At 37.6% G+C, this 144,179-nt stretch overlaps 1 protein-coding gene across 1 annotated transcript; it reads right to left on the bottom strand.

The window, feature by feature from the left end:
• Positions 1-67,654: 67,654 nt before the first annotated feature.
• On the bottom strand, positions 67,655-141,024 carry FAP (fibroblast activation protein alpha). The gene is made up of 27 exons (XM_080798992.1): positions 140,686-141,024; positions 139,246-139,425; positions 138,832-138,916; positions 122,370-122,468; positions 121,332-121,426; positions 120,310-120,384; positions 118,761-118,813; positions 115,330-115,402; positions 114,532-114,652; positions 113,495-113,649; positions 111,379-111,482; positions 109,080-109,215; positions 105,521-105,565; positions 99,263-99,367; positions 99,094-99,164; positions 97,260-97,313; positions 95,193-95,317; positions 91,047-91,094; positions 85,630-85,728; positions 85,093-85,162; positions 84,155-84,349; positions 79,262-79,316; positions 71,537-71,636; positions 70,410-70,474; positions 69,836-69,908; positions 69,500-69,573; positions 67,655-68,052 (listed from the first exon to the last, which is right to left on the bottom strand). The coding sequence occupies exons 2-27, from the start codon at positions 139,249-139,251 to the stop codon at positions 67,951-67,953; spliced, it is 2,283 nt and encodes a 760-aa protein (XP_080655118.1). The 5' UTR covers positions 139,252-139,425; positions 140,686-141,024; the 3' UTR covers positions 67,655-67,950.
• Positions 141,025-144,179: the final 3,155 nt, after the last annotated feature.

Below are 144,179 nucleotides of genomic sequence, written 5' to 3'. Positions count from 1 at the left end.
TGGTTTTGAAATGGTACATGCATTCATCTATGACTGAAAGGAAGAGTCAGGGAAAAAAAAGCATCTTTGCTTAGGAACAGCTAAATTTGGGAACTAACAAGAGTAGAGCAGATAGATAATTTAGTAAGTTGTTGCATGGAATAAATTTACTATAGTAAAAACCCCATTTACTTTGAGAACATTCCTATATTTTTCAAAATAACTCATAACATCATTTTGTATAATGGATGAGTTTCTTTCAGTGGTCATGGTTTCATAATTTGTAAAACCTAAAAAACGTCTAACCTTCTAGTTAGAGTTTTTGTTTTTGTATTTCTTTTCTAGAATGCTGTGGCATATTAAATTACTTTGAGTTTAGTGCTTTAAATTCCAAGAGCTATGGCTCCCAAAGACACTCAAATCAGTGGGCGGAAAGACAGAACCCTTGGCCCCTCGTCGCTATTTTAGTCACATGGATGATACGTGATTACAGACTCGATTGTGGTTCCTAACTAATGAAAAGAATGGGTTTCAAAACGTTGAGGTTTGGGTTTCAGACCCTCATTTTCTTAGAAATCCTGATGTAAACGGTGCAGAAGTTCTGAAGCCACTCCATCAGAAAAACCTAATGTACAAAGTTGCTGGATGAGCAACCCTAAATCTGAACTCTGTGGGTGGGCGGGGGGAAGGGCCTGTCTCATTGGTGAGTGTCCTGAGAGGGTTGCCCACGGTATCAGAGCTGAATAGTCTCAAAGGTTCTGAGGCTGAAGCCCAGGAGGGAGCTGTAGAACCTTTTGTGGAGGATGGTTGAGGTTTGACGCTGGCCAGGGTGCCAAAGGCAGGGGCTGCATCAGGCAACACTAGAGTCTGGGGGGGAGGAGGTTGGATTTCAGTCACTATGGTGCTATATTGTTGTAGCCCAGAATGTTGGAACTTTTTCAGCAACACTGGAGAGGACTCTGGTGTCTGAGGGTCCAGTGGTGGGCAGTATGACTATACCTTTTACAAGTTGTGTCTGTAACCCATACTATTGTACTTAAGATGTCGGTGTCACAACTCCAAAACATAATGGCATAAAGGGACATTTTATTATGGACATGGATTGTTTGAACAGGGCACAATGATAGCGGCCTCATCCAGAAGACTGGAAAGCTGAATGTTGGAATGATCTGAATGCTTGCTTAGTCTCATGTCTGCTGGTTGAGTTGGCTGTTGGCTGGGGTCTTCCTAGGGCTGTCAGCTGGAAGAGTTACATGAGGCTCCCCAGGGTAGCCTGGGCTTCCTCTCAGTATGATGGCTGGCATTCAAGGGTAAGCATCTTCGGCAGGGCTGGCCTCTTGGGCTTGTGATCTCTGCCGTCACACTAAGCCCCCCAACACTCAAAAGGACCCTGTGCTTGGTTTATTGCTCTTTCACTATTGTCTTGAAATTTTAAATTTTAGAATAAGAGACTGCTCATTTTCATTTTGCACTGGGTCCCACAAATTATGTAACTTGTCCTGCTTGAGAGAGAGAACAGAGCAGTGAGAGGTGGGGAGAAGGAAAGAGAAAACCAGCTATAAGCTATAAGACCCTTTTGGATCTAATCTAGGAAGTCAGACTCTTACTACATTGTATTTGTTAGAAGCAAGTCCCTGGAGTGTCCCATATTGGACAGGAAAGAATAGGTTCCACTGCTTGATGGAAGGATCTCAAGGTTCTGGGAAAGTATGTGGGAAGATAAACATTGCTATGGCAATTTTTGGAAAATACAATCTGCTACAAATGCTCTGTATGTATTTCTGCAGGTCCACCAGCCGGGTAGAGGTGGTTTGTGTGTGTATGTGTGTGTGTGTTTATAGTCTCATGCAAAAAATGGTTAAAATCAAACTTAGAGATTGAGACACCAAGATAGATTTGATCTGATATTCCACAGCCACTTCGCAATATGCAACATTCACACTCCATGACGCGAATCCCCTCAACCACTTTCAAATTCCAAGAGCTGGGATGGAGAATTTTGTAGAGATATCTTTGGAAAAAGACATTGCTGCATCCTGAGGAATGGTGTGGGTCTTCCCTCTTTTGCTCCAACTTTAGTAAGAGGAGATCTCCATGGGTTCATTTGGAGTGTTTTGAACTATGTTTCTTACAAATGGGATTTTCAGAGGATTCGTGTCCAACTTACACCTTAGAAAGTCAAATAGGGAAACGGGTTGCCAGTTATGAAGTGAACAAGCCTTAGGAATAAAAGGCACAGCCCATTGGTATTGTAGTAGTGTTATGTGATGACAGATGGGAACTATACTTGCAGTGAATGCAGCCTAACGTACAGACTTGTGGAATCACTATGTTGTACACCTGTAACTTATGTAACGCTGTGTGTCAACTATGCTCCACCAAAAAAGAAACAAAGAAAGCTTAAGTTAATGGCAACATAAGTGCTATCTTTATTTTTTAATCTAATTTTATTAAAATTTATTACTTGTTACTGTTCTTTAATTTCAAAAAAGCTTATTGTATTTATTATTTTATTTAAATTATTCTGTCTTTTAAAAGGTGACTTAATTAATCATGTCTTTTTTATCGCACCTCATACAGTAGCTCAGGGAGGTGGCCCCAGGTTGGGGTTACTTATGGGCTCACCATTCACATCATAGGGTTTACAGACAGACTTGATCATTCCCATAAGAAACATGTTATTTTTCCAAATAGAAGCCCAACCTGGACATCCCTTGAGGCCTGTTGGATGTCACCAAATCGTCTCAGAGGTGATGGAAAGGAATTTATTCTAATGGGACCAGGGTACACGTGATTTTCTCCATGGAAGGGGAAGAGAGATGTAGGGAGTTTCTTCCCCTGTGCTTTGGAGATGATTGCTGCAAACACCTGGATTCAGTCAGGATGTAGGGTTTATAGCTCCAGATTCCAAAGGAGCAAAGGAATATTCTCTATGGACTAGGCCTGAGGGTCACTTGGGTGAGTCACTGGCTTTGTCTAATAGGGTCCTAGAGGGATGAAGGACCAGAAGCCAGATGTAGTTGATAACAGATTAAATAAGGATGATAGAAGCATGATTAGGGCACTGGTTTACCCAGGACAGAGGGGTTTCCCAGGACATGGGGCTTTCAGTGCTAAAGCAGGGATATACCCTGACAAACTGGGATGGTTGGTCACCCTTCCCTCGCAATCCATAATGGGATGTATCTGTCCAGGACAAGGGAACCATAGGGAGGGTTTGAGGAGAGACCCTACAGGATACTTAAAACAATGGTCATAAAAGAAAGACTCATTTGTGAGCATTTAAAACATTTAATCAAAGCCAGTTCAGGAAGGACTTTGCCTATCCCTGTACCATTTCTCTTTCTTGACTGGGCTTTAGCTCCAACCTAGAAATTGGCTACTAAGCTGTAGAAAGAACATCAGGAAGGAATAGGAAAAGCACAAAGTGAAGAAATCATGAATAACCATCCACAGAGGAACAGCCCAAGCAAGGGGACAAGAGGTTTAGTGTTAAATCAGATCCCGTTTCGGATTTTGCAAGATATTCTAATTAGTGAATTTAAGTCTATTTGTTACTAAAGTGACTGTGGGATAGACTGTAGGATACCCTTGTCCTGATGTAGATATCTGAAAGTGTCTACAAAAGTCATAGGATATGCTTGAGTATTTATCCAAGGGCAAGGGAAGGTTAATTCCCCCGAACTCATGTGTGTTGTGGATCTTAAAAACAGGTGCTGTGATTTCATCATGGGTCATACTTGTTCAATGTACTGTTGAACTTGAAATTTCAAAACTCCCACTCTAAGAAGAAGTAACAAATTACATGCCAGAAAAATTATTTGTCAATTCTCTTATTCCACTTTTTAAGGATTATGCATTTTCCATTTCCAAAATCTTTTGGATGGTGATCTAGTTAAACATAGGGACAAATTCCACCCTTTCCACCCCTCGCTCAGCCCTTTGTAGCTCCCAATGGCTATCCCACTAGATGCCAACTATTTGCTTCTCCTTAGGCCAGATGCCAAAGGATTCCAGGAAGTAAACATGAGCTCTTCCTCAGAGAACTGGTTTTATTTATTCTCTAGAATTATTGTCAAATGACTCAGCTTCACCTTTAGTCAGGCAAACACACCTGCCCCTTTTACCTGTGCCCAGCTCAGTTTGTCCGCTCATACTTGAGTTCTGGCACACAGGAAGTACCCCTTCCTGCTGTCTTGTCAGTATTGCTACTTATTCCCACCCCATCCCTACACCCACCCGTATCTGGCCCCCAGTCTCCAATATCTGATGTTGATTCCCTCATCTCTCTGGACCACACCATCGGAAGCTTCTGACTCTCTTGACCAGAATTTCTGGGTTTAGGAATTGGTTGCTGGTGCCTTGGCACTATTTCTTGGTTTTCTCGGATCTGAGTTCTGGTCTCAACTCTGTTAATAACTCTCTGTATAGTTTTACAAAATTGTTTTGACCTGTATGAAATCTATTTCACTTCGGTTTCTTCATCCAAACAATTGGGATTAAAAAAAAAATAGCTGCATTGCTCAGAAATGACAATAGCCATGAAAGAAACAGTGTGCAGAAACAGTAGCCATGAGGCACTTGTATGAGTTAGGTAGTAAAGATATGAATGGTACTATTATCAGTACGATCTGGTTACCAGGCTGGAGTTGGGGTTTCCAATATTATTACCTTATCTTTACCCTTACCTGTCATTACTGCATCTCTTGGCTGTTTGCCTAGATCTCTGATGACCAGATGTCCTAAATGTCAATATCTACCTGCCCACCTGGACCATCCTTCTAGGGTCAGTGTCCTCCTATTGCATCGTGCAAGGGTCAGTTACTCTTCCTCCTTCAAAGCCAGGTGAGGCTCCTGAGATTTCTCTATTTGACTCTTCTCTCTAACCCAATCTCTTAATGACTTCAGAGGCTCATACAATTCAGTTCAAACAACACTGCCTTCTGCCCTCATAGCAGTCCTATGGAGGAAAACCAGGTGAGCAAAGTGTTCTGGAAGCCAGGTGAAAGTGTTATAAAAAGAAAGGATTGTACAAGTCTGTCAAATGCTGATAATCAAGGAAGATGAAGCCCAAGAATTGATCATTGGATTTAGCCATGTGTAAGTTACCAATGAGCTCGACAGGCAAATTTGGAGAAGTAATGGTAATAAGGGTTCAACTAGCATAGGTTCAACAGAGAATAGAAGGAGCTAAATTGAAACAGAAAGTATAGACAGCTCTTCCAAGGAATTCGTTGTTGTTAAGGAAGGAGAAGAATGGGAAATGGCTGAAGAGAGTTATTGGATGAAGAGTTTTAATCAATGAATACAGAAATGAAATCATGTTGGTAGGCTGATGGGCTAGACTCAGCAGAGAGGTATAAATTGGATGAGAGAGAGGGAAAATTTCTGGAGCAATGGCTTGAGTAGGTTCAAGACGATGAGATCTAGTGCGCCATTGGAGCAGTTGGTCTTTAGGAAGATGGATGACTCAACCTTAGTGCAAGAAGGGAAGCAGAGCATGAGGACACGTGCAGGTGGGTGGGTAGATGTGGCGGGGCCCTTCTGATCGCATTCGTTTTCTTAGTTGCATAGGAGTCAGAGTTATCATCTGAGAATGAGGATGGAGGAGGCGTTGGAGTTTGAAGAGAAAGAAAGTAAGACAGTCACTTAGAAGAGTAAATGATCTAGGGAAATACAATGTAATTGCTGGACAGGGTTAATCACCCACATAATGTTGGCGATCATGAATCTACATTGATGTCATCAGTGGATTTTTCTCTAGATATGTTCATCTGTGTGGGTGTAGGCACAGAGTAGGCAGAATGTTGAATTTAACCAGCATTGGGTTTTATCCAAGGGAGTTTGATGAAGCAAGAGCAAAGCAAAGAAGTTGGGGACAAATTTAAGGGAATGATTATAATAAGTGACCATGGAATTTAAGCTGGATAATGGGGGATGTGTGTGAGGATATAAGGAGAACCAGTGAAAATGTAAGATCAGTGGATTGGAGGTGTTGGTGGGATTGGGGGTTGTTAGGAATTGGGGTTTAGGACGTGAGCTGGGAAGAAAGTAGACTGTATAACAAGTAAACAAGTGGAGGGGCAGTGATGAGGTGAGGGTGTTAGATGACTTTAACAAACCCAGTAACCTCTAGAATGGCATACCAGTGTGGCTTACGGTGTTCCCTGGGTGTTCCATGGAGGCAAGCGGATAACGAGGGACCATTGTTTTACGCTAGTGTTCTTGTTCTCATTATCATTATTTTTCAGTTTCAGTTGAGTACATGAGTATTAAAATAGAAAGAGTGAGGAAAGAGTGTGGAGTAATGATAGTTTATGATAATTAGTTAGTTATGATAATAGTTTAAGCTAGATATGTAGTTAATATCAAAGTGCAGCTTGGGGGCCCCTGGAGAGCCCCAAGGCCTTTTTCAGGTCACAACTATTTGCATAATAAAAAGGAGATATCATTTTCCCATTTTTGATTTTTGTCTTGTGAATGTGCAGTGGCTTTTTCCAGAGGCTACGTGACATATGATAGCACAACAGACTGAGTGCAGAAGCAGGCATGAAAATCCAGCTGTCTTCTATTAAGCTAGAAATTAAGGATATTTCAAAAAGATGTAAGACAATGACAAGTTCTTGCAGTTTCTTTTTTTCTGTTTTGGAAACTATCATTTTTTCCCATAAAAATTGTTATTTATGTTGACTTGTAATAAGTTTGTTTGTTTTTAAATCCACCCGTTTATTAAATTTACTGAGTGTCTACCATGTAAGAGATGTTGGAGATTCTGAGATCATTTATATAGTTCACTGGATGGTGGTGAAAACAGACACAGAAATAAATAAGACACAAGTTACAATGCTATGATAATATTTTCTGTATGGGGGTAGAGCTACATTTCCCACTTTCTGTTCCTTCTTCCCAGAATGCCCCTCACCTCCATTCCCCATCTTCTCACAGCTGGTTCCTTCTCATTTGAGGTCTTAGCTGTAATACTTCCTCCTAGGGAAGGCTCTTTCTCACTGTATCAGACAAATTACCTGAAGTTTTCTGTAGCCAGCCTCTTCCATATACACATCTGAAGACACTGACCGATAGAATATGGCAAATGTAATGGGATATACGTGATTAGTAATTCTCTTACAAAAGAATGTAGTGCTCAATTTGCTGGAGTTGCTTGCTGTCTCCTTTCCTGGCTCTGAGGAGGTAAGTAGCCATGTTGTGGAACCCTATGTGACAAGGAACTCCAGGCAGCCGCAAAGTACTGAGGGTGACTTTCAACTCACAGCCAGCAAGAAACCAAATCCTTCAGTCCTACCATGGCAAGAAACTGAGCTCTGCCAACAGCCCGAGTGAGATGGGAAGCATGTCCTTCCCCAGAAGCATCTCAAATAAGGCTGAAGTCTCAGACAAAATCTTTCTTTTTCAGCTTTATTGAGGCATAATTGACAAAATGGTAAGTCTACAACATGATGATTTGATATCTGTATCCATTGTGAAAGGACTCCCTCACGAAGTTAACTAACAGGACTTGTGTGTGTGTGTGAGAATATTTAAGTTCTCTTCCCCTAGCAAATTTCAATTACACAATCCAGTGTTATCATCTACAGTCACCATATTATAGATACATCAGATCCTCAGACCTTATTCGTCTTGTAACTCAAACTCTGTTTACCAATCTCGCCTTATTTTGCCCACTCCCCAGCCCTGGCAACCACTTCTCTACTCCATTTCTAAGAATTTGACCTTCTTTTTTCTTTTTCAATTCCACATTAAAGTGTTAGTATGCAATATTTGTCTTTCTGGGTCTGGCTTATTTCCCTTAACATGATATCCTCCAGGTTCATCCACATCACAAATGACGGAAATTCCTTTTTTAAAACGCTGAATAATTTTAAAAGGCCGTATTTTCTTGATCCATTCATCCCTTGATGAACACTTAGATTGAGTCCATAACTTGGCTATTGTGGCCAAAGCTTGAATGAGCATGGGACTACAGATAACTCTTTGAGTTATGGTTTTGTTTACTTTAGATATAGAACCACAAGTGGAATTTGTGGATCACATGGAAATTCCACTTATAATTTTTAGGGGAACCTCCATTGTGTTTTCCATGGCAGTTTACATTCCCACGAACAGTGTAAAGGGGTTCCTTTTCCTCCACATCCTTGCCAAAATTTGTGATTACTTGTCTATTCAATAATAGCCATCCTAACAGGTGTGAGGTGATATGTCATTGGGATTTTGATTTGCATTTCCCTGATGACAAATGGTATTAACATCTCTTCATGTATCTCTTGGCCATTTGTATGTCTTGTTTGGAAAAATTTTTATTCAGTTTCCTTGCCCAGTTTTTAACTGGGTTATTTGGGTGTTGTGTTTTTTTTTTGTTTGTTTGTTTGTTTTTTTTTTTTTGCTACAGTTTGCATGAGTTAATATATTTCAGATATTAACCCTTACTGGATATGTGACTTGCCAATATTTTTTCCCATTCCATAGACTGTTCTTTTTTCATTTTGTTGATGTTTTCTCCTACTGAGCAGAAGCCTTTTAGTTCGATGTAGCCCCACTTTATTTTTGTTTAAGTTACCTTTGCTTGTGGTATTTAACCTAAAAAATCATTGCCAAGACCAATGTCAAGGAGCATTTTGAGTTTTCTTCTAGGAGTTTAACTGTTTCATGTCCTACAGTCAAGTTTTTAATCCATTTTGAGTTGATTTTGGCATAAAGTGCAAGACAAGGGTCCAACTTCACTCTTGGCATACACAGTTCTCCCATCACCATTTATTGAAGAGATTTTTCTTTCTCCATTTTATATTCTTGACTCCTTTTTCAAAAATTAATTGGCCATATATGCATGGGTTTATTTTGGACTCTCTATTCTGTTCCATTGGTCTATGTATCTATTGTTATGTCATTATCATACTGTTTTGATTACAACCTTGTAATACACTTTGAGGTCAGGAAGTATGATGCCTCCAGCTTTGTTCTTTCTCAAGATCACTTTAGCTATTCAAGGTCTTTTGTGGTTTTACATGAATTGTAGGATTGCTTGTTTAAAAAAATATCTGTGAAAAAAGCCATTGTCATTTTACAGGTGTTGCCTTAAGTCTGTAGATTGCTTTGGATAGTATAGACATTTTAACAATATCAATTTTTCCAACCCACAAGCACAAAATATCTTTCCATTTGTTTGCATTCTTTTCAATTTCTTTCATGAGTATCTTATAGCTTCAGTGTATAAATCTTTTACCTCCTTGGTTAGATTTATTCCTAAGCATCCTGTTCCTTTTGATGCTATCATAAATGAGATTGTTATCTTAATTTCTCTTTCTGATAGTTTGCTGTTAGTGTATAGAAATGTGACCAATTTTCATATATTGATTTTTGTATCTTGCAATTTTACTGAATTTCTTTACTAGTTCTAACAGGTTTTTTTTTTTTTTTTTTGGTGGAGTCTTTAGGATTTTCTATATATAATATCATGTCATCTGCAAATAGAGACAATTTTACTTCTTCCTATCCAATTTGGATGACTTTTATTTCTTTTTCTTGCATAATTGCTCTGGCTAGGACTTCCAGTACTATGTTGAATAAAAGTGGTGAGAGTGGGCATCCTCTGGAGAAGAACATAGTCAGCCTTTAGATGTATGTTAAATTAGAAGACTGATCCACAGCTTTCAACGTTTACAGATGGACCCATTTAGGGAAAGACTGGGAGATGGGCAGTTTTCCTTGCTTCCTCTGTGCTGAGCCCTATGGAGATAGCTGCATGAATGCTTTCGTTCCTCTTAAGAACTGTTACTTTGCTGTGGTCTTGAGAGTCTCATGGATGCAATCCTCATTGGCTTTCAGAGCTGGGAGATTAGAGGCCCATCTCTTAAGAGGGAGTCTTAAAAGTTGGAGCACTCAATGTGGGGTCCAAACCCTTCACTCCCCAGGGAGAAGCTAAGAGTTGGGCATCCCTCCTGATTGTAGGCACTGTACCAAGGGTGAGCTAACAGCAACGGTGTATCTCAGATATTTCTATCCATTCAGTATAGGGCTTTTCTTGTTCATTTGATGTGTAAGAGCTACTTAGCTACTTCCTGGATTTCCTTTGGGGATAATTTCTCTGTAGGTAACTGTACATTCTCTGTGTTTGTGGGAGGAAGTGGGGTCAGAAATCCATTTTAGTTAGCCCCCCTTTATGCTTTTATTTTAGATGAATTAAAGAGATATTTAGAAATGTCTCTTTTAATTTTAAATATTAATACAGCTATTTCAAATATAATTAAATATTAATGTGTATTAATAAATATTCACAAGTAATATTGCTAAATATTAATAAGCATAACCTAAATTAACAAAGGTCTTTGGGGTAGTCAATAATTTTAAAGAGGATAAAAGGTCATTGAGACCAAGAAGTTTGAGGCCCACTGATTTTTATTACCTACTGGAAGATGAAGGCTTGGTCTCTGGAAAAATTTGAGAGGTTAGACATGTACAAAAGAAGTCAAGATGGTGAATCTTAACACAGTAAGGTTTCTGGTGACTGTGACTTACAACTTGGGATAGGTCACTGCATCTTTCTGAGGGAATAGTATATATGTAGAAAAAGTATCAGAAAGGTACTTTTTAGCTATGGGAAAATTTTTGATTTTGAATATTATGAAAGTATTTATATAATAAGTAATTTTTCTAAAAAATTGAGGAATAACTATATGCACGTATATATATGTGGATATGGATATATATATATATATACATGGTTTACCTTTGCAATCTCCATGAAGCTTATTTGTTTCAAAGGTTTAGAGGTGTGTTTCGCTTTTCTGATTATGAAAGCAATACATGTTCACTGTAGAAAATATAAAAAATTCTAAAAATTGTTAGGAAAATATGAATTAGCTGTAATACTGCTCCCAGGGAGAGTGGGTTAGCATATTACCTATTTCCTTCTGTCTCTATTTTTAAACAAAACTGTTTTCATATTCTATATATACTTAATCATACTGTATCTACTTGGCCTTTTATTATGAGCACTTTATCATTTGACAATCATTTGAAAGCAATATTATATGTTTTATTTAGCCAGTTGGCTACAGTTGGACATGAGAAGTTCTCCCAATTTTTCCTCTTTTGTAAGGATTATTTGACGGTCCCTTTCTATATGCTTGTTTATTCTGCACATGGGCACACACACACGTTCATGCACATGCCAAGAATTCGGCATATGTTCTCGTCCACATCACTGGTTCAAATGCATTCATCTTACTGAAGGAAATGAATATTGCAAAGATGTAACTCCCCCCCAAATTAACCGGTGAATTTATTCTTTAATTTATTGACAATTTCAATAAAAGTGCCAGTAGATATTTTTAAGATGATAAAATGATCCTAGATTTCATATGGATAAATTAAGGGGTAGGAAAGATTTTGCCATTGAAGACACAACTGAGGAGAAATGATGGTGATAGAAGATAGGAGAGTGTATTGTAAAACTAAAATAATTAAAACAGCATGGTTTTGTCTTAAAGATTGACAGATAAAATGATAAAATTGGAAACACAGTGTGGCATATATAGAAATTTAGTATATGATTAAAGGTAGTACCATAAATAAGTAGTGACACTGATGACTATTCAATAAATGGTGCAAATATACCATTAACTCTTTGGAAAACAATAAAAATAAAAAGCAAATCCCATTTCTGAAAAAGCTAGTGTGAGATAAAATTAGAAGGAAAGATGTATGGTGCCATCTAGTGGCTAAACAGGTAACTGCATATATATCGCTTAATGTGTTATCTGCTGGCCAGAATTTAAAACGGTTGGAGACTTGAGGGAGGTAAATGATTCATTAATAAAAAGGTGTATACGTCACACTTCACAAATTTAAGTAAGATTTTATTAATACTGATAATATGATTTTATTGTTTCATAGACTATTATAAATGGTAACCTATATAATGATCCCAAATTAACATGTGAGAAATTACGGTTGCAGACATTCACATAAACAAGCATGCCAACCTGTCATACTTTTTTTAGTAACACGATGAAACAAAAGAACACTCTGAGTAAAAGCATGCTGATTGGAAATTCATATATGAGAGTAGAACTTGCCAGTAGTTATAGTTTTGAATAAGAACACATTCCCAGAAACCTGTTCTCTGGATTGTGGAGTCTAATGAAGGTCCAGAGCTTGCCCTGGGCGTGCGGCTTGTGTGCCTGCGTCGATCTTAGGCTTAACAGAGGCTTCAACTCTCCTCCTTGAGCCCAGATCTAAGCTCCACACATACAACCATCTCCACAGTGGCTCGGCCTCCAGGCTTTCCACTAGTTCAAGTCACAGAAAGGACACACAGACAAATCGGCAAAGCAGCCCTTTCGTTTCTGGGAAGGAGCCCTCCTTCCCCATCCAAGTTGCTGCAGCTGGGCTGCCTTGTGGTCATGTTCCTCCGCTCCCTGGCCCAGCTCTTTGTTCAACATGAGCTCCTGAACTAAAGCAGGACCTGGACGTCCCTTCTACTGACATTTTGGATTTAGGAATGAGAGAACTGGACCAAATCTGTTTCTGAGTTGTCAGGACTGAGAGCTTAAAATGCGGAAGCTTTTGGTGACCCTGAGTGTAACTGGGGAAACAGAAAGAGCGAGGAAGGGGTGAAGCACGAAGGAGCAGCAATGGAAGATGCACGAGGCCTCGCGATGCTCCTGGGCCTGGCTTGGTAGCTTCCGACACATACGGCCGCCCTTCCATCCGCTTGCGTGTTCAGGTCTTACTCTGATTCCTTCTGTTTTTAACATCCTCCTGATAAACTCCTCCTCTTGCAGAAACAAATGCAAATGTTTTTCTTTCCCTTGAATTCAACATCGTACTACTGCATTTTTTTGAAAGGACAGACCTGACCTCTATCTTTTCTTTCAGTGGCTGCTCATTATCCTCACACCAAGTCCAAATTCTTTAGCAAGCCTAGGAGGCCTCTGGTGATCTCTCAGTCCTCATTGCTAACTGTCCCATGGCCTCTTCCCCCTCCCACCCACCTTTCACCCTTCTCTGCCTGCCACGCATGCTCCCTCCATACTCACAGGTGGTCACTTCCACACCATGCATTCCACCAGCCTCTCAACCAGGCTGTTGTCTCTCCATGAAATGGTCCTTCCACCACCCTCCTGTCCCTGCAGTGTCCATTCATCCTTGAGACCCGAGCTTAGGCATCACTTCCTCCAGAACTCCTCCCGGGTCCCCTATCGCTGGGCTGGTTGCCCCTAGAAGTCAGCACCCTGTCCCTCACTTTGCTGTAGCTTCTACTGCTCGGCACCAAAATGTCCTGTTTATTTGTTTGTCTCTCCCAGTTGACTCTAAGCTCCATGAGAGAAGGGCAGAGTCTGACTCACGGTTGCATCCCAATGCTTTGTACATAATTTCGAATGCAGTCAGCACTCAAATATTTGTTCAGTGAACAAATGAATGTACACGGAGAACCGTATCTGTCATCTAAGCGAGAAGCTCAAAGGCCCAAGTGAGCTGTGAATCTTCTCAAAGCAAAATGCCCAATTGGCCTCATTTCTGCTTAGACTAGGGTCTGGAAATTTCTAATAACATTTCTGAGAGGTACTGCCTGGGATTTCAAAACCAGACAAGTATTTCTAACGCGTGCAACTTTCTCCTGTGCAAAAATCAAAGCTAAATGCACATGAATCAGGGTAAGGATTATCTGTATTTTGTGGACATGGGTGGTCCAGACACCCATGAGGAGATAAATAAATGTTTGAGGTGGGTCCTTCAATGATTTTTACAACCAATGCCAATTTGGCAAGCTTGACCGGGCCCTACCAGTGTGAGGAACCATGATTTTGGTATGATGTTGGGGAATTTGTGGCTTCCATCTGCTGGTTATCTCACAAAATGTGGAGCTGAGAAAAATCACATACTGATTAAATCATAGAATCCCACACTTGGAAGGGACTTCATGAGATGATCTGGGCCCGCCTCCTGAAGGTCAATGCATAAATCATCTTGTGCAGATGGCTGTTTATACTATTTTTAAAGCTCTTTAAGGATGGAGATTACACAGCTTTCCTTGGTAGTCTGATCTTCATGGTCAAGAACTTCCTTTTTTAAAAACCCAGCTTCTCACTGCAGTTTGGCTCATTTACTCTTTTTCCAGCTCTCTGTGACTATGGGAGGGACAAGATCAACCTCTCCCGCTAATTATCTCTGGCCCATACTCCACACTCTTGCAATTAATTATTAAGACTTATGCTATTCCCCTCCCCCACCCCACGGTACACAGTCACTATTCCTTCATTTTTCAGAATACCTTCCCCCCCCCCACAATATTTTTTGTAATTTAAAATGTTCCTCTTTGGAGTCAATTCTACAGCTCACTATATAACACTGATAGCATTTCTGCTCAAGTCCTAATAAGCCGTCAGTAAACAGCAACATTTTCTTGTTCTCTTACCCAGGTAGTGTATTTATGGTTTAAATTACAGCATTTCATGTTTGTTTCTGGCATAGATAATGTCCCACAATAAGTCTCAAGACTTTTACTGTAAAAGTGATATTTTCTGCCTATCATATCTGTGTGACATGTTCTGGGTTTTGTGTCAGGTAATAGATACAGCACCTTGGAAATGTCCACATCCGGATCCCTGGATGAACGTGTGAGATGTTATTGTATGTGGAAAAGGGGGCTTTGTAGATGTTAAGTTAAGGACTTTGAGATGGGGAGATTCCCCTGGGCTAGCCGCGGGTACCCAATGTTATCGCCAATGTCCCTGGAGGAATGTGGGAGTATTAGGGGGAGAGAGAAGAGGGATTTGAGGCTGGAGTTGAGACTGGAGAGTCCCATTGGGAAGATAGGGGAAGAGACCACAAGCCAATGAATGCAGGCAGCCTCTAAGAAGTTTAGAAAATGCAAGAGGACAAATTCTTTCCTAGCGCCCTGGAGAAAGGATGGCCCTGCCAACACATTTCATTTCAGCCCGGGTTTCTGACTAGCAGAACAGCAAGATAACACATTTGTGTTGTTTTAAGCAGCTAAGATTGTGGTGAACTACTAGAGCCCTATTCATGGAAATATCTGTGCTCGTCTTGAACTTCATGGCTTTATTTAACAGCCCATTTTTGGATTTGTGACAATTATCGAGTATTATGTTCCCATCATCAAAGCCACAACAACACTAGTGTGTACTTACTAGACTATTGGTAACATTAATTCCTCATCATTGGTTTTAAAATAATTTATGTAATAGAGGATCCCACTTATCAAAGGGGCTCTGTGTGCTGTACTGTTCCATGAGTCTGGAAAGTGCTCTCTCACTTAGAGACCACAACAAAACCATGATGTAGGGATCATTATTCTTATCTTACTGGGGTTTGGAGAGGCAAAATAGTATGGCTAGTCTCTGATAGAGCTGATGTGTCAGCCCCACTCTGCCTTATCTCAAAGCCCATCTTCTTTCTGGTCTACCACCTTGACCTGCTGCTGCTAACGCTCTTGTTCTCCAGCTGGGGTATTTGGTTGTTAAGAATTTGAAGCACTATGAACTTTCAAGGAAGAGGTGTTACTATAAATGTAAGTTTCTTGGGGGAAAAAAAAGAAGCTAGTTTCCTAGAAATGCCATGTATTTGTTCCAGATGTCAGATGGAAATGATTTCAAACATCAAAAATGAAATTATAATTGTTGGAACAGTGAGAGGGATCATGCAAAAACACGGGGGGAAAGCAAGAGCTCTCTCTGTCTTGGCAGGACCCTGTAATTCCCCCCGGGGAACATATCATTTCTAAAGAACCAAACTTCAGAGTTACTTTCTAGCAAGGTTCTGGTTTAAGCTCATATTCTGCCTTCTGATGTTTCTGAAACCACGTTGTTCCTCAGCAGGTTTCTTTTACCTGGGTAACTTGACCTGCCTCGTAAGGACTGCGGCCGTCCATCTCTTGGCCTCTTCTTCCTCTGGTCCCCTCTAGGGAAGGCAAGATAGTGCAAGCCCATCTCTGCGACAGCCTTTCTCCATTCAGCTTTGCACCTGGTCTGCCACAGCTGGGACGAGATACCAATGTGTTCTCAAGTCATCTTGTCTTAACAAAGCGACCAAGAAATATTCCATCAACTGACAACCACCTCTTGCTCCTACGAACCAGCTCTCTCCCTCCCCCTTTCTTGAGGAACGAGTAAATCTTCTCAATTTTATCTAAAACATTACGCAAATCTAGCATCACTCCCATTCCTCTTCCAATCACCCAGCTCCCATGTCCCTTTTATGCATAAACCTTAGAGCCGCTCCTACTCCTTTTCTTTCCGGCAGAACTTGAGAGATCACGGTGGTCTAGCTGGTTATCTGGATCCCTCATTTTCTTGTCTCTTCTTAATGCATTCTCACTTGATCTACTCCATCCTTCCTTTGTGGGACAACTTTTAGTGGGTTCTTCTGGAGTAGGGGTGGGCGCAGAATCCAACTGGACATCTTTCCTATGTCCTAAACCAAATACTGTTTTCCCTTTAGTCGTTCAAACCTGCTCCCCATCCAGTATTTACCCTTCAGTGAATGCTACCGTGGAGGTGCCAAACCGGAACTCTAGGAAGCAAGCTCCGTAGCCACCAGCCAGCCATGCTCCTTCCGGCATGTGCGGCCCACCTCCTCCTTTCTGTTCACTCTCGGGTTTTAAATGCAAATCTTTAGCATTTTTCAACCAAAATGTTCTTCCAAACTGCGACTTCCCTCCAATCTTTAAAGTTGTTTTATGAGATTAACAGTTCATTCGAGGTAAAAGGAGAAAAGAGAGGAGAATTCTCAGGTGAAGGAGACATAGGTACCTGTGTCCAAAGCAGAAGGCATCCAGAGCAATAAGATGGCTAAAGGGAGTATTAAAGAGAGTGGTAAGAGGAACTGGAACTAAAAAGAAGAAAGGGGCTAAAATTCGAGGGTCACAGTGACTACTCTAAAACACACATGGGCTAGCATTCTCTTAAACACCTTTTATCTCTCAGAACATTCTGGTGCAACTGAGCAGGAGTAGATGAACCCAGTGAGAGTTGCTGAGGTGACAAAAGGAGCTGTTGGTAGAAATGTAACCAGAATCACCAGCCATGGCTACAAAATAATAATAATAATAATAATAATTATTATTATTATTCATTGCTATCACCACTTTGTCTCCTTATGTATTTTATTGGGAATTTGGAACACACCAGCTTTTCCTGCTCATTCTCTTTTCTTATCTTCATTTCACTTATAATTTATTATGAATAAATTCAAGACATTTAAGAAATTCAAAAAGATAAAGATACAAAGAACAATTAAGCGAACACCCATTAACTCACCACCCATCTTAAAACATAAAATTCCAAACACCATAGAAATTGAAGCACTCATCCTGTCCCCCCTTCTCCTCTTGACTCCCGGATAGATGTAACCCACTATTCGGAAGTCGGGGTTCTTTCATTCTCATGTGTATTTAATTTTAATGACAAAATTACAACACCTCTCACTCACCTAACACTGTGTCCCAGCTGCACTGACCAATTGCTGAAGACAGAAACTTAGCAGTAATGCTCCATTCATCACGCTCCCTTATCCTATGGGATGATGGTGTGTTGTGCGTTCGCGTACCAGGGAGAGGCTATGGTGCACATTTCTTCCCAAAATCGTGTTCAGTGTGAGATTAGTATGGGGGGAATAGTCACACCATGAACACTGGCAATCATTACAAATTGAGGGTCTTCTTCCACCCCCCAACTCAGTCCCTTAGAGAATGGGTCCTCAAAGCTTTACTGAGATGCTCCTGCTCATCTACCACATTTAATTACTTCTATTAGTTCTCCCTCCGGGCTACATTTCAGATTTCCCAGAGGATCTCAAATCCATTGGCACCTCCCTAGCCAAATTTCTTTTATATTTCCTCTTCTTTTTATTACGAAAATTTTCAAACACAAGAAAGTAGAAAGAATAGCATAAGAAACTCCTATACCCCTGTCACACAACCTCAAGAATTATCAATATTTTGCCAGTAGTGTCATATTTAACCCCCTCCCCATCTTCGGTCATTTGTTTGCTTTCAGTGAAGAAAGGCTAGAGTAATTTGAGAAAATCCTATATCATTCACTCATAAATTCTCAATATACATATCAAAATTATATATATATACACATTTATATATATTAAATTATATATACACATTTATGTATATATATACACATATATAAACAAAATTATATGTTTACATTATATATATATACACACACACATATGGCCATTATCACTCTCCCATATTAACAACTATTCCTTAGTATTATTTAACACCCAAATTATTTTCAAATTTTTCCTGTTTTATCAAAATGTATTTTTATCATTTGAATCAAGATCCAAATGAGGACCACAGCTGCATTTGATTGTTATGTCTTGGGGGACACATGACATGCCTTTATTAGGTAGGTCTTTTTTAAATTCTGTAACAGATCGCTTCCTTTTTTTTTTAAACACTTATGTGATAGAGACACCGAATAATTTGTCCTATAGAAAGTTTCACATTTTGCACTTACTGTACAGTTTCCCCCATATTTCTTAGTAACTGGTATTTAGATTAATATGAGATTTCATAGATTCAGGCTCAGTTTTTAGTTAAGACTAATTCAGGGTGATTCTTTCTATTACAGCAGGCCAGGATTAGTGGGCTCAAATGCTGCCAGCCTGACCCATGGGTTACACAGTTCTTCATCTTATTTTCAGTTAGTGGTTATAGTATTTTTTTTAAAAAAAATCTTACTTATTTATTTGATAGAGAGGACACAGCAAGAGAGGGAACACATGCAGGGGAAGTGGGAGAGGGAAAAGCAGGCTTCACGCTGATCAGAGAACCCGATGCAGGGCTCGATCTCAGGACCTTGGGATCAGTACCTGAGCCGAAGGCAGATGCTTAACAACTGAGCCACCCAGGTGCCCCGGTTTTGGTATCTTTTGATGATGGTTGTTGTCTGGATCTGTTATTTTATTAAAGACTACAAAATGGCGATTTTTCTAATTCTTTAATTTCTTTATTTTTTAATGAGAATTCTATAAAAAAACTTTCACCAACTATTTAGACTCAGAAGAATGACCTGTACAGCAAAAGTATAACAAAGACTTGCTTCTTTCCTTATAGTTATCATTTTTTTGAGTAATGGTGATATCCTAGCAATCTTCACTGATAACAAATATTTTAAAAATCTTTTACATAGGTAAAAGCCTGGGTGGCTCAGCGGGTTAAGCCTCTGGCTCGGGTCATGATCTCAGGGTCCTGGGACCTGTGTCGGGCTCCTGCGTCGGGCTCTCTGCTCAGCGGGGAGCCTGCTTCTCCCTCTCCCTCTGCCTGCCTCTCTGCCTACTTGTGATCTCTCTCTGTCAAATAAATAATAAAATCTTAAAAAAAAATCTTTTACATAGAAAAAACATTAAACCTATAAAAAGTTGAAACAATAGTGCAATGAACACTCATACACTCTTTCCTTTCTAGGGACACCAACTGATAACATTTTGTCACATTCATACTCCTTTCCATCAGCCTTTGAGCATTTCCTTATTTTCAGGCACAAGCTTGCCTTGCACTTTACATCCCTCAGGGGAACCAAACATTTCTCTGAGGAACTCTTGATTTTTTGGTGGGAAATGGTATTTGAAATTCTGTGTGTGTGTGTGTGTGTGTGTGTGTGTGTGTGTGTGTGTCTGTGTGTCTGTGTGTCTGTTGTGGCTTGTTAAATTAACATTTGTTAAGTAAAACCTTGGGGTGTGGAATGGGGACCCAAGTTTCAAGAAAAGACCAAAGACTGCAAGAGAAAGTGAAATAGGGAAGTTTGTTACTCATATGTCCTGGAGGAGGGGGACACAACATGTTTTGGGGGACCACTCGGGAGCTCAAGGCAGCTGCAGGCAGACAGACAGCATGACAACCTGGAACACAAGCCTTTGTTAGGGTTTAAGGGAGGAGTGCTTCGGGGTTGCTGTATGATCAATTCAAACCAAAGAGCAGCGTTTCGCTAAGCACCGTGGGGCCTCATTTTGGTGGGGCACAGAGGGAAGGGCTCGGGCAGTGGGGAGAATGTTTTTTTATCAAGAGAACTGTTGGAGTACACATAGCAGGGATTTACATTTACTTGTTAATTCTGCAACTGCTATCTGGGCATGCACTTGGGTTGGGGGGGGTCTTGTATATTACGCAGTTTAGGCAAACACTCAGCAAATACGTACATACATGTTCACGTCTATGTAATTCTTGTATGTGTATATGCACAAACACGCATGTACTCATGCACACATACACATACTAATACCTTCAAGTCTACCTTGTAATTCTTCACCTTTCCGAGGCCATATTTGTTTCTCCTTTCTCATGCATGGACAACCCGATTCCTAACAGTTTTAGAATTATTACGCTAATAATACTCCTAAAAACAAGCCTATCTTAATGAACCAAAACTCTTCCTTTTGTAAAATGGCTATATATTTCCCTACTTCGTGTCTGTTCATTCTTCCAGTACCAGTAGATGGATATTCAGATTGTTTCTGGTTTTTTACAATGAACAAACAATATCCACAAGGAATAACCTATTCATATGTAGTTTTAAAATTTTTGAGTGTATCTTTAGGGTAAATTTCTAGAACCAGGGCTGTTTGAGTCAGAGGACAAATGTGTAAGTAGTTTTGGTTTTCCTTCATAAGGGATAATAACAGTTTGCAATCTCATCTGCAGTGTTTTGAAGACTGTACCCACATCCTTGTCAATAGAATGTACTGCCAAGCTTTTGAATTAGAAATACTATCTCAGGGGCGCCTTGGTGGCTCAGTGGGTTAAAGCCTCTGCCTTCAGCTCAGGTCATGGTCCCAGCGCCCTGGGATGGAGTCCCACATCATGGGCTCTCTGCTCAGCAGGGAGTCTGCTTCCCTCTCTCTCTCTCTCTCTCTCTCTCTCTGTCTGCCTCTCTGCCTATTTGTGATCTCTCTCTCTCTCTCTCTGTTTCAAATAAATAAATAAAATCTTGGGAAAAAAAAGAAAGAAATACTATCTCAGTACAGTTTTATTCATACACATTTTGCATATTTAAATTTATTTATTTATTTTAAAGATTTTATTTATTTATTTGACAGAGAGATCACAAATAGGCAGAGAGGCAGGCAGAGAGAAAGAGAGAGAGAGAGAGGGAAGCAGGCTCCCTGCTGATCAGAAAGCCTGATGCAGGGCTCGATCCCAGGACCCTGAGATCATGACCTGAGCCCAAGGCAGCGGCTTAACCCGCTAAGCCACCCAGATGCCCCTTAAATTTATTTATTAAGGCATTATTTATATACAGGGAAATGCATGGATCTATAAATGTATGCACCCGTGTAACCTCCATCTTGTTCAAGAAATAAGACATTTTCCTCACTCCAGAAAGCTGTTCTTGTGCCCATTTCTACTCAAATTCCACACCCTCTTCACCAGCAGCAACCCCAAAGCTAATCTACCACCACTGCTTAGTTTGTACTGTTCTTAAATGTCAATTTATAAATAGAATCATGTAGTACATCATATTTTATATTTGACTTCTTTTGTGCAATATGTTATTTGTGAGGTTTACCTGTGTTGCTGCACATATTAATAACTTGTCCTTTTTATTGCTGTGTAATATTTCATTGTAGGAGTACCCCAGTTTTTCTGTCCATTCTTCTGTTGATGAATATTTGGGTTGTTCCTAATTTTTTTATTATTATAAAAGTCACTAAGAACATTCTCATTCAAATCATATTCATTCATATACATACTTTTATTTTTTAATGGCTTTGTAGTTCTCCCTTTTGTCAGTATAACTTGATTCATTCAGGTAGGTATGGGTGTTTAGGTTGTTTATAGCAATCTGTTCCTTTTAGTTAATATATATGTAGTAGGTTCATGTTTAACTTTATAACAAATTGCTAGTTTTTCTAAGTGGTTGTTCCATGTAGTACTACTACAAGAAATATATGAGAGTTCTAGCTGAGAATTCTACACCTTTGCCACCATTTAACCTCCTGGCTTTTGTAAATTTGATATAAATGTGTAAGGCATTTGAATTGAATTTTTATTGGACTTTGAATTGAATTTTTTTGTGAGAAATGGGTGTTGATTTTTGTCCAAAGCCTATGCAGGATGTGTGGAGATATTTTTTTTCTTTTTAGATCTCTTAATATGCTGTATTATATTAGTCAATTTCCTAATATTATATTATAATATTGTAGTATATAATATATCATGATTATAATATTATATATATATATAATATAATATATGTTAGTCAATTTCCTAATACTGAACCATCATTGGCAATTTTGGGATCAATTACCTTTGGTCACAGTGTATTAATTACCTTTGGTCGCAGAGTATTAATATTTTTAATATGCCGTTCAATTCTATTTGTTGATATATTTTTAAGATTTTAAAATCAATATTCATAAGTGAAATTAGTCCATATCTTTCTTTTTCTGTCTTTGTCAAGTTTAGGAATTAATGTATAATGTATTAATCACTGTATAAATAAAACTAGGACATTTTCCTCCTTTTTCCCCCCCACATCATAATTCCCCATAATTTATGAAGTATCATGATTACTCTTTCTTTAAAAGTTTAATAGAAGTTCCATGTGAAACCATCTGGACTTGATGCCTTTTTATGAGGTAGTTCTGGGATACTTTTCTTCACTTATTTTATGGAAATTGATTTATTTCAGATTTTTAAAATCTCTATTAGTGTTGATTTTTAAAATTGTATTTTCTTCAAAATTTTATCCGTTTCTTCTAGATTTTCAAATATATTTGTTCAACATTTTTTTTTAAATTAAATTTTTTATTTATTTTCAGCGTAACAGAATTCATTGTTTTTTCACCACACCCAGTGCTCCATGCAATCTGTGCCCTCCCTAATACCCACCACCTGGTTCCCCCACCCTCCCACCCCGCCCCTTCAAAACCCTCAGGTTGTTTTTCTGAGTCCATAGTCTCTCATGGTTCACCTCCCCTTCCAATTTCCCTCAACTCCCTTCTCCTCTCCATCTACCCTTGTCCTCTATATTATTTGTTATGCTCCACCAATAAGTGAAACCATATGATACTTGACTTTCTCTGTTTGACTTATTTCACTCAGCATAATCTCTTCCAGTCCTGTCCATGTTGCTACAAAAGTTGGGTATTCGTCCTTTCTGATGGAGGCATAATACTCCATAGTGTATATGGACCACATCTTCCTTATCCATTCATCAGTTGAAGGGCATCTTGGTTCTTTCCACAGTTTGGCGACCGTGGCCATTGCTGCTATAAACATTGGGGTACAGATTTTTAATAGGATCATTTGTTTTAATTTTATCTGTCTCAATGGTTATTTTCCAATTCATTTTATTTTATATATTGTCATTTCCTTTTATTTCTTCTTCAGGGTGGCTAGTGGTTTTCTATTTTGTTATTTCTTTTCATGAAATCATAATTTTGATTTAATAATCCTGTTCTTTACTTTGTTTTCTGTATAATTTCTAACTGTTTTAAATTTTATTATTTCCTTCTGAGAGTTTATAAAATTGTTACTGTGTTTTGAATTTTATCAAATGTATTTGCTACATTTACTGAGACCAGCATGTAAATTTTTCCTATTTATTTCTGTTAATGTATTGAATTACAGTAATATTGTTTTTGCAAAAAACAAACCATCCTGGAATTCCTAGAATATACCTTGTTTCTCTGTACTGTAATATTCCTTTTATATATTGTTAGATTTTTTTTAATATTGCTAGATTTGATCACTGATGTTTTGTGTAGGATTTTTCACCTATATTCATGAATCAGACTGGTCTGTTGTTTTCCTTTACTGCAAAATCTTTGTTAGGTCTTTGTAATAAGTTGTATTTTTTTCATAAAATGAGCTGGGAAATATTACTTGTTTTTTCCTTATTTTGACGAGTTTATGTAATGTTGATGTTTTTCCTTCTTTAAATATTTAGAATTCACTTGTTAAGCCATTTGGGTCTGGACCTCTTTTCTGGAGAAGTTTTTTTGGAGGGGGTGTTTATCAATAATAGATTCAATTTCCAAAATAGGGAACTATTACAATTTTCCAATTATTTCTGCCTATTTTAGTTACATTTTTAGAAGAAATTCATCCATTTCATCTAATTGTCAAATTTATCAGGCATGTAATTTTACATAGTGTATTCTTATTACCCTTTTTTTGTCTGTAACAACCTTAGAGATGTTCCCTTTTATTATGGATAGTTTTTCCTCCTTATTTCTTTCTCAGTCTTGTTAGTGATTTATATAGTTTAATAATCTAGTTAAAGAACCAATTTTTGGCTGCATTAATTTTTATTGCTAATTTTTAAAATTTATAATTGTTTTCTCCCATCTTTTAAATTTTCCTTTATCTTACTTTTTGAGATTTGGTGTCCTTTTTGATCTAAAAACTTTGGCTATTGATTTTCAAACTTTATTCTTTCCTAACAAATCCATTTAAAGCTATATTTTAACCTTAAAAACTGCTCTAGTTATCTCTTCAGTCTTTATTGTATATTCATTACCATAGAGTTCAAAAGCCTTTTTTAACTTTCTTTATGATTACTACTTTGACCCATGTGTTATATTTCTTTATGATTACTCCTTTGACCCATGTGTTATTTAGAAGTTACTGCCTAGTTTCAAGCATTAAGAATTTCTAAGGTATCTTTTGTTTTTGATTTCTATCTTCATTCCACTGTGGTTAGAATCTTTGAAATTTATTGAAGACTTGATCAGCATAAAGATAATTTAGTAAATATTCTATGTGCAATTTGAAAGAATATTCATTCTGTTGTTACGAGGTATGATATTCTATGTGTTAAAATTATTTTGTTGATTGAGTGTATCATTTTTTATTCATTTTTCAACTATTCTGTCAACTATTGGCCAAGTTGTTTGTGTCTTTCTCTATGATTGAAATTTTCTCTACTTTTAATTTCATTTTAGACCTAATCTATTTTTGTATAGATGCTTTTTGTTGCATAAAAATTTAGAGCTGATATGTATCCCCAATGGATTGATTACTTTATCATACTTAAATGCTTCTCTTTATCTCCAATAATCCTGGTTTCTTTATAATCTACTTCCTGTTATAAAAATCCACACAAACTTTCTTGTGTAAGCATTTGCATGTTGTAAATTTTTATTAGTCTTTTTACTTTAGCTTCTTATGTCTTTATGTATAGAATAGTAATGGTTGGATTTTTTAAATCCAATTAGATAACTAAGGCTTCAATATGAATATTTAATTCATTTGCATTTAGTGTAAAACTAGTATAATTGGGATTACATCTGCCATCTTATTGTAGTTCTGTTACAGTTGACTCTCATTATTTGCTGATTCCATATTTGCAAATTTACCTACTGACTAAAATTTATTTGTAACCCCAAAATCAACATGGCAATTTCATGGTTATTCATGGACATGCACAGCATGGTGAAAAATATGAGTAGATCTATGCACACATTCCTGAGATCAAAAAAGGTGATGTTCTGGCTTCTTCTTTTAGCTCTCATACTGTAAATACATGTCTTTTTGTAATCTATTTAATGTAATCTATTTAATCTATTTAATGTCATATTTTCCACATATTTTATACTTTTGTTGGTGACTTTGCTGTTTAAAATGGTCCCCAAGTGTAGTCCCAAAGTGTTGTCTAGTGTTTCTAAGGGCAAAAAGTAGCTACATTTCTGGATTCATGAGATAATGAGTGAATTTTGGGGGGGAAAAAAAAAAAAAAGCATGGGGATAGTATTGTTGGTATTGTTGCAAGACTGAAAGCTGAAGACTGTGGTTGAGTTACCCAGGGTCAGGAAAATGTGAAACCCTTCTCAGTTGGTGCCAGCTGGCTTACATGTTTCAGAAGGTGATATGGTACGGAAAATGGTAAACTTGTAAGTAAACAAGGCAAGTTATAATCAGGGACTGTAGAAAAAGTTTTAAAATACCTGCTAAATGTTATAAGGAAAAGAATTTATGGAAGAGGAGCTTCTTAAGGCTTATGAGAATGATTTGTTTTACAAGGACATTGGCCACAAACCTATGTAAAGCAAATGGTGTTTTGTTGACAAAAATGGAGGCTTGTGGGAACTAAACTCTTAATTTCCCCTAGGAGTTCAGTGTTCATATTTTATGTAACATATCTACTATGAATTAACAAGAGCTGATGTATTTGTCTTGTTTTCTTTCTGAAATCTATTGATCTTGTATGTTTATTTTATATCTTCTAATATACTAACTTATCTTATTATTCGTAGTATTTTTTCCATTTATTATTTTGAGTTATTCAGATATACAAACATATCATCTTTAAGTAGATACTTTTATATTCTTTTTGGTCTGTACTTTCTCTTACTTAATTACCTTAATTTTAAAAATTTCTTAGTACCTCCAAGACAATGTTAAATGGTAACCAAAATAATGGGTATCTTTTTCTTGTTTCTGAATCTAATGGGAATTTCTCCAATATTTAGCACTAAGTAAATTGCAAACTTTTGGGCAAGTATATGTTTTATTGTATTTGAAAAATATCCATCAATTTCTATGTTATCATGGATGAGGATTCAGTATTGTCATGGGAATTTTTGGCATCTGGGGAGATGATATTATGGTTTTCTCATGCCTATTGATATGATGAATTATATTAAAGTGCTTTCTAATATTGAACTGCTTTACATCCAAAGAGTGATCTCCATTGGTCATTATACACACACACAAACACATACACACACACAGTTTTTGTGGGAAAATACACAAAACATTAAATTTACCATCTTAGCCATTTATAAGTGTACATAGAGTTTAGAGGCCATATATACACTCATGTTGTTTTGCAACCATCACCCTTACCCATCCCCATAACTCTTTTGAAAAACTAAAATTCTGTACTTACTAAACAACTTCCCATTCTCCCCTTCCCCAGTCCCTGGCAACCACCATTACCATTTTTGTCTTTATGATTTTAACTACTCCAAGTACATCAAGTAGAATCATATAGAATTTCTCTTTTTGTGACTGACTTATTTCAGTCATAATGTCAAGTTTCACCATGTAGTAGCATATTGCCGAATTTCCTTTATTTTTAAGGCTGAATCACTTTCTTTTCTTTTTTTTTTTTTTTTAAGGATTTATTTATTTATTTATTTATGTATTTGAGAGAGAGAGAGCACATGAGCAGAGGGGAGGAGCAGAAAAAGAGGGAGAAGCAGGCTCCTCACTGAGCAGGGAGCCTGATGCTGGGCTCCATCCCAGGAGCCTGAGATCATGACCTGAGCTGAAGGCAGACACTTAACTGACTGAACCATCCAGGTGCCCCAAGGCTGAATCACTTTCTATTATATGTATATGACACATTTTGCTTATCCATTCCTCAGTCAATAAGCACTTGGTTTGCTTCCATGTTTTACTACTGTGCATAATGCTGCTATGAATATGCATGGACAAATATCTCTTAGAGATCATGCTTTTAATGATTTAGGGTATCCAGAAGTGGAATTGCTGTGTTTTACAATAACTCTATTTTTAACTTTTTTGGGAACTACCATACTACTTTCCACAGGAGCTATAACATTTTACATTCCCAACAATAGTGCAGAAGTGTTCTGATTTCTCCATGTTATATTATTTTTAATGGAAAGTTGGATTCTTTTTTAAAGATATTTGAATCTAGGTTTATAAGGGAAATTCATCTATAGAATTTTGTGCAATTTGTTTTCATTTTTGATTTTTAAAAATTTTTAAAATTATTTACTTATTTTAGAAATAAAGTGAGGGGGAGGGGCAAAAGGAGAGAGTCTCAAGCAGACTGAATGCAGAGCCCGACACTGCACTTGATCTCACAACTCTGGGATCATGACCTGAGCCGGAATCAAGAGTCAGACACTTAACCAACTGTACCACCCAGGCCCCCCTTATTTTCATATTTTAGTACCAATGCTATACTCATTCATTTCAGGAAAAGAATTTACAAGCTTTGTATATTTTCAGTGGTCTGGAATAGCTTAAATATTATTACCTGATGCTTCAAGGTTAGGTAGAATTCATTATGAAGTCATCTGGTTTTTTGTAGGGACATCATGTTTTTTTGTAGGGACATATTTAAAACTTTTCTCTATTCTTTAGTGGAAAATGATCTCTCCTGACTGTCCAACTATATTGGTGACAATTTTGGTAAATGGTATTTTCCTATAAAGTTATTTTTTAAATGTTTTTAGATGTATAGACATAGAGTTGTGAAATTAGTCTCAAGTTTTAACTTTTTTTTTATTTTGTAATTATTTACCTTTATAATTTCTTATTACGGTATTTATATTTTCTCTTTAAAAAAGAAAAATGTGTTTTTCAGTAATTTGTTAATGTGTCAATTTTGCTGATTTTTCTTCCAAAGACCCAGTATTTTTGTTTCATCATGGGTTCTATTATTTGCTTTCTATCTCATCATTGTTTGCTTTTTTCTTTATTAATTTCTTTCCCTTACCTTTTTCCTGTTTACTTTGAGTCTTTCTTTTTGGCTTTTGGAGTTGCACGTTTAACCTATTTTCAATGGATTTTTGGTAATCAATTACAAATATTTAATAGTGAAAATTTCCCTTGCAGCTGTGCTTTGACAATATTTTTTTCGATTCTGATGTGTCACACTGTCATTGTTGTTATATTCTATAAACTCTGACAATTTTGTATTGTAAATTCTTTTTCACCCAAGAATTGCTTAACATTTTTACAGGTGTAAAAAAAGCTTTTAAAAAGAAGTTTTTTTAAAACTTGTTTCTAGTTTTGTTGCATTGTGGTCAGAGAACAATATTTGTACAAATATTTTAGTTTGCCTACTATGTGATCAATTTTTGTGAATTTTCCATTTTGTTTTGGAAAACACGTATCCTCTTTCATAGAATTCATAGTTCAGTTTATATATATAGTATTTATCTTATTGATTATATCCTAATTTTTTACTGCTGTATCTTGGGTTAAGAGAGGAGGGTTAAGATTTTCCATTATTAGTGTATTTCTGACTATTTCTCCTTTAATCTCATGTAGTTTCTGCTCCACTGGGTGCATAAATATCAGTAGCTGTTACGGATCTTCATTATGATTCCTAACACTTAAGATTTCAAAGTGTTCTTCTTTTCTTTACTTATTATTTTTTGCTTGAGATTTACCTTCTGATTGCAAGAGCACAGCTCTGCTTTCTTTCTTTCTTTTTTTTTTTTAAAGAGAGAACCCAAGCCGGGGGAGGTGCAGGCAGAGGGAGAAGCAGACTCCCGGTTGAGCAAGGAGCCCAATGTGGGACTCGAGCCCACGACCCTGGGATCATGACCCGAGCCAAAGGCAGACAGCCAACTGACTGAGCCACCCAGGCGCCCCTCTGCTTTCTTTTATATCTGCTTGGTTCATTTCAACTGGAATCCTTTACTCCTTGATTCCCATTATTTAATTTTGGTTTTATAATTAAAGATGTAGAATGCTTATAGGAGTTTTATCTGAATATTCTCCCAAAATTTCTTGGGTATTTTCCTTTTATCACATTGAATTCAGAGGGAGACCAGGGTTTTGTAAACCTGCCTGGACTTAAGTTAGGCCAACAAAACCCCAAACTACAAAGGTGACACTCACTAAAATAAGACTTGGGCAACAACCCCTGACTGTGGTAATATGCCTTTTGATTTTCATTCCCTACATACTATTCATTTTTTCCCTTTTCCTAATAAATATATTCCTGATTTTGCATGCTGCTGAAAGATAGCGTTTCCCAACCTCCCTTCTAGCGAGGATGTAGTCATGGGACACATTATCTGGCCAACAAGACATGATTGAAAAGCTGAGGATTTCTGAGAATGTTTCACTTTTTCAAAATTGTGCATTATGTTCTTGATTGTTAATTCTCGTTTTCTATATATCTTATTCTTGTTTCCTTCCTCTTTCTCCTCCTACTCTTTCTTTCTTCTTCGTTTTCATCTTCCCTAGAAAATGAACAGGAAACGGAGATGGAACAGTCATTTTTCAATCTTCAGGTGACCATGGGAAGAAAGCCATTTGTTAATGATGGCAAACCTGGAGGATAAATACCATGTGTTATTACTGACATGTTTACTTTTGGACTCCCTGCCTCTGGACTTCTTGTTTTGTAAAAAAATATAAACACCCATGTAGCTAACTCCCTGTGATTGGGTTTGTATTACATACACTTAAACATATACATAACTAATAAATTCAACTTCATTTCTACACTTAACATGGCTTCTTCCTTAGCTTTATTTCCCATTGTCATCCCTTAGTTTGCCTCTTGAACTTAAGGGAAGATTAATTTTCTCTGCTTTTGACTTTTGACATTCCTTTGGGCTTGACTCACATTCTGTCTTATCCTCCCCTTTTCCATTCAACCCAACCACATGCCAATTTTCTTAGTTGACTATTTCTCCTTTGTAGGACATACCATGGTTCTGAACGCTGCTGCTTAACTGGAACATACAAAGATGTTCTCAAGCTTTTGACTCTAATCTAATGAGAATACAGTTTCTTTTTTTCTTTTTTTTTTTTTAATTTTTTATTTATTTTCAGCGTAACAGTATTCATTGTTTTTTCACCACACCCAGTGCTCCATGCAATCTGTGCCCTCCCTAATACCCACCACCTGGTTCCCCCACCCTCCCACCCCGCCCCTTCAAAACCCTCAGGTTGTTTTTCAGAGTCCATAGTCTCTCATGGTTCACCTCCCCTTCCAATTTCCCTCAACTCCCTTCTCCTCTCCATCTACCCTTGTCCTCTATATTATTTGTCATGCTCCACCAATAAGTGAAACCATATGATACTTGACTTTCTCTGCTTGACTTATTTCACTCAACATAATCTCTTCCAGTCCTGTCCATGTTGCTACAAAAGTTGGGTATTCGTCCTTTCTGATGGAGGCATAATACTCCATAGTGTATATGGACCACATCTTCCTTATCCATTCATCAGTTGAAGGGCATCTTGGTTCTTTCCACAGTTTGGCGACCGTGGCCATTGCTGCTATAAACATTGGGGTACAGATGGCCCTTCTTTTCACTACATCTGTATCTTTGGGGTAAATACCCAGCAGTGCAATTGCAGGGTCATAGGGAAGATCTATTTTTAATTTCCTGAGGAATCTCCACACTGTTCTCCAAAGTGGCTGCACCAGTTTGCATTCCCACCAACAGTGTAAGAGGGTTCCCCTTTCTCCACATCCTCTCCAACACACGTTGTTTCCTGTCTTGCTAATTTTGGCCATTCTAACTGGTGTAAGGTGGTATCTCAATGTGGTTTTGATTTGAATCTCTCTGATGGCTAGTGATGATGAACATTTTTTCATGTGTCTGGTAGCCATTTGTATGTCTTCATTGGAGAAGTGTCTGTTCATATCTTCTGCCCATTTTTTGATATGATTATCTGTTTTGTGTGTGTTGAGTTTGAGGAGTTCTTTATAGATCCTGGATATCAACCTTTTATCTGTACTGTCATTTGCAAATATCTTCTCCCATTCCGTGGGTTGCCTCTTTGTTTTGATGACTGTTTCTTTTGCTGTGCAGAAGCTTTTTATCTTGATGAAGTCCCAGAAGTTCATCTTTGCCTTTATTTCCTTCGCCTTTGGAGACATATCTTGAAAGAAGTTGCTATGGCTGATATCAAAGAGGTTACTCCCTATGTTCTCCTCGAGGATTCTGATGGATTCCTGTCTCACGTTGAGGTCTTTTATCCATTTCGAGTTTATCTTTGTGTACGGTGTAAGAGAATGGTCAAGTTTCATTCTTCTACATATAGCTGTCCAGTTTTCCCAGCACCATTTATTGAAGAGACTGTCTTTTTTCCACTGGATATTTTTTCCTGTTTTGTCAAAGATTATTTGACCATAGAGTTGAGAGTCCATATCTGGGCTCTCTACTCTGTTCCACTGGTCCATGTGTCTGTTTTTATGCCAGTACCATGCTGTCTTGGTGATCACAGCTTTGTAGTAAAGCTTGAAATCAGGTAACGTGATGCCACCAGTTTTATTTTTGTTTTTCAACATTTCCTTAGCAATTCGGGGTCTCTTCTGATTCCATACAAATTTTAGTATTATTTGCTCCAGCTCTTTGAAAAATACTGGTGGAATTTTGATTGGAATGGCATTAAAAGTATAGATTGCTCTGGGCAGTATAGACATTTTAACGATGTTTATTCTTCCCATCCAAGAGCATGGAATGGTCTTCCATCTTTTTGTGTCTTCTTCAATTTCTTTTAGGAGTGTTCTGTAGTTCCTCGAGTACAGATCTTTAACCTCTTTGGTTAGGTTTATTCCGAGGTATCTTATGGTTTTTGGTGCTATAGTAAATGGAATCGATTCTCTAATTTGCCTTTCTGTATTTTCATTGTTAGTGTATAAGAAAGCCACTGATTTCTGGACATTGACTTTCTGAACCAAATTTCAGTTCCAAATGGAGCCTTTTAAGTCATCCATGGGTACATTGGTTCTGGAGTGGTAAAGACCACAATTTGCATACAAGAAAACATGGTAGACATCTCCGCATCAGGCCCACAGGCACTCTCAATGCCCCAAGTGTTAAATCCACACCTTGTTCAACTCTATGCCTGGTCCCTGGTATGTGTTCCCTAATGCAGTGTGTGGGAGAGCCAGCTCTGCTAAATGGAGCGCGTTCAGAAAATCAGACCAGGGTTTATGAGCAAGGGAGAAATCACAAACTTGAGCTGTAGCGCCACCTTTTGGAAAACAAAAGATAGGTTTCCGGTAGCCCGCACGGTGAATAAGAACCAAAGACAAAAGCTTAAGAATTCTTCCGTGAGAGGAAGTAAAAAGTGTGGAGTAGGTATAACTATAGAAGGTCAAAGAAACCTCTCATATAACAGGACCACGAACAATATATCCCATCTGAAGGCAACTAGTAAAAATTTGAGAGGGTCTCTACTACCACGAACGTGAAAGCAGCAATACAAAACTCTAAAAGCATGAAGCATCAAGGACACATATCATCACTGAAAGATAATCTTCCAATTGTTGAGAACTCAAAGACACAGAATTTTGCAATCTAGCTGATAAATAATTCTAAATTGCTGTTTTGAGGTAACTCAACAAGCTGCAAGAAAACATGAAAAGACGATTCAACAAAATCAGGAAAGCAATATATGAACAAATTGAGGAATTTAGCAAAGAGATCGAAATCATAAAAGGCCAAAACACAAATTCTAGAGCTGAAAAAAATCAGCGAATGAAATGAAAAAAATACAATAGAAAGTATCTACAGAAATGTAACTATTACAGTTTGCTAACAAATACAAAATATAAAGAAGGTAAATTGTGACATCAAAGATATAAAGGGGGAGGAGTGAAAGGGTAGAGCTTTGTATGCCATTGAAGTTAGGTCACTATCAAGTTAAAATGGACTGTTTTATCTATGAGATGTTTTCAGGTGAGCCTTCTGTTAACCACAAAGCAAAAACCTACAGTAGATTCACAAAAGATAAAGAAAGGGGAATCAGAACAGAAAAAGAAGCTGAGCCCTGTCTAATCCAGAATGGCTATGCTGATCTTTGTTGTTGAGGGAAATGGGGATCCAGGTACCTGTGTGGCTCCCAAGGATGGACTGGAATCTGGACTTCAGCCAGAGCCTTAGACGGGACACTAAGGTTTCAATGCCATGTGTTGGCAAAATGTTTGGTGCTCCACAAGTTTTACCTAAAGCTGCCAGAACTGTTAACATAACAGAAATGTCAGTAAAGACTAACGGGCCCCTCAAACAGACAAGACAGCCTTCTCTGTGAAACAGGATCAGGAAAAAGCAAAAAGCTCTGTTCCTGCCTTGGATGATGCTAATCCAGAAATTGAAAAATTCATTCCCTTAAATCCTCTAGATTTTGAGAGTTTTGACCTGACTGAAGAATATGAGATGGCACAGCTCCCCTTGAATAGAGTGCCTCCCATGAGCCTTGATGAGAAAAGGAAACTTGAAAAACTGTTACACCTGGCTCCTCTTCCCCTCCAAAAATGCCCTCTTCACTGTGGAAGTAGAATCTGCTGTAGCCTCCTTCAAGCATTCTGTGGGCTCCGGATGTCAAATTGGCACCCCCTTGTTATAACTTAAATATATAAGTTTCTTAGCACTTTATAGTATGTGCGTGTGTGCGTGCGCGCACGTGTGTATGTGTGTGTGTTTATACTAATAGAGCCATTCTGTGTTTAACAGAAAAAAAATGGAAAATCACCAATTAACAAAGGGAAGCAGAAACAGAGGGATAAAAAAATAATTGAACTACAAAACAGCCAAGAAACAATGAATAAGATGGCATTAATAAGTTTCTACATAGCAACAATTACTCTAAATGTAACTGGATTGAATTCACCAATCAAAAGGCATGGAGTAGTTGTAATGGATAAAAAAACCAAGACCTAACTATATGTTGCCAATGAGAGACTCATTTCAGCTTTGAGGACTCACATAGGTTCAAACTGAAGGAATGCAAAAAGATGTTCTGTTCAAGTGGTATCCAAAAGAAAGTGGGAGGGTAACTATATTTACATCAGACAAAATACACTTTAAGTCAAGAGAGAAAGAAGGCCATTAAATAATAATAAAGGGGTCAATTCATTGAAAAGATGTAATAGCCATAAATATACACACACCCGACATAGGAGCTCCTAAATATATTAAGCAAATACTGACATATCTAAAGGTAGAAATAGACAATGATGTAATCATAGCAGGGGACATAATACCCAAGTTTCAGCAATGGACAGAATATCCAGACATATAATCAACTAGGAAATGTTAAACTTGAACCATACATTAGACTAAATTGACCTAAGACATTTCTAGAACATTCCATCCAACAGAAGCAGAATACACATTCTTAAGTGCATATAGAACATTGTCCAGTACAGGTCATATAATAGGCCACAAAACAGATCTCAGCAAATTTAAGAAGGCCAAAATCATATCAACTATCAACTATCCTTTCTGGCTTGAAACTGGAAGTCAATAACAAGAGGAGAGCTGAAAAATTTACAAGTATGTGGAAACTAAACCACACATTCCTGAACAACCAATAGATCAAAGAAGAAATCAAAAAGGAAATTACAAAAAAAAAAAAACCATGAAACAAATGAAAATGGAACACAGCACACCAAAATGCATAAGAGGCTGCAAAAGCAGTTCTTAGAGGGAAGGATAAAGTGACAAATGTTTGTACTGAGGAAATCGAAAGATCTCAAGTAAATAACCCTAACTTTACATCTCAGGATCTAGAAAAACAAGAACAAAGTACGCCCAAAGTTGGCAGGAGTAAGGAAATAACAAAGATCAGAGTGGTAATAAGTGAAATAGAGACCAGAAAAACATTGGAAGGATCAACAAAACTAAGAGCTGTTTTGTTTTCTTTTTTAAGATAAACAAAAATGACTAAGAGTATGTGATTCCTTAGAAGGAGGCAGTTGGCACTTATCTTCAGAAGAGATTTGTCTTGTAGGTTTAATATTGCCTGATGATCTATTTTTTAAAAGGTAAGCCAGAAGTGGATATGTTTATATAGAAATACAATGATTTTTCAGTGTTGGCCTAAAATGGTAAAGCACCATGCAGCCATTCAAATCATCAAGCCATGTCTGGGCACTAGATTTGGCTCATGGGCTATGAGCTTAGGAAGAAGAGGTGTTTGGAGGGAGTGGGGTCACAAAGAAGAGAGAAAACAGACCATGGTGAAGAAGCTTGAAAATTTTATTTATCTACCTTTGATATAGTGAAGGCAGAGCACTTTTATGACAAATATTTCAAGAGGAATGTCTCTTCCCAGTTTTACCACTGTGACTACTAGTCCTCCCTTACCCTACCATTAAAATGCAGATATATTATGATTAAAATAATTTATATGTACAAATTATACCACAGAAAAATAATTTCATTGCTAATGTAAGCAGGTTAGGGAACTTCATCCAAAATAAGGAAATGAGAGAATTCTGCATTTTCATATTTTAAAATTGGTATTTTAGCAATATTTTGACAACGGTTATTCCATGTACAATCTTTGGCTACACAACATTAAAAGAAAATTTATTTATTGGCATGCAAAGCAATGTAGTTTCAGAATACACATCTTAAATTTACAGAACTTGAAATTTCAAATATCCCATGTGGCTGGCTGGTGATATGAAGATGATTTTGAAGAGTATTGTACTTACTTCCTAGGAATTAAAAAAAAATGGCAGTGATTTAGCACAGCTCTAATACCGAGATGATAAAGTTAATTTATCCAAAAAGTAGTTCAGTGATTTGCTTTGATAAAACTTGTTCATCAGTCTTTTCATCTTACAAAGCCCTTAGTCTTTTGAACTCTTCAAACATTTGCATTCAGAGATGACTTATTCTAAAATTCTCCTATCAAGAAATATAAAGTTTATGAATAATTATAAAAAACAATCATAACCTATCAAGATAAGTGGTTAAGTTTTGGTGTTTAGATTTTTACAACAATGTTTACTAAATTCAGTATCTAATATTGTGTGTACTGGTTTTTTACTTAGTGCTAAAGTGTCTATATATAGATAGTGATTTTTAATGTGACATTAATATGTGAATGACTAAACTCATCCGTGTTTTATTCATATCCGTGTTCCTAATGGCTTCTCCTTTGTTGGCACTCAGGAAATGTTTTTGGAATAATGGGTGAATGGAGAAGACTGTAATGGTCAAAAATGAGTATAATAATGTTTTCTTTAATGATTCCTCATTTTGATTATATACCAAGAGACAAAATAAAGACCCTCTCCCTGATATAGAGAACCACCTGTAGCCTGTATGATAATACTTATGGAAGTTTTGGTGGTTTTTCAGAATCAGCTAAAGTACAGTTACCTCTCAGTGATTTTGGTCTGAAGCAGCCAGTTTATAAAGTCCCGGGTGGCAAGATCATCAAGAACCGTGTTCATCTCATCAGAGAACGAGCCGTCGGCATGTCTGCGGCGTAATTCTTCAACAAGGGCGACTTCTTCTGGGAAACTGAAAAAAAAAAAGGTCAAATGAGGACTTGGTTAAATGTTTTAAGTAAGTCCTTACTGATTGCCTATCCCTGGTAACTCGAGTGAGGATCCCAGGGAAACAGTTTCTGTTTCCAGGGACCTATTAGGAAAAAGCCTCACAGAAACCTGCATGTGGGAAAGGGAATGATTTAGGTAGGAAAGAGTAGGGCTGGGATGGGAAACCAAACCTGTGTAACTTCATGCCCTTTTCAATATCCCAGGCTACTTGGAAGATTTTAGTGTACTGGCAGCACAGATATTACTGAGACTTAATTTGTTTGTAACTCAGAAAAACGTGTTCTGTCTCCTAAAACTAGAGATTATTTTGAACAGCCTTGCAAAGTGCAGTATGAAGGGATTAAAACTTAGTCTATGCAATGTTTTCTTTTTGAATGGTTTAGTAAAGCAGAATTTTTGGCATTACTTTAAAACACTATAAAATATCCTCAATTGTAAATGACTATTTACCATGAGTTTTATCAGTTTGATCATTCATGTTTTAAAAGTCAGCGACAATACTAGTTTCCTTTTGTCTACGATCTCTTTAAGTCTCAGTGAGCTTGTTTTAAATCTCACTAAAAAAAAAAAAAAAAAAAAAAGAGTTGAACATGAATTTCCTGCCTCTCATATTTCAAATGTCAATCAAAATGATCAGGAGAAAATGAGATGGTTCAGGAATCTGTTTGGTTGTGGTAAGTTCCAAGAAAGTCCCAAAAGGCTTTAGCTTCATTTTCAACTTTGACAATTTAGTGGTTGTCTATATGACAGCCCTATTAAAAAATGGGCATATCGTTAAATCTATGGGTGTTTCCACCTATCTGTACGTGGAGTGGTGTTTCATTACATGTCTTAAGTTTTGTTCCTTTTCATCTTCATCATGTTTTTACCTGAATCCTGACACACACGTATACGGGATCCCACCTGTAAATATTTACAGTCAGACTTTCAGGTTTCAGCACTATGTCTTCTCTTTCCTTATCTCTGGTTTTCCCGAAAGACAGTTCAAGTTTAAGCTTGTTGTCCTGGTACAGTTACCAAAAACATTATCTTTGTTATCAAGAGTGTCCTGGGTTGACCAATGAATACCCTCATTATAACTCAACTATACTAGAGGATGATTATTAATTATAAATATTATTAACACTTGCTATAAAAAAATAAAACAGAATAGGCTTTTGTAGACTGTCTCCCACCAATTCAAGTTATCTCCTCACTTTGTGAGACTATACTAATTGCTTCTGTAATCCAGATCCATATATAGATAAGTGTAGTCTAAGTTTTCAGCATCATGCAAAAAAAAAAAAAAAAGTTAAATAAGAATGTACAGACTTACTCTCGCCTTCCCCGGCCTTTCACCAGCCAAGCAATGAATTCCTTGGCAGCTTGGCCTTCCAAATAAGAACTTACATCACTGGTAAAGGTCCCTTCAGCATGTCTCTCAAATTCATCATGACGTTTGGCAATGTTATTCCTGAAAGAAATGTGAAAGTTAAGTTGAAGATCTGTCTCTTTAGCAATATGGTTCTCACCTTTAAGCAGTGCAGCATTGGGTTCAGGATCCTATGTAGAAGGGGCTTAGGAAGATTTGGGAGATGAGGGTGGCCAGGGGATCATTCTGAAGCTACATTAATTATCTGGATCCAAGGTTGATGGGAGAGGGCTAGTAACAACCAAGGCGGGCTAAAGCCCCTCCACTCTACCCAGCACACCCGTTTTCACCTCCCCTGTTTGTCTGTGCCATTGATCATTAAAGCTGTGTTTACTTCAGTCTCAATATATGTTGGGCTCTGTGCTGTGCTACTTGCAAGCAAGACAGCTGTTTGTTATTAGTCCATAAGGGGTCAGAGTTAATGAGATGGTGCAAAGGAAAGCAAAGTGTTATCTCAAAATATCGTCAAAATGACCACATGATAATGGATTAAAGGAAATGTGTGATGGGCCAGCCATGAGGAAAGTAAGAAGAGGACTCCATTTCACCCTCCAAGGGTGTGCAGAGCCCTTTGTATAAAAGGGTGACAAGCTGCCCTCAGTTTCCCCTACATATATTGTTCCAGAAGGTTGATCTTAAACACACAATAGAAATCGCCTGACAAAAAAATTGTTTTCCGTTAGTTTACCACATTGTGGCATTCCCTTCCTAGAAGTGAGGACCCTTGTTTTCATTTTCTCAAATTTGTGATTTCCCACATTTTACCAATGGCCTCATGTGTAGTCCTTGGCAGAGACTTCTCCCAGTGTCTGCTCTGGCCGTGACTGCCATCTTTCCTGCAGCTGCAACTTCCACTTTAGGACCTTTAGGTCAACCACTCTGCCACTCCTGTTTCTCCTGCTGGCTCTGTTCACTCTCTTGCTCTCACTTCCTCTCTCCCTTCTCTATTCTATCCAGACAAATCTATGCCCTTTTCCTGATTTTTAGATTCCTTCAGCTACTTTGTATGCATAACTCCCTTCCCCTCGTGGGCCACCCTCCAAAGAAATTGTGAAATTCCACCATCTCTGTGAAACCCTTGCGGATGATTTCCTCCAGTAGCCTAGATGTAGCAAAAAACCCAACACTGTCAAAGAAAATCCAACATTAAAATGTATGCCTTACGATAGGCTTGTGTTCTTATTTGCCTTCTTCTCTCTTTATGCTGTGCAGCTAGGCTGTAATTTTAAATGTGTATCTTGGATTGTATTCTATAAGAAAAAGACTGCATCTGTTTCCATTCCTTACCATGATAACTTGGCTAGAGGATACTTTTAATGTGATCATAGTCATGAGTTTGAACCCTACAAGGGAATGTTGAATCTGCTCTATCCTTTGGTCAGAAATTAGAATCCTAACCTTACAGGTCCACAAAGGTCAACTTCCGATTGTAAAGGGAAATGGGCCAAGACACAGTTGGAAATATCGTTTAAAGTCTGTGTCCCATTGGAGGGTAGGTAAGAGAATTGGAGGGGTGGGGTAGGGAGGGCATTCAGAGGAATAATACAAAGGATAGCATAACCAACCTTGAAAATCATCAAAATTGGAAGAGTTTATGGGCATGCTTTGATGAGCATGATAAAAAAAGAAGAAGAAGAAGATGAAGAAGAAGAAGAAGAAGAAGAAGACGACGACAGGAGAAATTTTAGACATATTTATGAAATACATTTGTGTGCAACTTTTGGACCAGGTTCAGACCCTTACTTGTTTCTCTTGGTGCTCATCAACCACTGCACGAAATCCTGGGCACGTCTGGAGTCCAGATACTTGCTGTAGTCACTGGTGAATGTGCCCTGGGAATGGCGCTTGTCTTCACTCATCTGATCTGGATCATTGAGCGGGTCTGTCTGAAGAGCTGGGAATGATCTGTGAAGAACAGTAATTGGTGCAAATAAATGTCTCCTCAAGAGCAGAATCCCTTGAACAGCATCTTCTTTACAAAATACTGCACTATATGAAGCTGGAAGGCAGGTGTCTTGAGAATTTCAGTGGGTAGTTCAGAGACACCTTTAGCTTGCCATGGGAATTCCACACTTTTATTGGAATTGAATACACTCTGATTCTGAATTCTAGTAGTAGATTTTTCAACTGGCTTCTCTTTTCTGAAATGGGATTAAAGAAATCTTTTTTTTTTCCACTTAATGCATCTACTCATGTTTACACTAATAATGACAAAAAAGTTCAATGGCTTCAATATTCTAAAAGAGTAAAAAATTACACCTCATTTGTTGGACAGCAGCATATTTATGTCTCTAATTGTGTTTTTGGATATATTAATATAAACAAGTAACGGTTACTTGGTTAGATGGTAGCTAATGGTGGAAGAAAGACAAACACTCAAAAAAAAAAAAAAAGACAAGAAAAGTGCACTTGGTAATTTGAAACTGTATGGTGGATAACATGCATGCCAGTAATCAACAGTTGGTTGGCATGGTAAATTTGGAGGAAAAATTCAATGTGATTAATACTCAGAAATAGAAAGGAGATACTATTTCTACCTGTCAAATTAGTAAAAATTAAATACTGGGGAGGATAGTGTGAGAGAAGTATTTCTATACTGCTGATGGGAGTGTGTATGTGTGTGACTTTTCTGGAAAGCAAGTTGGCAAGATAATATAAAAAATTTAGACTCATTCAAACCCTTTGACATAGTAATTCTGCCACTAGAAATCTATCTTCAGAAAACAGTAAGAAATGTAGGGGGAAAATGTTATTTGCGGCATTCTTTGTGGGAAAATTTGAAGAATTCTTAAGTGTTCAATAAAGGAAGAACAACTAGATAAATATTACACATTTATGAGATGAAATAGTATGCAGTCATTAAAGGGTCATACATTTAATAGATATTTTTAATGACATAAGAAAGAATTAGCAATGTAATGAAAAAGAAAAAAATAGGAAAAAAGCATAGTATCTGGGATATATTTATGTATAGTGCATAATATTTATGTGCACTGTATAGTGCACATAAAATACAGGAAAGTAATGCACCAAATTTTAGAATTATGAGTAGTTTTCTCTGAATAGTGAAGTCTGAGTACTTGAAAAAATTTTGCATGTTTTTAAAAATTCTCTATCATGAACACATACGACTTTCACAATTAGCAACCAACCGTTATTTTTTAAAAGGAGTAAAAGAGACACAAAGTTGGTATGAATAATTAAAATAATCTACTCTACAGTGTGTAATGAACAGATAGATAGGATCAGCTGAAGATGTCAAAGAGCTATAATTTCCTGTGTAACAGATTTTCAACATTGACCACCCCTTTGATTGTGAGATAGCACACACTCTGATCTATTCTGCAGAAAAGCCTTTATCACAATGATACTTCGAACATTTGGAAAACGTACAGAGTATTTTACTCAGACCTATTCACTAATCATAGCTTTTAAGGGGTCTATTCTAACCATAATGTTACGTTAGTTCAAGTCTAAGGATTTAATACCTGGATTTCTCCTCTGTGTCTTGAAGGGAACGTTGCCAGCTGCCTTGTACCAGCATTACAAACAATCCAGCCACAAAGTAAATGCTTTTCATTTTTGCAGCCTGTGGGAACACAGTCAGGGGTTTGGACTGGGGGGCAGGGAGGAGACCACAAATCATATTTAAACCCATCAGATTAAATAAATTCGACTTTGACTAAGTAAATATTACAACTAAAAAGAATAAGCTAGTCACCAATTTTACTCTGACCATGTTCCCAGCTTAATTTCAAATTGTAGATTCTATTTTCCCCCAGATTTTGTTTGGTGACAAAAAGGATACAAAAGATATGTTCCACCCAATTAAAAAAATTACCACCAACTAAGCTTTTTCATTAGTGTAGGACACTTGTGTTAATGATTAGAAGGCTCATTTCCAGACTTGAAATTAAAAATGTCCATGATAAACATTTAAAATATCTACTGTAGATGATATGCTACATATGGTTAGCCTGAATGGCACCTTATCCATAATGCCACCCCCTTCACTATCAGTCTGGCTTTCAATTAATAGTCCTCCACTTCCAAGCATTTACATTATACTGCATTTCAACCATCTTAAAGCAGCCTCAGGCTACAACTTGGCATACCAGCTGTCGGTTCAGATGTATTATTCATTTATATTTTAAATAGTGTAACTTGGTCTAGACTTTGTAATTATAAAGCGGCCAACAGATTTGAGGTATTTTAGGGTGCTTTGACCTGTTCTAAATTAAAGGGAAAAATCATTTTAAAGACAAGCAATTTGCAACAAGAACTAATGCTTCTGGCAACTTGAACAATCACAACCAAGAAACTAAGAGATCACTGTCATAAAGAAAATTAATGCTTGCTTCTGAAGCCTTGGAAGTCCCCAGGTTGTTTTATAATTGGACTTAGTCCAGGATGTGTCATTCACTGCTACTGACACCCTAGGCCTGGTTGTACGATACACCTGTTTGCTTGTCTTCATAGCTCAAGCAGATGCCCTGTGAAGCCACTGGATGCCAAGGACATGATGAGGCAGTGTGGATGGGTGGGGATCAATATGAATGCAGGGCAGTCACGGGTCCCCACAGGGCAAGCTCCTCTATTTAACTGCATGAAAACTTTGAGTCTGATGTTTGTCTTGGACTTCTCTCTGTTACTTTTGAGACGGACCGTGTCTACCTTGAGAAGTGGGGATTTCAATCCAAGTTTGGTTATGCTTACCCATAAATAATTTGAATAAGTATTTTTAGCACATGGCATTTGGTCTGAAAGAAGGATTTTACAAATATTATCATTTTAAACTATCAATCTTTTCTCGAACATTCTTGCCATATTTACTATCTGTCTTTGGTGCGAAAACATGGAGACCGTAGTACCTGCAGTGGTATATTTTTTTCTTTCTTTGAAGTATTGTCTTGGTGGATTAAGTGTTCGGTTAGACAAAGCAACAAAATAGGAATTATATATTCGCCCTTCTTCATTCATCAGTATTAAGTTACTAATTTGGCATTTTGCTCCACTTCAGCTTACCTAGTTGGCAAACTTTGGAAACTTTGTCACATATACAGGTTGTGTCTTCTGGTTATAATTCTCGACTGTAAATTCAGGCTTTGGGGAATTTTTAAAAAATTAAAGCAAGCATTTCTTTTTAGAGTTACCTTACTGTTAAAAAGTCAGTTTAGGGGGCACCTGGGTGGCTCAGTGGGTTAAAGCCTCTGCCTTCAGCTCAGGTCATGATCTCAGGGGCCTGGGATTGAGCCCTGCATAGGGCTTTCTGCTCAGCAGGGAGCCGGCTTCCCCTTCTCTCTCTGCCTACTTGAGATCTCTCTCTGTCAAATAAATGAATAAAATCTTAAAAAAAAAAAAAAAAGTCAGTTCAGTACTAAATAATTCCTTCTACACAAAGTTGCAAAAGATTTGACAATATTTTCTAATATGTTCTATGGAGGCAGATTTAGAACAGGTGGGATTCTGCCACCGTGGGAACTGACCTAAAGAGAAGCAACAGTACAGAAGTGAATATTTGAAGTCCTCTACAGACAATAAAATGAGTTCCACTGAAAAAGGAACTGCTTTTTAAAAATATCATTTCTTTTCATTTAGTGGAAGCCTATGGAATTGTGAAAATTTTAAGAATAAGATTGTTTGACTACCACTACTGAGAAAGCTAGTATTTATGTTATTTTAGGTCAAGCTCCTACTCAATAAGAGAAGAATTTTAATCACCCCCTTCCCGTAGCCTAAAGAGAGAATCTGCAGTTTTTAAGACCCACAATTTCCAATCAAATTTAGAGGGAAATAACATAACAATAGCATTCTTTGTGTAGGAAGTCTTTTAGGAAGATAAACCTTAGACCTCAACAAGGTGACATTATGTTATATCCCCAAATACATTGGTATTGTAGGCCAAACAGGTACTTTTCAAACTGGTTGGTTCATTTCAAAAACACACCACTTCATCATTTTCTCCACTGAGGATCTTTGTAAAATTGTTCTTCATCCTTAAGAACCTAAATAGGTACTTTAGAACATCTGTTTTCTTTTTCTGAAGAGATTTACTAAAATTTCATTTCAGAATGTGGACATTTTAGATATATTATTTATTATTATTGGTTTTTAATACATAGTAAGGAATTATTAATCAGTGGTTTTACTCAGCTCCATCCAAAGCCTTCCCAATAATTGACTATAATTTTTCTTTTCACCAGATATGCTCTGTCTCATTTACAAAGAGCTGATTTCATGGACTTGATTTTTTTTTGATAGACTTATCAGAAATTTGAATATTTGAAAGATGATGTTGATTCTGCTCTTTTAGAAAACCATAAGTTTTCATTGGTAAGGAGCAATTGCTGTTATAGCTTCTCTAATGGACACATTTCTGCTGAATTTAAAAGGCGCCTTCTGTTCAAAGTAGTATACACATTTATCAAACTCAAGGAAAATATTTATTTTTCAAAATGTTACCACTTATTTAAAAATGCAGTTCTCATAACAGTTAAATCTTATAACAAGGGCATTGATTCGAAATCTTCGTCTTTCTTTCTATTTTATATCTTTGCATGGAATTGTTATCCCATTCACTGTTCAGCTTCACTAGGTTGAATTAAATATACGTAAATGCATTTTATGTCACTTTTTCATCTCCATTCTGCCCCCGTGAACTAATAGCAATAAGGCTTAAGATGAAAGAACAGGACTTCATTCATAATACTTATCCCCCTTAAAAATGCCTAACAGCACCCCAAGCAGGATTTACAGTCTTGCGGTCCCCCACTAGTCATCTTACCTTCTGACACCGTGACTGGAACAGAGCAGGTGGAGAGCGAGCGAGCCCTCTTTTCGGACCTCTGGATGTGCTTTGTCCTGAGCCCTGTACTTGTGCAGCCGAACCCGCTGGGTTTATATACTCTCAGTGTTGTTCAGACTCACAGATATTACGCTGACAATATAAATTTCTCATCTGTAAATAATGAGTTTTTGTTACAAACGATTTCACTCGCCCACTCACTTTGCTCATCTGCATTCTATGCGTACGCTGGGTGGGGCCTCTGGGACCAGGAAACTTTTTATTTATTCTCCTGCTTCTTTTTGTTGTTGTTGGGAATGGAAAAGGGCAGTTTGGAAATTCACCCTTCGCTCTCAGTCAGGCATGAAAATCACTTAAGTACTCTAAAGTGAATTCTGAAGACAAAAACAAACAAACAAACAAACAAACAAAAAACATGGAAATTACATGGTTTATGGCTAATCTCACTCTGAGCAGGGCCTCATTGGAGGGTCTTACAAGTCCTTTCTTTGGCTGTCTAGTTATGAGACAGTTATCTGAATGCAATAACCAGTTCATTCTATCACCTACCCAAATAATAAATCATTCACTCAACACATACCCAATAAGAATCTTCTCATCCCCACCCAATGGAATTAATTTGTATTATTTTGGAGGGGAATTTTTAAAAATATCACTTAAGACCTAATGTGTCCTGTTGTAGCAAATTGGATTCAGGCAGAAAGGATAAAGCAAAATGAGGATTAAACATCCAAGATAGGTGATGATAATAAGACAGGAACTCGTACTTCCTTTTTCTTATGATGAATACATAAAGACTAACTGTGTTGATAAGAGACCCCGACACTAATTCATAAAAGAACAAATGTGAGGAAAACTCTTGACATGAGATGCATGCTGTCACATTTCCTGAGTTTTGTGATCTGCCACTTAGGACTCTAATGATCCAAAAGATTTAGCAGATGTGAGTTTGGCCATTTTAGAGAAAGAGAAAAACACGAAATGACCAGGACAGGCAGCATGAAAACAGTGTCAGTGTAATTTGATTTTGGTCTGCCTGCTGTCCACAAACTGTGGGACCATGGTCAAGTCACACACACTCCTTGTGCCTCAGCTTCCTTACCTGCAAAATGAGAGGATTGGTCACAAGAGTCTTGTAAGATAAAACTGTGATTCCATATGACAAAATCATTGCAATATCTCCTAGCTAGATTCCAGTAATTGGATATCATCAACTGCATGACAAAGCGGATGACTTGTACGGAAGTAAATCGTGGAAGCAACTGGGGAAACATCTCATTTTTCACCTGTGGATTGGACCCACTGTTGGATGTGGAGCCAGTTAAAGGCCATAGAGATCAGTTCTATGTGTAATTGCGAGACCTCAGGAAGAGAAGAAGAGAGTTTGTGCTGGTGGTTACCGATGGTGATTCAAAGTGTGGTCCCAAAACCCGCATCACCTGGCAGCTTGCTAGGAATGCAGACACTCAGGCCCAAACCCAGACTTACCCAATAAGAATCTGCATTTTGCCAAGATTCCCAGGCAATTCATATGCATATTAAAGTCTGAGAAGTATGGCTGCATAAAATACCCACCTTGTTTTCTTTATCTTCTCAATGCTTGCTGGTATTTTCACTGGAGGATTGCTTCTTAGCACTGCCAGCAGGGGGGGCCAAAGAGCAAGAAAGGTGGCCCTCCTCTGGACAGTATGGATTAACATTTACAAACAGAGAAATGGCTTTAAAGTGTGGATAAGCTTACTATTGAGTTGTTCTTCCCTCTTCCCTCCTGAGTATACTGGCTATATTTGTAGTAATTGTTTGACATTCAGTTCTATTTTTTTCTCTTTGCCTGTTTGAATAGATGCCTCTTCAGTCCTCCCTGTTTATCTTCTTTTCAGATGTTGTCTGTTTAGGCGCCCTCTGGAGCAGTCTTAACCGGGGAGGAGGGAGGGAGCAGGGGCCGGGGGGGAAAGGTGTCTGGAGATGTATATAAAGCCCTTAACACAGCACCTGGCTTTGTTCCCTCCCAATATCTTACTAAAAAACTTGTTTCCCTCCACTGTACTTGCTTTCTATTATTTCAGAAGGGAGTATCCCTAGTTCTTTGAGGAAATTTCCTCTGGCTTCATCTCCAGCCCACCTACACTGGTTCTTGGCAGTCCCCAATACCATTAATAACAAACATTCTGAAAACGCAGAGGCATTCCAAGCCTCATTGTACAGAGGACTGTTCTCCTACTTAGCAGGGGCAGAGCAGCCTCCTTGATGGACATCGTATTACCGGAAATCAAGACAAACATCAATACAATTGTGGTCTTGCGGATCTTCTTCCAAATGACTGCCCCACACCAACTTCCACTTGGCCTTCCATTCCCATCACAACAGTTATTTGGTCATTCAGATGTGAGACAGAGAAAGTGGGGTCCTTATAGTTAAATGACTAGTGTTAAATAGTTTGTCTGGAAACAGGGAAATTATGGGATATGCCACCTAGAGTTCTCCCATCAGACTACAGGAGGTACCTGATGGCTGCCAGGGGGCACTGCCACATCATAGCTATGATATACTTTCCTGAAACATCAGTTTGACTTGATAGAAGTAATATAAAACATAATTATTATATGGATAGTACAAAAATATGCATCAAGTTTTAAGGTAGAATAAGGTATTTATTCAAAGATTACTTGCCTTCTTTATGATGCTTAGGACCTGGGATAACTTTTATGGCTTAAAACCTATGCTGTTGCAAGAGATCACATGTTTAGAAGGGCCCTGTGCTTGGCCTAATACTCTGCTCCGATCATCTTGAAATTCTTAATAACTTTTGAACAAGGGCTCTGCATTTTTGTTTTGCACTTTGCCCCACAAATTATGTAGTGGGTTCTTCTTAGGACCTCACCTGATGAAATTATGGATTATGGGAGTTTTATATGTTTATTTTGCTAAGCTGTTCAGAATAGTTGGGTTGAAATATTTGAGAATGGCAAAGATCACTACTCTCTGGTAGCAAGACTATGGACAAGAAGTTCTCTCTTGCATGACCAATGGGAGCACAACATGTTACAGCATGTTTGGGGGCATAATTTGACAATATTACAAAATTACAAATATCTATAACCTCTCCCTCATAAGGCTAAAGCATCACTCTGACAGTTTATCCCAATTTTATTACTACATATATATGTAATGATGTAGGTACAAGGCTCTTCATTGCAGCATTATGTATAATAATAACAAGTTGGAACCATCAATAGAGCAGGGTTCAGAAAAAACAACAAGGAAGCTCTTTATTCACCAATATAGAAAGACTCTAAGATACGGTGTTAGGTGAAAATAGGGAGGGGCATTTTGGATATATATAGTAGGCCACTTTTGAGTTAGGAGAGGGAATGGGACAAATATATGTTTATTTAATCACTGCATTTAAAATAATTGGAAGAATGCACAAGAAACTAATGGAAGCACCTAGCTGCAGGAGGCAGTATGGACCAGTGAGGTAGACAGAAACAGGTGCCAAGAATACTTCTCAATATATACTTGTTATATTTTGGGGGGGTTTTGTCCACTTGGTTTAATTATCAATTCAAAATAACAAAGAAATACAATATAAAAAGAAGTGACAGCACAACCACTTTGGGAAGAGGTTAAGTACCTCTTCCTAAACAATTACCCTTTGACCTAGTAATTTCACTCAAGAGAAATGAAAATATTTATCTACAAAAAGACAAAAACATTCACAGGAGCTTTCTAGCTATAGATAAAATTGGAAACAACTGTGAGAAAGTAAAATATTAAGCAAACTGTGGTATGGAATTTATACAATGGAATACTACTAAAGAACAATAACAAAAAAGGATGAAAAACTGGTATTGGCACCAATGTGGATGAATTTCACAGATATGCTGAGTGAGGACTCACAAAAACACTGCATACTGGACGAATCTGTTTTTAGAAGTTCAAGAACAGGCAAAACTGAGATTAAAAAATCAGATTTATATAAATTTGATTTATATAAATTTTAACTAAAAGCAAAAAATTGTATAACTTAAGAAGAGAGGGTCCCTGGGTGGTACAGTTGGTTAAATGTGTGACTCTTGCTTTCAGCTCAGGTCATGATCACAGGGTCCTGGCATAGAGCCCTGCTTCAGACTCCATGCTCAGTGTGGAGTGTGCCTGAGATTCTCTCTCTCCCTCTCTGCTTGCCCCTCCTGCTAAAATAAAATTTAAAAAATAATATCTTTTAAAAACACAAAAATAAAAAGAGCTGTTGGGTGGAAGTATAAATCATATTAGCATGGTTGAATACTGACAATTGTTGAGTTGGCTGATAAGTAAACAGGATTTATTATGTGATTCTGCTTAAAGCACGTAAGTATGAATCTTCCAAAAAAAAAAAAAGTTAAATGAAAACTATAAAAAAATAAGTGTGTGGTGGGGCATTAGCACCAATTAATCAGTTCTTTTGAAAGCCAGAGTTTGACCTTTCACCCTGTAGGACAACATCATATGAAATAATATCCACATTATAGTGGTCCCAGAAGAAGAAGAAGAGAGAAAGGGATAGAAAAATTATTTGAAGAAATAATAGCTGAAAACTTCCCTAAACTGGGGAAGGAAAAGGACATCTAGCTCCAGAAAGAACAGAGAGTTCTAAACAAGATGGACCCAAAGAGATCCACACAAAGACAAGTTATAATCAAACTGCCAAACATTAAAGAGGAAGAGAGAATATTAAAAGCAGTAAGAAAAAAACAATTTGCTATATAAAAGGGAACCCCTGTAAGATTATCAGCTAATATTTCAACAAAAATTTTGTAGGCCAGAGGGAGTAACATGAATATTCAAATAGCTAAAAAGAAATGTTCCATGTGCACTAGAAAAGAATGTATATTCTGCTGTTTTTGGATGGAATGTTCTGTATATATGTATTAAGTCCATCTGGTTTAATATGTCTTTTAAGGCCAATGTTTCCTTATTGCTTTTCTGTCTGGATGATCTATCCATTGATATAAGTGGGGTATTAAAGTCCCCTGTTATTATTGCATTGCTGTCCATTTCACCTTTTAGGTCTGTTAATATTTGCTTTATAGATTTAGGTGCTCCTATATTGGGTGAATAAATATTTACAGATGTTATATCCTCTGGTTGGATTGACCCCTTTATCATTACACAATAATACCCTTCTTTGTCTTTAATCATGGTCTTTATTTTAAAATCTATTTTGTCTAATACAAATATAGCTACACCAGCTTTCTTTTTGCTTCCTTTTGCATGGGATATCTTTTCTCATCCCTTCACTTTCAGTCTGTGTGTGTTGTTAGATCTGAAGTGAGTCTTTTGTAGGTAACACATAGATGCGTCTTGGTTGGTTCTTTTGTCCACTTAGCCACTCTATACTTTTTAATTAGAACATTTAGTCCTTTTACAATTACTGACAGGAATGTATTTATTGCTATTTTGTTGATGATTTTCTGGCTGTTTTTGTAGTTTCTCTCTGTTCCTTTTCTCTTGCCTTGTTTTCTTCCCTTGTGATTTGGTGATTTTCTTTAGTGTTATGTCTGGATTCCTTTCTCATTGTCATTTGTGTATCTACTATAGATTTTTGCTTTGTATGTATGTATAGATTTTTATTTTGTTTCTTAACTAACTATTATACTTACAATTTTAGTATTTTCCGTCTTTCAACCTTCATATTAGATTTACAAGTGATTAATCCACTAACTTTATTAGGTATTTGCATTTGACAGTGATATCTTTACCTTTATATGTAGTTACTAGTTTGTGGTCTTTCCTTTTGGCTTAAAGAAGTCCTTTTACCATTTCTTGTAAGGTCACTTTAATGATGATAGACTCCTATTTTTTTTTTTTTTTGAAGGATACCTAGTGTATTAGGTCAGAAAACAAGTCTCAATAAACTTAAAAATATTGAAATTATATCAAACATCTTTTCAGACCACAATGGTATAAAAATAAAAAACAATTATAGGAAGAAAACTGGAAAAATCACAAATATGTGAAGATTAAACAACATGGTACTGAACAACTAATGGTTCAACAAAGAAATCAAAGGAGAAATTTAAAAACACCTGGAGACAAAATAAAAATAGAAATACAACAGTCCAAAATCTGTGGTATACAGCAAAAACAGTGTTTAGAGGGAAGTTTAAATATAACTTACTTCAACAAACAAGAAAAATCTCAAATAAACAATCTAGCTCTACACCTCAAGGGACTAGGGAAAAAAGAATAAACGAAGCACAAGGGTTAAGCAGAAGGAAGGAAATAATAAAGATTAGAGAAGAAATAAACGAAATAGAGACTAAAGACAATAGAAAAGATCAATAAAACTAAGAGTTGGTCTTTGAAAAGATAAACAGAATTGACAAACCTTTAAATGGACTCACCAAGGGGTAAAAAGAGGGCACAAGAAAATAAAATCAGAAGTTAAAGAGGAAAAGATGTAAGATATTAAAACAAAAATGAAGACACAAATAAATGGAAAGATATTCTACGCTCATGGACTGGTAGAATTAACATTATCAAAAGGTTCATAGTCTCGAAAGCAATCTATAGGTTCAGTAAAATCCCTATCAAAATTCCAGTACCATTCCAATGTATTTTCAAGACCTAGAACAAATAATTTTAAAATTTGTATGGAATCATAAATAATTATGAATAGCCAAAGAAATTTTGAGAAAGAAAAAAGCTGGTGATATCATGCTCCCTAATTTCAAACTATACTACAAGATTATAGTAACCAAACAGTATGGTATTGGCATAAAAACAGACCCATAGATCAATGAAACAGAATAGAGTCCAGAAATAAAATCACACATATATGGTCAATTAATCTTTGACAGAGGAGGCAAAAATATACAAATAATGAAAAGACAGTCTCTTCAAGAAATGGTGTTGAAAAACTGAACAGCCACATGCAAAGAATAAAATTGGACCACTATTGTATACCATACAGAAAAATTAACTCAAAATGAATTAAAGACTTGAATATATGACCCGAAACCACGAAAATCTTAGAAGAAAACACACAAGTGGTAAGCCCTAATACCCTGATGAGTATTTTTGGATCTGACTCCAGAGGCAAGGGCAACAAAAGTAAACATAAAAAAATAGGAATGCATGGGACTACATCAAACTAAAAAACTTCTGCACGTTGAAGGAAACCATGGACAAAACACAAGACGACTACTAAATGGGAGATATATATCTGATAGGGAGTTAATATTTAACACATACAAACAACTCACACAACTCAACAATGAAAGAACAACTTGATTTAAAAAATGGGCAGAGGATCTGAATAGACATTTTTCCAAAGAAGACATGCAGATAGATGTTCAATAGGTACGTGAAAACATGTTAAACATCACTAATCAACAGGGAAATGCAAGTCAAAACTACAATGAGGTATCACCTCACATCTATCAGACTGGCTATTATCAAAAAGACAAGAAACAACAAGTACTGGAGAGGATGTGGAGAAAAGGGAACTCTTGTACACTGTTGCTGGGAATGTAAATTAGTGCAGCCACTATGGAAAACAGTATGGAGATTCCTCAAGAAATTAAAAATAGAATCACCATATGATACAGTTATTCCACTTCTGAGTATTTATTCAAAGAGTATGAAAACACTAATTTGAAAACATATTGAAAATATGCACCCCTATGCTGATTATTAGTCACAATGGCCTAGATATAGAAACAACTTAAGTGTCCATCGATAAATGAATGGATTCCACACACAATGGAATACGTGCACACGCACACACACACACACACAATGAAATACTACTCAACTATTAAAAAAAGAAGAAAATCTTGCCATATGTGACAACGTGGATGGACTTCCAAGGTACTGTGCTAAGTGAACCAAGTCAGGTAGAGAGAGTAAATACCATATGATTTCACTTAAATGGGAAATCTGAAAAACAAAACAAATGAACAAAGAAAATAAAAATAAACTCACAGATAGAAACTATATTGGTGATTTTCAGAGGGGAAGGGGATTGGAGGCAGGCAGGGGAGTCAAGGGGCTCAGTTTAATGGTCATGGATGGTGGTGACTAGACTTGTGATCACTGTGTAGTGTATACAAACACTGAATTATACTGTCGCACCCTTGAAACTTATGTAATGTTATTTACCAATTTAACCTTAAGAAAAAAGAAGAGTTTGACCCCTTAGTTACGAAGCATGAGCTAGATAGAATCGATGTAGTCTGGAGACACATGGCAGCAACAAAACCTGGAGGTGAAATGGGAGCACAGGACGGGAGCTGGACCACAGAAAAAGAACTCCAGAGAAGGTAGTGTAAGGGACCCACCATTCACAGGTAAGGGAATGATGCTACAGTTCCTTCCTCCTCTATCTTCTCCCAGGCCTGTCCTGAGGGGTATGTATGCCTCTGCTCTGTTATAGAAGACTCAGGGGTGACGGGTAAAATTGCCTTGAGTTTGAGGTTCCTTTTTGCTTCTCAGAGGTAATCCTCTCCATACGCCATGTTCTTCCTAGGTTAGAACGCTCCTTTCCACAACAATGGCCTTCTGAAAATAGGCATGAGCCTTCACAAATAAATAAATAGATAAATACATACATACATACATACATACATAAGGTATAGTACATGAGAGAAAAGTTCACATTAATTTTTTTTAGCTTTGAGGGAAAAAACATACTCATTTGACCATAGCCTTTGAAAATGTAAAAACTGAGTACACAGAATGCGATAATCAAACGTCTTTACCTGCTTATGAGGGACTCGATGGGCTCGGGCATCCAGGGGCTGTAAAGGAAGATCTTCCAGGGGATATTCTGAGTTTGCCAGAGGATGTGAGAAGTATCCTTACTGAGGAACATTGAAGAAACAGTTCGTGACCCATCCATCTGGAAGGATTCAGAGGAAGCCTGCTGGGTCAGGGAATATTCAGTGTTAAGATCATCGGACAGTCTTCCTGCCCTGAGGCTCGGAGACCCTATAGAGAGACCCGCTCACGAGTCTGAGCAGGGGACTGTGTCGCATCATGGCTTTGCATACATTGATTTTATCTTTTGCTAGATCCCTGGTATAATGAGATGTTTAAAATTGTTCTAAGTTTCATTTGTTATTTTTATTCATAAAGGGAACAAGAGAGAGAAAGAAAACAAAATCACATTTGTACAAAATAATCTTATCTCATAATTTATAAGCAGAATATATATTTATATGTATAAATACATATATATCATTGAATACATGTGTTATGCTTCTATTTTTCGCATATTGTAGCTATAAAAAACAAACCATATGTCATTACATTTATCCAACCTCTTGCTCATCTGGAAAGACTTTTTTCTTCAAGCTTCTAAGAGTCTTTAATGTGAACCAATTAAAACATTGCAATTTTTCAAAGGCTTCTGTAAAAGGAAGTAACTTCAGCCATTAGAAAATTAAAATTTGAAATCTGTATCCTAAAAAAATGCAGAGAATGCAAAATGGAGTTATAAACACTTTTTCTATTCATTATGCCTTATAAGCAGACTTGCCCCCTCCCTGAAACTTGCTCAGTGCTGGCAATTCGCATTTTATCTGATGTATTGTAAAGATATGCCTCATTTTTTGGTGATATTAAAATAATAAAATCAGAGTGGAAGATAATTTGAAAAGCCCTTTGGGCTATTATCCTATTTTAAAGTGAAGTTTTATTTACTTTATTACAATTCGTTGTTTATCTCTTTTATTCTTAAAACACAAAGAATTAATATCTACAATTTTATTTTGTAAGAAATTACCAAAAAAAATTTGTTTCTGCACTTAGAAAGAGTTCTATGGTGCAGAAGTCTCCAGTACTGTGTTCTAATCCTGACTCTTTCTTGCTGAAAAGTAAATCATTTCTTTGTTGGCACATTTTCAGAGGAAAGTGATTTTTTTACCTTTACTTTAATAAAATTTTTTTCTCTTCACAGAGCCCAGCAGAGTATTACTAGTGGGGCCTTTCTAATGCTGTCGAAAAATGGATTCACCCCATCTCACAGATCTGGCCCATGATCACTAACATCCTTCTCCACAAGCACTGATCCACTAAGCTCTGTAAGTCACCCTGGCTCTTGTACCTTTTTTGGGCATTCTTTCCTTTCAACATAGACATAAGACACTGCAAAAAAGGGGATTCAATGAACATCTTAAAATTTGATTTGATTTCTTAAGTACCAATTTGAATCTAATGGTTTTTTCTGGGCATTCGTCCTCCATAAATGTATCATTTAGGACAGTTGATGTTTATGAGAAGAATCATGTATAAAACAATTTCAGGGATACATTTGACTGAACACTTGAAAGTGTCACAGCCATTCCCTCCAGTGGTTATTATGTAGTACCAACGACCTTATCAGGTGATTACTTTTTTTTTTTTTTCATTTTTCACCTGGAATTCATATAGTCTCAATTGTAGGCAATCAATTTAGAAAATAAGAATAATTTGAATGAAATGGAATATATTTCAATTGTTAAAAGCCAGATTATTTCAGACTTCAGAAATGTTGAGCAAGTCCCTTAACATAACAGAAATAGCTACCAGGTACTGAATGCCTACTGTGGGCAAAGCTCTCTGAATATATTATTGTCTGACTTTTACAAAACACAGTGGGTTAAATTTGTTTGACTCTGTTTTACAAATAATGAGATGGGGGCTTAGGATAGGCAATCAAGTTGCTTAAAGCCACATCTGGATTTGAATCCAGACCACACTGCCTTTCTAGAGCAAGACTGGAAAGAAGTGGTGGGAGTCCAGGCAAATCTTGTAACCTTTGCAGAATCTGCCTTGACTGCTGTCTGAAACCATTCACAGCTACCAGAAGGCTAAGATAGCAAGACGTCTAAAGATTAAACAATTGGCAATTCCAGGTATTTTATAGTTTAGGTTTTAAAGTGTATGATTCAGTAGTTTTTAGTGCATTCACAATGTTGTATAACTATCATCACTACTTCCGGACCTTTTCTCATCGTCCCCCAAAGAAGCCCTGTGCCCATTAGCAGTTGCTCCCTGTTATCCCTTTCCCAGATCTTAATGAACACTAATCTATTTTCTATTTATATGTTTGCATTTTCTGTATAATTTCACATAAATGGAATCACTCAGTATGTGGCCTTTTGCATCTGACTTCTTTTACTTAGCATAGTATTTTCAAGATTCTTCAATCTTGGGGCACCTGGATGGCTCAGTTGGTTAAGCGTCTGTCTGCCTTTGTTTGGCTCAGGTCATGATCTCAGGGTCCTGGGATCGAGCCCTGAGTCAGGGTCCCTGCTCAGTGGGGAGCCTGCTTCTCCCTCTCCATCTGCCTCTGTGCTTGCTCACTCTCTCTCTCAAATAAATGAATGAATGAGTGAATGAATGAATAAATAAATTTGTTAATTACTTAATTTAGAAAGGATTCATCAATGTTGTAGCATGTGTCAGTATTTCACTCCTTTGTAAGACTGAATAATATTCCATTAAATATATATACTGCATTTTGTCTATTTGTCAATCAATGGACATTTGAGTTGTTTTCACTTTTACCTATTATGAATAATGCTATTGTAAACATTCAAGTACACAGTTTTTGTCTGGACTGTGTTTTTAAATCTCTTAGGTGAAGCAGAATTCTAGAAGAATTCTAAAGAAGAATTCTAGAAGTAACGTTTCTGGGTTATATGATAGCTCTATGTTTAATATCTTGAGGGCCTTCCACACTGCTTTCCAAGAAAACTGGACATCCCAGATTTTTAAGAGTCAGATCCATAGTTGAGGATATGTCACACAATAGGATTTCACCCTTTCAAAGTGCTGCAGATTTCACTTTCTGTTGAAAAATCTGGGAGTATGAAAAGAGCATAGGATTCAGAGCAGGGCATAGTAGTGGGACAGGCCTTGGCAAGAAGAGCCCATTCTTACTGTTTTCCTGAAAATTATTGAGGAGGCAGGAAGGGAGGGACCAAGAAGGTGGCAGGCTGAGGTTAGGTATTTGAAAACATTGCTTTGGAAGAGCCGCTGTGCCTAGAGCAGTTGAGCCAGAGATGGAAGAACAGAATTTAAAAGTCAGACAAGGGAATTTCTGGTATTTGAGAGGTCTAAATGTTTTGATTGCTCATGAGGTATGAGGTATGGATCTGTAATGACTGAGGGGGTAGTGAATCTTACAGGTTTCCTCTCTTCTGTGTCCAGAGGTGTGGTGGTGTGAATGACAACTGGTTAAAATAGATTTGGCAAATTTTAATTTTTCTTTAATTGAGAATGAAAATATTCCTTCCATTAGCAATGAGGATGGATCAAAATAAATATTTATAAAACACCAACAACCTCATTTCCTGGAATATACTCATCTATTGAAAGCTTAAGTTTACTGATTCTAGAAATGATACTAAAATTATTATAGATTACTTATACTAAAAATCATTACAAATGAGACTTTTCCAAACAGATAATTTTTAAAAATTATTGAGAGGAAATTCACAAAACAAAATCAAATCTTTTATAGTAAATAATTTGATGGCATTTAGTACATTTACAATGTTGCTCAACCAACCACCACTATCTAGCACCAAAACTTTTCTATCACTTCAAAATAAAACTCTCTATTATTAAGCAGTTTCTCCTCATTTCCTCCTTCCTCTATCCTCTGGCAACCACCAGTCGCCTTCTATTGCTGCAGATTTATCCGTTCTGGATATTTCAAATGTCTATTTGAGTCCTTTGCCCATTTTTAAATTGTTATTGAATTTTAAGAGTTCTTTATATATTCTAGATACTGGACCCTACAAATTGTTATATATGTATATATTGTATTTATACTCAGAGCGTATATGTATATATTGTATTTATATATACATATATATGCATACACAAACATGTATAGAATACACATACAACATATATAAAATATGTATATAATATATATATAATTATTTTTAAAAAAAGAATAAAATTTTGGAGAAAAATTTAAACATTTTATTTTATTTTATTTTTTTTTTAAAGATTTTATTTATTTATTTGACAGACAGATCACAAGTAGGCAGAGAGGCAGGCAGAGGAGAAGGGAGGAAGCAGGCTCCCCGCTGAGCAGAGAGCCCGTTGCGGGGCTCGATCCCAGGACGCTGGGATCATGACCTGAGCCGAAGGCAGCGGCTTTAACCCACTGAGCCACCCAGGCGCCCCAAATTTAAACATTTTAATAAATTACACATCTTAACAATTGCATTCATGGTTTCCATGACTTATTTTCTGGGAAATATGGCCCATGGATGATGTGAATATTGAGTAGCTATTTATAAGTTTTACACAAATTTTTAACACTTCGATAATGATCAATTCCTCATATTCATGAAGAGGAAGTACCACGCAAAAGAGTGTAAGTCTACATCAAAGAACTGATAGGAGAGTTTCCTATAGCGGGTTTCACTGGGCATGGCTTTTTCGCCAAAGATTATGTAAACAATATTTTATGGCTCCTGATACTGTATCTTGAAAAAGTAAATAATAAAAGTACTCCAGATATGCTGACAGTGCGTTGGCAACCCGGAGGCACACAGGATTTTTTTTTTTTTAAGTGTACATTGATAAGTACCAACTAAAAACAGGGGAGAGATACAAAATACTTATTTTACATGGACTCTTTTAAATTTCACTTTTTGCTTTTCTAAAAACCTAATCTGGAGGAATAAAGCCTTAGGTTTACACTTTCATTGTTCTTTATTTCTGGAGCCTCTGCTTTGGCAGCCTCAGTACTGTTGGCAAGACACAACCGATGCCAACTTGGAGACCATTCTTGTGTGATATTTTAGAAGCTTCCCCACCATCCTGCCCCCTTCTGTAGCTCCATGGCCATGGTGTGGGAGTTGGTAGGAGAACAGGTGTGGGAAGACACAGAGCAGGGGTAACATTAGAGAAAAGTCATCTAGAAGAAATACTGATGAGTGGAGACGAGGTGATGGGAAGATTGGAAAGCTAACATCATTCTGAGTCCAGACACGAATTAGATTTACATATTGGATGGCTTGCCTGTACATACACAAAATTTTACTAGGGCCAGAAACAAGATGCAAACCCTGCAGAAGTTACTAAGTTATAGAGGGAGGCACAGAACTCCATTTTCAAAGCCACCCTGCAAATATTTACTTAAGCAGGCACTTAATGGCTACTTCATTAACTGCACTTAAATTCTAATAATGAATGATAAGAGCCCACTACCAGGGTTGTGTTTATTTATACTCTGTATTGAATGTTTGATTAATGATGGTAATATAACAAAAGAAAAGGCATCCCACATTCTCCTTCTGGAATGGCACCACCTGTATTACATGGATGTGTGGAAGTGGTAGAAGGCTATGGTTGAACCCACAGAACCTTAGGTAAGTTCCATAACTACCTCAGTCTCTGAAACAGAAATGTACATACTTTAATTTCTAATTTACAGAGTTTGGAGATTTAAATGGAATACTTGGTATATAATTGAAATCCAAAAGAAAGGCAATTAAATTATTACTTAAAATAGAAATTGATATCCATAGGCCAAATCTGGCACACAGACAAAGTTTTCTTTACTCATGAATTAGTTGTCAAGGGTTCAAACTTGAGAGGGAGTTTCCATTTAAATATCCTTTTTTTCTGGTTTCTCTTCATAAGAATCAAGCTGGAAAATAATAGGCCTGTATTTCCACATGGCAACAGTTAGAACCAGTGGCTGTGACGCCTTCAGATGCACTCACCAGCTGACCAGAGTCCCACCTTTAGGTTATGGGAGACCTTGCTAACCCCCTCCTTGGTTTGCTTCATTCATTCTGATGGCCTGGTTGATTTCAGTGATTCTGTGAAACTGGGGACTCTACACCAAGGCATCCATTACATTTGTCCAGTACAAGCTTTTCAACTATCAATTTAATTCACATAAAATCAGTCTCATCAAAAAAGATGATGGATGGTGATGGTGATGACTATTCCTTTGAGAATGCTCTCATACCAGCATCAAACAAAGTACCATGGTGGATCCCTGGTCTCACTTTTACCATCTGAGTCAGGGAGAACACTTCAGCCACAGTGTTTCTAGGGGATCTAAGACTATTACTCCACCCCATCTCTATATATAATGCCCAAGAGACCTATGAGAGAGAGAGAGAGAGAGAGAGAGAGAGAGAGTGCTCTATGTTAAGAGGAAACAAATCCACAGCGTAACCACTATAATCCCAGAAGATGATGGGATCCAGAGGAGAAAAGAGTGAATTAAAACACGGGATTAACTCCTATTATCTGACCTATGGATCTCAGTTTTTGGATGATGACTTAGGGTTTAGGAGTTACCTTATCTTATTGCCTACTAGGACACAGAGGAATTCTTAGGGCTTGAAAGTCTTAAATCTAGTCCAGAAAATGCAGCACATGGAGGGAGTAATGGAATCTCAGGAAAATAAGGGGCTTGCCAAAAGCACAAGAATTAGAATTCAATTTTCTTGATTCTGTTCAACAACCTTGCAGATAAATTAGGCTATACCGTTATATCATTGAGACCCTAGAAAGATCAGTTCACCCATGTTGAGTTGTCAGCTAGAAAATATGATCTAGAATGTTCAACTTTTGGAAGATATATTTCACTAACTGATTTTTGATGACTGCAAGTTGATTATTATGAATTTAAAAGAATCAGCCAACCAGACTTCCAGGGTTTGAACTCATGACTTATCTAACCAGGAGATAGAAACAGTATAAAGCTTGGGAATTTCTGTCTTATTATGTGAGAGAAACTTTTAGTACTTGAAACATATTCAAGGTAAGAAATATTTTAAAAACTATTGTTTGTTTATTTGTTTTTTAATAAAAGCTGCTGGAGTAATCAATAGCATTCCAGGGAACTGTTTGATTTTTTTCTGGCTAAACATTTTGTGCTAAATTTCTTCGGTGCCAGATTTCTTGGTGATTGATCTCAGAGCAGTGCAGTCAGGGGTAGGACAGTGCAGTGGACTCTGTTCTTTTTCCTGACCCACACTTTTTTATTTCATAGACCTGCCTCTTTTAGATCTCCTGCCAAGGTTCATGTCTTTCCTAACCTTATCCTCCTCACTGTGGGCTACTTGGTGCTCAGGGACTTTATTTTCTCTTTGATTTGAGGGGGAAACACCAAGTTCCTATCACGTGAGAAGTTCCAGAAAGGATGTGATCTGTTTCCATTATGAGACCACACATAAGGGCAGTAGTTTCATGGGCCCTTCTATCCACAGAATATGGGAACACGTTCAGCAAATATTTACTAAGCTCCCCCTACCTTATTCCAGGCCTATCTAGGCCCTATGTGCAAAGAGGTAAAAAGACAGAGGCACTGCTCAAAGGGAGCTTATTTATATTCAAACAGGAGAATATGTACCAAAGGAACATATCCATAAATACAATAATTTCTGATGCTTATAAGTGCTATAGAGAAAGCAAATTTATCTAATGTAGTTGGAAGTCTCTGGTTATGGTAGAAGCACCATTAGATCCGGTGATGACAGTTCTCTCTCTAAGGCGGTGACCCCTGAGTGGAGACCAGGATGACAAGCACACAGCCAAGTGAAAATACAAGAAAACCACATTCCAGGCCCTGAAACAGAAATGACATTGGCCTTTACAACAAAACAAAATGGAAAGGAGACTCATGGGGCTGGTGTTTGGAGGAGGATGGGAGCATGGTGGAGACAGGAGCAGGATGGAAGGGCTGTGTGGGGCTTTGGAGGCTGTGCATGAAGCTGGGTGAGCAAACCGTTCATGTCCTTCAACTGTGCATTTCCTAGGCCATATGTCTTCCCCAACAGTGTTTCCAGCACTTCTGGTGAATATTCAACTCCTCAGACAAGTATTGAGCTATGGGGTTGAATGGCTTATTCAAGAGAAAGTACCAAGATCGATGAGCTTCCTTGGCATTCATGATTTCTCTATTGGTTATTCCTCAAAGGCCACATCGTTTCAGAGAACATAGAGATTCCTTTATAAGTGACTAATGACTCTCACACTTAGACTAAATTCATTGATATGGAAAAGAAACTATTGTCTTCTGATGTAGACTATTAATTTCTTTATTTTTAAAATTCCAGTATGGTTAGCATACAGTGTTATATTAGTTTCAGGTGTGCAATATAGTGATTCAACAATTCTATACATTCCTCAGTGCTTGTCAGGATAAGTGCACTTCTAATCCCCTTCACCTATTTCACTAATCCCCCTACCCACCTCCTTCTGGTAACAACAATGTGTTCTCTACAGTTAAGCATCTCTTTTTTCTTTATTCCTTTGGTTTGTTTCTTAAATTCCACGTATGAGTGAAATCATGGTATTTGTCTTTCTCAGACTGACTTACTTCAGTTAGGATTATCCCCATTAGATCCATCAATGTTGTTGCAAATGGCAAGATTTCATTTTCTTTAACTTTAAGTTTTTTATTAACATATAATGTATTATTAGCCCCATGGGTACAGATCTGTGAAGATTTCATTTTTTTTTTATGGTTGAGTAATATTCTCTCATACATACTGCATCTTCTTTATCCATTTATCTACCAATGAACACTTGGGCTGCTTCTATTATTTGGCTTTTGTCAATAATGCTACAATAAACATCAGACTATTAATTCCTTGAAAATTCAATTCATTAAAAATGCAGTTTACCTTATGTACCTAGCAAACTCTTGTAAAATGCTTACTATATATCAGATGTGGTTAGCTCTATGAATAACAACTAATTTAAACCTCCAAACAACCCTATGGTGTAGGAACTATTATTATCGTCAACTTCATACATAAGGAAACTGAAGCAGCATGAACTTATAAAAACTAAGCAATGTTACACAGCTAATATGTTCCTGAGTTTGGATTCAAACCAGGTAATGTATTTTTGGATCTGTGTCCTTACCTATTAAAGCCCACTATCTCTAAAATAAGTTATAATGAACATATTATGTTTGGAAGTATTGACATATGAACTATCTTGTATTTTATTTGATAGGAAGGAATTTGTAATATTGCAAAGTATTACTTCAAACTTCAAACAGAAGTATTGTCTCCTTTGGTTACATAATGTGCTTGTATACATTAAAGTATCATTACTTTTTATCATTTTTCAAAGCTGGAAATTCAGCGTAGTGCTTGCATGATGTAAACAAATTTTATGACATATTTAAAATTTCTATTATGTCCATGAATATTGGAAAGGATGCCTCAATAACGAAGTGAATATGCATTGAATGAATAGTAGTTTTTAACATACAAATTAATTTTCTATCATCTCAAATGTTTCATTAAGACTTGTATTTCAAAATTCAGCCCCTGTAATAGTGAGAAAAATTCCTGCTCCCAATAATTAATGGCTAGCAAAGATGCTCTTGTCTCTGTTTGTCAATGGACAGTATTTAGGAAAGAAGGAAGATGAGTTGTCAAACCATGACGTCATGCTCTTTGCTTTATTTTTGCACTCTCTTATTCACAGGATATAGATTCTGTATAACCACAAGGTGAGGGATGAATGCTGTACCAACAAGTATTTGTTAAAACACATACTGTCAAAGCAATTTTTTTAAATAGGTAGAGTAAATAATGGAATATTAATTAGAGGCCAACAGAGTGAAATTATATTGTGCTTGCCTGCCAAGGATATTACCTGTGTGTTAAAAAGAAGAGTTTATGACTGGCATGTTAGGATTACATGCCAATAATCTGAGCAGGTGGTCATTAGAGATTTTGCTAGAAGCCAGATCGTTTTCCCTATGAATAGCTTGGTAAGGTCCAAGCACTTATTTTTCCCTGAATTAGAAATCATGCCACTTCAAATTGCCAACGTACCTGTCCATAATGCCAAAGGAGTGTTTAGCAGTTCTTTCACAAGCTGAGAATGATTCACCATGCTCAGAATTTTTAAATCTGTTTTATTGGCTAAACTCAAAATATCTGCTTTATCGGATAAATTTAAAATATCTGTTAGGTGTCTTCTTTTTTCTTTACAAACAGCATAATTGAAAGCATTGTTTTGGTAAAATCTTCTCAGAAGACCACATAATCACCATTTAAATTAGTCCTAATTCATTTTACATTTGCTTATTTTACTGTTAACTTTCCCAGAACTGTAATTTTTTTTTTACAATTAGAACATCTGAATTTTAATTACATTACCATCAAGAAGCTCATTAAAGTCACTTAATTGGCAACATTTCCAAAAAAACCTTAGCTGGGTTTAATATATTTTAAAGAGTTACTGTCAAAGTATAATTTCACCATTACAAACAGCTTGGCAACAACATTTGCATAAAGATCTGTCAGTTTCTGAAAAATGCTCAAATGTTGGGAAAATCAGATTCGTTAAGTCGCCTTTACTGAAACAGTCTAGAAATGGAGAAATTGTACATATATTCGTCTTTGTAATACCCTTGTCCCCTGCAGGACCCGGAGTACTACCAGAGACAGCATAGGTCTTCAAAAAATGTTTCTTGGAGGAAATAATTCATACATTTTATGCTTTGGAGCAGACTTAAAAAAATTTTTAAAGCCTCAATACAAGTTCCTTCATTCATGTTAAATTTAACAAAATACCCGTTTTCTTCTTTCTCATTCACGCTAGGATATAGGAGATGGTCACTTAGAATTTTGAAACAATTTAAAATAGCTCTAAGGTTAGCATTGCAGGACTAACACGAGCTAATTTTGAGATGATAACTTTTTTTATGGTTTCCCTCTTACACATATTAGAATCCCACCCCTAAACTTCTGGTGTCATTTGAACTTGTGTTGTAGTCACATTCATTTTCCACCTCTACAAGACTTCAAGTTTTGCCTATAGACATGCATTTTGTTTAATATACATGCATTTTGGGGAGGTAGAGGGTCACCTCTAGTACCTAAAACAGTGGCTTGCAATTACATGTGTCGAATGGATGAATGAAAATCTCAACTTTGGGATATAGGAAACATGGTTAATTAGGGTGTTGGGACACGGTCTTCCCCAAATCTCATATGCAAGAATGAAATGAGGTTAAAAGATAGTTATTATCACAATTTCCTTCCTACAAATAGAAAAGGTCAGATGTTTTTAGTCATCCCTTTGGTTTGGTACTTTTCTATTAAATCTTTCCCCTTTGTAATATATGTGTCTTTTATCCTCCACACCAAAAGCAGAGTCTAGTAAAGCCGTACAAAATGTGAACACTAAAAAAACAAAAACAAAAACAAAAAACTAACTCAAGTTGCTGCCTTGCTCTTCACTATATTCCTAAAGTCTTGCACAGTGTCTGGTGTACAGACAGACTCAACAAATACTTGCTGAATGAATGAGTAAATACACAAACACAGGCTGGATGCCTGAGGAGCACCTGGATGCCTCTGCCTGAGGAGGTCAGGAGCGGCTTTAGCAACAGTGATGTAGAAAAATGAAGTTTCCGCAAACACAGATGCATTCACTCATCTATCAATCACTGAGCTTCTACCGTATGCTATGTTCCAAGATATGGCCTGTGAAGATTGCTAGGACAGCACCAACCAATAACACTGTCTGTGATGATGGAAATGTTCTACATGTAATATCTACGACGTTGTTTTATAGACCGTGGGGAACACTGGAGGCTGCCACCTGGAAAATGGCACATTTCAATTTGTCTTTTAGAAGTTGCTTCTGCAGCAGTGGGAACAGAGACATGAGGCTGGAGACCTCTTATTGCATGTTGATATTAAACAACAGCTTTGGGGCGCCTGAGTGGCTCAGTGGATTAAGCCGCTGCCTTCGGCTCAGGTCATGATCTCAGGGTCTTGAGATCGAGTCCAGCACCAGGCTCTCTGCTCAGCAGAGAGCCTGCTTCCTCCTGACTCTCTGCCTACTTGTGATCTCTCTTTCTCTGTCAAATAAATAAATAAAATCTTTAAAAAAAATAAATAAACAAGAGCTTTGCAGAATTCCACAAAGGCAGAAAAGACATGGAAGGAACAAGATATCCTTATTATTTGCACTTGCCCTGTTGTCCCCCTTGACAGAGTATTAAGAAAGGACTGTTGCTTATTCTCCTTTCCCCCTCTGGAGAGAGTGGATAATGAGAATATTATGAGGACATCTTCTGGGCTTCCTTCAGAGGCTGATTCAGGCAGAACAAAATGGGAAGGGAATAGCTTCTCTCTGCCCCTCAGGGCATCAGCAAGTGCATAGATATGTGGAGGAGGGGTTGAGGTCAGCCCTGAATCTGTGTGGGTGCTGCCCAGACTTCCTGACAGCACCCCTTCCTGACCAGTGCAGTGGGACGGTGTGGCCTGAGTGGGAGGCATGATTTCAGAAAGCAGTAGTGGAAAGAGCGTTGGACAGAGAAATATTTGACAATTCTAGAGGAGGCTGTGGTCTCTGATCTTCGACGCCCCTTCCTGCATACCTGGATTGGTTCTTCTGGCTGCAGAGCATGAGAGAAGGCACGAGGGTCTTCTAGCTGCAAGTAGGCAGAATCAAGCTAGGTATGGGGAGAAATCATGCAGTGCTATCTAGCGCCAGGAAACACATGAATGAAAAGTCCCCTAGGGAGTGGCTTCACGGACTTCCAACATTTGGTTAAGAAATATCTTCCTGTGACCTCGATCTTTTTAATTCTGTGGCAGTGACAGAGATGGAAGCTGTCTGGAAGTTTCTAAATGATGCGGACCCCTACTGCCTTCGGGATTGCAAGCATTATGGATTTTTTTTTTCTTTTTCAAAATGAGCTCAGTAATGTTAAACTCAAACCCCAGAAAAAAATCTCATAGATATGAAAATTTTCCTTTCTATGTTGTGGATGTCCTTTTCGTTTAATTGTTTTGCTTGCCTAGTTTGGTATGGCTTAGCCATCTGAAGGCAGTTACCATTGCTAATTCTTGAAAGGGATACAAAATAGGAATGTTTTGGGGCACCTGGGTGGCTCAGTGGACTGGGGCCTCTGCCTTCAGCTCAGGGTCCTGGGATCGAGCCCTGCATCAGGCTCTCTGCTCAGCAGGGAGCCTGTTTCCCTTCCTCTCTGCCTGCCTCTCTGCCTACTTGTGATCTGTCTGTCAAATAAATAAATAAAATCTTAAAAAAAAATAGGAATGTTTCCAAATTGGAAGCATTTATTAAAGGGAGCCTAAATTCAAAATTCTGACTTTATCCTTATCAAATGCTTTTGGCTACATCGAAGAAATCTGGGAGAAATTTCATAAACATTTTTCGGAGGGCCAGCATAGAGCGCAAGCCTCAGGATGCCTCCACGAAATGCATCTCGAACTTGATTTCTGAACAATGCTTTTGCATACTCTGAGCTATTCATTCCAGCATTTGGAATTCTAATTGCAAAATCCAAACTCTTCTAGACTCTTCTTCCCCATCACCACCTAACGTTTCTCATGTGCTTGCCTAGCACAAGTGTTTATTTGCTGTGATAAAACCAGAAGCTGAAATGAACGCACACAGACAAAATAACAGCGATTTAGCTTCTGACTTTATTATTTTCCTCAAATGAACAGGTGAGTAAAACACTGTCTGTGTCCAAAGCAAAAGGCACGGTTCCCTCTTCTCTTCTTTCGGAGAGTGCCAGAAAATGTAAACAGTATTTGGGATGAACTTCTGAGTCTTCATCTTCCGCCAGCCTTTAGAACATCGTTCATTTGTTTGTTTGTACCAGGATTTAACAGCATAAAGAGTAAAACGAACAAATGGTCTGAGGCATTTATACGAAGTATTCCGACTGTGATACAGGCTTGCGTCTGCGTCATTTTTTAGTCGGACAAAGAAAAACACTGCTTCAGGAAGTGGGTCATGTGGGTGTACAAGTGCTTTGTGGACAGGCCGGATATGCCATGGTTCTGGTCCGAGTACCACTGAAAGGCAAAGAGCAGACGCCGGGTCACTCCCGCACCCATGCAAGACACCCAGCTTTGACTCTTCACACTCGCGGGTCCCGACAGTTTTTCTAATACCGCGATTGAAATTCTACTTAAAAACACTTACTAAGATAGCTCCCATGCAGACATTTAAAACAGGAAGACAATAAAAGTCTTTTATTAACCTGGACTAGCCTTCGGAATTCTTTAAGCTTATATTTTAGACCTTGGCGGCTGAGCTCTCACAAGGGCCAGCATCCTGGGAGGGTTGGGGGGGCGGTGGTCAGGCAGCAGGCCTGTGCTCCAGGGCTGGTGTGCTGGGTCCATTGCTTTGTTTCTCTGGAGCTTAGTTTCCTCATTTGAAAAAAAATGAGGAGGTTGGATTTGATTTTTCTCTGAGGCTCCTTCTAGCTCAAAAATTCTATGAGGCTGTTAGCCTCTGAATCCAATTCCTCTCTGCTGCAGAAAATCCACAACACATGTAACTGTAAACACCTTTCGTAGGAGTTACATAGTATCATTAAAAACACCCAGGAAGATGACATTATACATTTAAACTTTATTGTTAGGGAGATGCTGGTGAGATTATTGTTTTCACTGAATAAAGGTAGGTATTGGTCATGACCGAATGCTGTATACCTAGAAGGTGAATTTACGTCAGGGGGTCACCATAAAAAAAAATCAGAAAAAAAAATCTCCCATCGCTTTTAGCAAATTATTTTAAAAAGCCCAATTTCCAAAAATGGGGGTTTCCTTTTCGAGGTTCTCGCTCAGGAAAAGCAAGTGAGGGAGAACTTCTGCTCCCCGGGGAGGGAAGCCGCTGTCAGGGGTTGTCTCCCTTGCCGTGGTTTTCACCTTCCTTTTCTCTCTGTTGTCATTTCCGAGTCCTCGTGCCACCCGGATTTTCCAGCTAGCTCATTCATTCATTCGCTCGGGGAACACTCCAGCTTCCCTGCTGGGCCAGGCTTGTGCCAGGCAGTGAGAACACCGGGATAAAAGGGTTCTCGAACTCTCAGTGGAGCCGCCCGACTTCAGGGAGGCTCTGCGGCCACTGATAACATTCCCCAGTCGCTCCTTACTGAATACACAGAACCTTTTAGCTGCTCTGGGTCTCTCAGCTTTTGTGGGGATGCTAAGCAGCTACAGTATGTAAGCAGGATCCCAGAACTATTGCATGTTCGAGCTAGAAGACCGTCAATCTCACAGACGCCTTTATTCCAGATAGGACTAAACCGGGATCCCCAGAGGTGCCCTGGCTCACCTCGTGTCCTTCAGGGAGTTCATGAAACATCCAAGACCCACCTGCTAATGTTCTGCCTCCTCTACCCTACAGCCCATTTGCCAGGATGTCATAGAAAAAAAATAATACTAATGAAAAAATCAGATGCCTCCTTTGAGCTTACGGGTCTAAGGCCATGAACGGGAGTAAAATGAAATTGTGTACCATTGCCTGGAAATCCACTTGTGCATTAACCAGAGCTTTAGCAATCTGTGCTGAGTTTTGAAAGTGCACATTATCTGCAACAAAGAGAGAGAGTTAAAGTGCTGCTAAATACCAGAAAGCATCGAGTGACAATGTACTGCCTGCAAATGAACACCGACAATTATCTAGTCATGCGGTTGACATTGTCAGCCGTGAGTCATCGCACTCATTTGTGGAAATGTCCCTGACTCTTAGGTACTGACCCTGAGCACAGGCATAGGAGGATGCTTAATGTTTCTTAAACAAAGTGATGTTGGCTCAGTATTTTTATGTGTAAGAGTCTTGCTTAAACCTCACCATCTGCTGTTCCGTGGATGAGAAGATAGTCTACATTTCTGAAATATTCTGCTCTTGCCATCACAGTTGAATTCTGGAAAAGAGGAAAAATTAACATTTTAGTTGCTGCAAGTTCTAATAGAAAACTAGCTAAATCATTGTGCGATGGACTTAGCACCAATACTGAAATTATGTATTGCTTTGGTTGATAAATATTTAAGAGTCAGAGCAACACATTTTCATCATCATTTGCATTACTTCCATCTGATTCTTAGTTTGAAAAACGGGAAGTTTATGTGTCATATGTTACATATGAGTGAGACCTTAGGCATAAATGATGCCCGCTCAAGCTGTGTAGGGGTTGGGGGTGGGCAGGAGGATGGGGAAAAGGGAGGTGAGGGAAGGGAGGATGGGGAAAGAAAGAAGAGAATCCAAAGAGAGTAAATGTCTTCCTAGTGAGGTGTTTTGCAGCTAACAAAAGATCAGCGCATTCGCTGGGGGACCCAGCAAAAGTGTAAGCTCTGAAGGACTGCTTCAAAATTATTTAGCACGTTTGCAAGAAATCCATGACCTAAATGAAACAGAAAACACTTACTTTATAGTGCTCGAGGTTATCATTCTTTGTTGGGAGGCCCATGAATCGCTCTGTGTAGATAGATGCTGTAAAATATGTAGGAATATGTTGTTGGTGTGTGGTACGGGTCATTTCATTAACCAACAAGATCCCTCAGCTTGAAAACTGCTCGTCCCCTTCCCCCGTGGAGCTGCTGAGGAAGGTTCCTGCTTTCTTTTACTGTAATGCTCCACCCAAGGCATCTGCTCTGCGATTTGCCTCAATAGGGCGAGAGAAGCAACGGAGGAGACAGGCACAGCTAACTTTAGAAAGGCCTGACCTTGAGCTTTTCCTCCTCCACCTTTCGGTGGGGGAAATGTTGCTCTAGGGAAGACCTTATGGAATGGCCTCGTTGTATTTTAAAAGAAATCACAAAGGCAGCCCCCTCTGGTACTTTCACTGGTGTCTTAAATTAATCTGAGCTGGAACCATGTGCCCCAAATCCTCCTCTCCCAACACACACACAAACACACACACACGCATGCACTCACTCACAAGCACACACATTTTTTTTTTTTCTGAATAAAGATTCCCTGCGAGTTATAGTTGTCTTATTTCTACCCCAACAAAGAGACGAGGATTTGATAAAAGCCAATTTTTGTACAATTATTAGACTTAATTCCAAATAATCATCCTGCCTTAATGTGAATCATAAAAATAGGCATACACGGGAGGTATACTCCTTAACAAATTTTTTTGTGGCTCTGGTTTCTGGAGCAGTGGACCTGGTGGCTACCAACTTTGGTGTGGAGGTGAAGAGTTTGGCTCCACCCAACTTCGCATGAGATGTATTTACAGGCCACCTGTGTGCTGCAAAAACACAGACTTGACTCTGGCTTTCAAGGTTTGGTGTGTCAGGAGGCACCTGGTTTCAGGCAGAGAATAGCATACATTGGGTTTGGAAGACTCCTTCCACACTCTTAAGGTTTCTTTCATTGGTTGCAACATGATTACAATGAATCATATAAACCACCTCCTTTATAGATGGTACTTTCCCCGGTGAAGCTGGGGTGAATTTTACTGCATAATTTGTTTTCCTAGCAACCTCAAATATAGAGTAATTATGTGTTAAATGTTTTCGCAGCAACATTTATGAAATATTTCCATACCGTAATATTCCCAGCTGGAGACAGGAGCCACCGCTATCCCACATTTGAAAAGACCGGTTCCTGAAGCAAGGGCCAGTGATGAAACATAGCCTCCATAGGACTGTGGAGACATCATCACAAGTCAGTTCTAGATTTGCTTTCAGAAAGTCTCCAAGATCGTTTTACAGCAACTCTCCTCACACTAAGTACTGATGGGAACTGGGGATGGGCATGGGGTACATTTAATGTCTACCTTGGCCCTTGGCAGCAAACTCCACCTGACACAGCATCATTTCACCCCCAGTAAACTAAAAATACTTGGTCTGCTGATCAGAGCATGGTAGGGGCAGTTTAAGAGATATTTATAATTGCAACTTTTCTGCCAAAATTTTTTTCCTTTATATTTTTCCATTGAGGAACTTGCCAGAACAAAACCAGGACCTTACTTGAAAGAAATGCACAAAGAAAGGAGATTATTCCTCAAATGCAAAAGCGAGATACTTTCCATAGTTTGCAAAAGTCCTGTAAGACAAAACTCGGGTCTGTGTATTTACTTATGGGTTTTCATCATAGAACAACAAAGGAAGGACATAAGAACCTTTTGGATAATTGAAGACATGGCCAGAGTTTGTGTGTAATGTAACGTTATGTATTCTGTTCTGATGATTTCTGGCATCGCAGCTCAAAGGAGGAAAAGCCACTGGTGTCTTTGAAAGTCTTACATAGCCCCCCATAAACTTAATAGAAAAAAAAAAGAAATGCAAAACGAGTCAGGAGTAGGGTTAGCGCTCATCAATTTTCTTCTCCAAGGAATCAGGCAGATGATTCAGAAATGTGAGCCTGATAGCAGAAGATGTCTGCCCATGTCACTTGGAAATTTGAACCTTTTCCTAAAAGTGGAGAAATGAACACAATAAGGTGGCATTCCCCCCGGAAGTGAAATTTGGGCTGTGGAACATGCTTGAGAGAGATGCTTCTTCTGGGAATGTGGATGAAGCAGAGCTCTGGGTCCTCCCAAATGTGCGTGCTAGATCAGGAAGTGATTCTCAGTGCATATTCTCGTCCCACCACAGGAACCCTCCCCCAGGTCACCAGAGGACTGTGGAACTTTCCAACGAGGAATGTGCCGTGTGTTTAGGACCTTGTTACCACAAACGTCTGGAAGCCATTTTCCCTTAGGTCACCCTTTGTCACAGAAAAGTCAGTCAGAAAGGGTGAAAGAGTGAGAGGGAGAGCTTTACAGAGTGGGAGACAGACAGGCAGACAGAGGGCCAGACATGCTAATGAGGGCAGGTCAGTGGCTGGGGTCTATTCTTAAGCCACGAAATACATGGAATATGGGGATAAGATAAACAACTTTGCTGAATTCATGAGTTAAAGGAAGAATTCCTCAACTAGTGTACAGTTGTATGTTTCCAGTTCTGGGGAATTTTATTGAGGACCCTTGGTGACAAAACAGAGAATAGAAGAAGCAGCTTCCAATTATATCATGGCCTTTTTTAAATTATACTTAGAGGAGAACTAAAACATGTTCTAATAGGGGAAATATATTTTAAAAACAGAAGGAACAGTGGGTTTAAAAATCATTTTGGTAAGTGAAAAATTTCACTTATAAAAATGATTTGCTTTGATTTGTAGGTTAGCAACGACTATTACTGAAATGGAAGTCCTCTCCTCCTTTCTTAATTTTAGGTTCAACTGAGAGGAAAGTCAGCCTGTGTTAGGAATATTGTTTGTGGTTTTATTGGAAAGGGGTGTTCACTACAAGTAACAATGGTGGGTCCCGCTGAAATAGCATGAAGTGAGATTGGAAATGGAAAGCATTTACACACAGTAAATGGGGTTTTTAACATTTCTGTTCGAAACCTTACAAATTATTAACCTGTATCTCCTGAGTGATTAGAGAGCAGTGCTGTACCTAAATAAAATTTCCGTGTTTCCAGGATGAATACGGATTGTCTCTAGGAATTTGTAAGAGCAAAACTAGTGTAGCAATAGCACAACAGAAGTAGGTGTTCTTTAAATTCTCAGGCAGCTTAGAAAAGCGATTCCTATTGTAGAAATGAAGAGGAAATAAAATAAACCCGCATTGACTTTTTTCTGCTCTCCCATGGGTGGGGCTCCAAGGCAGAGTGGGTGGCTGTCGCAAGCAAGGAACCCACGGAGCAGATTGGCCATGAGAATTCTAGAATTTTGTCCTTTGCACTTAGATGCCTTGCCATTTTGTTTAAACGAAGGATATCTTTAAAAACATTCTTAGAAGGGCACAGAATTTTGAGGGGTTTAGAGAACGCTCTTATGTGAGCCATAATGCACACTGGAACATTTTACCTACAGGCAGTAATAATGAATAACTAACATTTGTAGGGCCAAGGCTCTCGAAACCTTCTTTGAGGACCCACACACTCCGCTCCCCTTCTCCCTCCTCGGATGTTCCCCTGCTTGTAACCTCTGCTGATGCTCTCTGCACCCTCCAGGCGTGATCTAGCCCCAGGACTTCCACAAATTCTGGTGCCCTCTGCCTAGGACACTCTTTTTCCTGAAAGGGCCTCCCATTTCAAGTCTTAACTCAAAGAAAGTCACAACTGTCCTTCTCATCTACACTACACCAACCCTTTATCATGCTCCTTTCTTGATTTGTTTTGTGTTTTACCAGAGCACTTGTCATTGTTTAACATCCTATTCATCGTACTCTTTGTCCTGCCTATTGTCTTTCTTCCCAACTGTTCCCAAAGCCATAAAGGTAGACATTTTCATCTGTCTTGTTAATGAATGTATCCCCAGCACTGACAACACGGCCTGGGACATGGAGGGGAATAGAATCAGTATTTGTCAAGTATATCACTTTCCTGTTAACCCAGCTCATCCTCACAGTGACCTGGTGAGGAAATCATGGCCGCTTTTCACAATGAGGAAGCTGTGGCCTGGAGGGGGAGTCAGGCAGCAGCAGAGCTGGGATTCAAAGCCAGGACACCTGCCTCCTACAACCCATGACTTTCCTCTCTGCCCTTGTGATGGGGCAAACCCTGTAGGAGAACTTTAAGTTTGGAGTCGAATGTAGTCTCATTAGAGGTGCATTTGTCCTACTTTTACATCGTTGATTACACATAGCAATTCAAATTGCTTATAATTAGTCACTGGAAGAGAAAGGAACTAAGATTAAATCATGAACTAATGCTTATTCAACACCACCTGGCTAGGCCTATATTAACAAAGCAAGGCCCACAAATGAGGTTGTTATTCTAATAATTTAGGCAAAACCCCTGCTGCTCTTCAATTGTCAGAATAATTACTTCAGTTGTTCTTCACATAAACCAGGGTTTTGCAACCACAGCACAGTTGACATTTTGGGCTGGATAATTCTTGTTTGTGGGGACCTGCCCTGTGCACTGTGGGATATTTAACAGCATCTCTGGCCTCAACTCATTAAGTGCCAGTAGCATACCCCCCCCCCACCCCCATGGCGACAACCAAAAATGACTCCAGACATTGCCAAATGTCCCCTGAGGGGCAAGATGGGCTGGTAAAGAACTGGGTGTAGCAGACACTGGGCTGGTGAAGAACTGGGTGTAGCAGACACTTCCTAGACATGGTGTTGGGTGCCTAGTGGGTATCTAATAAGCAGCTAAAAACTGAGTTACTGGATTTTGGTGTGAAAAATAAAAGGGTAAGATCAAAATGCTTCCTCTCCCCTTCTTAATCAGCATTATGGAGGGAAACAGGATTTGCAGCTTATTTGTCAATTGACTACCAAAAATGTATGGGGTTAGCTACAGTATGTTTCTCAGACCGCTAACTTGCCCAACACTTCACGGGAACAGATGCTTTCTTCCTTGGTATGAAATATAGTAATAGCTAGCGAAGTAATGCTCGCGGTCATTCTCAACATCTTCCTCTTTTGCATCTCCAGATTGCCACAGGTCCCTGCTTATTATACTATAAAACAGCACTTGAAGCTCTGACCTCTTCCCACCTCCTACTTCACTTCCTAAATTCAGGCCCTTGGTATTTGTGGCCAATATTACTGCTCACGTAGCTCCTTGGCCCACTCCCTCCCCCACCTCAGACCTTCCTTCACCCTGCGGCCAAGAGTGTCTTTGTAAGACATCAATTCTATTCCCTTTTCACTTCAAGAGCACATTTCAAAAAAGTATCCATGGAATCAAATACCTTGGTAATACTGTATTAATCAAAATTTAACAGGATTCTCTACTGTTCCTTCATAGAACCGATATTCACTATTATGCAGAATTCATGATTTACCAAATTAGTAGACCCAGAGGACCTTTTCCTGAAAAAGTCATTGGTACTGATAAGATACATTTGGGAGAACATTGACTTACAGGATTAAATTTAGTTAAAATAACATCATTGGTGTGTGGGATGGCCAAGTATTATGTTAAACATTTGAGGAAAAAAATTAAGAAAAAGAAAAAGACAAAGTCCATTCCCTTGACGAGTTCATTCTCACGGGAGAAACCAATAGACATACAAAATAAAACATGGTAATTCTTGGAAGAGCAGTACAAGGAACTATTGGAGCACAAAGAAATTTGTATCTGAGTCGGGTTTTAAAGAGTAAGTAGGAGTTTTGCATTTTAGAGGAAGAGGAGCAGACTGGAAGGAGATGGACACATAGCAGGTGCAGGGAATAGGATTCAGAACAGCATGAGAGCAAGAACACGCAGACAGAAGTCAAATCATTCCTAAGGCATGGGGAAAAGTGGAAAGAGATGAAACTGGAAAAAGCAGGTTACAGCCAGATTGTTAAGGGCTTTCCACGCAAGGAAATAAGTTTGGGCACCAGGTCAAGGTCAATGTGTGGCCTTAGAAAACATGTAAGCATAGAAGCAGAAAAGCAACATGGTAAAAACTGTGTTTTGGAATAGCAACTTCATTAGCGACATTGCAGCTTGTGAGGTCCAAACAGGGAAGCTAGTTAAAAGGCAATTGGAATAGTAAAACCGATACCACCCAATGGTCCATGGACCCAGAGAATCTGCATTACCTGAGATCATGTTAGAAATGCAAATCCTTGGGGCTCACCCTGGACTACTGCACCAGAATCTTTGGTGGAAGGGCCCTGGAAACTGTTTGAGCAAGTTCTCCAGACGATGCTTATGTAAGCTACAGTTTGAGAAGGTCTGATCTAAATTACATATGAAGAAACTTGAACTAAAGCACTGGCAGTGGGGATGATGAGAACAGATTTGGGTGTTGAGAGAAATCACTAACCAATGACACGTTGGAGTCGGGGAGCAAGAGAAGTTGAAAATAGCTCTGAATTTACTAATGTGGGTGACTAGATATGTGGTGAGGTCCTTTAATAAAGATGAAGACTTGTTTTAAGGAGCTCGTAACAAGTTTAGCATGTATGGGTTAGGCTTGAGGCCCCAGTCAGACATTTGGGATAGATGGTCAGTGAGCACTTGAAATGTGGAGCTCAGAAGAGAGGTAGGTGCAAGTGGCAGGGATCTGAGTCAGTACCATCTTTGAAATTACATGGGTTTCCCCAAGGAAGTGAAAAACAATGAGAGCCATCCATGGCCAGACCCTGAAAAATACTGGCATTTAAAGAATGCATGGAAAATTTTTAAAAAATAATAAATAAAGAACAAATGGAGTGTAATGATCATGAAGACAAAGAAAAATAAGAGAAATGTGTCGCAGAGTCATGGATAGAGCCCATTCTCCGTTAGGCAGTCTAAAAGTCCTCCTGCTATCTGGCTATCTACCTACTCAAACTCCGTTCTTCACCCTTCTCACTATGTGCCTTACACTTCTAAAGTTTCCAGCATCCAGACCAACCACACCCTACTCACGGATACCTCAGGACCCGGGCAAAGCTGTCTTCATTCTCTGGAATGCACCATTACTGACCTATCTTCCCTACCTCATTTCTGAATCTCCCCTTAGCTCTCACAGCCAGAATTTATCACTCTTCTCCCTGGTGTTCTCTGCTGCCACATTATATCTGTCTTAACACTAGGAACATTGCTGAGCAATTGCTTTTTTCCTCTTTGTTTTATCTAATAGAGGGCTAGGGCTACAATTTATTTCTCTTTCCATCTTCTAAAGAACCTAATATAAGATCTAGTTGAGATCCGATAAAAATTTACTACATTGGTGAAAGAATGCGTGAGTCAGTGATCAGATGGACAGATTAAATAAATCATAAAGAAATTATTTTTAAAAAGTATAGTATTAAGGTCTTTTTTCTTCAGGATCTTCTGGGCCCGGCTGATTTAGGGGCTGCTCAAATGTTGCATCCATCAGCAGTTCACTTATTTCTTCTGTGTGTGTTCTCAGGAGTTACCTCACAATCTCTGCCTTGTGGAAAGTAAGCAAGAAAGGGGATCTAATATGCTACATCTTCTAGAAGCATTTTCATAGACATGATGAGAATCTCTTATTGAAGAATTTCAGACTGATATGGATGTATTCTGGGGTGATGTGTGGGTTCTTTAAATCATCCCACATAGATGGTTCTTTACCAAACTAATACCAGGATATTCTAGAAATGAAATTAAAGATTCCACTTTATGGTTATTTCAAAGCCTGCAGTAAAAGGAGAGTAAAACTGCACGAGAAATGTTAATGATTATACGGAAGGGTTCAGTGTGAAATCTGAATCTTTCAAAAATTTACTTCAGGAAATTTCATAAAAATGGATAGTAGGAGAGATCGTATCTGAAATATTTCACTATAAAAATATTTCATTTATTTTCCACCCATTTGAATTCCATTCTGTTTAGATATTTAACATTTGATAGTTTTAAGAAGGACCAAATGGCTTGAAGTAACAACTTTCCACAAATTCATAACAGCTCTTCATCTGGTCACTGAGCTGAGAGCTGAGCCGGAGCCTGCAGGCTCCCTTCAATATTGGGTTTCATTCCCTCCATCTTGTGCAGGCCGCTCTCAGAGAAAACAGCCAAGAAAAACAACCCAAGCACAAATGGCTGCAAATTGACTTGCAAATGTACAAATTCAGACCAAAAAGTGAAACAGGAACTCTTCTTTGAAGGGTAATTATCATAATTTATAATGGGCAAATCTAAACTCTTTCCAATATTTCTCCAAACTTTCCAGTGACTTCATTGCCCATGATTGGGAAGTTTTGCCACTTCCTTTTAATGTATATTTTGAGAACCTGCACGGCTTCTCACACATGGGCAATTATCTCCATGACCTATAATTCAGAAACCAAATTATACTTTTCTCCCGTTAGCACAAATTAATATTAGGTCTGGTAAAATAATTTGATTATTAAAAAAAAAAGAGAAAAAGTAAAAGAAAAAAAAAAAGAATCAAAACACCCAAGATATGACTAGGATAGGCTAGGGACTAGGGAATTTATGTTTTAAAAGTTCCTATGATTGCAAATGTTAGCTTAGCTCTTCATAAAAATGAAATGATGAAATGAAAAGATATACAGTAACTCTAAAATAACAAAAGAAATTAAACCTCTGATGAATATAGTTCAGTTCAGTTCATACCAAAAAAAACTAAAAATGTGTCAATTATGAGTTAATTTGCTATATGAGGAAGAAACTAACTGATTGGAAAAAAGGAATGCTTAAAGCCACCACTTTGAAGCCTAGATTAACCAAACTGACTGTTTCCATTGACAGATTAAATGATGTTGCAACATTAACATTTCATGAGAAACCTTATAAGCGCACACTTTAGAAAATTATGATTGCTGAACTGAATAACAGGCGTAAAACATATAAAACAACTCACCCAGCCCCATATGGCTATTCTTTTTTCATCAATGAAACCCATTTCTATGAATTTTCTAAAGTAAAAGAAACAAATTTTTAGAATTTTAAGTGTGTACACATGACATTTACTTCATTACACAAGCATATTTAATCCAAAGATTTAATAGAAACGCTCCATTTTCTTTGTTTAAACACATGCATAATAACATTGCACTTACAAATAATTAAAAGAATATTATCATGTTTTCTGCAAAAGATAAAACGGATCCTTCAGACTCTACCGTACATCTATTGGGTAGTACTTCTAGGGCTGCCGGTCTAGCATCCTGATTGCCTGAGTGAGTTACCTGGGACTCAACAAGGTCAAGACCCAGGCTTAACGGTAACACAGGAAGTCACAGCACCATGACTAGGACCACATTTCCAAATCCCCAGATTTGGAGGAAAAAAAGATTTTTTTTATTGGATGCTTTAAATTTTATCAATCTTAAATGCTTAGATGTTAATGATAATGACTACCTTGTTTTTGGTCACTTTCATCCATGGAAAAATATCCATCCTCTCCCATTTCACACTTAGGTACTCTCAATTTATCATGGTGTGGATAATTATGCGTGTCTTTTAGGATACGGACATGATTCATTTGAGTTCCATCACAGAAGAGCCTTCCTTTGGAAACTTTTTTGAAAATAAATTTCTTAGGAGCAAGGGACCATACTGAAGGGCAACCTTTAAAAAGTCATGGGAAGCCTTCAGAAATGCAACTTTGCAAGCTGGTACAAGATAGGAATGTTTTAGGCTAATTTATCCCATGCCTCCTTGAGGTTGGTGTTCTAGAGCGATTGTGATTTATTTTGGGAATGGTTTGATAAAATCTCAGGGGAAGCTCAGGAAAAAAAAAAAAAAAAGCAGTGGAAGAAAAAAGTAAGGTGGTTGAGCCATTGCAGAGACCCGGATGTGACAGTAACAGGAAGGAGGGGAGAGAACAGAGTAACACATAGGGAGCCAGAAAAATACTATTTTTTCTTGTTCCTTTAGTTATGTTAATGCCCTTTCTCATTCTTCTCTGGAAGTAAAAATGGAGTGGTTTCATTAGTTGAATAATGAAGTTTCTTACAGGGATTTCACAGCAACCATTTTGCTCGTTGCATTGATTCAACATGCACGTTTCCAATGCACAGAGTAGTTGGGCAAATGCCCGGGACCAACAGATGGGAAGAAGCCCCGTCAGTCACAGCTTACCCTGCACCGATTCTGAGGGACACTGAGGAGTCTACGGGGAAGAGATGCAGCAGCGAATAGAAAGTCGCTACCTGTGTGGATGCTATTCGTGATAAAACAGAGAAAATGTACAGCAAACTGTGGCATTTCAGCAATTATTCCGTTAACTTCCAAAGCCAAATGAAAGAAGAGAAGGTTCACGTTCTTTGTTAGAAAAAGAAAAACTTTCCACAAGTGCTGGAAGACAGTTCTGAGCCATAAAATCAATTTCGATTTTATGATCTCCCAGAAGCTAGCAATCATATTGCCTTGCATCTGGGGTAAAAGCAAATAGCAGGTGATACATGGGAGCAGGAAATTCTTAACAGCTCCCTTCCTTGGTTTATTCTGGAAGGATGACATTTACAGGAAATGATAGTGCAATAGTTAACGTGGAAATGAAACATTAACACTTAATGTGGCAGGACTAGGTTAAAGGTTAGCTAGATAATCCGAGCACTTCCAGGCCAACAAGTCTCCATAAAATTCACCTCCAAATTCTCAAGAGTTCTCAGAAGGGTTATCAGAAACACTGTTGATCATGTAGTTAAAGAAAAATATTAGTAACAGATGAAAAAACATTTTGGAGGCTGGACTGAACTTTACATGTTTTCTTGCCTAAAAATGGCCCTAGACCAAAGGTCAATTTGGAATTCTAGGGATCAATTACTATTCTGTTTTGGAATTGTTTTTACTGATACCATGTATAACAGTATGATACGATATTTTCTCACCACCAACCTTCTGGTTATTGTGGGAAGTGTGGGAACGTCAAAAGTGCCAAATATACCCCAAATGAGTAGAACTGACCCTGTAACTAATGAACATTCATGGGTCCTACCTATGTACCATTTGCTCGGAAGCCTAAGGGAAGCCGTTCCTAGTTTCACTTATGTTTTGACCTCACAACTTTCTCCTTTGAAGCATTCTCTTTTGTGTAGTCAAAGTTGTGAGATTGTCCGGCTGCTGCTGCTGCCGCTTCTTTTTTTTAAAGCCTGCTTTGCTTTGTTTAAATCTATTTATTGACCCAGACGAGTACTTACTGTTGTTTCCAAATATGTACACATGATTTCCTTTAGGTATGTTAAAAAAATTAGCCAGATTGCATTTTATATGAGATCGAAGGGGACACATTTCATTTTCTTGTGGGAAGGTAATTTGAGGGTGGCCATAAAGGCATTGCAATCCCAATTCCCATGTCAGACATTAGTGTCTGATTCCTGAAACACTTCCTGGGATTATCATTATAAATCTACCCTTTTTAGCTTTTGTTTTCTCAAAGCATCGGGTTCCAAGGCGTCCTTCTCACTTTTGCAAAAGGACACTTTCAAGCAAAGCCGGGCCAGTCCCAAGTGCATCTCCACTGTTGTGTATTTGCTTTGCACGGGCCACATAGCCTCCCCTGGTTCACTAGGCTGTTTACCAAAAGTTCCATCTAACAGCAATGCCATCCCTTCAGAGTGTGGGGGTGGGGTTGCGAGGGTTAACCCTTTTATGAAGATTGTAAGTGCACTGAAAGTAGAAATTGTAAATTGCACAATTTTATACAGAGTGGATCGCGATGGCATATATTAATATTTGATCTGTTGTTGTAGAATGGCTGAGCAAATGAGTGAACATATGCCTGCTCTATAGCAGGAAGACTTTCTTCAGATTCCATCCTAAAAATGGCTCAGAGAAGGTAAAGGTAGCCAACTACTGCCTCTGGTCTATCTTCAGTTCTAAATGCCAAAGACATTTATATTATTGTGAAAATTGGTACAATTTGTGGCTTCATGTCCTATATATTGAACATCAGAAATAACAATTTTCGTTAAGGCCTCTACACGGGTTTCAGGTTTAAATTTTCATTCTATCCAAGAAACACGATAAGAAGCTATCAGTTCTCTTTCTTGAGGTATTCTTAAATGCAAATGCTGCAATTTGGGTAGTAAATGAGTGCACTCAGAAATAGGATGATGTATTGTGTTGTTATCAGTAGATTGTGATGATGGTGATGATAAGTTTGTTTTTTAACCAGTGCCAAAACAAACCACTTTTTAGTTCTACCAACTTTGGAAAAGATCCAGTTGAATTACAAATGAGGTGTAATCTACATCTGGCTTTTGATGTAGTCCCAGGGTTGTGGTGCCCTTGGTGTTTACTGCATGGTTTAAGTACAAATAGATCTAACCCACAGGGCAAAAAATAAAATAAAATAAAAATAAAGAAAAAAATTCCTTAAAGAATTAGGTCTGTGACACTGACAAGGGTGTTCATATTTCCATCAAGGCACACGGCAGTCTTTATGTGAGAAACCAGTCTTCTTGGTAGATTTTTCTTTGAGCTATCTCTTCTATACCTCTCCATCAGGCAGAAGATTCTCCTAAACAGGTTAATAGCAGACAGGCCAAAAATCTGGATCAGCAAGAAAGAGGGAGCCTCCTAGAATTAGGCATGAAGAATGCCCACAGATTGTGCAGTGTTATTTAATAACCACTTATTCACTTGTCAGATTTTACTCAAATAGGCTGCTTTTAATTGAATATTGTATATGTGTGTGTATATTACTGTTCACAGAATGGAAGGAAATTTTGAAAACAGATGGGTTATGATTACTTTTCTATTTTTAAAAATAATTACTTGTGAGTCTAAACTCTTCTGGTGTGATTAGAGACAAAAATACAGAAAAGTATTGTCTGGGCCTGGCTCCTAGCTGTTAAATACAATCTTCATTGTGTATGTTATACTGACATCAGTAACTAATAATGACATTATGATGATCAAAGAAATTTACCAATGAATTTTCTAAATTGCTCTTTGCTGTGAAACAGTGTTTGACCTTAGGCCATTACGCACTCGTATACATCCATGACTAAGGGTCCACTTGGCCTGTGTTAGCTTTTACATTTGTAAACTACTGTTCTCTAACTTTGCATGCCCGTCGCATAAGAACAGAAATGCAACAACTGTAGAGAACTATCCAGAAGAATCAAGCACAGTGTTTCTAAATAAACAACGATTTTGGTGACTACATTCTTTTTGTTTCAGAAAAGATGACCGAGACACAAATTATGGTTGAGAATGTAATTGAGAAGAATTCAGATTATGAGTCTGTCTTCCCTCTGAATGTTTCCATAATATAATTTGTACTACGTAAAATGAATTTTTTGTCAAATGAAAACAGGAAAACACTTTCATGCTAACACAGCCGAACTTCACAGCTAGCTTAATTACAAAAGAATGCCTAGCATCTGTACGGATAGAGTGTTGATGAAATCTTGGGAGGAATTTCTAAATTTATGAGCCAGAATCCACAATGCTTGAGCAAATTCAGATGTTTGGTTGTCTATGGACCATCCCCAGAGTTATACAATTTTTTGTGTGGGAACCATGTGAATCAATGAAAGGATATCAGAATGACTGAAACATCAAACGGGAGTTATTTGTCATTTATCGCTATAAATCATGTTTCTACATATTTATTGGTTCTTTTCCATCAGTAATTTTTTTCTCTTATTGGGCAAAAATATCTCTTTAAGATTAATGGTAACTTTAGATGAAGTTAGGAAAACAGACAAAAAGAATGACATCATTAAAGATGGAGAAACCCAACAGTGATTGCATGACTTTTGTTGCACATCAATTTCTGTTTGAATCAGAAGGTGCTCACCTGACAGCTGTGATCTGGTCCTCAACTTCATAAACACCCAGCTTTCGATATACTGCATACAGGAGTTTGTCACCTTGGAAAGCTGTTCCTCGGCCATCCACCAAGGCAATGACTATCCCTTCCCTACTTGCAAGATAAGAAATCCAACTAATAGCAAATACAGACCTTACGCTCTGACTGCAAGGACCACCATACCTAAAGAAAAAAAAAAAAAAAAAGAATCTTGGATTCCTTTGTAAAACTCAACTTCACATCATGGCTAAGAATTGCCTTTAGTATTTCCCAGTACATTTGTATAATAAAATTTCAATAACAGTGGCATTAGAACTGGCTCAAAATCAAGAGAGGACCAGGCTTTTCCCAGAGGTTTGCTACAAGGAAGTTGTTTTGGGACACAGCCTCTCCTATTCCCCAAAACGGATACATCTAGGGTTGGCATTTCAAGGAATATGTGTGGGTTTTTCGTCATTTCTGCCACCTGCCACTTGCTAAAAGCAGGCATAAGATATACTAAAAAAAATGCATGGTGTTTTAAGCAAATTGTGTGTAGGTCAGCACTGATTTTGGGTGTGATTCCACTAAATGTATTCCATTCCCTTATTTCATTTCTAACTCACTTACATAAGACATTAAGATGATTTACAATATTTTTTGGCTGCAATTTCTCTATCTCAAAGGTATTCTGACACATTCGGCAATTTGCCATACAAAGGAAATTCAAGACAGCGAATGCAAGCCAGTCCATCTAAAATCCCCAAACTTCCTCAATCTATTTTAAATAGCCATATTTTATTTACTCTGATTAGTTGAGGAATATATAAAAACAGCATCAATAGGAACTGTTACCAAGGAGAATGGTTCATTCTATCTCATAAATGTGTATTTAATTCAACATATTTTCAGTAAATAGTTTTTACACCAAAGAAAATATTACATACACTTGAATTAGCAAGGGATACTTCTTTGATCTGTCAAATTGAGGAGGAAGAATCATCTTGTACCATAAAGCTTGGGGGAAAAAAAAGAAAAATCTTCATTCCACTATATTCATAGCATTATTTATTTTTCTTTAATAACAAGATAACATAAAATCAATTCATAACTAGTAAATTGTAAAAAATCAAGAATATATTATAAGTTGATTTTTATTACATATTTTTGCCAAATTTATAAATTACTAGAAATTTTGAGTTATTGTTTTTCTAGAAGCACACACTCTAAAATTAAAATTAAGTAAATTCTTTTTTAAAAAATACCAGTGTTGAAATGGAGCTACAGAAAAGTATAAGATCAACTCTATTTACAAACATATTAAAGATCTTTTGTGAAACTCTATTGTTACAGTAAGATTGTTTTACTTAAGATTTGATATTATAAGGTTTGGATTATAATATTTACTCTATGCTCTTTGAAAAGAAAGCAAGATAAGTGTTCAGCTTCATATTTGTAAATCAGAAGTTTTTAAAAGATCTTACTAATGTCATCCACTTCAAGTTTCTTTATTTCCTCCTTAGGCAGCTGGATATTTTTCAAAGCATTTTCCAATTCTTTGTTTTCTTCCAGGATTCTAATTTCTTTTAAAAAATAAAATGTTCATTTTTCAATTAATAGCATTCCAGAAGGAAATTCCTTTCTTAAAATTCTTTTGGCTTTAACATAGATGAAACTGAAGCTGTATAAGGAACTGTATAAGAAGTTATATATTGACAAGCATATTTTTAACCCAGCCTTTAAAGCAGGTATGAGTGTATGAGGACATTAATCATTGCCTCCTGAACTGATCTTTATGGCATCAAAACACATTTTGGGCAGATTCAATGTTTATTCACCATATTTTCCCATCTCCAATTTTCTAACATGAAGCTATGACCTGTGTGGGGACTTTTTTTTTTTTTTAATCATCTACTAAGAAAAAAAAAATGTAGTAGAAGTAAAATCTGTATTGCTGAGACCTCAAATTAAAATAGGGGTGCCTGGGTGGTCCAGTCCGTTAAGCATCCAAGTCTTGATTTTGGCTCAGGTCATGACCTTAGCGCTGCTCAGCAGGGAGTCTGCTTAGATTTTTCTCTCTCTCCCTTTCCTTCTGTTCCCCCACCCCACCCCTGCTCATGCATGCATGCTCTCTCTTTCTCAAATAAATAAATATTTTAAAAATGATTATGTAGTCACAAAATTTGTTTTTTAATTTTCAATGTATAAAGTCAAATACTCTTTCTGTGATTTTTTTTTTTTTTTTTTGGAGAGAGAGAGAGAGCAGTAGGGAGGGGCAGACGTAGAGGGTGGGAGAGTATCTTAAGCAGGCTCTATGCCCAATGTATAAGCCAGATTCAGGGCTTGATCTTACAACCCAGAGATCATCACCTAAGCTGAAATCAAGTCAGACACTGAGCTGACTGAGCCACCTGGGCACCCTAACATATATTTCTTCTTAAATCTTTTCCTGTTGTACTTAACTAATATAAGATATGCCTCTCTTTTTTGTAATTGAATTATTGTACATCCTATCCTTTCAGATCATTTTTGTCAAGGTAGTTATACATCTTAGTAAAATAACAATATATGCATGCTCTGATCTCTTTCTGTTTTTCACCTTAAAGGATCTTCAAAAAACCTGCTGCTTATATTTGAGCTTAATTATGTTTCACACTTTAATCTTTGAAACTGAACAATCTATTGATCTCCTGTTGCTGTAGTTTGGTGGTATATGCAAATGGATTTCTAGCAATTGAGGGCTTTTTGCAAGTTATATTTTGAACTAGAATTGATTCTAGTTATCTTCTAGAGAAAAGATAGATTTTCATATAGCATGTGGAGTTCGTCAATTTATTTTTCTTAAAAGAAGGTCTGGATGACTTCTGAGATACGGCAGTTTTTACAAAAGACATCCTGTGAACTTTTTGTTTTTGTGCCTTTTTAAAAGTGGTCCTTGAAGATAGGGAACTGGAGGAGTACTTGTAACTACAGTAAGTTTGCCAAACCACTTCCCTTGTAACTCTCAGTTTTCATATACTCATGGCATTTTGTTCCAACATGTTATATTTAATCTTAGAATAAGTATAGATGTTTTGGTATGAGTTGTATAAGATACATAATAAATTTCATTTTAACTTTGGATAATTCATCAGGAAAGAGATACTTGTGGCATCTTAAAAGTTAAAATTTAAAAAAAACCCAAAAACCCCAAAACACAAAACAAAATCCCCCCACCAAATATACAATTCTAAGTACAATGGGGCCAGCTCTTCATTCTCCTTGTGTGGGTTCTATGTGTGGAGCTATTACGGATGAAGGGAATCCTGAGTGAAGCAAGTACACAGAGTGACTGCATTATAACTGATTATTTATTTATTTTCCTATTTTACTTATTATTATATTTATAATATACTTATTTACTTTTATCATTTTACCAACAGGTACTGGAAGTCGGAAACTCTACCCAAGTGTTGCCAGGTTGGTTAGAGTTTGATTCCTCCATCCTTTTTCCAGCTAGTGAACTTTCCTGATTCACGGCTTACTGAAATGCCAAAGTTAATTCATAAGCTTATTAATGCTCTATAGTTCAGAGAAGTATCTGTACATATGGTAACTTGGCAATTTTCCCACCCCTTGGAGCAAAATGGGATCTCAGAGGACTGTCGGCAGTGGGGGTGCTGACTGGGCTTCTCCATGTGGCTTTGCATTCAAAGCCTATAACGTGGAAGGAGGGCTAACCGCCCAGAGCACCTTTCACCTTATTTCACTCATCATTCTGTACTCAGTACCTAGCACACTTACTACCCAGTACATGATATGTGTGGGTATGGCTCTCTGTTTGTGGACTCTTCATTATGATGAAATAAAAAAGGAAGAATGATGGACCATGTAAGAATTTTTTGTTTTAATTATATTAGCTACTATATTTTGCCCACTAATTAAAGTATGTGATGTATCTGTGGAAAAGCTGATAAATGAAGTCATTTGATTAGTTGGGTAATTGTAATGAGCGCCTGCACCAGAAGCAACTAAGCCTCCATTAGGATGTCTATGTCAAGTGTCAACTCTTCTGGGTTTCTAAAGCACCTCATTCAGGTCCTGTGTTATTTCCAAATGCTCTCACCCCACGTTGCTGATGAAATGAAGCCACTGCACAGTTCTCTGCAATGTCTACAAACTTTCATACAGTTACATTAGTAATTTCTTCATTCTCGCTCAGCACAATTCCAGAGATGAATCTCCACCTGTCTCTGGATACCACTTTTTCCCGACTTCTTGGGGACCTCCCTCCTTTATGTCTTCGACCATTTTTGGTCTCCTAATTTCTTCCATCAGCATTTAAACCATGCTCAAATGTTTATTATCTTTCAAAAAAAATATTAAACCTCTATCAACTGCTTCCAGCCATCACCCCACCTCTGTCCTCCTCTCCTCAGGCAGATCTACTGAAAAGATTCTCTTTTTACTTATGTCCTATCAAGCCTAAACTTGCTTCAGTCTGTCTCCCACCTCCACTGTTCCTCTGCAACTGGTCTGACCATGCCAATGGTAATCTCCCTCTTGCTAAATTCATTGATTCAGAGCTGGTATCACCTCACTCTCTGTAGCACTTGACACAGATGAGCCCTCCCTCTTTCCTGAGATTCTCTTCTCCCTGCATTCTATGATACCCTACTCTCAAGGTTATTCTCCTTCTTTTCCTCTCTCTGTCTCCTTCATAGGTTCATTTTTCTCTTCCCATTTCTCATATTAGTATTCCACACAGCTTTATTCCTACTCTGTGGTCTTATCCACTTCCATGGTCTTAGTAACTGTGAATTTCATAAATTAATGACTTCTTGTTCCTCATCTTCAATCCAGTGTCCAGATCCAAAACTCTGTCACTCCAGGAGAGCTCCACTTGGATATCCCATCGGCACCTCAAGCTCAGCAGTAAAAACAAAATTCATCATCTCCCCAAAAACATTCTTTTGCTGCGAATCCCTCTTCCAGTAAAAAGCATTAATATCAATCCACTTGACCAAGCCAGACATCTAAGCAGCATTAATTCCTCCTTTATATTTGTGAGTTTCCAGTTTGATGTATCAATCATTAGGAGACACTTCCTAACACCCAAGCCCCAGATATAGTACTCTGCTTATGTGCTTTCCTGCTCTTTTTCCTCTATCCTAATCATTTATTCCCCTATATTACCCACTCACATGTTTGCATTCTCTATTGATTTATAATCTCCTTGAGGACATGGACCATATCTAATCTGTTCATTTTCAGGATCTAGTATCCATCACAATGTCTGACTTAATGTGATAGGTGCTTAATAAATATCTGTTGTGTAAAGATTTCTGGCACCAAATGCAACAGAAAATGGGTGAGGAGAAAAAACCCTGCCGATAAACAGAAGACCTAGCATCAGCTCTAAAAAGCTGCTTATTTGAGAATTATTTAAAATTTCAGATTCCCTAGCCCAATCTAAGATCTACTGAACTGGAATTTCTGGGGAGGGCCTGAGCATCTGTATTTATAATAAATGTCTCTGGAGAATTTCATCACGAGGCGAGTTTGCAGAACTGTGTTCTAAAAAAATCACATTCTATTCGAGGGTTAGAAAACATATAAATACATATGAGAAATGAGAGTGACATGAGCACTGCACCTATTTTCTAAGTATTGGGTGAAGTAATAACACTTTTGTATGCAGTACTGAAATTGGTATCTGGCAGGAATAGGAGAAAGATAATAAGAATGTGGAAATTCATGCTCTGAAAAAAGGAAGGCTGACCTTTAGCTGTCATGATAAAATGGGAATCATACATTTATGGGAATTTCCATTAAAACAAAATCTTACAGATTTGAATGTAATATTGCTTTAAAATGTCTCTTACTGAAGGTTGAGATGAGCCATGCTGAGAAATACAATCTTTTATTCTTAAAGATATTTCATTATTAGACATGAGGTAAAAAAAACCAACCAACCAACCAAACAAACAAACAAACAAATAACAAAAAAAACCCCACAACTTCAAAATGACACTAAATTCATAGTACCTCTGTTATAATACCTGTCCTGCCCAGAGCTTCTGAATTGACTCTGTTTTTCCTCATTACCTTATTTTCACCTATTTTATTTGAGCCATTGTGTTGGCAGTCAAACTAACCCCTGAGCAGTCTCCTGACTTGTCACCAAAGCTGTCCAGGGAGGATCACAGGCATGAGTCCTGACGTCCCTCATTATCCCTCATCTCCCTCAACTTCAACCCTATAAATCAAAAGACAACGGGGCAACTGCGGGAAGAGTATGGGGACAATCACACACTTGGATCACTCTGTTGAGAGCAAAGATGGTCATCTTTGATCTGTGAAGTATTTTGAACCAGTATCGCAGATATGGGTTGGAGGAGGACTGTCTTGATAATAGCTGAAAATAGGAAAAGCCTCTAAATTTGAGGGATTTCATTCGTAGCAACAGTGTGATGTAGCTGTTAGAACAAAAAAGCCAGCGTGATAATCAGACACCCTCTGCTTTGAACTGGACTTAGATCTGGAATTTGTCTCTAGTTTGGAATGTTGCAATGAAGCAGAAATTCTTATTTGGGAGGGAGGTTGTGCTAAATACCTAAGTTTCCTTCCAATGCTAACCGCCTGTGTTTTTGATAAGGCAGACTAGGGATCTAGACAGCATGAATCCCTGTGATATAACTCATCTGTGTTATGCCAGGTTCTTACCGCAAATAATTATTAAATTTCAGAGGGTCAGATTTGACTCAAAGGATACCCAAGTCTATGGACTAAATAGGCTCTATAACCACAAGATTCCATCACAGTTCCCCTTGTTGGTGTGGGGAAACTGTCTTGCTGCCTCCAGCATAATGTCACCCAGAGTTCAGGATTTTTTTAGACAAGAGCATGCAAGTTAGCGTACCTTGATCAGTGTGGCCATCGTGAAGGGTAGAAATCGGGAGGCCGGGGCCTGTGCACAGCATGAAAATAAAAACATGCTTTAGCATAACACTGAGTTTCCAATAAGAAACTGGTCATATTTGTGATTAATGTCAAGCTCAAGTATATCTCAATTCTACAGCTACTTTTTTCCCATGGAGAAGTAAATATCACCTTTTAAGTTACATTTAAACAACACATGAGATCAGAGCTCAATCAAAGAATAGATGTGAGAGAAGAGTTGCTTGTGAGCTTTTCCAGGAGTGATCTTGAATAGCCCAGATCTCATTACACAAATGGCCCACAGGATCTGCCATGATAAATGGCCGTCTGAGAAGACATCATGTTGTAAGGGCTAGTGTTAGCTATGTCTTTATTATCTGATAACCTTCACCAGCACCCAGATGACACTTTCCATCTGGCTTCTTGGTCCAATGTTCATTTTATTTTGGTGGGTGGAACCCATCACCTCCCCACCCCTTGTAATCAATAGATGCAGAAATAAATGCATATAGAATCTGTTACCTATAGGCTGTGGTAGGTGACATTCCCTGGGAAAGAGACCCAGAAGTTTTGTGGCCCAGAGGTCTTCCTGGGGGGAGTATTAGGATGCTCACTACTGGGAAAGGAAGGATGGGGTTGTGAGGGAAGGTGGGCTTTAGTGCAGTCAAAACACAAACCTTACCAGACCCCACAGGGAATCTGGATCTGAATGGTTGGCAGAATGGCCTCCATGTACCAACATGGCCGGCTTTTTTACCCCATATTGGAGCAGTCTTTGGATGCGGCATGGGATGAGAGCGATCCTAGGGTGGGGACTCAGCTGTGAGCTGTCAGTGGCTACCAGCACTCTCAACAGCTGGTGGAATGAGGGATTTGGTCCTGAAGTGGGGGGGTTCTGGGTGGCACACTAGTGTCCACAACATACCACAGTACGGAACTCGGGGGCTCTGTGCAGAAACAGGCCATTTTAACAAGATCTACAAAAATTAAACACTAATTATCTCTAACTTACTTGAACCATAAGATAAAATAATACCTGGAATTGTACTTTTTAAAAAATTTTTATTTTTGTCAAGTAGGCACCACACTCAATGTGGACCCCAATGGGGGACTTGAACTCAATGACCCTGAGATCAAGACCTAAGCTGAGATCAAGAGTGGGAAGCTTAGCTGACTGACCCACCCAGGGGCCCCTTGAAATATACTTTTAAAGGATAAATTTGCTCTGGCAGTCAATGGGTTAAAAGACACATCATGGAGGTTGGGGGTAGAGGTTCATTTGTACTCCTGATGCTTCTTCCTTCTTTGTGGAATATCATTAGAGTAGCACTCTGGATCCCAAGCAAGCTGAATGGGGGTAACCTTTTTGATGAGTTCTCAGAAGACCTGGCTATAAGTAACTCCTTCTTCTGCTTTGTTCCTGGCTTCTTTCTGCCTGTTCTTGAAGGGATCCTCAGTGCTCTAAGTGGGACAATGCTGGGGTCTGTGGGGGCAGCCAGTGACTGTCTAGTTGTATCCATATTTGTTTAATTGTAATTCTGAGTAACCTTTACAGGTAATAAAGCTTATATTTTAATTTCCTGCCTGACTCCTCAGCCTGACTTGAGTGTGAGGAGAAGGGATATTATTTATTAGGCTTCTCAAAAAATAATTCTCTATTGTGTGGAGTTTCAAAATTTTATAGAATTTAATTTCAGAGATTTTCATTTTGACCAGATTTTCTTCAAAGTTATTAGAAGGGACAAACACAGATTATATTTTTGGTCAAAATGTAAGGAAATGAAACATGAATCTGAATTTCTTGACTTCAGTCAAACAGCCACCACCCTATGGAATTTTCATGGGTATGCAGCTCCAGTAGTGACAACTAGCATATCTTTTTTGGCCAAATTCTGAGACAGACTAATGACTGTCCACTCTGGATACAAATGGCCTGAGCATGTGGTTGCAGTGGCTTAAAAGCCTCAATTGTCTGGAGTCCCTCCTTTGCATTACTTCTGTTTCATCAGCATCAGGAAGGGGATTTTTACCTATTTAATCCTATTATCTGGGATTTACTCACCATCTCTTGGAGAGTTTGAAGTTACATAATGAGGCTTTACTCTTAGTCCTAAAGGGAAAGATTTCAAGGTTTTTCTTATGATGGCTCAGTGACTCATTTTACTGGAGCTTCAAAAACACCAGACGATGTGATGCTTCCCACACAGTATATTTTTTGCTAAATGGGAAATTACCATACTGCCGAGCAAGAGTGAGTGTGGAAAAGTCAGGCGATTCAAGTTCTAGAAAGGACTCTTCCACCAACTTTTGAGGAGAGCTTAGTCTTTGCTTCCTTATCTTTCCAGTGGGCACTCAGACTCAGGCAGATATTAGGAAGACAAAGTGATATAAAAAATGGTAGAGTGCTTTCAAAAAGGTTTGAAGCATTATACAAATGCAGAATGCATAAAAATATAAACGAATGTATGCAAGTGTAGGGTCACTGAGGTCTCAGTGGGTAAAAATGTCGGCATAAGGACAAGTGTTTTGTTAGGCTTTGCAAAAGACAAGAAGCTTTGATCTTCTTTAGCACCGATGCTCATTGAACCATTATGCATTATGCATAATTATTGTGCAGTAACCATTTTTCTTGGCCTTATGAATGTAAAGATGAAAAGAAAGGAGCCTCTGTCTTCAGGAGAGAAAGACAAACAGATGACTCAGTATAGTTAGTTCAATGATACTAGATGCCTGGCATGTAAAGCTTTCAAATGTTGAAAAATTTGCATATAATTTGAGTTGGGTTGAAAAATGTTGCATGTAATTTGAGAAGGACATTTAATATATATCTTTAAGTGCCATCACCACAATCAGCGCATACAGTCATGAACAACAATCTCTTGGCTTTTCAAAGATGTCATTGACTCAACATTTTGTGAAAGTAGTTGTATCAAACTGACAACTCATGCCATTCTTAAAGGGACCATTTGAGTTAAAATGTTTATTCACTTCTACAGTCAGTTGAGCAGGGGCTGGGGTTCTGGAGCCAGATGACAGGGATGAGGAAAGTGGCATGAGAAGGCAGCCTTCCTTCTAGGAAGTAAAGAACGTGGGGTCTGCCGAACCTGGTCAGGGATCTCCGTCAGTCAAAGATTCCATTTGTCCTCTCATCTACCTTCCATTGGGAATTGATACCAGAAACAGTAGAGTGGCATGTAGTTCATAATAACATTCTCTGTTTGCTGTTCCTCATCAGGAAAACTCAGGGATTAGTTAGAGGGATGGGGTAGACAATGGAAAAGTAGATATTTCTCAAGTCCTTTTTCCAAATCTCCATGACGCCTACTGAGACCCCAACATATCTCACTGATCTACTGATGCCTAACTTAACCTTTTTCATGGCTTGTCATATATTCAAGATATAGATAAGGTGTTATGCATAAAATAAAATTATTTGGATGGAAATTATTCACTAAGCTTACACATGGCCTAAAAATCCTGGAAGTATTTGGTCTACTTTATTCCATATGACTTTTTACTATTTGAATGAATTACTTATATTTCCCTAATTTAGAAAGGACCTACGAGGTGACAAAAGTTTACTTTCCGTCCTATAGCTCAAAGAAATATTGGCCTCCAAGGGAAGGAGTTCAGGTTTCTAGAACATTATTCTTTCCCCTGGCTGTTGGAGTTGGACATTTCTCCAGGCAAATGGGGCCAAAGTCCAGCAACCTTTTTAACAGGGATGGCTTCTTTCTGTGATACTGCTCAAGTCTTGCTGTGACAGTGGGTAGCCGGTGTTTGCATATAACGTTAACGTCATGCTGCTGTGGCACACGGTCGGCAAGAGCTTGGGATCTGCAGTCAACACCTCCCTGCTCCCATTCTGGCTCTGCTGCTTACCAGCAGTGTGGATCATTTGCAAGTCATTCTATTTCCTCAACTGCAAAATATCGGGATAAAAATGCTCTCCAATCTTCCTTTCATTTTTTTCCCCATAAGCGTTAGATAAGATAACAGAGGTAAGATCCCCCATGTATAACAAGTGTTTGATAACCTGTAGTTTAGGATTGATCAGAGGACAATGGTGACAAGGACGACAACACTGGCCGTGGGGTGGTGGAGCTCGGGCGGGTCCTTTACCTACCATAGCAGACAAGTGCATAGTACTTGGCGTAGTCACTGAAACTTGCTGTGTAATATTGGCACCTTTCTTTCCTTAGATGGCAAGTAATGCACTTTTTGCTTGGAGGATAGCTTCCAATGCTAATTCTAGAGGAAAATGAAAATAAAACTAAGCTGAAATTTTGAGATTGTATTTATCAAAATGTACTACTCCATGTAAAATGACTAATTTACATATTGACATCAAACCCACTCTATTTTTCTCTTGCCAATATCATTTAAAGTGAAGGGGAATTACAGTATTTTGATGTAGCCTGATTTTCAATCATCTTTGCCTGAAGAGGCACAAGCCTTGAGAGAGAAGCCCTTTGGTTTCTCTGGGGTGAGAGAAATATCTAACACCTTGAATGGGAGTGAGGTAACCACTTCCCATAGCCATTCATCCCTTACATCTTACAGAGTGCTTGGCAATGCATAGTTCTTCATCTTCCCATCTCTCTTTTTGTACTCCCATGCAAAACATGCAAGGAAAGTCTGGCAGTCTCACCAAGAAAGGGGTCGCTGTTCTTATCATATATCTGGAAGGGGAAATCAGTCATAAGCAAAGTGGAAATTTAAAAAAAAAAAAAAAAACATGGCTTTTAAGTGCCTCCTGTGCCTTTCACTCCTTTCTGAAGGAAGTTTAGGGTCAGGGAAGCTCTTCCCGGGAATGCTTCCCCCCACCACATTCTTACACAAGCCAGCTATACTTACCACATTGGACCCACCCTCTCCCCAGCAAAGCTTCTGCATGGTTCCTGAGTGGGGTGACTGGCTTTAACATACAGACTTCCAGACCTGACCCCAAACCCTCAGAGTCAGATTCTAATCTGGGGCGGACTAGATGGTATGATGCCAGGACAGGGTCATAGTCAGAGTCTGTTGTGGCTGGTAAAATAATTTGCTCCTCCAGTATTCCTTCTGCTGCTGCCCTTGACCTTGCCTTGGGCATGGTGGAGGGGAGCCAGAGACATCGCTAGCACCACAGAGGGATTCTCTCCAATAGATAAGAAGTTATGATCCAGGAGGGAACAGAGGAATGCAGCAGGGGGAAAATTCCTTATTTCCTTGGTTACAGTTCATATTCACGTTCACATTTTTGTCTAATCTTAGAATGTTAGGTAAGCAGTTAACAGTAAGGGGGCTAGGTCAGCATGCCCAGGTACAAAATTCTGGCTCTAACAATATCACCTGCCTCGTGAAGTTGTGGGGATTAAATGAAATTACCTATGTAAAGTAGATAACAAGGTGCCTGACATATAGCAAACTATCAGCCCATGGTAACTATGACTTGTACTTCTATATTTGGAGAGGGCTATTGAGGGCACCATTCTAATCATCAAGGGGACAACTGGACCAACTTAAAAACTAATTTAGGGACAGAGATGAATTCGTTCCAATAGTAATAGGCTTATGCCAAAGTAAGCCATATTAAAAGAAATCACATGATAAGGCAATAGCCACAAGGCCTGGTACACAGTAGGGACTCCGTAAGTGGCTGCTAAATGGATGAATGCCCTCAATTACCTCTAAATTTAGTTGAAGTATTTAGTATCATGTTTATATCAGCGTTAGAATTTCTTGACTTATTCTCTGGAAACATTTTGAGTTAACTAATATTGGGGGGTGTATATAAACTTTTTAAAGATTTATTTATTTATTTTTGAGAGAGAAAGTGCATGTGCACGCATGCGCAGGAGGAGGGGCAGAGAGAGAAGGAGAGAGAGAATATCAAGCAGACTCCCTGCTGAGTGTGGACCCCCCCCCTCTCCAACCACCCGAAGCAGGGCTCGATCTCACAACCCTGAGATCCTTACCTCAGCCAAAACCGAGAGTGGAAGGCTTAACCAACTGAGCCATCAGATGCCCCAGGGAAGTGTATATTTTTATACTCATGTGGTGTACGATTCTCTGGGCGTTTTACCTTGATTCATATATAATTTTTGTTACATTTCAAGCTTTAAAAAATATTCTGCATATCCAAATGCCTCTGACAGATTTTCACTCAAATATTAATGTATAAAATATTAGATGTATTGACATAAATTACCTATAGATATTTCTTCTTCCGGGGTAACCTTCAAATTCATTGCTAGAATAAAACCTGAAAATATATTCAGAAGTTATCAAATAAGTATTAATAACTAAATGCTGACAGAATTTTTAGTATTAATACTAATAGGATAAACAGTAGAGTCCAATGTGCGTCTAATGAAACTATTATTTGGCACTTACGTAAATAAATCACTGCTGTTTATAACTCTGAATGTTATTTACTTACTCTTACTTTCAAATCATAAGAGAAAGGTAAAATTATGTTGAATATTCCTTTTTTTATTATTGGTATATTGAGTCATTAGTTACAAGTTACATGGAATAAGGTAGGATATTGACTAATGTCACCTCCTTCCTGACCCATGACAGTTTACTGGGCTCTCTGGGCTATATTAATTTTGTCCATGATTCTGAAGACATTTTGAATTTGCTTTACAGAAGCTCCGACAACAGATGAATTTGTTACAAATTCAGAAACGCATCCACGCTACAAGACCATACAAAGGGCCATGTTAATTTACCCAGATGCAAAAGAAGTCACAAGAGAACATACTTGTTACTTAAGTATCTGGGTCCCAGTTCTAACCTGTCTTAATATAGCCGTGAAGTGGGAAATCCAATTTAGTGGCATGATTTTCACTCCTCTGTGAGTTCATCTGAATATCACTAAGTAACTCTTTTTTTTTTTTTTTTTTGGCGTGGGGGAGGGGTGAGGGAGAGCATAATGGAGTGTAGAAAGTCAGGTTCGGTTGCCCATTTTTAATTCTTAGGACTGCTCAGTGGCCCAGGAGCTTCTATGTCTTCACTGTCATAAACACCTCATTATCCCCGAGTAGAAAGAAAAGGTAAGAGAATGCAAATCACTCCTAGGAGTAACTGTGTCTTCTAAACCAGCATCCTTCCGAGTGCTGTGACTAACGTCACATGACTCCAGCCGAGGGAACGATCACTTGCACTTCTCTTCCGCACATCATCATCTCAAACCACCAGTGAGCAAACGACTCCGTGTCTTTTCTAAGCAGCCCCCCACGGCTTTCCTGTTCTGTCAGAGACTTCACGGTTGCCTTCATCTAATCCTGGCGACCGAGTCCACTTCGCCTTTCCTTCCCTTTCCTTCACTGCCACGAAGTCAGCTGTCTTGTTCATCCTCCACCTGTCCTTAAGGCCATGTGCCCTTCCTCTCATTCATTTAACAGACATTTACTGAATTCCAGCACTGTGTCATACATTATGCTAAGCACTAAGGACACACAAAAAAAGGGGCATAGCTTTTCCTTCCGAGAGTCTGTATCTCATTGCCGCCATTCTAGTTCAGGCCCCCATTTTGCAGGCCGCGATTAACACCATCCCTGGGTCTTCTGCCTTTGGGTTTCCCCTACCTCTGTTTCTACTTCACAGTATGTGGTAGGAAGTAATTGTTCAAAAAATGATAGCTGTTACCAATAATGATCTTAAATTTCTGTAACAGTGAATCACTACCAAAAGATGTCTGCATTTATGGGCTGCCCTTTATGGATTTTTGAAGCTTGTTCCTTTCTTTGAGTGATGAAGAATAAAATTTGTGTTTAAAAGGAGTTGTTATTTTTAAAATTTTATACTTTAATTATCTACCAAGTATCACAAGAGACATGACCGCTTACCAAATATTCTTTCCTGAAAGAAATCATGTTAACTAGCTGTGCAGTCTTTACGAAACGACAGCGATCTGACTAACGTATAGAGTAAGTAACCAAAAATGTTCTTAACGAAGAGGTGGTACAGTATCATTTGTGTGTCCATCAGTGCCAATTAAAACCTGAATGGTGCATCATGCTTCATGCAATACTTACAGTGAATCCTGTGTTACTCTGAATATATTTATGGCCTCCCACTTGCCACTTGTAATTTGAATAGCATTTTCCTATAAAAAGACAAACATTATGTTGTGTGAAGCTGAGCGTTATTTGAGCAACCTCAAGTGAATGATCTTTGAGGAGATAAATCTTGGAAGGAACATACCACAGTGTCTTTGATATAGTGAATATGTTTGTAGCCATCCTTGTCGCTAAATATTTTGTAGTACGAAATGGCATCATAGCTGAAAACGGGTGTTGAAACAAAGAACTGGAAGAAATGAACAGAGGTTATGTTCAAAAGACAAACCAAACTAAAACTATAGATTTTTTTTTTGTTTTTTGTTTTTTTGTTAAAAGCATTGGATAGTTAGGATTATAGGAACCAGAACGTCTTGCCTCCCCTGTCTTCTATCATTCACATCTGAAATCCTATTCTTTCAGACAGACAGCTTTCCTAGGCATTCCAACAGGCATTTGCACATTCCAACTGCTGCTTAATTGCTACTACATAAACGCTGTGTTTATAATGTTTAATTTGGATTGAATGTCTATGCTTGGAGATAATGTGGTTTGAAATAGAGTTAAAAGAATCATAAGTGAGTGTTGATATCTAGTCAAGTCAAACTTTAAAATGTGGTATTTGACCAAAGTGTGACTCATGAAGGCTGATAGTTGTTTTGATTTTTGATTTGTCTTATGCCAAGCACCTAATGCCAATGACTCAATGAAGACATTTTAAACATGAAAATATCATGGCCTGCTAGCCACAGTTTTTAACATTGGAAAGAAGCTTCTAGAACTTCCAGACTTGAGAGAAAATTGTTTCCCCAGCTAAGGCAAGTAGGAGGTTTACTCCTTGAGCTCAGGGAGCCAAGCAGGCCTCATTGCCTGTCTCTGACCTCTTCCCAGGGCCCCCACTGGCCATTGCTGGGAACTGCTGAATGACAGAAGGAGTCTCTGACACTCAGCTTACCTGTGCTCTGGAACAGAGCAAGCAACACCTCTACATCCGGAATGGTATAGAGAAGTAGAATCCTGCAAATGTACTCACACCCTATTTTAGCTAGTAGTTTCACCATTAAAAAAATAACCATCAACTCAACATAATAATAATAAAAAAAACAACCCATTCATTTCAATCGAAAAAAAAAGGGCAAAAAAAAAAAACCCTTATCTTAGATTTGTTGGCTTTGTTTTCATTGAGATGTGGAAGAAAGGCAAAAAACGGCCACATGAGGGAAGACCTGCTCTGCATCTCCCAGTAGAGATTCCCACAAATAATCCCAAACCAGCTGTCTCTAGCCAGAAGTGCTTCCAACTGACCAAGGGACAACAACCAAACTACCAGTATCTTGTAGTTGCTGTAGGCTTTTTAAGTGAAGGCTCCACGTGTGATCTGATAATTGATGCTTTTTGATAAAATTGATGGTTATGATTGCATATTAAAATGTAATTTATTTGGGTATGGTGTCTGTAGTGGTCCGAAGAACATACTCCAAAATTCATTTGAACCCAGAATCTCCAATGGTGACTATTATGGACTGAATGTTTCTATTGCCCCCAAAATTCATATTTTGAAACCCTAGCCCACCACTAGGACGGTATTAGGAGGTGGGACCTTTGGCAGGTGATTAGGATCAGATGAGGTCATAGGGTTGGAGCCCCTCTGAATGGGATCAATGCCCTCACAAGAATCACCAGAGAACTGTCTTCCCTTGCTCTGTTTCTGCCATGTGAGGATCCAAGAAGTTGGTGGTCTGCAACCCAGAAGAGAGCTCTCATCAGAACCCAACCTGGCTGGCACCCTGCGCTAAACTTCCAGCCTCCAAAAGTGTGAAAAATCAGCTTCTGTTGTCTCTAAGCCACTCAGGCTACGGCACTTTGTTTTAGCTGCCCAAATGGAGGAAGACCAAGGTAAGAACTGAGATGTGATTGTATTGGGTTCGAGTGGGTGGGCCCCAAATCCAATCTGGCTGGTGTTCTCATCAGAAGAGAGGACACCACTAGACGCACAGGGACACGGGGAAGAAGTCTACGTGATGGTGAAGCAGAGATGGGAGAGACGCAACTGCAAACTGAGGAAATACAAGGACAGCCAAGGGCCACTCATAGCTGGAAGAGGTGAGAAAGAACTCTTCCCTGGGAGCCTCGGAGGGAGCAGGACCCTGCTGACACCTTGACTTTGGACTTAAAGCTTCCAAGATGGTGACAGAGTGAATTTCAGTTGTTTCAAGCCACCGAGTTTGTGGCGGTTTGTTGAGGCAGTCTTAGGAAGCTAATATACCCTAAGTCTTATCACTCTGGTGCAGAATGGATGTCTTTCACCAAATGAAAAATGGAATATGGAGAATCTGCCACCTTACACGATTCCTTTGTTAGTTTCATTAGTCATAAGACTAGACTCAGTGGGACTTGGGGGATTGGGACTAATGCCCCTACCTGAAATTGAGAGTGAACTGAGTGAAAAGGGGGCCCAGGGAAAAGAGATTCTGGCTTGTAATTTTGTGGACAGAATTTCATTAGCATAGGTCACCATGACAAGCCATTCTTCATTTTAGAATGAAGCTTTGCCTACAGGAAAATAATGATATCCCACTACTTAATGCGATAGTCATTTCACAATGCCTCCCTCTCACTCCTCAGGGTGAAAGACAAAAACCAGTGCTACATTGTCTTCGCCACTAAAATGGAACCAGGGTCACAAAATATTTTAAGATGCCAAAGGAAAAACATACACTCCTCACACCTTCAGATAGTAAGGAACTGTAAAAAAGGTTTTGTTCTAGATGAAGACTTAAAATTTCATTTTCATTGAAAAAAATAAGAGGGCAGAGTGTTATGTTTTAAGATATGAGAATCAGGTGAACAGGAAGAGTATCTCTGCTAAGCAAAGACTGTTATCTTCTCCCCTTTTATTGCACATGTTGAAGACAGCTGCTTTAGATGAACGGGTAACTCAGGTGAGCTAAAGAGAGTGTGAAATATTTCCGCCTTCACTTTCCTAGAGCTGGGGCCATCACCCATCCTGAGTTAAGTGCTTTGGGCAGCAAGTTACGCCCAGACCCTAGATAAGCACCCATAACTAGGTGGTCCTCAGTTTTAACAGGGCCTTTTCACAGCCTCTTCTTTGTGCTTAGATTTCCTGATAAATTACTCACCACTATGTGCAAAGCCATTTCAAATATTGTACTTGGAAGGTAAGATTATTTACTACCAGATAATTTCTTGCCGTGGTTGAGGAACAACCCTGAGGTCCTACTTAGGAAAGGCTGATGCCTAAACGGAGTCTACATTTGGTGAAAAGCACAGACTTCCAAGCATCGAGTAGAAAAGTCATTTTTCTGGCAACCAAATTCAGCCAGCTTTATTTGTGAAACAAGGAAATAAAACCTCACCTAAAAGTTAAAAAAAAAAAAATACAAACCCAAAACAACCCTCATTTTTTCTAAACAAAGGGATTTTTGCCAACGGCTAAGGGAGGTGTAGTGTATTGCTTACTTATTTTAAAATGATTTAAATATGGCTTTGCACTCTGAGTTGTACACTTTTAGTGCCTGTTTTCTAAGTTTTACTAACTCAATCCTAGATCCTTTGATTAAAGGTTTCTTTTTTCTTTCTTTCTTTTTTTTGTCTGTTCTCTACAGGACAAGAAGAAATTTGTTTGAAGTGAACTTCTTGTTGTTATTTTTCTGATCAAATACCAAAGGAGATGTTAGGTTATTTCCCCCAAATTAAGACACTGAATATCTCATGCTGGAGGACAGAAAGTTATAGGTAAAGTTCCATTTGCTAGTTCCGTGCCTGCAGCTAACAGGTGCATTGCTTTACACCAATCATTCAATCTCACGCTTCTGATTCACAGGCGATTTCCAAGTGTTTTTCAATTTAAATTTCCTTAATAAATTCTAAAGGAACAACTTTTCTAAAATTGCTCTTTAATTTTATACTAACATGGCTAGCCTGTGAACTTTCTCTAAAAACTTCATAAATATTACTTGAACAAATGTCTGAAAGACATACATATTTCTAGGTTATTTCTGGGTACTTTTATTAAGCCATTGGTTTGATTATAGGTCAAAGGAAGCTATCCAGAATATTATGACATATGAGTTATAAGCATATAAAGTTATGGCCTGAGTTTCAAAAGACATCTCAAAACTTACAACATCTAATGAATGGCCTCTTCAAAGCAGCTGCCTTTGGAGAATGTGAGCTTATTCTTGAAAGCTATCAGTGCAAAGATTTTCCGACAATACCTCTTCCGGTGTTTAGAAAATTTACAGACTACTGGGTAAATTCTAAGAGATCGAGATGAGTACATGAAAAAATAATTTTTCTCAATAGAATTCCAAAGCTACAGACATTAAAATGATCTAGCACAAAATCGTATGTTGCAGATAAATAAGGCATTGTTCACTAGATTTATTTTGGCATGATTTTTTAAAAATAATTTTTTATTTAATGTAAGGATCTCATCTTCCTTTGAAGGATATGCGTGTGCCTCCACTGAGGGTAATTAAAACAATGTTCTATGGCTTTAGAAGGCAATTAATTAATTAATCGATCCATTCATCCAGCTCATTTGCGGAGGTTGTAAGTCTGGTTCTATCCAGATTGTAAAAATTGATAAGATACAAATGTTGAGGGGTGCCTGGGTGGCTCAGTGGGTTAAAGCCTCTGCCTTCGGCTCGGGTCATGATCCCAGGGTCCTGGGATCTAGCCCCGCATCGGGCTCTCTGCACAGCGGGGAGCCTGCTTCCTCCCTCTCTCTGCCTGCCTCTCTGGCTACTTGTGATCTCTGTCAAATAAATAAATAAAATCTTTCAAAAAAATGTTGACTCTAAGATGCTTATAAATAAGAGATTTCAAAAGATGCATTCTAAAATATTTCAGAGTATTTTGAATGCTGGCAGCATTTTCAGGATAAACGGGTGTGGATTCCTGAAATCATGTCTTTGAGAAGACTGTTGGTATCATTGCTTATCTATTTGTAAAATCATATCATTCACATTATTCTGCAGTAACTCCAGCTATGTTATCATTATGGAGAATACAACGAAAGGACGTCTTCAAGTTTTCTTCTCTGCCTTCAGTCTCTACGGGAAATTTTATAATGGGAGTGAATTCATAGGTTAACTTCCCCTTTCCTCAAGTTTTCAAACAATGATCTAGGAATTACCTTTTTTGAAGATGAGCTTCAGATTGACAAATATTCCAAAAATTTAGAAAATCCTGTGCTTTCACTGAATACTCCTGATTTTTTTCATGTTACTTAGTACAGTGGCAGAGTGAACTCAAATAAGACTTCCCCATTTCTTTTCCTCAAGTACACACCTATCCTTGTTACCTTACTATTTTAGAATATAACTTACACTTACTGTATGTAATTAGTAAAGTAACTACTCTCAAGTTAATGAATAAAACTGAAATATCTTTAAATGAAGACAGAGTAAGTGTATGTAACCTAATATTGCTAAATCCAGAGAAGTATACAAAAAAGAGTTTTTAATATCTGATGATTTTTACTTTACCATTTACCTTCTTTGAAGGTAACTTTGAATTTTTATGAGTTATCATCTTACAATTGACTCTAAATTCTTTATTGTCCTTATATCATGAGTTAATGTGTTAAACGAGGTCCTAAAAGTTTCCCTTGTCTTCACATGTGCCACTCAGAGAAACTGTGTGTTTTGTTTTGTTTTTAAATCCAAATGTGAGTTAAATTCAATATGCTTGTATGAAGTGGCAGCATCTACATTATGCTCACTCATTCTCTGTCCTATTGTGTATTCTTCATGGGATATTAGGCACAAGTGATAATTCTGTAAAACATGATTTTTTACACTAAAAATTCTCACAAATTACTGAATAAACCTATCCTGAAAACTCTACATATAAGTGATTAAAAAAAATAACAAAAACACACATTTTCCTATTTGGTACCACTTAAAGACTGGAAAAATATATAATTCACTTATTCATTTCAGTTTATATGAAATTTAATATAGGTAGATTATCTTTAAATGACTAAGAATACCAGTGTATTTGGTTCTTCTGGCTTCAAATGACTAATAATTATTATTTTAAGCTGATCAGGAATTATGATCCCTTTTGAAAAAATAATCTTTATTTGTTTAATAAGAGCATTAGTTATGAATATCGGAGAGTCAATTAGAAAGCTAAAGGTTGGGACATGAGGAATATGGTTTGTTCTCAACAGAATTTTAAATATATAGACATTAAAATTGTCTGGCACAAAATTGCTGAAAGGACCACTACCTTTATTGTTGTTGTTTTTTACCTTGTTATTTTTTTCTGTGAAACAAGTAGTGCCATTTTGGATACATTTGAAATAGTCCTTAGATAGCTGAGAATCTGTCAAGCAACATTAAAATATAAGGAAAATATAGCAAAATCATACTCCACCAGCCCATCCAGTTCTGCTTTCTTCTATATGCTCCTGGGTCTAAAAGAAAGATCACATCAAGCATACCATTAGGAGAACAGTTTTTCCTAAATATGATCTGGGCATTTGAACCAGTTAAGCTGCCTACTCAAACTGTACTATTGTAATCGAGTAACTTCACACTTGAGTTTAAGATGACCATATTCAAAATCTTATACATTAGCACTATTGCATACACATGAGTAATCTAAAAGCTGGATCTAATGTAAACCTTTAAGAATTCTGGTTTAATTTTCCATAAGGCAGTGCCTGGAATTATTACATCTGTGGAAGCCTAGTACAACCTAAGCACTTGGTGTTATGTAGTTTAAAAAGCCATTTCACAGTGGAATTTAGGTTTTTTTTTTTTCCTTTTCTTTGTCTTATTAAGCAGATAGGAATCTTAAAATGTGCACTAGATCTTATTTTGGTGCATATTTTAGCATAATACCATCAATCATTTATTGAACAAAATTTAGTAAGTCTAATTGGCTTTTCTAGACAAACATTTAGAGAAAGAACATTCTAAGTGAAATGAACAACACAGAGACCAGGCCAGCTTAGTAGGCCACAGGTGTGGTTCAATATGGCCAAGGGGAGGATAACTATTGAAAAGAGTTGAAGATGAGGAAAGGTGACGGGGTGTCAGAAAGATCCTGGAGAAAATCTGATGTCACCCTAGGAAGTTTGGACTCCTCCTCTGGGTAAATCCTTTGAAGGATTTCAAAATCTCAATTTGGGAAATATAATTGCAAACATGATACAGAGAATGGATAGAATGGATTGGAAGTGAGTAAGATAGAAAGAGGCAGAGAGATCAACTAGAAGGCTGTTGTAATGCTTGGAAAAAAGATGATAAAGGCCTACATGTAGGTGTTGAGAATGAGGACAGACCAGAGAAGATATAGCCAGAGATACTTAAAAGTTCAAATCCTCAGAATAAATTTGAGGGGCAAATGGTAACCAAAACCTCTGGTATAGATAAAAATCACCAAAAGAATAAGTTGAGGGTTGTGGCAAAGACTCTGAGATTATCAGCAATGATTTCCTCTTTTTGCTAGGACTCTAGCCAAGCTCCAATTCCCAGGCCTCCTTCTTGTAGGATGTAGTCATGTGATAAGTTCTAACCAATGGTGTGTCAGCAGAAGTGATTCATTCCACTTCAAGCCCTAACCTATCAAAATCTCTTATACATGATCCTCTTTTCCCTTTTCCATCCCCCAACTGGATGCTGGTGGTCAGGTTTGAATGACTTTGGACTAGCCTTAGAAATCACTAGATAAGATAGCAAAAATGCCATCACCCTGAGCACCCCATCTCCCACCCCTCACCATTCCCCACTCACCTGGACTCACTAGTAGGTGGTTACATGAATGTGCAAAACATTTCTATTATCTTAACCCACTGAATTACTGGAAGGGCTTTACTGCTGTTATAGCAGTTAGCCTATCTTGCAAATATAAGATAATTTGGAAAATAATAAGATTTCTAGAGAACAGAAAAAGAAGAGCTGGAAACAAAAAGAACAGTCAGTGAAGAAGAAAGAGAACCATGAGAGAAGGTACTGTCATAAAAAGCAAGGGAATAATAAATTTTTTTTTTTTTTTTAGTTTTTATTTATTTACTTGACAGACAGACAATCACAAGTAGGCAGAGAGGCAGGCAGAGAGAGAGGAGGAAGCAGGCTCCCCGCTGAGCAGAGAGCCCGATGTGGGGCTTGATCCCAGGACCCCTAGATCAGGACCTGAGCCGAAGGCAGAGGCTTTAACCCACTGAGCCACCCAGGCGCCCCAGGAATAATAAATCTTAAAGCACAGCTTTGTTGTCTAACTCAACACTTTGTTGTTCTTAAATCTGAAAATATGTTCCACGTACTTATCAAATTATTTTGAAACAGAGGTTGTTTTGAAATCCTAAGGTTAATTAAACCTGGTATTCTAAATTTAATCACTGTTTTGGGCCATAAAACTAAAGCTTATATTCCAAGGAATTCCACATCTCCTTGAATAAACATCTTACATATTCTGTCAGTTTGGATTAAAGTTGTCCCTGATTTTGATAAATTAGAATTTCAGATTCCAAAGCAATTGCTGTTTTTAAATGCCTTTTTTTCTTGAAAACTAAAAATTGTTTCTAAATGACTGATTTTATAGTTTTAAAGTAATAAAATTAAATTAATAATTCCTCACATCTAGATTCAATAAAAACATTGACGATATATTCCTCCAAAGCTGATTTATCATACGAATGGTTTCTAATTAACTACCTCAATCAAGCTTATTCTTTTCTCCCCCATGCTACTGCATTAAAGCCAAAATCTTTCTGTTTTGTATATCAAAATATAAATAAGATAAAAATAAGCTTCTAGCATATTCCATCAAAATTAGTCAAGCGTCTTACAGAGTACTGATTTTAAAAATATTTTTAGCCCGAGTAATGTTGACTATTATAGTCCTGATATATTTCCAAATAGATTCATATGACTCTTTTCTTGCAAAACATAGTGTCCTAATTTCAAGATGGAATTTAGTGATTTACTTTGATTGCTCTGTGTTTTTTTTCTTACTTTATAAAATAGGTTTATTCTATATTTGGTTTAATGAAACATGTCTTCATAATTAGAAATCTTATGAAATGTATCCATCAAATTGCCTATTTAAAGAAAACATTTTGTATTTCTTAGTCTCTAATATGAGCACTTAGGAACAGGCTCATTTTAAAGCTTTTAGATCAGTGAAGTACTTGTTTAACTCATTAATTTAACAGATTATGTTTGGATTTGAACAATAGAAACAATTAAAACTCAACAGTAAATCTGTGCCTAATTTTCAAGGTTTTTTCCCTCCCTAAAATAAGCACAGTATAGAGTACTCCCAAGATAACAGGAGAGAAGGATAATTTCATGTCATAGTCTCAGTTATCTACATGGAGCACTGGGTGTGGTGCAAAAACAATGACTTTTGGAACACTGAAAAAAAATTTTAAAAAGAAAAAAAATGGGGGGAATATTTGGCTTTCTTTTGATAATACCCATTTCCTCTGAAATTTTTGTTTTTCAATTTTGTCACTGAATAGAACATAGCACAGTTTGCATTTCTTTCTTTTTCTTTTTCTTTTTCTTTCTTATAGAACACATCTATTTCCCTAATAGGCCCACCTTATCTTTTCATCCTCCTTATTTTGGGTTTTTTGACTGCCGATTTTATCTTCTCAAAAGGACAGATTTCTATCCTAACTCAGAACCACACGCCTTATTTCTCCAATGTTACATTGTTTCAGTTAGTGGTTTTCTCCATGCAGTATTAGTGCTAATGTTATCTAAGAAAACAAGGGTTATCTTATTTAATTAAAACAATGGACTCTGAATAAAGAGGTTTTTTGTTGGTTTTGTTTTGTTTGTTTGTTTGTTTCCAAAGGATCAAGAGTTGAATGAGGCAATTCTGGCCTTATAATACAAAATATTAACTACAGATAAGTACACTCTCATATACTTTCATCTTCAGAAATACACCTCTGTGGCTTTACTATAACCTACCTTTGGACAATCCCATGTCTGCCAGCCATCCCTGAAATCACATATAGACAGAACTGAAACATTCTGGATTCTTTTTAGCCACTGCAAACATATCCGTTCATCAGTAACCCATGTGAGCCAACTGAAATAATAATCACTGCAAAAAAGCAAAACGGAGAGTCATAACCATAAATCAGCATCACGTCAAATAATTTAAGTTCTGTTTTCTAAAGGATGTATTTTATTATAATGAAATATTTATTCCATAGATAAGGAGGGTAAAACTTTCCCTTCTCTACAAGGAAGGCTTAAATATGCTTGCTGAATTGTTTTTATTTAGTTTATTATATTATTTTTTTAAAAGAGAGAGCGTGCAAGTGAGCCTAGGGCAGGTGTAGGGGCAGAGGGAGAGGGAGGGAGAGAATCTGAAGCAGGCTCCATGCCTGGTGCAGAGCTCGATGTGGGGCTCCTTATAGTTCATAACCTGAACCAAAATCGAGAGTCAGATACTTAACCAACTGAACCACCCAGGCACCCCATACTTGCTGACTTTTAAAGAATATCTATAAGAGAGCTCATTCATCTAAACGGAATAATTTTATGCTTGAGTTTTTTCCTCATTTTGGATTTTTACATCTTAAGAAAAATTTTAAGACATGAGGCCAAAGCTATTGGTCAATCTGGAGGGAAAAGGCATTAAACTGGTGATTTTTCACAGGTAAACTGAATTTTTCACTTTTTAACTCATTGAGAGAGAGCCAAGTATGATACATGCTCGTATTTCTCTCCAGACAGGTTTGTTTTGGAAGCTGAGTTTTAACTGTGACCGTGATCAGAAGTTGCAATTCGGGTTTACTATAATAATCAGAGATGACGTATACTCAGTAACTCAAATGATGTTTGGCATGTATTGGTGTCAGTGAATGGCAGCAATTATTACTTGGCTTTGAGGATGAAGTCACAGATAGAGACCATCAATGTAAATAAACCACAGAATTCTGGACATTGATGTAAAAGAAATCCCAGAACTGGAAGGGTCTCTGGCTCAGATTCTGGTTTTACCTCCTACCAGTTATCCTATTTAAGGCTACTTACTTAACATATCTGTGCCTCTGTTTCTATATAAAATGGGAATAATACTACCACCAAATTTAAAGCTTGCTACAAAACTTGTTGAGAGTGCTTAAGTTCTTGAGAACTCCTCCTGCTCCATGGGGAGTGCTGAGAAAAGTTTAGCTCTTACTATTAAATTGTTAGTATTTTACAGATGCCCCAACAAGGCCTCTTGCCTCCTTCTACAGTACCCCTTGTATCATTCCATTTGCCTCCTAAGAAGAATGACACTTCAAAAGACAAAAAAAAAAAAAAAAAAAAAAAATGCATTTAATCAAGTTTTCATCAACTAGATTGGGGTTGGGGGAGTAATGGATCATCCCCCCCATAATAAATAAATAAAGCCATTTTAAATTATCTGCAAGTGGATTCACCCCGGCAGGACCCAGAAAAGGCCTCTGCTGAGGTTCTTTTCCCTGTTAGGGATCAATCACTTGGTCCTGGCTGGACTCCCCTTCATGGGACAGCAGGAGAGAAGCCAAGCCGTGGCCTGCTAGGGTTTGGGAAGTGGTAAGGAAGCCCACCAGGCAGGGCGTAGGGGACCTCTTATGTTTATCTACTTCAACCAGAATGACCGCAGAGGATTCGTGGAGGGCTGGGTCGTGGCTATAACCAGGGATAATCAGCCAATACCTACATAAGGCACCATGCTAGGGAAGTGAGACCGCTTCAAGTCAGTCCCCCGTCTACCTATAGTTAACCCCAAACAGATAACTGGACAACCAGATAATTATGGACAGACTGCATCCTAGTAAAAGAAAAGAAAAAAAAAGCTAATATTGGAGAGGGTTGACCTATCTTCTCTTGTTTGTCATGCGTGTGTGGTCAAGCACAATCTGTAAACCCTGGGTTGGAGAGAGTAGACCAGAGTTCAGAGAAGCCATGCTGAGAACACACAGGAATTTTACTATTTGTCTACTGATCCCAAGTTTACATTCACACATCTGAGGGAAGTGTCACTCAGATTGATCACCATGATCATCTTTATATGCGTGAAAGAGGCTAATATTGTAAAATTGATTTAAGAGATGTATTTTTGTTTTTTTTTAATTTGGCTATGTACTTGGGTTTGCATGCCAGTTTTATTTATTTATTTTTGCTTAGAGTATACACATCATAAATTCACTAGAAAGGAAGAATAAATCCCAATTATGAGATTTCAGTGTTAAAATTCAGTGTAAGGTGGGAAGCGCTGAGCTTACAATACCTTGATGCTATCATTGCTGGAACTGGCACTTCTCTGGGACCGACATGCTCAGGATAAGTGGCATCGATAATAAATAACCGAACAACAGGATTTTTAGCTCCAGCCTGCCAAAAAATTGGAGATATACAAGCTCATAAAATCCTAATGAGCACCAACATATTAAAGACACTTTAGGAATTTAAGCATATTTTTATAAGCTAATGATTTTATGTATATTACTGTTGAAAATATTCTAATTATAACACGACCAGGAATCTCACTTCAATTTTACTTGCAGGGCCATTACAAATATTGAGTCAACCAGAGTGAAAAACACATATTTTAAGTGATTAATGAGGGAGCTTCGATTCATAGGGAAAAAAATATTTTGGGTATGAAAATACAGTTCTATAATTGATATTCTCTTTTCTGACTTTCAAAACAGATATTTCCTATTATTATATTAGGATAAGTATAATAATCACTTCTCCATGTGCTAGAGGGAGCATAGAGGAAAGAAGAGTGTGAAGAATAAAAATTGAAAGATACTTTTTGCCTTGCACCCTATAATTTGGTCTAGGACAATCATCACTCAATCTGGTTACATTACTACTGCTATCATCCCCCCCAAATTAGGGAAATGTCACCTCCAAATAAAGTGCCCATGGAATTTGCACTTTTCTTGTTTTGTACTTTCTGTGCTATTATACACCCTAAATTTACATGACAGTGTAGTTCACACCCAGACAGCTTCTTAGAGTTCCTGTTATTTTAACACAGAAAAAGAGAGTATAATTGTTAAACAATTTAAGTCCATGAAGTTTAGGTTCACAGCCTTAAATGACTCCATGCTGGTTGGATTTATCTAAAGAACTGTCCAGGCCCTCCTCTGCCCTGTCCAGGCCCTCCTCTGAACTGTTTCCCCATGAGGTCTCGCTGGGACTTTTGACTTCTTTCAAGTTGTCTCACTTCTTAGTCTAACATCAGATGTTTCAACGACTTCAGTTTTCAAGGAAACATGAAAATTTGGGTCCCAACTTCTCTGCCAGTGTCAGTCAGTCCTCAGTTCCGGGTTCCTCCGTGTCTTCCCGTTCCCTTCCACCCTTCTAAAGATCCAAGCTCTTTCACATCCCGGGCCCCAAGTACCACACCTCTCGCTTCCCAATGTCTCCAGCATTCTCACTTTATAACCAGCTATTGAGAGGTCTTTTACCTAAACATGCACTCCTATCCACTGCCTTATCTCAAATGACTTTTAACCTAAATTTTAGAGCATCTGCTATTTCTGTTTCTTTTACTGCAACCACTTTGACTAGCATTGAAAACCACTTGTGCGTATGCACACCCGCCCATCTTTGTCACATTTAGGACCCACTGGATCCATCCAGAACAGTGCTCTCTCTGGCAACTAAAGAACAAAGCACTATTTCCTAAAATCACTTCCACTCCCTGTAAGAGAGGAGGATTTATGATTTGATCCCTTTCAGATTTATTGTCAAAATCAGATCGGGGTACGGTGCTTCTCCCATGTGACGTTGCTATTCTCCCACTGCAGACACAGGAGACCTCTCTTCAGACATGCGATTGAGTGAAAAGTGTGTACACTGAGAGTTCTAGAATTATTACACAAGAAACCTCGGGTTCATTCCATGTCTAATTTCCTCAAGGAAGAATGTAGGTTTACAAACTTAACCTACCTTGTATGTCCAGAAAAGATCATAACTCATGCCCACTTCTACCTGACAGGAACATCAACTTCACCATTTGTATTTTCCATTCTAGTTTGCATTTCCATGAGAATTCAAGAGGGAATTGCAAAACAGAACTTTACCCTGAATTTGGAGCATGAAATATGAAAAATTAAAATTAAGTTAAGCTTGTTTTTCCTCCATAATCTAGACCATATGTTTTTCAAAGATTCTGCGATGGATTTTGCAAAGACTCCTTCATCCAGCACAACCAGATGTCCAAAGCAACAGATGTCCACATAAATAATAGAGCACAGTACAATGTTTGCCTTACAATGCACAAGGATAAGAAGCTCTCCAAACTTGTTGATCCCACCTCTATTCATGGTATTGGTTGCTCATTTTGACACCGGAGAAATGGAAGCATCTGCTAAAAGTACTCAACATACCTTTGGGTATGGAATATTTATTGTTCTAGGATATTGTTCATCACCATAATAGGAATAGGCAATAACTGGTATCTCTGTATCATTAAATTCTGCATATGCCAAAAATTTTCCATTAGGAGACCACCAGAGAGCATATTTTGTAGCAAGCATTTCCTCTGAAAGATAAATACAAGCGTGTTAATTACAGCTATAACCTACTCTTAAGATCATTGTAAATGCTTCAAAGTACATTGTATTAGCCATTTATTGACTGAATTAATTTATTTAATGTGGATGTAACATACGCTAAAATCTGGTTATTAGAAAGGACAATCTGAGTTTAAAGAAATAGTTTAACCTTGTATTTCATATCAAACATCAACCAGTCTTCTTAGGAATTGATATTAAATCGGAAATGTAATTATTTAAGTAAAGTAATTAAACATTTCAACAATAAATAATTTTTCCTTTGGGGGCAGCTTCTAGTTTTTATAGTCACCTAAAGTAGCACGAACAAGGGGAACAGTAATTATACTACAAAGTGATGTAAATGTTGGAAGTTGACTTTTTCTCCTAGGAATATTTTAAAAAACAACAACAGTTTGGTTATATATTTTTTAATAAAGGCAAGGACTATGAGACCTTTTAACATCCAGGTAAGTCCTGGATGTTAAACAAAATTCACGAAAACATCAAAAACTAGGAATATTTCCCTGCAAAATTACATAGACTGCTGTTTCGTTTTGGAAGAAGGCTTAGTTCTCAAGAAAAAAGAAACCTGAGGAAATGTGTTAACATAGCATCTAAGGACCATATACTTCTTGATATATAAATTATTACTACCACTTTATAATATTTATGAAAAGTAACTCTTCCAGTCCGATTATTAGATTTTGCTTTTTCAGAACAGACACACCCTGTTCCTAACTTGGTAATCATTTCGGAAATGATTCCATTCATCTCAGTAACATACTACTCATCTCCATTTTACTGAATATATGCAATTATTTTCAATTAAAAGCCTAAAATAACAACACTAGAAAAAGAATACGGCTTACCTTCATACACCCAGTCTGGGATTCCATTGAATATTTTATTTTCTTTTCCATTATATGTTACTTGGAAAGGTGGGTCTTCTGGTCTTTGTTTCAAATAGATATTGTTTTGATAGACATATGCCTAGAAGTGGTAGTAAGTTAGTTAATAAGGAGAATTCCATAAGAAATACAATGAAGTCTGTAAATTTGTATTAACTATTTACCTAATACCTGCAAAATGAGTGGTAATCCAGACGCAAAAAAGACTCACAACTAAAGTATTGCCTTAATAGGTCAGAAAACCAACCAACTCACATTAACGTCAATTATGATCTTTAAAGTCTATATCAAATAAAGCATTAAGTCTACTATTGTATTTGTTGTTTTATTACCCAAATAAGTAATTGTGTATATTAACAGAAAGTCAAATAAATCTTTGAATATTAATAGCTAGCCAGATCTAATCTTTATTTAGAGTCCTTAAATAAGAGCTTGGACAAAATTTCATGTTGTCTGAAGCTAGTCTGGGAAACTTGTGAAAACCATATTTTTCCTCAGCTTTCTGGCACAACGCATTCTGGCTGAGTATGAGGATAAAGTTTTTGACTGCGATATTTAAAGAAGTCTATCCATGAGCTTGAGATTTTGCGGAATTCTCAGATGAGTTTCAATTTATCAAAACTCTTCCCATTTTTAACCACTAAAATAGTCATGAAATTTTTTTTTTTCCTTTCAGGCAGGGAAATTTAACAAAGGCCAAAATCAAATGGCTCCTCTTTTATTTAAATGATTAAACACTTCTATAATTTAAACACTTACTAATTTACTCCCAACAGGCGACCAGCATAAATACTGAATTGGACGAGGAAGCTCGTTTCTTCTTATAAATGCTCTAGAAGGAAAAAAAAAAAAAAAAGAAAGAAAGAAAAAATAATAATAAATCTTGCTGTTCAATGAAAAAAAACCTTTGTAAACAGAAAAAAAATAAATAATAACAACGAAGGATCATCCTCTGCTTCTTCAAACCTAACAGAAAGACTGTGGTAACAATGGTACTAGACACATTGAGTACTAGTTGGGGTTCTTTACTAGTTACTTAAGTCACCTAACTTCTCTGGGTCTCAGTTTTCTGACCTTTATAGTGAAGTGAATTAAAGATTTATTAAAGATTTATAGGCTGTGAAAGCGGGACTGTCTCTAGACATTATCTGATGGAACCCCTTTGTTTTATAAAAAAGGAACATGAGGTTAGAGAGATATGACTTTTTAAAATCACATGTCTGGTTCTCGGCAGACCTCTACCTAAACTCAAGTCTCTCAACCCTCAGGACGGTAAAATTTGTACACATCAGGCTGAGATGGTCGATGAAGTGCCTTCCAGCTCTCAAATGCTATAATTGTGCTGAAGTTTAATATGTACTCTTCCACATTCTCATTTACAACCCCCATCTCTGTGAATGCATATGCATTTCAAATTTTTGAAAATAAGATGCCATTTGACAATCTCCCCAGGGATCTGACTTGAAATCAGAAAAGGAAAGGAACATCTGATCTCAAGCTAAACTGAAAAACAGATCATACACTGGGCAGTATGCCTTAAGCTTGCAAAGTTCTCCACCCATGGGGAAATTTCAAATATCTTATTGGCCCCAAATCTCACTTTGATGCCTAGAGTCACCCTGCAAATACTCAATTGACTAACTTGCACTGAGGAGACTTTGTGGTTCTTCAACAAGAATGTGTTCAGATTTTTACAAGTGCTAAAGACTCATAGGATGCCATGCTTGAGTTTTAACTATTATCTTGTTGAAGATTGCATCAATGGTTTTGTTAAGAACGCTTTTATAGAGACACAAAACCATATATAAATAGAGGAACCTGAAGAAAGACTCTTTGGCCTCCCCCTCCAAAACCTAACTTCAACCGGATTTAACATATGCCTGACATTTCTACTTTTCTCATTCTTTTAAAGTTTGGACACCTGTGACTTTGAAGTAACTTCTTTGGTCATGAAGCCTGAGGCCTAACAAACTGTGAGGGAAAATGGGTAGGTCAGGTTCGATGGCAAAAAGAGCAATGTCCGTGGAAGAGAGAGACCATTGGTGCTGCAGCGAGAAGCCTGACTGCCAGAGGACAGTTGACAAGCAGCAGAAGGAAGGGCCAGAATCTATTAAAAGACATAGGGCACAGGCAAAGGAATGATCCAGAAAAGAAGACATTCTTCACCTGCTTACAGTTCTGTGTCAAGCCAGGGTTCATGCTACCTTTGACATTGTAACGGTGTCTTAGGTTTCCATATGCTGTGGAATCATCTATGCAAGCATGCAGCCAGCGCCAAGCTGAAAAATCTCAGCACACAGTCTCTTCATGACTGTCACGTCACCGCAGCTGCCATTTTCTGTTTTCTAAATAACTAACACTATGAGAGAAAGTGGAGGAGGCTGCTTACAAAGGCTGTCATCTTCTTAGTACTCCTTCCTATGCTTGAAACCAGAAGCATCTTTACTTGCTCTGTGGTAGATTTTTATAGACTCTTCAGAGGCACATAGAAAACTTGAAATTAGTGCTTTGTGGTCTTGCCTTGAATCCCAGCATATTTTTCATCTGTCACTTCCTAAATTATGCTATATTTACCTGACTAAAAAAAAAAAAAAAACACAGTCTGGAAAATTAGATAGTTGTGCAGAAAAGAGAGAAAGAAGGAAAAGAAAGAAAGAGAAAAGAAAGAAGGAAAGAAGGACTGTTATTACTGAACTCACTGCACAAAAGCTAAATATTTAAAATGATTCTGGGCCATAAAGCTTATATAAGCCATAATTAAAATATTAGTATTGTCATCTTCTTTTGGAACTGTTTAATTTGTTGAGCCTTAACAGAGATAGGACATGGAGAATTTCAAAATAACTAAAAGAAATAAAAGGAAATGTTTAAAGCCTTAAGAAATTGTGCTGATCTAAGAGTGAGGTTTTCACTTCACTAGTTTCAAGTTTTCTTGAAAGTAGGCTTAGTGTCTTAAGTTCATGTGTGTCTCTCCCACATATGCTTTTCACATAGTAGGTGTTTAACAAATACTTTTTGAATTTGGTGATGATGTGGATACAGACAAGAAACACTCAGAGTACATTAAATGAGTTCAGATTCTACTTTATGTAGCAGTTCCTATTTTTTAATTTGACCGTTTAAGGTCAGAGTTATTCTTTTCTGAACATTTAAAACAAGTAGAATTTTTTTTTTGAATTTTTCTACTCTTGCTGGACAAAAGAGGAAATAGACCATAAAATTTTTCAATACCTCTTCAAGCCATATAATTATTTTTCTCTTTTATATAACAGCAATAGGATATCACATTAAGATGAATAACTAAACCTATTCATTGTCCATACTTAGAGTGATTTTTCTAAAGTGTAAATCTGATCATGTCATTTCCCATTTAAAACTCTTCAGTGATTCCCTATTGTCATCAGAACAACATCTAAACTCTTCTTAATGGTTTCCTCATTATTATTTGGCCCCTGCTTCCTGGCCCCAGCTCCTTCCTAACCTTAACACCACCTCTCACTAGTCAGCCTGCCCTTCTTCAATTTCAACTGAACTGACCTACTTTGAGTTTCTGGAACACTCCATGCTCTCCCCTCCCTTTGGGCCTTTACACGTTATTCCTTCTGCCAGGAATTCTTTCCCTAGGTCTTTTGCCTACCTACTCAGTCCTTTTTTTTTTCTTTTAAATTGCAAATATTTCAATAGTTAAACATTACAAATAAATAATATAAGTAGATGACAACTTATCTACAACCTAAATTTAAGACATATTTACATTTTGCAATTTTAAAAACAATTAATTTGAAAACAATTAATGGATTATGTGTTGAGGTACAACTTTTGCATCTCCTTCCCTTCTTCCTTCCAATGAAATAGCTACCCTCCAGAAAGTAATGTATCATTCCCATGCCTGTGTTTGTACTTTCAGCACATACGTTTACTTTCATTAATGGGAGTTCTGAAGTAGTGAAAATAAAACTGCGTTGTGTGTGCAAATACAAAATATTATTCAAATAAAAATAGGTAAATATTCCATAACGATATTTCTTTAAATTTCTTAAGTTGTATGGGTACACATACACTGTAAAGAAGTAAGAAACTAAGATCAGTAACAAGATAATGTTGTATTAATTTCAAATCAGAATTTAGGTTGAAAACTATAATAGATGTAAGTAGTATGAATAAATAGACATGAAATCATGAAATTTTACCCATGATTGAGGTCATAGATGTGATATGTTGCTGTATAAGAGTATCGCCAAAGCTGTCAGAGAGAAGAGATATGAAAACAAATTACAATTCTTAAAAAGCTTATGTTAGTAATGTATCATCACAAATCACTCAACTCAAGAATCGAAATTATAAGATGACAATTTTCACAAGGCACCAGGAAGGATATGTTTCAATTCCAAAAGAGTCTTCATTTAAAGAGTTTTACTGTGGACTTTTGTGCTGTTTGTCTAAGTTCCAAAACTAATCTCAGCAGTGATTCAACCCTCACTCCATAAAAAGCATATCCGAAGACATTTCTTAATATAAAAAGCTTTTCTTTGACACACTGTCTCCTAAGAATTTTCCTTTTATGCTTTACCTTGATTGAAGTGAAACCACTATGATCTCCATGGCCATAAGGATTACCCTACACCTGTGTTCATTACAATGATAACCTCTAAAATCAGGTAAAGAATTTCAATCAACACAGAGTTTTGTTACAAAATGTTTGCCTTGTTCAAATATAATACTTTTAAAAAATAATAGAAATTGAAAAATAAAGAGAAGATATGTAGTTTATAATTCCTCCTAAAAAAAAAACCTACTCTTTTTCTCATGAAGTATATTTGTCCTGTGATTAGTGAATAATACAAGTATCATTTTGGATTTTACTTCTCAAAAGAGCTTTCAAACTCTTGGCAAAGAAATTCCAACTGGTTGAAACGTGTCTTCCTAAAGATTGCTAGTGACCAGGATCTGGTCCATTGGAAAATAATCAGCAGACAGAACAGCTGGGGAGAGGAAAGTTTAACTATTCATTCTGTATATTAAGAGAGTTTTACATCTCACAATGGATATGAAAAATGGCAGTTACCTATCTAAAAGTAATTACTTTGTCTATCTAAAAGTAATTACTTGAAGTTTAATTTGATAATAAATTCTTTTGCTTCCTTGCAAAAAAATAATTATCTTGATGTTGCATAATTAGAAAAAAATAAGATAATTATTTCCCTCTATAACTTCATTCAGGAATGAGAAATTAAGTAAGGGTAAATGGTTATGGTTTAGTGGGATACTCCTACTCCAGGCTTTTGACCAGAGATTTAAACCCTGGTCTACCACTGCTTGTATATTATCTTATTTGAGGTAGTGAATTAAATAAGCTACACCTTGATTTTCCCATTTTCAATAATAATAAACTTTCACAAGATCAAAATATGTGAGAATTAACTAATGATGTATGAAATCAAATAGATTTAGAAATACAAGTATAATTCTCCCATTTCTGACAAATATCAGTGCCCCAAAATGCAGCATACCCCCCACCCCGCAGGAAAGTAGTTTCTATTACTGGATGATAGCCAAATAAATACACCAAATTCTGAATATTTGGATATGTTTCAGTTATGTTTTGGGGACTCGTCGAGAATCCACATTAACTTCTTGAATATTTAGATATAAAAATGTACTCTTACTTCCTCTCACTTTTATAAGCCAAACTGTGGATTAGTAAGAGACATAGATATACCCAAATTAAATAGTCCATACCTTTGAATAATCACTTTCTAGATATGCAAATTGCCGATCAGGTGATAAGCCATAATTTGAAGCATTCACACTTTTCTGAAATTATAAAGAAGTTGATTAGAATACAGAAAAAAAAATACCCAGACCCATGTAAATGTGTATTTTTAAAAGGATATCATATAACTGATATACTCCTACGTACATATGCTTTCAATGTAATTTTTAAAAACGTTTACATGGTACTTACTGTATACAAAGACATTTATTGAACACTATGGGAGGACGATGTGAGAAATAGGACATACTCTGTGATTTCTAGACTCTTAAGATGTTAAGCTTGAAAATAAGTAATGTATTGCAAATTAGAAAGTTCTGTTAAAGAGATACAAATACAGCATTGCAAAAGTATTAAAAAAAGAAGCATTTAAATCCAAATGAGAGGACTATTGATTGCACAGAGGAGGACAGTATCATCTGAGCTTGATTTTAAAACATTAGCAGGCTTCTGAGGGTGGAGAAAGCAGGAGGTTTGAGAGCCGAGGGGAGAGAACAGCATGCACCTACATTTCCTCACTCTTGTTTATTGAGCATGTAATCCTTGTTAGGCGCCATCCGACCACATTCAAATGTTACATCACTTACCTCTTACAGTAACCCAGAGAGGGATTATTCTTCCTACTCTTTAGAGAGAGAAAAATGAGACACACCGTGGCTGGTATAGTGAGGAACCTTATGTAATTTTCCATGACTAGGGAATTGAAAGAACCCGGATGGGAGCCTTGGTTTGCCTCTTGTAAGGACTGAGTTCTTGACGCTTGTTTCTTGCTACACTTTTTCCACAGAGAAATAAAGATGCTAGGTGATTGAGAGGAGGCAAGGGCAGTTGTCTAGTGTGACTAGAAGAGAGAATTTGAGAATTTAGTGGGAGATGGAGCCGAGAAGGCAGTCGGGTCCAGATCAAGTGCTGAGAATTTGGACTCTGGTCCTTGATCAGTGAAGAGATGGCAAAGTTTTTCTGGAGGAAGGAGTTGCTGGATACATACCATGGTGGCATTACTCAAAATGGTATATGATTCTCCTGTTTCAATATTGTAATATACTATATCATTATCTGTAGACTGATGAAGATATTCTTGTCCTTTAAACAAGAAGGAAAACAAACTTGAAATGATCTCCCTTAATAGGAAATACATTTACAAGAAGAGAAACCTCTCTTATTTCACAGATTTACTTTGTTTTTCTTCCTTGCCCAGGGCATTTCTTTGTATGATTTAAAATAAGAAGTTGACAGTGGAAGGGAGGAAGGAATGCTCTTTTCTATTCTCCACAAAAATGTCATGTTTACCAGTAGCTGCCCTATTATGACCAGTCCGGGGTGCTTGGGAATAAAATTTTCTCCGTGTTACAAAGAAGATAAACTAGTTTAAAATGATATGTTTGTTTTGCAACAACAAAAAAATACAGTACATTTGGACTGTGTTTGATTTAGTGTAAAACCCATTTGATGTGCATTTTATTTCCTGAAGAGAAAAATTAAAATATTCAGATTTGTTTAGTTGTACTTAGATATAAACTACAATGTCATGAACAACTTAGTCGACCTTACTGTTTGTTTGATTAGACTTATTTGACAATGTCTTATTTTGGAAACTTATATGAAAATATCAATGTTAAGGCCTGGGAAAATTTTTTGGTCAGGGTGGGATTTGTCCATTTCTCAGATTATCCAGATCTACAATGGAAGTTCTCTTTTGGTAAAATTCTTATGACCTCTCCTAAATAGGTGCATGTCTCCCATTCTGAAGAACAATACAACATGCTCAGATCATTCTAGCAATGCACTCCCAACTCCTACTTTCTTGCCGAAACTCCAACTGGCATCCCTACTATTGGGCAAATGCAGTCCAAATGGTTCTGTCAAAGGTGTTTGGTGGCCATTTGACTTATCTAAGTAACTGCTCTTTCTTTTCATTTCAATTGATGTAGCTTCGGTTACCATAGAGATGTGTTGGCACTAAAAATAAAAACAAAAAACACATTTTTTTTTTAAACCCCCAAAGGTAAATAAGTAATTCACTCACCTGAAATCCAGTTTGGAAAAAATGTTTTATAGGTAAATGTCCCATTTAAAATATCCTTCAGTGTGAGTGCTCTTGCTGTACTTCCTTCAGAGTCATGAACTTTGGGAGAAACGGAAACATTATTACAAAAAAGATGATTAATAACTTAAATAAATCCTGAGCCTGACTCTCATTTGTTCTGTCTCATGTAATGAAAAGCCTGTCCGGGCACCTGGATGGCTCAGTGGGTTGAGCTACTGACCCTTGGTTTCAGCTCAAGTCATGATTTCAGAGTTGTGAGATCAAGCCCCAAGTGGGGCTCTATGTTGAGTGTGAAGCCTGCATAAGATTCTCTCTGTCCGTCTCTCTCTGCCCCTCCCCCTCCCGCTTGAGGAGAGCATGCCTGCTCTCTCTCTCAAAAAAAAAAAAAAAAAAAAAAAGAGAGAGAGATAGAGAGAGAGAAAAGAGAAAAAGAAAAGAAAGTATTTGCCATTGGTAAACACTTGTTTAACTCCTGTCTTAAGATCTGTGAGTGTTATCTCCTTGATGGACAGGCTAATGAAGGCTTAGAGAGGCAGCTTCCTTGCCTGGAAGGGCTATGAGGGCATCTAAGAGGGCCATGCTGAGCAGCCGGGATGCTATTCAGGCAATGCAGAGTTGTCAGAGGTTTTTAAAAAAAGATGAGATGATGATCCAACAACTCTAAACCTTGTAAAGCTGAGATTGCAGACTAGCCTAAAAACCTAGTCTTTTAAGCAGTTCATTGTATTTTGTCATAGATGCTTGGCTTGGATTGCTACCGATTTATCAACAACATATTTTAGCATCTCCTTCAGTCAGAAGCAATCAGCCCAAATCTGTACCTCCAGACATCTCAAGAGAGGAAGCATGAATGAACCTAGATAATTTCTTATCCTGACTGGGATTTTTATAAAGAGAAAGTGGGCCGGAAAAAAAAAAAAAAAACAACAAAACAAAACAGAAAAGCCACATCATCTATACAGATGATCTTAAAGATTCTAGAAGTAGAGGTTTGCCATATAAAACCTCACCTAAGGTAGCTCACAAACCACAAGCAAATTTCACCTATATTTGAATCTTCCAAAACAATTGTGTTTTTCAAACATGACTCTATTCTCAGAACACATTCATTATAGAGCTCCTAAACAGTCAGATACGCCAGATGGATAGTATGGCAACCAACTTCCAATCCTCCTTCATATCCATATTGCCATTCTCCATCCCTCCCACCCTACCCCTTCTCTAGGGCATCACTTACAGAACCAAAACTTAGAAAAATGTCCTATACCTTGAATAGCTTTTGTGAATCTGGTATTTGCCCATGCAAAAATAAAACTGTTGAAGATGAGAGCTGTAACTTTATCCTCCTGTTAAACTCTCTCACAGCTTTCCATAACTCTTGGAATAAAGACCAAAAATGTTTGTCCAAACTGTAGACCCTAGCTGATTCGGGATGGCCCTCCTGTCCTTTCTTGCCTCTCTCTCATTTCCTTTTAGAGTCCAAACATACTGGGTTTTCTGTTCTTCAGATACTCATTTCTTTCTCCAGGGCTTCTTCTTTTTTCCATGTTCTCCCCTCTCATTGCTTCTATTCAGGCTCTAATGTTTAATATAAGGTCACTTCTCTGGGAAACTCCTTCTGACCCTCTGGTTTAGAATTGGTTCCCTTGTTATACGTTACCACAGATCATGTTCTTTTTTTTTTTTTTTTAAAGCATTTGTCTTGATTTGTAATCTTTATGTATTTGAGTGATTGTTTTATTAATATTTCTCCACCTTCCACTGTATCCTCAAAATAATTATCATAAGCCAGGGACCATGTCTAGTCTTGCTCACCATCACATCCCGAGTATCTACAACATAATGAGCATTTAATTGATGCTTGTTGAATGAATGAACACATGAAATGAAGAATGGGTGGATGGATGAATGGATGAATGGTTGGATGAGATTTATGCCCTCTTTTTTATAGGATCATTCTACCACTAATACCCTTTAGGGCTTTGATAAGTCAATCTCTGGCATCACTGCTTGCTTACCTGTAATATTATAAAGGACTGGACTAGAAAATGGTCATAATACTTCCAGTCCTACCACACTAGCTTTTGAAATTTGAGACTCGGCGTGCTTTATAAGCTTGCAATTACATAAATGTACAACCATGTGATAAGAGTTAATTGACCACCTGGATAATAGCATCTTCTTCTATTTTAACTGATTCATATTGATGTATGTGTGCTCCATATGCTTAATTAGGACCCTGAATTATTTTCTTCATTTACTAAAAATTATTCTGGTGGCCATAAGAACGCAGGTGGCTGGTAAGCCCTTTTGCAACTAGACACTAAATAATAACATTAAGTTGTTCTATTTTTTAAGATATTCATCTTCTTATATTCTCTTTAAATTCTAAGTAAGGTTGTACATGTCATACCATTATTCATAATAAAAGTTCTTTCTTTAATTAAATGGTCTTGTGTAAAATTTATATCACTGATTTTATAATTGCTATTCAATGAATAAAAGACCATTTGACTATAATAACATTAGAATACTTGTGAAGTATTTTAATTAAATTTTACTTACCTCTTCTAAAAGAAATTGCAATCTGTTTCTAATATAGTTAAGGGGAAATTCTAACACTGTTTGCAGTGGAAATTACTTTCCTTTTTGAGATACATTTAATTTACGTCTACATAGTCCTGAACATACAGATGAAAACTTTTCAATTTAGTGAATCCCTTTATGGTGAATACCAAAAAATTCCTAGATAATTGTTTTTTAGAGAACTTTTTTGATATCCGATTCAATAAATAAATATAACCTTGGCGGCTTATTTATTTGCTTTTGTTTATTTACTTTTTTGTCTGGCGTAAGTTATGCTTTGATTATGGTGAATGACTTACATAATAGATCTTCCTCTTTAAATATCTTTGCATGTAATTTTCCTTACTTGCAATTATGCTTAATTGAGAAATTCATAGCAGTTAATCTTCATTTCTCTAGAAGGTTAAATTAAGTGAGCTAATTGAAACGAAACATTTAGCTCTATGCTTGGCACATGGTAACCAGTGAATAAATGTCAGCTTTTGCTATTATCATGACTTATCAGTATTCTTTCCATATTTTTTCCTTTTTAAAAAATCTGAGTATAGTTGATATACAGTGTTACATTAGTTTCAGGTGTACAACATAGTGATTCAACAAGTTTATACATTCATTATGCTATGTTCACCACAAGCGTAGCTACCATCTGTCCCCATACCTCGCTATTACAATTTCACTACGTTCCTTATGCTGTGCCTTTTACTCCTGTGACTTATTCATTCTATAACTGGAAGCTTGTATCTCCCACTCCCTTTCACCCATTTTGCCCAACCTCCTACCAAATATTCTTGATCGGTGTTTCCCAAACACTCATTTGACCACTGGAAATGTTTTTGTTTTTAAATATGTACTAAAATCACAGTAAGGGGAGGAGTGCCTGAGTGGCTCAGTCGGTTAAGCATCTGCTTAACCCAGGGCCCTGGGATTGAGCCCCGAGTCGGGCTTCCTGCTCAGTAGGGAGTCTGCTTCTCCCTCTCCCTCTGACTGCTGCTGTCCCTGCTTGTGGATGCTCTCTCTCAAATAAATAAATAAAATCTTTTTTTAAAATAATAAAATAAAATCACAGTAAGGGAAATACTGTTTCTGATTAGACTATTAGTATATATAATTACTATCATGATATTCATCAGTTGGGCTTGAACATTTTGGTCATCTTCTGGCTCCGTAAATGAAAATACCACAATTATGATCATAAATAGACTTAGTACTAATATCACATATATGGATACATGAAATTTGTTAAAAAACTAGATTTCAAATTATTTTTAGAATACCTACTCATTTTCCTCTTCATATCATTAACAAATATGCTGATCCTTGTCAGAATTCTCAAAAAGATTTTAGGGATTTGTTACGTACACTGTCAGAACTTCTAATTCAGATTATCCAGGAAAGTTACATGAATGTGTATTTAGTATTACTTCCTACTTAGTCATTTATTTTAAATGGGTGCCTAGTAGCTATAAATGCCAATGATCTATATATAGAACTTAGCATATGTCCTATTATGACTCAAAATATCTGAAAATCAATTTTAAACATGTATTAATTATACTACTGATTACTATAATGATAATAAGCTCCACCAACATCCAACAAAAGACGAGTGGAGGCACAGAAAACATATCCAGAGGAGCCAGCTATACTGATGTGGAAACAAGTTAAGTTCATAGCACAGATTTAGGGTAGGCAATTACTCTTAACCTCACCTGTGCTGTAGCCAGGGCTTGGAAAGTGTGGTTATGCCAGAGCCAGGCTGGGACTAGAGTAATACCAAATCAAATGGGAAGAATATAAATTTAGGCATTCTTTTCTTTCTCCTGAAAATGACTAAGTGTTCATCAATGCAATGGAGTAACATATCTGTTCTGAGAAGTTGCATTAGGTCACATATTATGAGTTATCAAACATGAAGTTTACTCAGAATTTCCAATCCAAATTTTGGTTCTCTGCACATCTAGAAAGACCATAAACATGATTATGTTTCACTACACTATAGTGTTAAACCCTATATCAGCTACCAGCAGAAAATGACCTTCCATTGGCCTCTATGAAAATGCCATTGGGTTATTGCTACTCAATACTTTCCTAAATTTATTGTACATGAACCGTTTCATCACTATATTTATGCGAGCTGCATGAGGCATTAGGTCTTTACCTATGACAGTAGTCTGTATTTGGTTTTTCTGTCTCTTATATGCCCAGTAGCCAGGACACTGCTTGGCATAGAGTGGGAGCATGATAAATGTTTGTTGAATCAAGAAATAAATTAACTGAACAGATTTTATGTTAACTTACTTTCATTAATTCTCCCACAAAAATATGCCTGCCCTTACTCTTTACCTACGTCCATGTTGTGAATTTCATATATATAGTCTTCTACCTGGACATGTCTTCACTTACAGAATGTATAAAAAAATTAGTCCTTGGAGTCACTTGGAGTGTTTTTTGAGAAACAGATTCCTAGCCTTTATCTCAAACCTATTGGTCTGGAATCCTCTAGGCCTTGAGACCCTGATAGCTTTTATTTTTACCAAGCCCCCCAGTTGATGATTCTGCAGTTTAGTGATTTCATTGAATCTACTTGATTCAGTGAACTCTTGTGCCTATCAGTGAAATCTCTCTTTGCCTATAAAATCCTGGTACATGGGTGGGGTTGGCCTCCATACCAATCCACAGACACCCTATAACCAAGTGTCGATCATGGCTTTCAAGGGATGTTAATGGTCCTCCTTAACATTTCTGCCCCTATTTAGTCCTCTTGCTCATTGTTTTGAGGCTCTGTCCAAATGGACTCTTCTTTCGGTATATTCCTTCTGCTGATCCTTGAAGAATGAAGAAAAGGTAAGGAGACAGATTCTGCCCCAGATTAGATTAAAGGAAGAGTGCAGGAAAAGCAGAGAGGTCATTGTTGTCTAGTGGTTTAATGTGTGGGTACGTGTGTAAGTCAGTGTAAAGGGCCACTCCATGGCATCAATCACACTAAACAAGTTCCAGTCACTTGAAAAATATTCCACTAATAGTTACGGAATAAATAAATAGATTTCCATGCCCTTTTCCAAATAATGTTTTAATTTGAAACATAATCTTCCAATTGTTCTGGAAGTTTAGTTTTGACATCCATAATTTTTTAACTTTAAATAACTGAGCAGAAGCACAAATGAATTCTGAATGCATATCTCTCTTCTACACGTAACTGACATTCACTTGATTAATACCGAATTCCTGACAGTGCCCTTAAATTCAATTTGGCCCCTTTAGCACAAGTTACTCATACACTGCCTAAACACTAATGAACTGTACTTTAATTATTTGCATTTTCAACTTATTAAAGCAATGCTGAAAATTATTTCAATTACAAATCCAAGAAATGACAATTCACAGAAATGATTCATAAGTAGTGATTCACTATTTTCTGAACTCTTTCTTAAAACTTTGTGTATTCATTATTAAAATTCTGTTTTTATTTCTATCATTTAATTTTCCAGTCCTGAAAAATAACATCAGCTGACATCTGATGTTAGCTCTAATATCCATCATAAACTAAATGAGAAAATATGGTTTATTAAGTGGGGCACACAAATAGCTGGCAGGTCATTTTGTTCTCACTCTCGAACTCGGTTTGGAAGCGATGCTTACGAGCCACCTCAGAGAAGGTGACTGGAGCTCCCAGGCACACCACACCTGTGCTTCTGTGGGCTCCGCAGAGATGCTCTCTGGGAGAAGGCGTGAACTCCAGCCATCTCATCACATGGAATGACTGCCACAAGCACAAGTGTAGAAAATACTAGGGTGTGAGATATACTACTTACAAACTAATATTATATTTCAGCAAAGGCTGACAACTCTGAACAAAATAGATCCGAGGCATCTTTAGATCAGTAATAATTTACCAAGTTCTTATAAGTAACAAGCACGCTACACGGACCAGTCTCACAGCAACTCTTAGACATAAGTACTCTTATTAACACCATTTTACGGATTAGGAAGTGGAAATCAGAGAAGTAAAGTAACTTGCCTAATACATAACAGAGATGGAGTTTAAATCTACTCCATTTGATCTTAGAGGTTGGTCTTTTATCACTATATTGTGATTTAAAGTGAAAGCACACGTCAAAAACAACAGAAGAAGAAAACAAACACAGAAGTAAGGTCAAGAACCAAGCAACATGCAAGAGGTTGGAATAATTACACCTCAAAATGTAGGTTAAGAGAAAATGAGGCGATTTGAGGTTCATCAAAGCAAAGAGGTGACTGAAGAATGTAATAGCTCCCAGTTTCTGAAAGCATTTTCCATGGTTCTTTCTACAAATAACAGTGTACAACATAAGTCAAAGGAATTGTCAGGTTTTTTAAAGTCCATTTGTGTATTATGTGATTGTTGTGCTATGTTATTTTATTTTATTTTTTAAAGGTTTTATTTATTTATTTGTCAGAAAGAGAGAGAGAGGACAAGCGGGCAGAACAGCAGGCAGAGGGAGAAGCAGGCTCCCTGCTGAGCAAGGACTCCCCCCCCCCCGCCCCCACCGCCAACAATGTGGGACTCGATCCCAGGACCCTGGGATCATGACCTGAGCTGAAGGCAGATGCTTATCTGACTGAGTCCCCCAGGTGTCCTGTGCTATGTTATTTTGATTTTGGCATTTTTTTCAAAATCTCTAAAGCTTTGAAGATGAGCAGATATGGTCAACATAATGCATAAGAACAGGAGCAGTATAGAGAGATCAAGTATCATATGGTTTCTCTTATTTGTGGAGCATAACAAATAACATAGAGGACAAGGGTAGATGGAGAGAAGAAGGCAGTTGAGGGAAATTGGAAGGGGAGGTGAACCATGAGAGACTATGGACTCTGAAAAATAACCTGAGGGTTTTAAAGGGGCGGGGGGTGGGAGGTTGGGGGAACCAGGTGGTGGGTATTAGGGAGGGCACAGATTGCATGGAGCACTGGGTGTGGTGAAAAAACAATGAATACTGTTACGCTGAAAATAAATAAAAAATTAAAAAAAAAAAAAAAAGAACAGGAGCAGTAGATCATTTGGGTGACCCTGAAGGTAAAAGTAAACCTTGTCTATTTTTGAAGGCTCACTCAGTCTCCTTTGCCAGCTCAGTTTCCTCTAGTCTCTACTTTCGATTTTGGTGTGGCTCATATTGGTGTTCTTGGGGTCTGAAGAAGAACTACTTTCCTCAGCCATTTCACTCTCCCAGGATTTCTATTACATACCCTTGGGCTGAATCTCCTCCACCGTCGCTGCTACACCTGACCCCCACTGGATTTCTTCTCTGGATTTCAGACCTGTCTATTAAACCTCCTCCTTAACATCTCTGCTTGCACACCTCTTGGGCATTTCAAAATCAATATGTTGAAAGTTAAGACTAAAAGAATTCCATGCTGTCCCTCCAGACTTCTCTAAGTTAATGGCACTATCATCCATATAGTTCCTCAACTCAAATACCTGGGAGTTATCCTTGACCCCCCCTCATAACTTACTACCTTTGTCCAACACCCAAGACCCAAATCAGTCTCAAAAATCTCTCTCTCCTCTGTCTGCTTTTCTTCGTTTCTATTGCACCCCCAAGGCCAAGCCATTTCTCACTCGGTAGACTATAATGGATACCTAATTGCTCCACCTACAACTTCATTCCTGGTATTTCATTCAGGTTTTGATTTACATTTTCTTAATGACTAAAAATGCTAAATATCTTTTCTTGTGCTTATTGGTCATTTGTGTACCTTTTATACCTTTGTACGCCTTTTTTTGAGGGGGATGTCTATCCTTTGTCCATTTATAAATCGGGTTATTTGCTTTTTTATTATTGATTTTATTTTTGATTATATATTCTAGGTGCAAGTCCCTTATTAGATATATGATTTGCAAACATTTTTTTCCCATTTTGTGGGTATTCCTTTCACTTATTTGATGGTATCCTTTGTAAACCCAAAGCATTGAATTTCAATGAAGTTCAGTGTATGTACATTTTCTTTTGTTGCTTGTGCTATTGGTCATATCTAAGAAACTGACTACCCAAGAACACGAAGATTCATTACTATGTTTTAAGACTTTAGTAGATTGAGGGACGCTTTTATAGATTAGGGGTACTTCAGTAGGTTAAGTGTCTGCCTTTGGCTCAGGTCATGATCCTGGAGTCCCAGGAGCAAGCCCCACATTGGGAATCTCTGCTCAGAGGGAAGTCTGCTTCTCCCTCTGCCCCTCACCCCACTCATGTTCTCTCTTTCTCTCTCTCTCAAATAAATAAATAAAATCTTTAAAAAACACTTTTATAGATTTAGCTCTTACATTTAAGTCTGATCCATTTTGAGTTAATTTTTATGTATTGTGTGAGGAAGGAAGTCTAGCATGGTTTTTGTTGTTGTTGTTGTTGTCATTGCTTTTGGGTGTGGATATCCAGTTGTCCTAAAACCATTTGTTGAAAATACTTTCCCCATTAAATTGTTATGGCACCCTTACAAAAAAAAAATCTATGAAATATATATATATAAATATAAATATATAAATATATAAATATATATATATATATATATATATATGGCTTTAGTTTTGGACTCTAAATTGTATTCCATTGATCTATATGTGTATTCTTATGCAGGCACCACACTACTTTGATTATGTAAGTTGTGTAGTAAGTTTTGAAATAAGCAAGTGTGATTCCTCCAAATTTGTTCTTTTTCAAGATAGCTATTCTGGGTCCTTTTCATTTCTATACGAATTTTAGGTTCAGCTTGTCAATTTCTGCAAGTTGTTTGGGATTTGGGTAAGAACAACATTTAAGAATTATAGTTAGCTGTAGGTAAATTTAGGGAGTACTGGCATCTTAAAAATATTTAGTTTTCTGATTATTAAGTTAATGTAGGATGTTTTTCTGTTTATTATATCTTTTTGTATTGTTTATGGCTAATGTATAGAAATGCAATTGATTTTGGGGGGGTGGTCTTTATTTATTTATTTTTGTTTTGTTTTTGTAATTGATTTTTATATATTGATTTTGTGTCTTGTAACTTTTCTAAAGTTGTTATTAGTTTGAATAGTTTTTTGGTGAATTCTCTGAGATTTTCTATAAACCAGATTATGTCATCTGCAAATAGGAATAGTTTTATTTCTTCCTTTCCAGTCTGGGTACTTTTTATTTCTTCTTCTGACTTAATTTCCCTGGTACAACCACCAAAAAATATTGAACAGAAGTTGTTGAGAGCAGAAATGTTGTGTTGTTCTCAATATTAGGGGGAAAGCACCGTATCTTTTATCACTGTGATGTAGCTGTAAGTTTTTTATAGATGTCCTTTATCAAATAGAGGAAATTCCTCCTATTTTTAGTCTCCTGAGTGTTTTTATAATGGAAGGGTGCTAGATTTTGTTAAATTCTTTTTCTGTGTCTATTGAGAAAATCATGTGGTTTTTGTCCTTTTTTTCTATTAATGAAGTTTATTATAGTAATTGATTTTTCAATGTTAAACCAATCTTGTATTCTTTCAATAAAGTAAACATGGTAATGGTATACAAACCTTTAGATGTTGCTGAATTCGGTTTGCTAGTATTTTCTTGAGGATTTTTTCATCTATTTTCATAAGATATATTGGTCTGTAATTTTTTTCTTGTGACATGTTTGTAGCATAATACCCTCTAGTTCCATCCATGTTGTTGCAAATGGCAAGATTTCATTCTTTTTGATGGCTGAGTAATATTCCATTGTATATCTATTCAGTTCCTTCAAAGAATTCTATCATATCAGTTTTTCTACTGAGTATAAAATCATAGTATGTATGAAAAAATTTAATTTAGCTGCTAAATAATCATATTATTCTTATGATTAATAGAAATAAAAGTTAATAACAGCTGTAAGTTATTCAGTTTTTACTACATAGTTTTTGTTATTTTACAAGGATAATGAAATTAAAAATAAGTTCTTTCCTCTACATATAAATAGGGAGTAAATTTTAAACAAAAGACTGACTAGTATCCGATTATCTTATGGAAAGCTCATTTCAATTTGTGCCTACTATGTTAATTATTACAATGTATTTTAAAACTCATTTTGATGTCTCTCATTCTTAAAAACTTTTATCCCGGATTACACATCCCTGGTCTGAGATTCAGAACTTTTTTTTTTCAAGATGTGTCTATGACTAGATGTTCTTGCGTAAGTTGTAAAACAATTCGCTTTGGAAATCAGAGACAGGTAAATTCTTCTGCATTATGGGACTCATCCAAAGACTGGGATTATTTTCTATATTATTTAGATTTTGGCAAAACTTGGAGAGAGTTTGCCAAGATTCATTTTCTGTGATTTTAAAATCCAAGTGCAAATTACGGAAATGTAATCTGCAAAGTTGATTCATTTACACCCAACTCAAAGGCTCCTTTATGCCGTGAACTTCCTGAACCTTTTCTTCAACCCTTCAGACTTCCCCAGATTTCCTCCAAAAGAACAGTGAAAAACTAAGCTTAAAACCCTCAAAATGTTTGAGGGAGTCTGCTTTACAGTTTTGAATGTTGATACTGGGAAAATTTCAAACCTTAAAAACATATTCATATCTCCTTTGAAGATGATTTTGCCTCACATGTATCTTATTTTACAAAAAGTGATAACTGAGGTTATAGTAGTAATAACAAAAATTACACCAGTGGATTTCTACATGCAGACATACTAAATTATATTTCTTATTTCTTCTTGCAAAATAGTGATTTCTGTTCTATCTAAATTGTCTATGGTTTCAGATATCTCCTGAAATGAATTCTATAGGGCATTACCTAGTTAAGTAAGCAATCACTATAAATTTTTTATATGTGTGTATAATTGTAAATATATATGTATGTACATATTTTCCTGTGTTAACTTGTTTATGTAACTTGACCTTTTTGGCTCCCTGGACTCACTTGCCTGCTTCAGGGACTTTGTGCCTGCATTTTTCTCTGCACTGAGGATTTATCCCTGCATTGAGGATTGTGTCCTCCCTGTCCTTAAGGTCTCAGCTCAAATACCATCTCAGAGAAGCCTCTTGGACGAGCTTCATTACAGACTGAATTGTGTCCCCCAAATTCAAAGACTGAAGCTCTAACCATCAATCTGGCTGTATTTGGAGACCATGCCCTTAAGGAGGCCCATAATTAAGATTACATGAAATCATAATAGTGGAGTCCTAATCCAGTATAACCGGTGACCTTATAAGAAGAGGAAGAGGCACCACAAGTATGTGTGCATAAAGAAAAGGCCGTGTGAGGACACAACAAGAAGGTGGCCATCTACAAGCAAAGGAGGGAAGCCTCCAAAGAAACCAAACCTGTCCGCACCCTGATCCTAGACTTCCAGCCTCCAGAACCGTGAGAAAATAAATGCCAGCTGTTGAAGGCACTCGGTCTGTGGTACTGCATTCTGGCAGCCCTAGAGGTCTAACACAACCTTCACTCTAGGTGTTCTCTTTTACTTCAAGGAATTTGAAAAATCTTATATATTTGTTTACTTGCTTTTTATCAGACTGCTCTTTCCTAAGGATGGAGACCTTGCCATTCATGTCCTAGACTGGTAGCAGGTATTTGAAGGTGTTTAACAAACAATTGCTGGACAAATAATGGACATGTCTAGGGGCCACTGTGGATAGGACGTTGTCGGTATTGGATAACTCTGGGCTGCTCATTTCAGGCTTTTCATATCGAGTAGATTGTTATTTTCAATCCTTGGAGGAATCATATACCTCCTCCAGGCCAAGGGTTAAAAATCCAACTCTTTCGGGGCACCTTGGTCACTCAGTCGGTCAAGCGCCTCTCTTCGGCTCAGGTATGATCTCAGGGTCCTGGGATTGAGCCCCACACGGGGCGCCCTGCTCATCGAGTAGCCTGCTTTTCCTCTCCCTCTGCCACTCCCCTGGTTGTGCTCTCTCTTGTTCGCTATCTCAAATAAATAAATAAATAAAATATTTTTAAAAAATCCAACTGTTTCTAGAAACCAGGCAGATATTGTAAATGAATGTGGTGGCTTGAGCACAATAAATTACAAAGTTGTAGGGCCTGTGGCAGACTGGAGAATGCATTGCCCACCTAAAGATAGCACATATTTCTCAACTATTACCATGGGCCCAATGCTGCCAGAACTAATATCTAAAGAGGAGTCAAAAATCTAAGAATTTTATGTGAAATCTTCTGATTTTTAAAAATTAGCACCTATAGGAATTTGTATAAAACACTGCAAACCCAAAACAACTGTAAAAGGCAAAATGTTTAAAAGTAAACAAAGGATTTCAGGGAGATCTGAGCACCTAAGGCCAATGTGAGGTAATGGGATTTCTGAGGAAGTGTGAGGAGGACTAACAATGTACTAACAATGGTTCTCCTTTCACTGAGAGGTACTAGAAGCACCACCCAAGAGAACTCCCAGTTGCTCCCCACTGCATTCCCTCTCTTCTTTTTCTTTCCTTCAGGTTTATCCTCTACCTCATCTCTGACTTCCTTTTTCTCTCCTGTTTTTGCGTCAGAGCTGCTAGTATCCTGTATGAGTGCCTTACACGCAAAAGTTTCTGAAAAATATTTGTTTTCGAGCCAAGGAGGTGAGGGTTAGGAGCAGGAATAATACACAGGGGTGAAACTCCCTACTCTCAGAATTGAGAACATTGTTGAAATTGGAATACATCGCAGAGTGAGGCCTACTTGCCATCTTTGTGTCATATGTATATTAGGATGAAGACCACAATAAAATTCTAGCTGTCATTATTTCAGCAACTACTTTATGTTAAATCGTAAAAAATAACAGCTAATATTTATGGAGCATTTGCTTATCATCATGTGGGGAGCTCTGCACTCAGCAGAAGTCAAGGGGAAGGCTGTTCGTGCTTTTACACGTCCCTTCACACACAAATTTCACAAATTCCCATCCAGGAATTGAGAGACTATAAATTGTGAGGGAAGGCCATATAGAATTTACTTACGAAATTCTGGAACATCTGTCATTTTCCAATGCCAGTTTTTTGTGTGTTTGTGTTTATCTCATGAAATCTCTTAAAACAAGATCTGTGCATTTATTTTGGGGGTTGGCAAAAATAAGGGGAAGGTGTGGAGGTTAGTTTCCGTTCTCGGCCTGGTTGCATCTTCACAGGGGAAGTGAAGCGATGCTTTGGAAGAAAAGAGAAAGTGAATAGAGGCAGAAGACTAGAAAGGACATCTGTGGAACAGGGGTAGACTGAGGTCAAGGGGGTGGCCTGGGACGAAGGAGTAGAAACCCATATGTGCTTCCTGTTTGGTGAAAATAAAAATGGGAAATTTTGGAAGTTTCCAAAACAGTTGTCCTTTATGTTTATTATTATGTGGATGACCTAAATGGATCTTTTTCATTTCACCACTATATTTTCCTATTTGTTCCTAAAATCCTGCCTAATTCCTCTACATTTCTTTTAGAACTGAGGCTGGTCTTCCTAGGACCTTCTCCCTGTGTGGAAAAGCCCATCTCTTGCGTTCTTTCACTGGGACCTGGTGGGGAATGGCAGAAATCCTCTCCGGTGGTGATGACCGTGCCTCCAGAGTGGGTTTTTAACCTTGCTTTTCACAAGGATATCTAGACCACTGCACCTTTCTTTCTTCAGCAGCTGGCACAATGATGGGCAGGTCATTGGTGGGATTTACCTCAGTAATAAATAAGTGAACCGAGGTTTCTTAAGTGAGTCCTTAGGTTTCTCAAAGGACGACTGTTCTTACGCTGGTGCAGAAATCCTGGGCTAAGAATCTGAGGGCACCTAAGGCCAATGTGAGGTAATGGGATTTCTGAGGAAGTGTGAGAAGGCTAACTGGAAGCTTACTTGGCGTTGAATTCTCTGTTCCTCCTTCCCTTCTCCTGCCTTAGTACCTTAGATGCTGTTCTCACCAGGCGTTGGGCAGAGGTGAGAGGGAAGCTCCAGACCTGGGAAAGGAGTCGGGTGTGAAGACAGGAGGGAAGTCAGAAGGATGTGCTTAGCAGCAGGGCTGCCTGGACACAGACGTGTGGGAAGGAGGGTTTCAACCCTGGTCCTGCTCAGGAAATGGAGTGATGAATAGTCCTATGTACAAGTTATTCAACTGGCATTCGAGACGTTCTTCAACGAACTTAGAATAGACAGAATGATATTATCGATAGAAAAGATACAGTTCTCAGCTTTTTAGTGATTTTTTTGTTGCTCAATGAGTACTAAAATTTCATATGAAGTTAATTTGATTATTTGACTCTTTCAGGAAATTACTTTGCTCTGAGAATAATCCTGTTTGTTGAAACAGAAAACTATGTTACAAATGACAGGGATTTTATACTATATGTACTTTATAACATGTATTATGTGCATACGATACATGTCTACACTTGGGAAGAAGGTAAGGATTGAGATTGTATATAATTACACAAATTTCTAAGTGCTGTATACTTACATACTTTTTACAAATGTATAACTATAGTATGTTTCTCATTAAAAATGATGGCTTGAGCTCCAAAGTGCCCATTGCAATCCAATCTTGCCTGTGGACATGGGGTAAACTCACAATAATTTCCACACACTTTTATTCTCAGAACATTAATTTTTGAGGAGCAAAATTTTGATTTCAAGTACTGGCGAATTTCGTTCCAAACAAAGAGTTAATTTTGAATGGATTAGCATTCAATACAATTAGACTTAACCTACCACCTGACAGATACTCGTATGGTATGAGGGAAATATGGCCCTAAACCACTGAGGTGAGACACTGCTCTGAAAACAATTTTAACTTGAAAAACCATGAAAAATAGGGATGTACACACACACACCTCAGCAGCCTAAGAGTCATTGAACACCAGCAGAGAGCAGAAATAAGGACTAAAGATTAACAGCGAAGATATAAGAACACAGCTTTCATCTTATTAACTTCACCATTTTGTAATTGTGTGAAAATCCCACTAGCATTTGAATTTTTCAAAATATTTTTCTATATTTCATTTTTTAAAGCAACAGATCATTTTTTAGCTAAAGGCTTACCATTGGTCTTCCTTTACTGTAAGTGTATAACCAAAAATATTTCCCACCTTAGCTATCATAAGCCTTTAACATTTATTAGTACAAACTTTCCCTCTTTCCCTGGACCCCAAGGCACAAGACCTGTTTTTGTTATAATTTTTTCCTGTTTTAGAATTTGAGCTTCTCTTCATCAACTGTTTCCTAAGAACCTATTTTCCGAATACCACTGGATTATTTGTGGACAGAGTCTTAATTTAAATTCAAACTAGCACCAATATCAGTTCATAGTATCTTCCAACTTACAGCAAATCGAGATTAATGTTAACCTTCTGAAAGGATGCACTTATCGGTAAACATAATGTCTGCTTGATAATAGTCTTCTAATCTGATCTGTCATTGCTACTGCATCTAGAGCAACAATTTCACCTTTTCTGTAGCCACTCCTGGGATCTGTTTTTGCCACTGCCTCCGTACATGTTTGGAAAGTCTCAAAATACAAAACTCCATAGGTTCTGTTGTGACTTTTCTATTCTTACTTATTTTTACTTTCCATAAGGCAATCCAATAATGAAAAGCAATGTTAAAAATATTTTCTCTAAAGGCCTGTCCAAACTTGCAATTTAGCAGATATTGTGGGGGGTGTGGGGGTGATACGGAATAGTGCTTAGGTTTTTCTATTGCTGAAGTAATACTGGGAATCTCTTCCTACTCGTGCCTTAAATTCCTCAGTATTTCTGGTTGCTCAAGAACATATCTGTGAGCTTATATGTCTTCTTAGAAATAACAGACTTACTTTGGGAAATAAGCACTTAGGAAATGGTCCATCACTTGTGACCATGCATTAGTGCACTTTCGGAACTATCCTAAGCAGGGAGAGCAAATCAGAGAAAATTCTTACCTCTTGAAGGACGTAAGACAATGCACATCACCAATAAAGCAAGCACGGCAGAGGTAGCAACTCCAAATACAATTTTTAACCATGTCTACATAAAATAGAGAAAATTGACATATACACAGTTTCTGTTAAATAGTAGAAATGGCAAGATTTTGTTTACACCTAAATCCTCTTTCTCCCTCCCCACAAAGCCTGTGATTGTTTTCCACTGATCTGGCTATAATTGCTGGAATTCTCCCAGCTCTGCAAGGACAAATGTTTCTACAGTATATTTAGAACAATCTCCCAATCCCAACCCACTCCAGGAAGTACATACTTATGTACAAATCCTCACCTTCTAAACAATAGAAAACTGTGATCGAACTCAACTCAGCCAGTCCTCCTTCTTTAGCAATACCTGAGGCTGCATATACTAACCTTCATTTTTCCAGATGTTTTTGAAAGTTAGCTAATTCTGACTTCAGAGCGTGGGTCACCGGATCTGTGAAAACCGTTGAAAAGAAGCAAGTCGCTCTTCAGAGTTGGAAGCTGAAGCTAGGACAAGGGTTTTTTTCTTTCCACGGACTTTTGAATACCGTGCCAAATTTCAAAAGATTTCTGTAAAATTAGAAACAGATTTTGGGGGCGTTCTTGGCCTTGAAATGAACTGTGAGTGGCTCAAGAGAGGTTTTATAGCCTTCTCATCCTTGTAAATTCTACACCAACATCTGCTTACGTTGACATACAGAGGTTTTAGTTTTTTGTTTTTTTTTTTTTAAGCAAGTTCAGGGTTATGTTTCATTTTCTTCTAGAAATCACTCATGGATCACTTGGGCAAGCGATTGCATTGTGTGTAACCTTTTTATTTGCAACCAAAAGAAGAACTTTAAATAGTATAACTTCCAGGTATACACAATATAGTTATATCTATTTTTTTTTAGCAGAGAAAGAAAATTAAAGCCAGATAAGATTTTGTGAGACATACACCACATAACTGCACATTTTTCTTCCTCTGGGAGATTATGAGGTACTTGCGGACAGAAATGTTTTTCTTTCAGCACAATTTCTTTGTCCATATAGCACCATATGCACTTTCAGTAAATACAGAAGTTTAAAAATTCAACTGTCTAAACCCACGACTGCTTTACTTTAAAGAAATAAAATGCCATCTGGTGAAATTTAGTATGGGTTAGGTGTGTATGCACAGGCCAGAAAGATGGAAAGATCAGTAAGAATAATTTACCAGCAGACCTTTGGAAGAATGGAAATGGCTTTGCAAAAGTGATATTTTTGCTTCCATCTCAGAATATATTCTGAGAAAGAAGACCATTCAGTAATTATAAAACCTCTAAAACAAATAAAAAACCATTTGAAAACCGAGGTAAGTCTTAAATAAAATTTCCTTTTGGCTAAATCCATACAATTCCAAAGCAATTGGTCGACCTGACAGATCAGGAAAAAAATGGTTGACTGAATTTTTTAAAAATACATACAACAATTTCTTGGAGTATTCTGGCTGGTTTCAGTGAAAGACACTCAGATTCTATGGTTCCACAGAAACACAATTGTTAACCTACTCTGCCTTTAGTTTTTCCACTAATGATTTTCTTTTCTGGAAGTTTACGATGTTCTCAACCTGATGAAAACAAACTTCATGGTGACATTTCTTGCTTTGTCCATGAAAGGTAATGAGGAAACAATACTGAAATCTGTTGCTGTTTGCTTTAAACAACTGGTCTGGCTACCATGGGAGGCTTTCTCCAGCAAACAGCAGGACAGTGGCTTGCGAACTTCCTTTCAGACATTCTCCAGACATCCCTCCCTGAATTCCAGTCTCATGAAAATTCTGTTGAGGAAAATGAGTCATTAAGCACTTACTGGCAGAGAGATGTAACCACCCGGATGCTAGATGAGCCTCCTTCTTTGGCAGTTGATGGGACCAGCTCTTTACAAACTGAAGTAATGATTTAGAGTAATACCCATGTTATGCTCCATACTTGCAGGCACGTCCATTGATTGTGAGATCCTCAAATCGGAGATAAACGCCACCAGCTAGGTTCCAAATGAACAGCTCCCGTGTGGGTCCTCTCGATTGATTGCCTCCTTTGGAAAATTCACACAACATGTTCTCAGAAGTTCTGTCCCAGCCTGCCAAAGCCCCAGAGTCCACAAGTACTTTTTAGTGTGTTATTTCCAAGACTTCACATTCTGAAGAGTGACTGTAATAAACGATGAGGGTGTAATTAAAATGGATACTATTTGCTTTAGCAATTAAAAATGCACCGACATGTGTCTGGTCTGAGGACCATTTAGGATTGCAGCCAAGTGTGGGCGTCCACAAGAGACTCATTTCATGGGTTCTATAGAGAAATTGGGGTGCTTTAAGTGGAACAAATTTAAGTTGAAACTGTGAGTGTGTGGGGGAAATTTTGAGGCTGAAATATGTTTACTTAGTTTTGTTTATTTTTTTCCTTGGAAGGTTGGTGATTCAAATTCAACTTCTGGAAAATTCAAACTGGTTTAAACTGTTTTTAAAAAAACGAGACTGACTACAGAAGTAAAGATGTCAAGAGTTTTTCCATGTGATTCCATGGGTTAGGGACATGTTGCTTTAATAGAGCTTCACATGCCCATCCCTCTGAGATACTGTGTAAGTGTTCTAGCTTTCATCCAAACAGAGACTCCCACAAAAATTTGGATCCTTTTAATATTACAACATCTTTACTGGCTTTTTCTTCTCTCGGAGCGAATATGAAAATGCTTATGCTAACAATTTTTTTTAAACATTAAGGAAGCTGACTACCATTCTTATTGTAATTGAATCAACATCCAATCAGCATGTTTGTCAGGAAAACACATATGCATACCTTCAGCCTGTGTCTTCCGGGAACTTACTTTCTAGCACAGGCAGGACAGGCAAGTTCGTAGATATTTGTTTCTTTTCCCTTTCTGAAACTCTGGCTGAGAATGAGCCTTAGGCTGTGTTCATGCTTAGTAGGAAAGAGACTCTTGATGGGCTGTTAGGTCAGCATGGACCCAGGAGGAGAGTCACGAAGTCCAAACACCATGTTTGTAAGCCATAGAGTAGGTCTAGTTTTGGTCAGGACTGGGACTTTTTTCAGAAAGTGACTCTGGATCTATTCAAAAGCAACAAAAATGGAAAGTATGACTTCGGCCTGTAAAAACATAAGAGCGAGAATTAGGATGGTAGACTCTCAAGTGCGCTTTTCCCAAAGACGGGCCTTCTAAGGCTTAATTTGGATTATGACTACATTCTGGTAAGCCCACTGGGAAAGTTAACTATAACATAAATCTTTAGCTTGCTAAGACAGATTTCTAGAACTATTTAGCAATAGCCATTGTGTGTCTGCCAAAAATGAGTTTGATTTAGATGTTTTCCTAGAAAACACATCCAGTGATATACTCATAGAGAGTGAATGGGGTAAGACCATGCTGAAGGCATAAATAGGGTTTCTGTCTTTTGGGGGTAGGGGAATAAAAAAAGAGATATACATTTTTGAACCAAAAATCTAAAACTAAGATTATTTAAGTAATAAATAAGGGGTATGACTATGAGGGCAAGAGTGGTGCCAACATAAGCCTTGATTTTTATAAAATGAGAATTTGCTTTTGAAAAAGCCATGTGTGCCCATCTGATTCCTTAGATTCAATAAATATTTCCAGTGCAGTGGTATATAAAAAGAGTTTTAATACATTATTTCCTTTAACTCATAATCAAAACTCATTCTACTGATTAGGAAATGGAGCCCAGAAAAATTAGATAACTTGCCCAAGATTCCAATAGGACCCAATGTTAGCATACTTTATTGTTTCTCTGTAATACCTCCTGAAGCTGATTCAATAGTAATAAATATTTTTTAATTTAATTGACATATCACTGATTTTCTATTCAGATATATTTTAAAGGTATGATGGTAGAATCATTATCATTAAAATATACACAATCTTCACATCTTCAGAGAATGTTGTTATACATGTCTTAACACAGTCTCACTCTACAGGGATAGTGTCCAAAATATTAATTTGGTTAGAGTTCTGTTATGGTGGGGGTCTGGTAATCAGAGCAATAATTATACATTGCCTGGGGTTAAAAGTTCTGCCTTCAAGGACTTGTTTAAATTAAGGGAGTAAACAGAATGCCATCATCAAAAAGATTTTGAGATCCAAGCTAAATGATTCCTGAGATCTTCAAAGCTCATAATAACTATCACACAACTATAGATCTGAAAGAAGTGGCATAACTGCATCAATGAGAATTGACAGAGTTTAAATCACTTTTTGAATCTGGTCTATTTCCTAAAACCACAATTGTTATGTAAGGGAGAATATGAGTCAACATGCCTCCGAGTTTGTAATTGGTACCTACTACCTTAATAGATGTTATAATTAGATGTCAGTTGTTCCAAATATAGTAATTAGGGCAGGTTATCCTTGGATGTGCAGAGAGTGAGCAATGAAAGTTGGATTAGAAAAAAAAATTAGAGAAATAACCCATTTCTTTAGGTGCCTTGATGTAGCTTAAAAATGTAAATATTGCATGTCCTTAGAAATGCTTAATCAAGAAAGACTGATTAAATGGTATAAATTGTGTAAGCATTTTATGTATGCTAATATAACTTATTAAAGCACACTGGTATTTCATTAATATTTTTAAATTAGAGAGTATTATTACTACTGACTAATGTTTATTGAATATTTTATTGAGCCTGACTCTTTTCTAAGCACTTTAAGTGTAACTGTCTCATCTCATCCTCAGAACATTAGTATTAACATTACTCTCACTTTAAAGATGAGGACATGGATGCACAGAAAATTTAAGTAACTTCTTCAAAGTCCCACAGCTTATGACTCATGCTCATAAATCATGTGGGTTGTAGAGATGGGACATGAACCCAGAAGGTCTTATTCTATAAGATAATTTGATTGGTTCATGTTTAAGTTTCTGACAGGAGAGTATGTATAGGCAGAGTGATGGGTTGTGTAACTGAGGCTAGATCTAGGAGGAGGTGAAAGGGAGGGAAGAAATTAAATGGGTTAACAAGCAACGTGTCTTGATGAGGCCAAAAGTAAGTGTAGTAGTAACTGAGTGACAGAGCGGGAATGAAAAAAAGTTGTTACCAGGAAGCAGCATGTTTCTATTTCAGATTTCAGTCCAAGGTGCAGACAAAGCTTTGTATACTTGTGCAGATACAGAGGTGGGCAGCTGAGGTAGACGAAAAGAGTGAAAGTAACTAGAGATGCAGTTGGCAGAAGAGTGAGAAGCTCTGGTGTCGTTTGGGAGGTCTATCTGGGCACTTAATTCACCTCGAATTATGGTAATACTTGGGAAGAGGGGAGAAATGCCCTGAGTT

This window comes from Martes martes (genome assembly GCF_963455335.1).
Source record: "Martes martes genome assembly, chromosome: 3".
NCBI classification, from domain to species: domain Eukaryota; kingdom Metazoa; phylum Chordata; class Mammalia; order Carnivora; family Mustelidae; genus Martes; species Martes martes.
Note: the sequence above shows the minus strand (reverse complement) of the source record. Positions and strands in the feature narration are given on the sequence as shown.

Bases quoted from the DNA above. Each gene is read 5' to 3' on its own strand.
- FAP (XM_080798992.1), bottom strand. The intron at 91,095-95,192 runs GTAGGTAAAGGA...TGCTGTGCACAG, and splicing joins CTATGCACTTGTCTGCTATG to GCCCCGGCCTCCCGATTTCT. The intron at 79,317-84,154 runs GTGAGCACCTTC...CTTTTACTTTAG, and splicing joins GACCAGATCACAGCTGTCAG to AAAATTCATAGAAATGGGTT.